This window comes from Mustela lutreola, chromosome 7 (assembly GCF_030435805.1).
Source record: "Mustela lutreola isolate mMusLut2 chromosome 7, mMusLut2.pri, whole genome shotgun sequence".
NCBI lineage: Eukaryota > Metazoa > Chordata > Mammalia > Carnivora > Mustelidae > Mustela > Mustela lutreola.
This window is the reverse complement of record NC_081296.1, coordinates 123,171,886-123,294,929: the sequence shown is the minus strand read 5'-3', so window position 1 is coordinate 123,294,929 and position 123,044 is coordinate 123,171,886. Positions and strand designations below refer to the sequence as shown.

Genomic DNA, 123,044 nt, shown 5'->3' with positions numbered 1-123,044 from the left:
AGCCTGCTTCCCCCCCTCTCTCTCTGCCTGCCTCTCTGCCTACTTGTGATCTCTCTCTGTCAAATAAATAAATAAAATCTTTAAAAAAAATAAAAATAAAGCATAAGGTTCAGTGTTTCACATTCATTGTATTGGCGCAGGGAGGAGGGGATTGTTAAATTATTTCTTTCTCTTCCTTTCTTTGTGTTTTTTGTTTCTTGTGGTTTTTTTTTTTTTTTTTTTTGGTTTTTGTTTTTGGTTTTGCTTTTGTTTTGTTTTGTTTTGTTTTGTTTTGTTTTTTAAGCATTGGAAACTTCTCCTGAGATGAAGTCTTCCCAAAGACACCCTTCTAGAAAAAGACCAACGTGGGATTGGCAGTAGTCCAAGCCCCTCCTTCCCCACCTGCATCTTCCCTTGGGCCCATCAGAAAGAACTACCTACAGCTGGAAAGGCCCTGATGCGGTCCTATCTCCTCACCAGGACTGTGTGCTGCGCGCATTAGGACTCCATGTCACTGGAGTGGGATTAAGAGAGGTTAGTTAACTCCCTCATGGTCACACAGCTATTCATTGATACAACTGAGACACCAAAGTCTACATAGTTAGCCTATTCATTGATACAATCAGTTCATTGATTAACTTACATAGTTAAGCCTTCTCAAAGACCACCTTTTTAGTAAGTAAATGAAATACTACCCTAAAAGTGCATTTGGGGCACCTGCCTGGCTCAGTCAGAAGAGCATGCCACTCTTAAACTCAGGGTCATGAGTTTGAGCCCCGTGTTGGGTGCAGAGATTATTTAAATAAAAATAAAATCTTTTAAAAATATAAAAGTAGGAATGCGTTCAACGAAAATGTCAGGATACTAATAGTTACCAAAACTGAGCGTCTACTACACTATTCTATTTACTCTATGGGCTAAAATCTCCCATGATCAAACATTTTTAAAAATACATTATATTTACAAGGTTGTTCATTTATCCCAACCGAGGAAGTTTATAAATAGCCTTAACATCCATCAGCCGGGCACCAATAGGGTGAAATAAAGGAGGGGACTTCCAAACCGGACTATTGTGCAACCAACAAAAAAAGCTAGATGAGTTAGAGTACACACTAGACAACTCCTTTTATCTACAATTCTGAATGAGGTAGTGACTTTGAGGAGCATTTCTGGAAGCTGATAACATTTGAATTAGTAGTTTGGGTCCTGGTTACACAGACGAGTATCTGCTTAGGATTCATGAAGTCTCATGTATATTAACATTTTATTAACTTGTTTTTTTAAAAGGGCTGAACCATCTCCTTGTGTGCTTGGTATTAAAGGATTTCCAGCAAAGTCAAAATGGTAGAATATTGGTAATTTTTAATAGTTCCATAGGATATAGTAATAAGTGTAAAAGCAAGTTGTAAAAGCGTTTAGTGCATGCCACCATTGGAGAAAAAAAAATATACACGACTTCTTGCTTGTGTATGTAAAGAAAAGACACTTCCTGAAGGACACATGGGACAGTGTTGGTGTAGTTTGTCTCCTGGGAAGGAAATTGGGTAGGCAGCCTGGGGAAGAGAATGGAAGAAAAATTTTCTTTTCAAGGCTCACCTTTTGGTATAATTTGAATTTTGTACCATTAGCACATACTACCTATTCAAAATACTAGGTTACTTTAATTTAAACATATACTAGTGGCGCCTGAGTGGTTCAGTCTGTTAGATGTCCAACTCTTGATTTTGGCTCAAGTCATGAGATTGAGTCCTACATCAGGCTTCACACTGGGCATGGAGTCTGCTTAAGATTCTCTCTCTCCTCTCCCTCTGGCGGTCCCCCACTTCTCTCTGTCTCTTTTTAAAGAAAAATAATAAAAAATAAACATATATTCTATTTACGTAGCGCTATTTGGGCAGTAAAGGGGAGTTTTAAATGACTTAGTCCAGATACCTCACTCAGAGTATCAACTTTCTTGAAGGGAAAGGAGGGAGAGAAAATCAATATACCTGTTTTCTAAAAATTGAGCGAACTGAGGATCTTGAAACCAAAACTGCCCAGGGACCCACCTTGGACCAGAGATTGTTTCTATTTTAAAACTCCAAAGTTGGAAGAGGGGAGAGAGGGTTGCTTGAAAGTCTTGGTCTTTATCTTGGTTTCACCATCTACCTACTGGGTGACGTTGGGGGAGTCACTTAACCTCTTCACATCTCGGTTTCCTCATCTTCAAAAGAGACGTAATATTTACCCCTCAGAGTTGTGAGAATAAAATAAAAGTTGGTTATCCTCACGACTGTCACTGCATCCAGATCCTTACCCTATACAATCTCCTCCAAGATATCTCTAATAACCAGCGAATTATCCACTTCCACGGACAAAAGAGAATCATCACTTCACTAAACAGCCAGGGTCACCATTGTTAGAAAGTTCTGTCTTGAGTTGAGCCCACATCTCCTTTCCTATGTGCTGCTCCCCTCTGCAGCCCTGGGCTACTCCCCCTTCTACATGGCTTCCAGCTTCCTTTTCGGGAAAACAGCTCCCCCTCCTGGCGGTGCTGGTGTCCTCTTCCCCAGGAGCAGCAGCCCGCGTTCTTTCAAGGGCGCCTCCTCCCACGTCACGTGACTCTGCTGCCACCGCCCAGTCTCCTCCTCCGCGGCTGCGCTAGCCTCTTGGTCCATACTGATTGGGCATGGACAAAAACAACCCGTGGTACAGGCTAACACCCTCTTCTTCGTCCTGTGTTTGGACTGCGGATCCTCCTTCATGGAGAGCGAGGTCTTCCATGTGTCCCTCTTAAACTGTCATCCATTGTCCAAGATCTTTTCCAACATGAACTTTACTGAGTAAAATATGAAGTGTCACCCCCAGCTTCGACAACTAGGCGTCTGCTGACCGTGACTTCTTTGACTTTGTCAGAGTTATCAATAAAACACTAAGACTCGTGCTGGAGTGATGTGCTCTGTCCAAGTTGGCCCAGATTTGAAGAAAGAGAACTTTCTTCAACATTTTGAGGCAACTGCTGATTGTCTAACTTGGGGTGCCACCACCAGCTTTTCCCACTCAGCGTACATGTCCCCATCCATGAAGACTTGGTAAGAGGCTTTGTCATCAAACACATCAAAACACATGTTATCTATAGCATTTCCCAATCCAGCAATTCTGTTTTTAAAAAAGGGAATGGAGTTTGCTGAGCATGAACTACTAAGGGGAATCTTGCTGGCTCCTTAGGGACCATCACTTCCCTAAGTGTTTTCCTTTTTTAGTTGCTACATCCCGAATCCCAACATCTGCCCCTCCTGCCATCATCAGAATCAAATACAATCAAAGTTATGACACAACTTCACAAAATGTACATGGTAGTGAGCCTCTAAGAGTTTATCATCTACTGAATGGGACCTTCCTGGCTCAGGAAAGCTCAAGTCCTCACTGTGCCATGGGTTGGAACACAGATAGGCTGTATTCTGTTTGTTTGTTTGTTTGCTTGTTTTTTTTTAAAGATGATATTCAAATGGGGGGGGGAATTCACAAAATTATACATTTAATGATACATTTTGACTGTTAAGTTGTTTAATGTTTTACTGTCCAAAAATAATTACATCACAGTGCCTTTCTGAATGCAAAGGCAAAACAGGGAAGACAATGTTATTGAATGTCTAGATCATGCTAGACTCCACACAAATTCTCTTCTATGACCACCATAGAAACCATAGGAACCACCTATGAAAACCCTCCATTCTGCAGATGAAGACAAGACCCAAAGGGATTAGGGCCATGCAGACAATAAAACCAAACAAACAAATTCCAGCCCAAACCAAGTCTATTTGGCTCTAGTTTCCTCATGCTTTTCAGTTATCAAGATTTGCTTTCTCTGACTTGCTGGTTACATGGCTGGTTTGTTTCTAGCTCCCCGCAAACACTCCAGAACTCCATGGGTCCTCCCATTATTACCTTCTCTTCTTATTTTCGTAACATGAACAAAGCCTTTCACTTCTTATATTATCCAAAGTTGGCCCCCAAAGGTCAGAAAACTTAAATAACTGACAGTGCCCAAGTAAGGCACTGGGCTGTGTGGCCTCATGGTGCAGGTCTTCCCAACCTGGGGAAGGGGGAAACTTCTATTGTCCAGACGTTCTGTGGCTCCTGCTCTCCCCCTCCTCCTCTCTCTCTAGCTCGTCAGTGAGCCCATGTGTCAGCCACCTCCTCACCACCTACTCCCACCTTGGCTATGGGACCTCTGGCCATGCCCCACCATTCACTCAAAATGGTACTTCCTAAGTTTTCCAGTGATCTCAGGGCCAAATGCAATGACTTTTCCTCCGCTCCTAACTGTTCCTCTGTCCCTTTGAAAAATTTGACCATTAATGACCCATTTTCTCCTCTATTGGGTTTTAAGTTATCCTGGTTTTCCCACTATGACCCTGACTGCATTTTCTCCAGCCCCCTTTCTCTCTCTCTCCACTCATCAAAGGGTCTCCCAAAGTTAGATCCAGACTCTGTAGTCTTTCCTACTACCCTCCTGGGCATAGTCACTGGTTCCAGAGCTGTTAATGGGACATAGGTCTCATAAATAGTCAGTTATGCTGATAACTCTTGAATAAAGTCCTCTCACCATCCCTAGCTTCTGTCTGACTCATGTTCAACTTCTTATGGGCTCCTTCCCCCAAATCCATTTCTCCTCTTGACTTATCACACATCACATCAAGGAAATGAGTTCACTGTGAACTAATAAGTCAAAAGGACTCTAGACTCTAGTGGTAGTTTTTAGTTTGTGGTTGTTGTTGGTGGTGGTTTGTGTTGATTTTTTTTTTTTAATAGAGATACCGCAACATGTTCTCACATCACATTCTGTAGGATGGTGGTCTAGGGCTACTCTGGCAGCTGTATCCCTTTAAGGTATCAAAGATTCAGGCTCCATCTCTCTTGCTGCTTGGCAATCTCTAGAGTGTTGACTTCCTTCAACTTGGTCCAAAATGGCGCACCACCACCACCACCAAACTCATGTTTCAGGAAGTAGTATAGAAGCTGATAGTAGACCCAGCTGCAAGGGACACTGGGAGATATAGCCTGTGTCCTGAGAGATCATGAACCGACTTACCTAAGACTCTGGAGTTCTCTTGCTGTGACAGCAGAGAATGGACATCCGAGGATAAGCAGCTGCCTCAGCCGGAAACCCTAAGGAGCCTCAGTTGTGTCTCTACTTCCCTTGACTTGTTTCTTTTCTATAGTAAATATAGTTCTCCATTGTCATTCATGTTACAGAGTTTCCTCAGTTTGTCTTTTGCCTTTTCATCTCACAAAATTTTTGAAACATGTACCTTTTACATTTTTATGTATTTGGATGTCTTAATCCCATCCTTCACGGTTGCTGCCCTCAGCGTCATGCTTATGCTGAGCATACAGTGAACTTTAGAAATATTGGTTCTGGGACGCCTGAGTTGCTCAGTGGGTTAAGGGTCTGCCTGCGGCTCCGGTCATGGTCCCAGGGTCCTGGGATTGAGTTCCACATCCGACTCCTTGCTCACTGGAGAGTCAGCTTCTCCCTCTGCCCGCTGCTCCCCGTGCTTGCGCTCTCACTCTCTCTCTCTCTCTGATAAATAGATAAATTCTTTAAAAAAAATAAAGAAAAATATTGGTTCTGTTTCTTTGGAGAACCCTGAAAAATATAGGACCCTAAGTACATCTTTAACCTTGTTGAGCTTCAGGTTTTCAGCTATAAAATGGGGGCAAAAATAACCACATGATGCTGCAATAAAGATAGAATTCTGTTCATAAAGTACCTAGAAGGTGCCAACACACAGTAGGACTTCAATAAAGGTTTGGAACTTCTTCCCCGACTCTCTCTCTCAATAGGGCCATTAAGTTTGCATTGACCACGGGAGGGCACAAAGAGTTCCCCCACCAGTCTTGAGGATATTAAAAAGGACATTGCCTGGAGGAGGGGACCGAGTCCTAAAACTCTTAAATCGTTTATTGTAACCCCTTAATTTTACAAATGTGAAAACAAAAGCCCAGAGCAACTCATTTACCCAGGATCAGAGGATTAGGGGCATAACAAAAATTGAAACCCAGATTTTCAGGGTTTCTTCCCTGATGACGATGGGTCTCTAACTGTACTTTAACCAACTTGTTCAAAGACATTAGAATTTTCTGCACATGCTTGGAATTCTCAGGAAATTCAGCAAATTGTGAAAACACCTGGGCTTTTCTTATGGATTATTTTAACTGGCTGTGGTTTTAACATATAACCACATGTAAAATATGGGCTCTCTGCTATAAAAAACTTCAGGCAAGCCACACCCTTTGTCATGGGGCCCCAGAGCTGCACCCCCAAAAGAATAGCTAATGGCACTTGTCTATTTGCCATCTCTATTTCGTTTTTGTGTCTGTTTTAGACACTTTATATGGATTGAGGTTAGGGCAAACTTAATATGACTTTATGATGGCATGATTTTCCAATTATCTCATTTCCTATTCACAATCCACGTAAGATTAGCAGTTCCCAAATTCCTCAATTAATCAGACCAATAAAATCAACACCCTCAAAAATTAGAGGGAATGATATCATCTGTCAACTTTGAATTTTGCCAAAGTAAAATTAAAAATTTACACTATTATATATGTCATCATATTGCACAAAAGAAAGGACTTTTAACAGCAAACATAGGACAGAATTTGCAAGTCTTCCTGTACATCCAGATGGGATGACAAATTTTTCTTAAGCTTATTTGAGAGAGAGGGAGGGGGAGACAGTGTGAGCAGGGGGAGCAGAAGGGGGAGAAGTGGGTTCCCGAGTGATCAGGGAGCCCGATGCAGGGCTTGATCCCAGGACCTTGAGGTCATGACCTAAACTGAAGGCAGACGGACGCTTGACTCACTGAGCCACCCAGGCACCCCTGGAATGGCAAATTTTAACAATGCACCTTGGAGAATTCAAGAAGGGAATTATCATGCATTATTTTATCTCTGTTGTCCTCCAAAAAGCAACAAAATTGACTCCTTACTTGTTAAACAGTTTCAAGATGTGCAACTGTGAAAAAGCTTTCAAAATAAAGAACAAGGAAGAAGGGGCGCCTGGGTGGCTCAGTGGGTTAAGCATCTGCCTCTGGCTCAGGTCATGATCCTGGGGTCCTAGGATCAAGCCCCACATTGGCTTCCTGGCAGAGCGGGGAGCCTGTTTCTCCCTCTCCTTCCACCTGCTGCTCCCCCTGCTTGTGCCCTCTGTCAAATAAGTAAACAAATAAAATCTTGTGCACTTTGAACATACTTTAAGTTCTGTCCTTGCCATCCTGTCTTGGAAGCTTTTGTGGACTAATCCAACAATTGGGCCCACACAGTTTCTTCTGATGCCTTTTTCCCTGAAACTGGGTTATACTTTCTTCTTTGTCTCACAATTTTCTTCTTGAAATCTGGACAACCTGGATTATACTGGAGCAACTATGGTATTCCGATGTATTTTTCTGATTTTTTTTTTTTAAAAACCTAATTTTATTTGAACTGAGGAAACTGGTCTCCCCCATGGGAGAATGCAGCTGCTGGTGTCTCCGCTGTTTTCATATTTATTTATTTATTTGTTTGTTTGTTTATTTATTTATCTTTTAGTCTTGTGCTCTGGTGTCCCACAGGTTGCTCCTGCATGACCTACGTGGCCGGGCGCAGATTGGGAAATGCTCTGAGGCCAGTCCTTCCATGGCTTTCTCGGTTCTAGTCTCCCTGCTGCCTTCCCACAGGGCGGCCCCTCGCCCTATCCGGAACTGTGATCTCAAGACAAACAGAGCTGACTTTTCTCCACGTTTGCTTCCAAGTTCAGCACTTTCAACCGACAAAGTCAAAGTCTGTGCAGAGTCCACACCCCTACCAGCAGGCCGCCCCCTTGGGCAACAAAGCTCTTGGTTTGCATAATTAGCTTTCGCAGCTTTCCCGATGAGCTTGGTGCTAGGAAAACTGGGAGGTTTGGGGGAGCCCCAGGCAGGAAGGCCTACAGACTCCAGTGGTTCTTATCTGAAGCTCTAGATGTTTTTCAAAATTCAACAATTTTCAGTTTCTTGCCTGCCTCTAGTCAATTACCAGGACCTCAAATGGTTGTTTTTTGACCATTTTGGTTTCCTACTTTTTTTTTTCTTTCCAGGGAATGGGCTGACCTTGTCCCACTGCTATACCAGATGTTTCTAAATATCCTTGTCTCTTCTTATGTGTTTGAAATATTTCTCTCTCTCTCTCTCTCACACACACACACACACACGTACACATTAAATGATGACAGCAGAAAATTATTTTTCACCAAGGAAAACTAATGTCCTGGGGCAGGGGGGAGGTGGTGAGCAGGGGAATAGAAGTGACAAGTCTTCTAAAAACAGAAATGTTCATTTCTCAAGTAGCAGTTCTGTGGATAATTGATTTTTACCATCATCAATATTTTTCAGCACAGAAGCTAAAGTTGGCAAGGGCAAGCCTAGGGAGAGGGGCCCCGGTTGAACACGTGCATCTCGGCTGCGTCTAGTAATACAGCTACACGTGGGGTGGTAAATGCTCGAGGGAGAGGACTTTGAGGGGATTCCAAAAATTTCAAAAGACTACACATTCCAAGTAAGTTTTCCAAAAATAAAAAATTACCTCATTAGTCTAGAACTTGTAACTCCATCTCCATCACCCTCTTTATTCATGGAGAGTGCCTGCAAATCCCCTTTTTTAAAGGGATTAATGTGTTAACTCACAGATGACAGCATGGGTTCCTTAGACACACCTCGATGGAAGGAGCTGCGCAGGAAACCTGAAGCAAATATTTATGACTTTTCCAAGTCTTTTCTTGAAAGGAAAGCATGTTTCCCTTCAGTCTGGGATAGACTGTCCTTTGGTAAGTGTTTGCATTTGCCCGGGGTCAAGAAGGGCTTGAGGCTGATTCCCCATTGCTAGAGGAAAGTGTCTCACAACACAAGGCCCTTCAGCATTATTTTTTTAAGCATTTTATTTTTAAAGTCATCCCTCCACCCAGAGAAGAGCTCAAACGCATGACCCGGAGATCAAGAATCAAACGTTCCCCAGACTGAGGTGGCCGGGCATCCCCAAATGCCACATGTTTTAGAAAAAAATCATGTTGCTTATATTTCTAACAGACCAAAGATAACTAGGAAACAACCCCACCAAACTCTTACATTAAGTTAATTGTGTTTTCAATCGAGATTTAATTTCTGAGGGTCAAAGGATGCTGGAGCTGAACACAAGAGGACTCTTGTGAAAACAGTCACAGATGAAAATGATCTCAGTTATGGTATCAAGATAGAGCAAATCATTCATTTCTTAACCCCAAGTGGCCTGAAAGACCAATGCACAGGAAGAACCAAGGCAGAAAACCAGTTAAGGGGTCAAATATTTGCCTTAAGTTTTTATTTATTTACATTCTTGCATTTTTATCTCCAAGACAAATACTGTTGTAATTATAATGGGTGATTAATTCACTGGATTTATTATAGCAAAGGCATGCTGTAAACCATTCCGCTATATCCTATATTCACATGACCTAAGTCCTAAGGACAGGAAAACAAGGTTCAGGTTCAGTGTCATCGAATTAAGTTCCCACAACTTCCCTCCACCCCACTCCACCTGCCATCTGCCTTCTCTTTCCTCACTCCTGTCCCAAGAGAGGCAGCCTCCCTCTCTCAGGCCAACCCTCCGCGCTCCACTTCTATCAGTTCCCCCTTCCCAAGAAGTCTCTCCATGGTCTTCAGCCTGTTGGTCTGGGCTAAGCTGTGTCCTCCCAGGAGCACTCACACAGGCTTCAGCCTCCCAGTCTAACATGACTTTCCCTCCACCCCACTCATCTACTCATGTTCCCTTTCTCCCTCGTAGTCTGACTTCTCAAAGAGTCGCCTACAAACACATCTTTACTTGCTCATCACCGACCCAACCCACTGGACAATTATGGCTTCTGCTTCCGCCATTCCATGAACGTGGCTCAAGCTCAAAGCAACAACTTACTGGCCCCTAAATCCAGTGGATTCTTCTTAAAACCTACCTTGCAGGGCAACAAGCACTTCACACTTTTGACCTCTTCCTTCCTTCCTGAAACAACCCTTGGTCTTCAGTAACACCCTCACCTGACATTCTTACCCACTTTTTGGCAGTAATAATCACAACCTCTAAAATCTGTGTAGAACTATCGGCTTTATAAGTAAAGCATTCCCACAAGTGGTACATTTACTCTTTTAATATTGTGAATAAATGTGTCATCTAACCATTTACTATGTGGGTGTTCAATGATGAAAATCAGTCCCATCGACAAGACATTTTTGTTAAAAGTCACAGAGAAAGGATCAAAGTCAGTACTCCAACTCCCAGCTTTAAAAACCATACTCCTTCCAATACTACCATCACATGCGCTGTTAAAAATACTCAAGTTCCACATCTCAGAAAAGATGAAGACATAACTGAGATTATCTTGCTGAAAAACCAAGAGCCCAATGATGCATACTACCTCCAAAAGAAAATTAAAAGGCTGGATAAAATCTCTCAGATCCTCTTTTCATGCAAAATCTTCGGTATCTATTAAATTATTCATACTTAACATTTCCAAGGCTCACACAGCATCCTAAGGCAACATCCGGTGAGCGCCTGAAGAAATTAGTTTCCATAGTCCATCAACTGCTGCTACAAACAACATGTGTAAGTCATTTCTCCCCCTTCTAAAGAAAAAGTCAGCAGCTGTTTGCTAAAAAAATTTTTTATTGTGGATAAAGACATTGCCAACTTACATATATCATTTTTATTTGGAGTATTTTTTTTTTTTTTTTAACCTTGCAGTGCTCCTGAGAAATTCAGAAATGCATTGACTTTAGCTCTATAAAACACAGCCCAGTATTAAGGTTGGGTTGTAAATTCCCCACATTTAGGTATTTCCCTAGAAACCAAAGGACAACTTATCAAGTTTAATTAGAGAAACCTTAATAAGTTAAAAAGTAAAGACTGGCAAATAATCACAAATGTCAGAACATTAAAATACCATTACTTTTTCCATAGGAATATATAAAATAAATTATCAGTTATACTTGATATTTACAATATTCAATTTTTGTGGATGGAAGACATTTTAAATACTGATATATGAAAAACTTTATTGGCTTGAAAAATCAGATTCAAATGCTTTAAGTCTGACACATACTGGCACTCCCCCACTAAATCTTATCACTCCCCTAACCTTGAAGATGAAGTTTGTTTTCCATCTACTGATGGGGTAAGTATTTTGAGTCTTTTTGCCCTTTGCAATTAACCATTCAAAGGTTAAAATAAATGAGAGGCTTTATTTGCAGAGGATAGTTAATATTTTAATTGGCTGGTTTTCAGAAAGTCATTCCTTTTCCCCCACGTTTTTCTTATTTTGGTTTTGTTTCCTTTTTTTGTTTTCTTTGAAAAATTGATAATGCCAGGGACTAAAACTCAACCAACCATGATACAGGATTATATTAAAATCAAATCCAATGACTGGATGGCTTTTCTACTATATTATAGCAGTTGAAAACCATTAGGAATGTTGTGAAAAACTGGCAGCTAAAGCAAAATTCAACCACAAAGTTTAGAGAGAAGTAAACAGTAAAAGTACTGTAGTTAAAATATTGCAGTAAAAATACCGTTTGCCAGATCCTATTGCTAACATAACAATTATATGCTTCATCACTGCATGGTTACTGAAGATTCCTTGAGCAGATGTCTCATCTCTGACACAACTTGGTTTCAGAAAAGTAGATGAGTTATGCCTGGTTTAGATCAACAAACACTTGGTGTGCATACCAGTGAGCTATAGTTTCAGCTATGATACAACTGAAACATTAGGTACCACAGCTTGAGGACAAGGTCACATACTTATTTAAATAGCAGCCATGAAAGGACAGGCTGTGATATTTAGATATGCAATCCACCCATAACAGCTTTCAAACTTACATGAAACTATGGTGGGGGAGGGCAGGAAGGAGATGCTCAAAATGTCCTCAATGGCCTTTAAAATACGATGATATGCTACACTTAAGTATGTAGCATACATCTCCTTTTCAAATTAAAAGAAACTTTTAAATTTCTTCAAATTAAAATGAAACTTTTTTTGCATGTTCTCTTCAAAATGATCATGTGTCTTTTTTTTTTTTTCCCAACTTAGAAACTTTTATTTTAGATGCTCCACACTGAAATGAAACTTTAATGGCAAGCAGCGCATAATTTAGGATGGCCAGTGAAAGCGTCTTTGGAAGGATCGTATAAAACTTAAGGGTAATAATTTCATAGAGAAATAATAATGGGCAAAACAGACAATGAGGCAGTTTGACAGTTCTAATATAGAACCTGTACAACAATTTCCTTTAAAGTGGACTGAACAAAGAACAGCAATATATATAAATACATTAGCTCGGGAGACAGGTGATGCTGAGGCAGCGACATCTTGGTTACTGAACATTTCAGAAAAAACGAGCTTTACCTATCCATACATGAAGACTTCTAATCCCCCAATCTAAATACAGTAGACAGTTACAACAAAATTTACAAATAAACAAATTGAGTCCTGGTCGGGACCAGGCCTATTTACATATTTGGATTAGTATTATTTTCACCTTTCCTTGTTATACAGATGTTTCTGTTTTCAAGGCATACTGAAATTTACAAAATTCGCATAAATGTACAACTCTCAACGACTAATAAAAACACAAACATCCTGATAAAATGAAGTTCCAGGTAAAGATTTTTTAGGATGGGTTTGTGAAAAATTAAAGTACTACTCCCTTCTCTTAGGTTGCGAACACTCAGTGCTGGTGGGGTTGACGTCATTACCCTCAGTGACCACGAGGATGAGAATGGGGGACTCCTGGATCGACAAACCTCTTCCACCCCACCCCAGACAGAGGCAGGAAGTCTCCGGTTCAGTGATACTGCTAACTGTAGGTACGAGAGCACAGCTGTTTTTGACTTAACACGTTTAAAAGCTGTGCGCACGTGTGTGAGCAAACGGTTTTGAGATGATACCTTTGAAAAGATACCTTGGCCCTTTAAACTAAATCACATCCCCACCGGATGTACTCAACGTTGAAAAGAACAAATGACTATACACGTAACAATGAGGATGGGTCTCCAGGGAATTACATTGAGCGAAAAAAGCCCCTCACAAAGGTTACATGCTGCCTGAGTCCATTTACGCAGCACTCTTGAGATGACCCAATTGCGGAGCTGGAGAGCAGTCAGTGTTTGCCGGAGTCAGGCAGGTACGGGCAGGAAGGAGGAGCAGGGCAGCTCCAAGGCTTGATGCAACTGCTGGGTATCTGCATGGGCACCGCAGCACTGATCACATCAATCCACGCATGTGATACAACCGCAAAGAACCAAACACACGCACATTCCACCTCAGGACACCTGTGATCTCCCTGGGACAACCCTGCTGTTGGCCTGTCTACACCAAGTCCTCTCAGGAGGGCTTAAGGGGGGAAAAAAAAATGACCTATATATGCTTCAGATCAATTGTTTGCACTATACAGATAAGCCACTACTATTATTTTCTCCTTTTTGTAAATTTCTTGATTATCTTTAAAAGATAAACCACATGACTCTAGCTTAAATGAGCTTGAAAATCAGAGATAAAGAGCTGATATATAGCTACTACAAATTTTATCTTTATATTTTTCTTATTTTTTATAAATTAAGATGAAAGATCAAATGTTTCTAGCTTAAATTAGGTCAAATCAGAGAAGGAAAAAAGCATATAATATAGCAAACACTTCCTCCTGTGACACCTGCAATTTCTAAACGCAAGAAGAATATTTTTATTAAGTTTAGAGAATATACAACTGCAAACAAATACATGACTTTTTCTGAAAGGCCACTTCGTGAGAGAGTACATACATATAGTGTTTGCGGTTTCTTTAAAGTGCTTTGTATGTTGTCTCTGGCTTGGGAATCACCTATTGCTTTAAAAGGTCTTTCAACACAACTCCGGCGCTGTTGTCAGGTGACACTGGCAAAGGTGTAAATGTGGGCAACACATCTGAGATGGGTTTCAAAAGAAGATGCCCGGGCCCACCGGGTCCAAGTCCAGCTGGGTTAATGAGAGGCACAGCCGCAGAGCGGGGAGCCAAGAACGGATTCACGTCTGTTCTTCTACCAGATCTGGATTCTGTGGTATCTAGACGATAAAATGCAAGTTATTCAGTTTCCTATACATTATCAATTAACACTATACATGTGTTTTAGGTTCCTAGATTTGGCCCCCAAATAAATTTAATTCCTATGCTGCTGGGTCTGGACCCCCTAAGCAGGGTCTGTAACATAAAAAGGGTTAAAAAAGACAAGACAGGAAGCGAGAGGAATGGAGAAAGAACGGGAGGGACGAAGAGCTGTATGCACACTAACGCTTTATTAAACACATTAATACTATTTGATACTCAAATACCAGTTATATAACTGATGAACTTCACTTATTTTAATGACGGCTTTTCAGGTGCTGTTTTCTACGTTACAATGTCAATTTTCTAACTACTCACCTGAAAGACTGAAGGACTTGAAAACTCCTTTTCCCCCAATAATTATGAGGGCCATGAAAAACACTGGCACCAATCCACAGTGATAAAAATCAAGTTTAATATTTATTTAACCAAAGAAAAAACTGATCCTTTTTTAGAGGTTTGAAACAATTCTCTGTTAGATTATTTCTCTATCAAGTTATGCTGAAACTCATTTTTTTATTGGAATAGGTATTTGTTAATGCTCTAATGTCCTGGTGGTTAGAATTCTGCTTTATTACCCAAGACGACTAACTCCCTAAGACACAAGTACCACCAAAAATTTAAAAAAGAAAAAAGAAAAAAAAAAGCTTCTAAAACAAAGAAAGCACTGGGACAAATTCATCTAATCAACTTAACGTTGAGCACTCGGGGTTCCCAAGCTTTCCTTCCCTCTAAATGGTAACTTTCCAAACTCTGGAAAAGCTTCCAGTGCTCCTCAGTAAGCTCTGACCCTTGCCACACACTTCCAAGTCCAGGTTTAAAGACTAAGTTCATTTGGTGCTGCTGTTGTTTTTTAATGTAAATCCTGTACCAGCTGCTCCGAACATCACTGGCTTTTGTCTCTGATCATTCCAAACCACGGTGGGCACATGTCTTGATAAGAGGAAGAGAAAAGGAACGAAGAGAGGGAAGAAGCGGAAGGTGTGGAGGGGGAGGGAGGACAGGGAGTAGGAGACGTTACCATAATGAGTTTTGGAATCCACCTGAAGATGCTATGACCTAGTGTAGCAAGAAAAAAATGTGGTTTTGTTTGTTTGTTATTAAAGACTTTATTTATTTATCTGACACAGAGAGAGAGTATAAGCAGGAGGAGTGCCAGAGGGAGAGGGAGAAGCAGGTTCCCCGCTAAGCAAGGAACCTGATGTGGGGCTCAATCCCAGGACCCTGAGATCATGACCTGAGCAGAATGTAAACCCTTCACCAACTGAGCCACCCAGGCACCCCAAGAATAAAGTGTTTTTAGTATATAGTCTATAGCTGTTAGAGAAAGTGAAGAGCTTTTATTGAATTTAGGAGCCACATCTTTTATCAAAACAAATTTTGCCATTTTTCTTTATATAAAAGTTCAGGAAAATAGAAATATTCAGCTAAATTAGACTTTAAGAGAGTTTTTTAAAATTCTGAAATATAAATTCTTTAATATTTTATCCAAATTTAAGTATCTGATATGAGATAAGCCTAAGAGTATATAACACACCTTTATAGTCCAACTAGTAAAGATTTTAGTCTGTATTAAAATACAAAGATTTCAAATAAAAGAGAGACTTTCTAATAATGTTTATTGTTTAATGGATTATACTTCCTTTTCAACTCAAGAAAAGTCACTGCATGTCTATAATATAGGGGACGTAATTCCCTTGTAAGGCCCTTATAACCTAGTGAGATAGAAAACCATACATACAGATCCCAGAACAACGAAACCATTTGCTTCCAGGCAAGTATAAGGTATAAGAATGCATCAATATATTCTTGGATGTCTAAGCCAGTTTACTAAACTGCTCTTGTAATTATTACTAACATACCAAGGTTTGGTTATTGAATGTAACACTTAGATGTTCACAGGGAAAAAAACCTTTCTCTAACTATAAACTACACTTTTTTTTTTTTGAGGGTAATTTGCCATTATATTTTAATTCTTTTTTTTTTTTTTTTTTTTTTTAAGATTTTATTTATTTATTTGACAGAGAGAAATCACAAGCAGGCAGAGAGGCAGGCAGAGAGAGAGGAGGAAGCAGGCTCCCTGCTGAGCAGAGAGCCCGATGCGGGCCTCGATCCCAGAACCCTGAGATCATGACCCGAGCCGAAGGCAGCGGCCCAACCCACCGAGCCACCCAGGCGCCCTATATTTTAATTCTTAAGAAATGTCTACATGTAGGTATTATACTTTCAGAAATCTATCTTAAGGGAAACATTAATGATGTGTACAAAATTTTATCAAGGATGTTCATCACAGCAATACTTTTAACAGAGAGGGGCGCCTGGGTGGCTCAGTGGGTTAAAGCCTCTGCCTTCGGCTCAGGTCAGGATCCCAGGGTCCTAGGATCGAGCCCCACATCGGGCTCTCTGCTCAGCAGGGAGCCTGCCTCCCTCCCTCTCTGCCTACCTCTCTGCCTTTTTGTGATCTCTATCAAATAAATAAAATCTTAAAAAAAATTTATAACAGAAACTGACACAATCTGAACATAAACTATACTTCCAACTCTAATTTAGCAATAAGCACCATTAATTAGTATGAGAGAAAAACAGGTGACCAAGCAAAGGTATACTGGTTCACCAGCACTTCCAAGAATAATTCCAAGTGGCTTATGTAGAGAGAAGAATTATTCTAATATACAAAGGAAAAATATTTCATATTGTCTAGGTTAATCTAAGCTAATTAAATATCAGATTGCTACAGAATATATGAAGCCAAAATCTAATGCTTTATTGGAATTTTGGAAGAAGTCACTGCACATTTTCAAAAACACTAAAAATTTAGTTAAGATCACTGCAAAACAATCATAAATTAAACATTCAACTTTTTTAAATTATAGAAAAAGTAAGTATCTGGTCTTACCTTTAAAGCTTTCTGGTACATTTGTAACTGTTGTTCTCCTTCCTGGTGAATCCAGAGGTTTCATATCATGGACAGAAAGCTTTGGTGGTGGAACAGATGGATGAGATTCTGTTTCCAGAAATTTAACAAAAAGTTCTGAAAAAGACTAAAGAAATATTTGGGTTATTTTAGGCAGATATTAAATTATACTCACTACAACCAAGAAAATGTAGCAACTCTAAATATAAAAAAACTAATCATGCCTTCTGAATCATTTCTTTATAATTAAGCTTTATGAACCATGGAAACTACTAGTGCTTTAGTTAAGTTTATCCACTAAAACCTTCAGCAATATAATCAGTATTGTTTGATGACAACATTTCTTACAGAACTTAGTCATAATTAGCTACCCAATGAAACTGAGATTTCTTGCCATCAATGGCACTTAGGACATCCAAATCTTAAATCATTTTAGTAACTGTTTACGTGGACATGAAACACAATATAAAAAACAAGTATTAAACAGTAATACTTGGTCAATGAATACAGCAAAAACTCACCAATTATCAGATTAAAATAATGTAGTATAAAAGATTTTATTTTTAAGAAATCTCTACACCCAACATGGGGCACAAACCCACAACCCCTGTTCCACCAACTAAGCCAGTCAGACACCCCTAGAACTTTCCTTTAAAGTAAGTTTCATGCCATCTGATTTAAAATAAGGTATATTTTTAATCTTCAAACAGCCCTGGGTATGTTACCTAGCCTCAGTTTCTTCTTTATTAAAAAACAAAGTAGGGGAGCCTGGCTGGCTCAATTATTGAGCATCTGCCTTCAGCTCGGGTCATGGTCCCAGGGTCCTGGGATCGAGCCTCACATCAGGCTCCATGCTCCGCGGGAGGCCTGCTTCTCCCTCTCACATTCCCCCTGCTTGTGTTCCCTCTCTCGCTATATCTCTCTGTGTCAAATAAATAATAAAATCTTTAAAACAAAAACAGAAAACAAAGTAAAATAAAGAAGCAAACTCCATATTCTAATTCACAGAGCTACTCAATTTATTTTAAGTTTTTTAGTTTTTAAGTAATTTCTATGCCCAACATGGAGCTTGAACTCACAACCCCGAGATCAAGAGTCACATGTCCTTCCGACTGAGCCACCCAGGTGCCCCCAAGCTTACTCAATGTATTACTGTTCATTCAGACTACCAGGCACTGTGTGTTCATGTTTATTAACTGCCTCCTCCTGCCAGGATCTAAGTTTGTTGAGGGCAGGCACTTTGTCTTCTGGTTTGCTGCTGCATCCCCAAAGTTGAGAACAGTCTGGTATACAGCAGGTGCTCAGTAAGTGCTCAATGACCATACACACACATGCATAAAGAAAACCTCCTTCGTTAAGAATCTCATAATAATTTAGTAGTAAGATAAATGACTCTGTGCCTATAGCAGCATGATCAAATATAAAAGTACCTAATACTGTGAAAAACAAAAGTACTGTATAAATAAAAAGCTAGAATAAAACATAAATGCAATAAAATATTTAAACTGGCTTATTGGGGCACCTGGGAAGCTCAGTCAGTTAAGCATCTGCTTTTGGCTCAGGTCATGATCCCAGGGTCCTGGGATCAAGCCCTGTACTGGGCTCCCTGCTCAGTGGGGGGCCTGCTCCTCCCTCTCTCTGCTGCTCCCCTTGCTTGTATTCTCTGTCAATATCTAAGTAAAATCCTTAAAAATAAATAAACAGGGACACCTGAGTGCCTCAGAGGGTTGAGCCTCTGCCTTCAGCTCAAGTCATGATCTCAGGGTCCTGGGATCGAGACCTGCATCGGGCTCTCTGCTCAGCGGGGAGCCTGCTCCCCCCCCCCCCGCTTTCTGCCTGCCTCTCTGCCTACTTGTGATTTCTCTATCAAATAAATAAATAATGTTAATAAATAAATAAATATATTGCACTGTAATTAATTAATAAACGGGCTTATTATCCTTAAGATAATCACCTCTCTGGATCTCAGTTTCCACAACCCCAAAATAAAAGGGCTGTATAATAAAAAAAAAATCTAAAAAAGAAATCTGATTTTTGCAAATGCATGTGACGCACAATCATTTCACCACTCCTATTTGGGGCAAGAATAAAACTGTCTCTTACACTATTAAGCACAGATTGTTGATTTGGTCTCAGAGGCGTGTTGGGGACACTTTTTGATCCTCCTCCAAGCCACCCAGTCATCCACCTGGTAACACCACCTTGACCTTCGTGAAGCAACTGAAAGATTATTTTAAAACAGGAAAATATTATCAATACAAGCAAAGAAAAAAAATAAGAACTACTTTTACTTGATTTCAGTGGTAGCACACTATGCTTTTCAAGCCCAATTCCTAGTAAATGTCTCCTACTGAGAGAGCCTATAAATACAATAAAATGTCATCCCAAGCACTAAATCAGAGTTGAAGACTGTCATGTCTCCAAATGTCAGCATTTTGATAGGAGAGGTGGTTTATAAGTGACAAAGCTAGTATTACACAAGTTGAACAAATCCACCTCTTCACTATATGAAGATACATATCCGTATATCCATATCCACAGTCACTATATCCATATTCCTCACCAGTATGAACTGGTCCATTTCCACTTTACTAAGAAAATGGAAAAGCTGTGTAATATAGAGTAAAAGGAGACAATTTTATGGGATGCCATAGTTGAGTTATAAACACATTCAGGATGGCTTTCCATCGTTTAGTTACCTGCTCCATTTCCTCCCTCTTGATACCCAGGATGCTTCCCATTAACCGTAGCACCTCGTGGCGCTGATGTTTGGGTGTGTGGAAATGTCCGATGAAGAGGTTTCTCATTAGGACTCTGTGAAAATAAAGAACAGCTCAGGATAACTCAACGGTTATCCCAGTTACCCCTGTATTTAGTGTAAACCACAATAAACATTAAATATATAGGTATTTAATTATACTTTAAAAAGTTACCAAAAAACACTAAACAACAAAATATTTTGGAATACTTAAAAAGAAAACCTCTTGACAACTTTAAACAAAGACATTTCAAACAATCTAAAAATGCATACCTTTTACAACATCAGTTATCGCCCACTCATTTTCTCCCATCGAATTGACCACCTGAGACAGTGCTCAGTGACACTCAGTGTCTGTCTGGCTTCTGCCTTAAGACACTCCCGATGTCTCCCTCCTCGCCTCGAATGGTGAGGAGAGCACTCGTCCTTCACCACAAGTATGCTCACAGTTCCCCACTCACATTTATTACAAATTTGCTAGTAATATCTAAATCTTTAAAATATTAATGATATGTTACATATACACCTAGGTTCCAGACCTAATACACTGAAGCAAGGTACGTTATTGAAGGACAGCAAGAGGGAGCTAGAAAGACTGCTAAGAATAAAAGTTTTTATTTCAGGTACTTCCTAGCATGGTGATGTTTTAATTCTTCCGTATGGTTTTAAGAAAAAGAATTTGAGCTGGGAAAAATCCATTTAAAAAATCGAGAGAAGTTATTCTACAGACTCCTCATGAAAACGACCTACATCTCATCACCATACAAGAAAAGGCTTTTAAAAACTTAATCGCATATAAACATCTACATGTAGCCGCTGTTTTTCCTGTAAAGGTAGTCTCCATAAAATACATAAAAGTTAAAAAGAGCATACTTGTCCACTTTTCCTTCTGTACTGTTTACTAAGTTCATCAATTTCTTTTGTACATCATCCAGCATTTCTTGTCGGAGTTCATCTGTTTTAAAACATGTGAATAAAAATAATCATTAACTGATTAAAATAGCCTGGATGAATATACAATGAGATTTATAACATCTTCACCTCAAATTTTGAATATGTACACTTACTCTAATTAGTAATATTTAATGACTTCCATCTCTTCTTTGGTTCAGGAACTGCTTTCTGGTATAGAAATTACCCAACAGCCAGAGTACGCTTTTATTCACAGTTTATCCCCAATAAAGTATTCAATTCTTTAACAGAAAATTTAAACACCAAAAACAGGTTTTCATTCTCTTCAGAAACTTAAAAGCAAAAAAGAGATTTTTCACCACTGCTTCCTTGCATAAAACATTTCCAGAGCCTCTCTTTAATGGGGGAGAAATGGAAAGGACAATTTTAGATTTTCCTTTTTCCATTTTCCTGGCTGGACTCTGGTTTTTGGTGAGCAAAGAAGAGTATTTAATATAACTAAGAGCATGGCTCCGGATGCAGCTCAGAGGACAAAGTATTCTGAGGTATACAGGTTGTAAAACCCAATTCAGATCACTGATTCTAACATACTAATCAAGATAACTGTAACTTTTATGATTAATTCAGAAGAATGTTGGACTACTTCATTTTATAATTCTTATTTAAAGAAGCAGCAAAATCTGTAAAATCTTGTTGGAACAGCTGGAATCCAAGCAGTGTTACAGGCACAGTCTAGAATTACAACAGGAGATACCCTGTTCATAAATCCGACCATGCCACAGGGCCAACTATTCCCAGACAAAGGAACTCTCAGCCAGACCCATGGAGTTTTGGTACCTGTCACCTCAGAAATGGATAATTTGAGCTGAAGTAAATGCTTATCCAAGCTAGATTACAAATTTGGTTCTGAAAGAAGAGAGGAGATTGCTCTGCAGCAGAGCTCTACTTCTCAAATCAAGAAATACTCCAATCCAAACACTAGACTCTGACCTCTTTCCACAAAACTGACTTTGAATTATGCTGCATTTTACTGGTGGTAGCTGGATACAAGTCCCCTTGTCAGATACAGGACTCACAAATATTTTCTCCCATTCCTGGGTTGTCATTTTGCTTTCCTGATGTTATCCTTTGAAGTACAAGTTTTTAATTTTGATGAAGTTCAACTTTTTTCTTTTGTTACCTATGTTTTCAGAGTCACATTCAACATCACAAAGATCTATTCCTGTGTGTTCTTCTAAGATTTTTTTATAAATATAACTCTAAAATGCAGGTCTATGATACATTTTGAGTTAATTTACACACACAGTATAAGGGAAGGGATCAGTTTTGTTCTTGGGCATGTAAGACACCCAGCTGTTGCAGCACCACGTTTTGAAAAAAACTCTTCTTTTGGCACCTTTGTTGAAAACCAACTGATCAGACATATATGGTTTATTTCTGGACTCTCAATTCCTACTACAAGACTTCTGCATATGTTTTTTCTTCTACCTGAAAAGCTCTTTTCCATCAGGACACTTATTAACTCCTATTCACCTTCACATCTAAGTTCTTAGGTCACTTCCTCAAAGTTTTCTCGGAACCCTACAGATTAGCCAGGTCCCCCTTGCACAATGCCTACTATTCTGTTAAAGTACTAAACGTATATACAAAAATGTCCAGTTTAACGGTTTGCAATGACTTGTGGTTCTTCTAGATTGCAAAAATCTGAATTGCAAAATGTAATTCATTTATAGGCTAACTTTACCAAAATAGAGATGGTTGCCATAACCATATTATAAAAGCAAGGTTTGTGTTCGGAAAATCTACTACAAACGTTTCCTTTCCTGTCTTTCCAGTAAGGAATTTAAGCTTGGACATTAAAAAGAGAGAGAGAGAGAGAAAACAAGATTACTATAAAATCTGAGTCAGTAAAAGACATTTTAGATTCTTAACATGCACGTATATACTATGAACACATGCTGCTATCTGGGCCCTTTCTATTACTACATTCTGAATGTAAGTAGAATTCTCAACTATTCGGAGGAAGAACAGCAAGTAAATTAATCTCTTGTCGATGTTCTCAATTAACCATCCCACTCATGGACTACAGGAAGAGCCAGAGTAACAATGGGCAGAGTCTTCTGTTTCATCCTCCCCCACCATGGAAAGGTAGCAGAGGAACAGAGGTCAAATTTACCTCCACTTTCCCTTCCTCTCAGATCTCCATTTACTTTCTTCCCAAATTAATGATTTTTTATATTGATTATATATTAAAATAATAATATTCTGAGCTATATAAAATGTGACTAAGATTAACTTCAATTGCTTTAACATGGCTACTAAACATGTGGCTTGCATTATATTTTTATTGGATAGCACTGCTTTGGAGCATAACCAGAATGTAACCACTATAATATACTGTCTCTTATTTAAAAAAGAAAGATAAAACTGAATGATAGACATCTTCAGAGTATAATTGACAGAGCAAAGAGTTGATTTTGCTCTGATTAAAATTTTAATAAAATAATCTAGAAGAGCTTAATTTTTCTCTATAAAAACAGATCAAGAAATCTATCTTGGGACGCCTGGGTGGCTCAGTTGGTTAAGCAGCTGCCTTCGGCTCAGGTCATGATCCCAGCGTCCTGGGATCAAGTCCCACATCGGGCTCCTTGCTCTGCAGGGAGCCTGCTTCTCCCTCTGCCTCTGCCTGCCATTCTGTCTGCCTGTGCTTGCTCTCTCTCCCTCTCTCTCTCTGACAAATAAATAAAAAAAATTCTAAAAAAAAAAAAATCTATCTTATTAAAGTTCAAATCAAGGGGCACCTGGGTTGCTCAGTCAGTTAAGCATCTGACTCTAGATTTTGGCTCAGGTCATGATCCTGGGATGGTGGGACAAAGTCCAGCATCAGGCTCTGCACTCAGCAGGGGGTTTGCTTGAGATTCTCTCACTTTGCCCCCACCCCCGCCATTCCCCCCTCTCTTCTCTCTCACACAAAATAAATAAATAAATCTTTAATAAAAATTAAGTTGGGGCACCTGGATGGCTCAGTAATCTGCCTTTGGTTCAGGGCGCAACCCTAAGCTCCCGAGCCCTGCATCGGGCTCCCTGCTCAGCGAGGAGCCTGCTTCTCCCTCTCCTGCTCCCCCTGCCTATGTTCTCTCTCTGTCAAATAAATAAAATCTTTAAAAAAATTAAATAAATAAAGTTCAAGTCGAAGATATTTTCTTGATGAAATTCATTAGTATCAGTATAATTTTAATTAAAATCTCTGTTCTGAAAGGTAAGATCAAAACATCCTAATGGCCAAAATAATAGGGTAAAAATTTCTTAAACTCATCAGAATACAAGTTAGTCCTAAACTAATGTGATAGAAAACTGATAACTCTGCATATCCCTGAAGGCATGCAGAGGGCTGTTTCAAATTCAAGTAGTAGTTTAAACACATTCTGATATTAAAGTCTACAAAAAAACCCTCAGAATTTGGAGGGAAGGCTTGGAAGAATGGTACTAACTAGGAAAGGCTTAGAAAAGAAAGTCAAATTCTGACTTCGAAGGTCCCTATGGACTTCTCTTTTTCTCTAGGCACCCTGATTTTCCTCCCATCAGAGATTCTGAATATTTCTCCACAAAAACCGAACACTAATTCAAACCACAATTTGAAATTAGAACTGTATTTATATGGGCAGACAAAATAACGGTTATTCAGAAATGCGTTTTTAGCCAAATATAATATCCCTGTGAAATAATCTAACATGCCAAAATAATTCTCTGGAAGTTAAAAAAAGAAAATAAAAGGCAGGGGGATATGCTTTAAAGTTGAGCAATAAAGCAACTGAGATTTAGTCTAGTTTAGGGGAAGGGTTACCCTAAATATACACCATTCTAAAGCCTGCCATATGACAGCCTCTTCTCCATAATGCCTCGAGAGGACACCGTGGTCCTCACCATGTGATTTAAAATCAAAACTGAACATGAAACATACTGACTATAACAAATAAGTCCATCATAACTTTACATTTTATTTGTGATTAGTAACACTGCACTATAATACTGTCTTTAGAGCACATCGTAAAATTAAGTCACACTCCTTACAAAGTCATCTGGCTGTTGCATGACTTAGCTCCCTTGGACAAGACTCAAGTCAGATTTATTTAACAGTCATCTGACAGAGAAAAGAAAGGTGATTGGAACAGGACTTGAGGGTCAGAAGACCTGCATATGAATCACGGTCCTCTCACCAGGGCCAGATGCTGTTGCCTATTTTGTAAAATATGCATGCTTAATCTCCAAGGATTTTGAATCTACTGATTAAATGCGACTTTTCTAAACAGTGAAGTGCTATAGTAAGCGTTAGTACTCACTCATCTGATTTCTTAAAATAACTAAAGAATTCACTTTTTAACCTACCCCTGACCAATACAATTATGCTATCACTTGAGTTAATATTAACACTGATAATTCTGCCTCCATTTTGTCTTGTCCTCTTTATTAACCAAGAAGCCAAGAGAAGGAAGAAAAGAAGTTAGAAAGATGATTTCATTTATAGATATGTTGGTAAATTAACTGGGTCTAGTGTCTTATCTGCACTAGCTATCTAAAAAATCAACATGAATCTTAATACATTAAATCTAATATAAAGAAATTTAGCGTCTTTATATAATTAAATATAATCAAAACAAGGTTTAGAAATTAGATGATCTTTTTATCACAGAATTTCAACTTCTACAAGATCAACTTCTTTATAAACACCAAATAATTTTTTTTTAAAGATTCCACTTATTTATTTGACAGAGAAAGAAAGCACAAGTAGGCAGAGAGGCAGGCAGAGGGAGAGGGAGAAGCAGGCACCCCGCCGAGCGGAGAACCTGATGCAGGGCTCGATTCCAGGACCCCAAGACCACGACCCGAGCTGAAGGCAGAGGCCCAACCCACTGAGCCACCCAGGTGCTCCCAAAGAATACTCTTTAAAGGCATCTTATATTTAACATTTGAAGTTAAGACATACTGGCATCTGCTTTGTCTTTTAACTCAATTCTTTTCAACCGTATCATAGAATTTTAAGGCCTAGAGTACATGGTGAATGCTTTCTCATTCGTAACTGTAATTATTAATTGATGAGCGAAAGTAATTTTTGAAATTCCACTTCCTAGCAATGACATCACATGAAAAGACTTTATTAATACAATATAAACTCATTAATTTGAACTTCACTAGGTCAGATCTGTGACTCCATGAAAAAAGCAACATTGGGGTGCGTGGGTGGCTCCAGGGGTTAAAGCCTCTGCCTTCGGCTCAGGCCATGGTCCCAGGGTCCTGGGATCGAGCCCTGCATCAGGCTCTCTGCTCGGAGGGGAAGCCTGCTTTCTCCTCTCTCTCTCTCTCTATGCCTGCCTCTCTGTCTACTTGTGATATCTCTGTCAAATAAATAAATAAAATCTTAAAAAAGAAAATAGCAACATTGAGGTCTCTTGGGTTATTTGTAAATATAAAATTAGAGTGACTATGGGCATTTACAGCAGGTCTTATACAAATATTTTTAATGTAACCAGATCAAATTTATTTTCCCTCTCTACCTGCCTCCCTCAATCCTTTAGTATGAATTCAGATAATCTATACTGTGCTTTTCCATACTGAAACAAAACTTTTTTTAGAAGACTGAATACTGTGGATCAAATTATATATTTAATTTTAAAAGGTTCATACAGAACAGCCATATCCCAAAAGAAAGGGCTGGAATTTTTGTCAGAGAAGAGTAAAGCCATTATAATAATTCTAACACTTATTGAATATCATCATCACTGTAGAAAATAATGACAAAAGGCTCTCTAAGCTTATGGGTGAAACCTCAACTCATTTCTGAAAGCTCCCTGTTGCAAATAGCACAGGCTACTGTGGCCCAAAGAAATGTTTTTTTCAGCCCACACAGGGTGTTTTAAATTTGGTATCGCATTAAAAAATTGGAATATTTCACATAAAAGTCTACATTTCCAGGGTCTCTTGAAAGCTCTGGAGATTTGGCAACATTGGGCCCACAGGCCCGCATTACAACAGTCGGGTGGAGCCGAGAATTTGCTGGCCTCCCTCAGAAAAACTCCAATTCATCACTCTCTCTGCTTGGTCCTATTTGTTCTTTTGTATTATTTCCTCGGCGCCAGTTTAATAATTTGTGTTTGCGATCCATCCTTATAGTTTCTTTTTTCCACATAATAATTCACTTCCATGACCGCCTCTCCTTTGGTTATGACCAGTCCACCAGATCTTCAGCCAGTTTCAGATTAAGCTGCATAGATTCATATGAATTCCTCCCTAAATCTAGAATACTCTTCTCCAAACTCTCCACCTGCTTAGCTGTACCTAATTCATAGCTCAAGTGAGGTCAAGTATACCATTCACTAGCCTTCTCTACCCTTCATATCACCATAACCAAGGAGAATGGATGGTCCCTTCCTTTTGAAACAACTGGTTGTACGTATGTGATTACATGTAATCTTCCCCTTCTAGTTGGACTCTAAACCTCCGGGAAGTACCAGTCCCCGATCTCTGTATTTTCAGTGCCTACTTCAGTGTTGCAGACATAGCAGGAAACAATGCATTTTTGATAACTAAATGAAAAAATGATTTTTCTCTAGGAAGGGAGAGTATCTGGGAAGAACAGAACACAAGACAAAAAGAATAAATGATTTATGTTCTGAATTACTCTGTCCATATGAGGGAAAATACACAAAACATATTAACTCAAAACATCTCTACATAATTTATTTTTTCCTTTGTATTTAGAAGAATTAATAGAACACACATTTAAAATATAACCATTATGTTTAAAAGGGCTGTTATTCACCTAATTGATACAAACTTTCTTCTTAACTAAAGTCCTGGCATTGTCTACTATACCCAGATGTTTATATCATCACAAATAATTTTTTAACCATTTATGGCAATTCAGAAAACTGCATCTGGTATTTCTTATATGTTTCCTCTAAAATCACCACTTCTGCCAAAAATATCTATAAAGAAATCCCTCAAAAGGTTTGGGTAACAAAGCGTCTGGGAATGTATTTGGCTTATGTTCAACAGGACATTATATGTTTTCTTGTATAAATCATGTCCTGGAAAACGGAATGTCTTTATTTAAAATAAAAACTCCACCATCTAGCAACCATAAAGGTAGTTCCATGAAAACAGTTTAAACCTCTTTTATATTTGTAGTTTTAAAACATATTTTTATGCTTCATATTATACCAGCTTTACTGGGGCTTATTTTTATACATTCTTCCAGATTTTCATCAACAAAACAAAACAAAACAAAACACTGTAAGGAAATTTTCCATTCTCAACTTATAGACTTTTTAAAAGTAGTCACCAAAATGTCTTTAAAAACATTAAAAAAAAAAAAATGGGCCAAAAATCTTAACCTCACTAAAAAAGATACATGGATAGCAAATACGAATATGAAAAGATGTTCCGCATGATATGTCATCAGGGAAATGCAAATTAAAACAAGCTATCACTACACACCTATGAGAAGGCCGCACTGGAGCGCTGGCACCAGCAAATGCTGTGGGGGTGAGTGTCTGGGACACTCCTGCATCGTTGGTGGAAATACAAAATGGGATCTCAAAGACAGTTGGGCACTTTCTTGCAAAACTACCGTATGTTCCAGCAATTGCACTCTTTGGTATTGACACCAAGGAGTTGAAAACTTATGTCCACACAAAAACTGCACATATGTGTTTACAGGAGCTTTCCTTGTAACTGCCAAAACTTGGATGCCAACAAGAAGTCCTCAGCAGATGAATGGATGAACTGTGGTCCATCCAGACAGGGGAATGTTACTCAACACTACAAAGAACTGAGCTAATAAGCCATGAAAAGACAGAGTAGGACCTTAAATGCGTATTATGAAGGGAGAGAAACTACTCCAGAAAAACTCCATACTGTCTGATTCCAACTCTATGATGTTCTGGAAAAGGCAAACTATGAAGACAGTGAAAAGATCAGTAGTTTCCAGAGGTGAGGGTGGAGGTGGGTGGGGGAAAAGATGAATAGAAGGAACACAGGATTTTTAGGGCAGTAAAAATACTCTGCATGAGGGGCACCTGAGTGGTTCAGTCAGTTAAGCGTCTGCCTTTGGCTCAGTTCATGATCCTGAGGTCCTGAGATCGAGCCTGGCATCAGGCTCCCTGCTCAGCAGGGGAGTTTGCTTCTCCCGTTCACCCTCCTCATGCTCTCTCTCTCACTCACACTCTTTCATATAAAAATAAAATCTTAAAAAAAAAAAAAAACTCTGCATGATACTATAATAATGTTGTAGTTACTTATACATTTGCCCAAACCCACAAAATATATAACACTGAGAGTAAACCCTAAGGTAAACCGTGGACTTTGGGCGAGATGATACATCACACTGGGTTCAGCCTTGGTTTAAAAAAAAAAAAAAAAAAAAAAAGGCACCATTCTGGTAATTCTGGTAAGTGATGTTAAAAATAGGAAGAAGGAGTTATATGGGAAATGTCTGTACCTCCCTCTCAACTTTGTTACAAACCTAAAACTGCTCTAAAAGATAGTCTTTAAAAACTAACAACATAAACAAAACAAAACAAAAATCAGTTACGAGACCCTTCAAGGTGCAGCTCTATACTGGCATACATACCAAAAGATACTCACAATGCTAGAATCTAAATTTGTATTTTTTATGTAAACATATTTTTGTGTATCACAAAATCAAAATGAGAACTATTTTGTGCCATTTCAATTTTATCTAATCATTTTCCTTTAAGCAGGACTTCATCTCAAAGATGATGGTAGGGAACAAGAAGTCAAAGAAGTAAAATGTCAGATCTGGCCATAGAGATGGCCAGATTTAAAGATGCATCTTTAAATGGTTCGGCAGTACTCTAGGATTCCACAGGTGTGTATTTTTCCATGAATGACAATTCCACGGAAATTTTGAACTCTGACCAATTCAAAACAGTGAAAAGAAAGATTCTGTCCTCTACCTGCTTCACAGAGGACTAGCATCTTAAGTTTAAAAATCAGTAATACAGGATGGTGTGTGAAGTGAGTCTTTGGAACCATATTGAACAAAAATGCTTTCGGGTAAAATGATGCAAGAGTAATTTCTAGAAGGAAGGAAAGCAATATTTCTTCTACCAGACACATTACTAAAATATAGCACCTACAGGATCTTAGGGTTACCTTTCATTATTATTTTATGGGAAAAGGAGGTTATGGGGGGAAGAGAGACAGAAGTTCTTATATTTTAGGGGTGAAATCTTCTATTAGTATAGGGCTCTGCTCAAGTTCCTTTCTTCAATGGCATGCCCCTGACACTCAAAGAGATTCTTAGAGAGTTAAATATGCATGTCTCATGACCACTGCTGTGAACCACTATCTTACACTGTGAACCTATGCGGGACTTAGGCCACATGTTACTAGCTAGGGTCTCACACAGCATCTAGTGTGAGGCCAACTAGCCGGTTCTCATTAATTACTTAATGCCTGATAAGGTATCTTCATGTTTTTTCATACAAGGCCTGTAAATACCTGAACCTAGAACTACAGTTCCAAGTACATACACAATTATGTACTCACTAAGAATACCAAAATCATCAACGATGTACTGTTTTAATGTTGGTGTTGTATGTAATGGCTCCCTTTTCATACGTTTGACCACAATGAATCTTCTCATCTCCAGTAGCAAGAGCATAACAAGTATTTTGAATAAAATACCACTTTTAAAGTAAGCTTCCCAATATTGTTTAAATGTTGAAACTGCATATCAACTAATCATCAGTCTGCAGATGCTTAGAAATAAAACAATACTTTGCTTCTACAATTTAAGTCTCTAGGTACTTTCTTGCAACAAAAGCCAATCTGTCTTTTTCAAAACTGTTTCTCCTGGCAAATATTTTTGCTGTCTGGCCAAGTTTCGTGTTAAAAATAAAGTACAGTGTTACAACATCAATCAGCATTTAAAGTACTTAATGATCTATGAAAGAAAATATACAGTGATTCTTTTGAAACAAGCCAATCAAGGTTTATTTATATTATCAAATCAAGAGTGCAGCTTTGGGAAAATAAAATCACATTTGTGTTTACAGATATAAAAGCAATATTAAGCACTGAGGTAATAAAAGAAAACATTGTAAAGAGGAGAAAAGAATGTAAATGGCAAGAATGACTTAAAGACACAACAGAATGATCTCCTCACTCCCCTTCCTGTCTGTGAAACACTGGCCTTTTGCCTGTCCTCTCAAACACCAGTTGTGTAAGCATAATCAGTAGCTAATATACACCCCACATAATGAGTCCGAAGTTTCCATACATTTACACTGAATGGCAATTGTCATTTTTTATATCAATAGGGACCTAAGCCACCTAAGCCCTGTCAGATACAATCTAACTCTGAAACAGTCTATTCCTGGGGGTTTAAATGAGTGCCTGAACAAATCCTAAGGAGTACAGGGAGTCTGAAAATAATTTACCAAGTACAGTAAGTTACGGCATTTTTTTATCTTAGCATCATCTACCGGAAATGACTCAGGTAGATACCTAAAAAGGGATGTGGCCTTAAACATTATTCAGCAGCATGCCACAATGCATTGGGGTGTCACAGGACCAATGAGTTGGCTCACAACACTGCCTGTTCACCTCCATTAGTGCAGCGCTACCCTAAGCTGTCAATTCTCTCGCTACTTCTTGGGTAACCAGTGCATCTTCTCTGAGCTGGCCATGTGTCTGCAGATAATGCTATAGTATAATGCTCTGGCATTTTCCCAATAAATATGGCCTCCCAATAAGAGCAACCATATCAACATTTAGGGCACAATATAAATGATGCTGCCCTATCTTTAAAGGGGATGAAGATACACAAAACAAAATACAAGCCACACTATAAATAACCATTCTTCTGACAGGACAAAATAAAGTAACATGGAAACATCATGAGCTTTGGTCAAGGGTAAGAAGATCAGAGCTCAAATCTCAGTTTCATTGACTTATAAAATGAAACTCTTAATCACCTACTCTAGAAATGCTTGTAAAGAGTAAATAAGAGAAAACTAAATACAATGCAGTATATGTTACATAAAACACCCACAATACTCAGTATGTAACTGTTTCCTTGCTGCCCATTTCTGGCCCCCGCTGAGAGTTCCAAGGCTGGCCAAGCCTGACAAAGAGCAGTAATCTGCTCAGAATCAAGCTACCTTGAGGATACCTACCTCACATGATGAAGCTTATTGTTTTTCGTAGTCCTAAAATCTCTCATCTGCTATCTGCTGTTAGAGGTAGGACGACTTCCTCTGGCTCATCTGCTGGTACCCAGGCTTCAGTGAATTCTGCTTGTATGCCTTCCTAGTGTCCAAGTCACTGTTTCTTTCATCTGACAGCATCTCTGCTGTGCCACCTCCTAATTTTGCCTATTTCTAATTTCTATTTTATGTTAAGTGGCACTTCTTAATTCCTTAACTACTGCCTGTGCCAAACCCAGATACCCAAAAGTATCATGATTCCATGATCACCTTAAATCATTACCTACTGAATACAGCTCTAGAAGAGCTCAACTTCCACAGACCCTTAAATCAGAGATTAAACAGAGACATGCAATCTTAGCTGTTAGATTTAACAAAGCATTATGAATCACCTGATTACCTGAGACCCAATGGAAAATGCTAAGCAGAGCACTCACCTTAGGAAAGTGGCAAGCACCACACAATTACATAGTGAGTGCCTAGATATAAAGCACCATCTATCATCATAAAAAGCTAGTTATACTCAGACATTCATTCCATAAGAAGTTACTTTTTTTCTTGAGAATATTGTTCTAATACATCCCATGGATGAACACAGAATGATCAGAGAGAAGTCCTAACCATAAAAAGTTGGGTCAGTAAAATCGCTTCCCAGTGACAGTCTATAGAGTGACAACCAACACTTGGCTTGCTTCCAAATACAGGAAAACTAAGTGGACAGCCAGGGCCAACTTTCGACTCTGGTTTCACTAGGACCGTATTAAAATTGAAGCAAGCTGGTCATGGGACAAAGAAATGGAAGTCACACTCAGTGGAAGTTGGTCTCACTCAACCGCATGGACGCAAGGGGGAAGACTACATCTGATTCAGAAACACGGGTGTTATACGGGCAAAAAATGATAAAGAAACACCTACTTTGTTTTTTAAGTTCTTCAATTTTTTCTTCTTTTAAATCTAACTGTTCTGTAAGTCTTGATGCTGAATCCAATGCAGCATTTGCTTCATCAAAACGCTCCTAAGGAAGAAAAGTCCATTAAAAAGTACATACAAAAACCACCTCACAAATTACATAGCTGGAAGCCAAAGTCAGTCCACCCTCCTCCATTCAGCTGATGAAGCGGTGCCTCTGTGACCTCCTGCAAGTTCACAGGGTGAGTATCCAAGACAGAGCCCACACTTTACAGCACAATACTGTCTTCCTCAGAACTAAATAAAAAAGAGGATGCTACTTAAGATATGGTTACAAAAGTTTTTTTAAAAAGGACAATAATAAGAGCATAAACACTACAAAAAGCAGATACAAAAGGTCAAGAAATACAACAAATGGTCTTTTTAATTTTTGCAAGTCTGATGGTATAAAATGACATTTCATTAGTACTAATTAATTTTTATTTCCCTCACTACTAATGAATTTGAGCATTCTTCCATGTTTACAGGACAGCTAGAGCTGATTTCTGTGAAAATTTGCCTACCTTGTCTAATGAGCTTTCTCTTGTCTGTTTCTGAGGGTACCTTGTAGAGTAGACGTGAACCCTTTGTCATCAGTGCTACAAGTATTATTTGCCAGATCTGCCATTTGTCTATTGACTGCAGGATACCTACTGCCATGTAAAATTATTTAAATTGCATACAAACATGTCCTCCCTCTGTTTTCACAGTTTCTTGAGTTTCAGTCTTGGGTAGGCTCCTCCCTGCCCCCAGACTCTAAATGCACTCTTCCAGATTTTCTGGCAAGGTTTTTTGTTTTGTTTTTAACATTTAAATCTTTCCAACAGGGTTTCTCAATGGGTGTGATTTTGGCATTCCTGGCCCTGCCCACTATCTCCTGTCACTGTAATGAGCAAAAATAGCCCCGTTTTCCAGCAACACTCCCAGGTGAGAATCTGAGCTTTAGTACAATTGGAATTTATTGTTGCATATGGTATAAGGGATCCAATCTTGTTTTCTCCCATATAGACAGCCAGCTGTGGCAACACCATTTATTAGATAATCTAACCTTTTTTCATTAAACTGAAATTAGTTTAGGATTTGGTTTTAAATTCTCAAATACATCTTACACTCTGTTTCTGGATTCTCCTTCTGTTTGACTAGTCTAGTCAATATGCTGTTGATTAATGGCTCTCTTTTGATCTTTAGTAGGAAGACGCTCCTCACTGTTGTCCTTTCAATCTTCTTGGCTATTTTTGTGTATTCACCCATGTAAATTTTAGGTCAAATTTTACCATCCTGAAGCAAAGTGACAGTTTTTTTGATGTGTCATCTTAGGCTACAGTCCCAAGTTACCTCATCAACCACTATCTAGATGTTACTGTGAAGGTACTTTACAAATGTAATCAAAGCACCTAATCAGCTGAATTTAAGGAAGGCATGAATAATCAGGGTTGGGGCTGCGCTAGTTAAAAGTCCTGGAAAGCAAGGATGAGCCTTCCCCAGAAAAAGAAAAAATTCCTGCCGGACTGCAACTTCAGCCCCTCCCACTGAGTCGTATATCCTGCTTCTGATTTTCTTTCCTGACCATCTGTGGAGAACCATTCTGGCCCATGCCTGTGATGGGATCTTCGGATTTTGACTATCAACCCCCATGATCGCACTGCCAATTCCTTATAATAAATCTCATAGATGTGTGTGTGTGTGTGTGTACACAATACCCCCTCCCTATAGGTTTTGCTTCTCAGGTTGAACCCTAACTGATACACAAAGGAACTGAAACAAAACATTTTAAATAAAACTTTTAATATTCAAAATCCACAAAACTAAATTTAGTATAAAGGAAATTTAAATAAATCTTCAAATAATTTTTTTTAAACCTCACAGTATTTCTTTTTTTTTTTTTTTAAGACTTTATTTATTTATTTGACAGAGAAAGAGGGAGACAGTGAGAGAGTGAACACAAGGAGGGGGAGTGGGAGAGGGAGAAGCAGGCCTCCTGCCCATCAGGAATAGCGATGCGGGGCTTGATCCCAGCACCCTGGGATCATGACCGGAGCCGAAGGCAGATGCCCAATGATTGAGTCACCCAGATGCCCCAGTCACAGTATTTCTATTTAAGAAATTATTAAATTTCAAAACTACACTAAGATTTTTTTCTAAAATTAACATTTAGACTTCATTATTCTTTCTACCATTTGTTTGGGTTTTATTTCACCAATTCCAGCTTTTATTTTTACTAATTCCCTCTTAGTTTCTTTTGATTTTATTTGTTTTCTAAGTATATGCTATATCTTAAATTAAAAATAAAGCTAGCTTGGGACACCTGGGTGGCTCAGTTGGTTAAGCAGCTGCCTTCGGCTCAGGTCATGATCCCAGCGTCCTGGGATCGAGTCCCACATCGGGCTCCTTGCTCTGCAGGGAGCCTGCTTCTCCCTCTGACTCTTCCTGCCCTTCTGTCTGCCTGTGTTCGCTCTCACTCTCTCTCTCTCTTACAAATAAATAAATAAAATCTTATTTAAAAAAATAAATAAATAAATAAAGCTAGCTTAAAAAAAAGATCTGGACTTCTAACAGTATGGCAGACGACATACTCTAGACCTACTGGAAACAACTAAAAGTGTTAGATAAAGTATCTTTTAAAACATATTAAAGAGCTGACCAGAAAGTAAGCATAAATGGTCAATAAACATATTAAAAGATGTTTAATCTTGTTAGCAGTCAGACAAATGCAAAATAAGACCATAAGATGATAGCCCTTCCCACTACAGTGGCAAAAACTTAAAAATTCTACTAAGGCCAAGTATTGCCAAGGATGCAGACCAAGAACTCTTACACACCAATGGTAGGAGAACACTAGCACTACTGCTATGAAATAACTTGCCATCACTGAATAAAGTTGAAAGTGCCCATATATATCTCAGGACTCTACAATTCCGATTAAGATACATGCCTGGAAGAAACTTCCGAACATGTGCACCAGGAGATGTAAACAAGGGAGTTCAGAACCACATTGTTTGTATAGCAAACAATGGCAAGGTCTTCTATCAGTAAAATAAGTAAATAAATTATACATTCATGCAATAAATACAGTGATGAAAGTAATAAGCCATGCACATATAACAACACACAGTGACACAGTTAAAACTCATGAATATAATATTAGGTGGAAAAAAAAAAGCAAGTTTTAGGAGAATTATTAAATTTACATTAATTTCAAAATTCCATTTACAAAGAGCTCAAAGTTATGTAAAACCATACAATGTATCTTTTGGAGATTCAAATACATGTGATAAAACCATAAAGAAAAACAAGGGGTGATAAATATAACATTCTAGACTGGATCTCTATGAAATGATAAGAAGGGGATGAGAGGGCGCCTGCGTAGCTCAGCTGGTTAAGCGTCTGCCTTCAGCTCAGGTCATGATCCCAGGGCCCTGGGATTGGGCCTCACGTTAGGCTGGCTCCGTGCTCAGTGAGAAGTTTGCTTCTCCCTCTGCCCCTCCCCCCAACTCATGGGCGCGCGCACTCGCACTCTCTCTCTCTGATAAATAAATAAAATCTTAAAAAACAAGAAGGGGATGAGATATGGAGGGCACGTCAGGACTTCTAAGGATGACATTCTTCTCTTATACTGGGTGGGCAAGTACGAAAGTAGCTGCAGGACTGCTATTATTTTATATGTATTATCTAAATACTATTCTGCAGCTATTCAATATTTAATAAAAATTTCAAAACTTTAAAGGAAATATGTCTTCTTTTATTAGGAATAAAATATTTTCTATATTTTACATTTTATATTATTATATATTATGTAAATATATATTCATATATAATATATATTTGTATATTTTTAAAATATATATTTATATTTTATAAAATTCTACATATGAACTATAACAAAGTTTTGGGTTTTTTTTTTTTTTTAAGATTTTATTTATTTATTTGTCAGAGGGAGAGAGCACAAGCAGGAGCAGCAGCAGGCCGAGCAGGCAGAGGAAGATGTAGGGCTCAATCCCAGGTCTCTGGGATCGTGACCTGAGCTGAAGGCAGCAGCTTAACCGACTGAGTCACCCGGGGAACATCCAAAGAAGGATACTTTAAAGGACTATGGTATTTAAAGGATTATACCACAAAAGAAAAAGATATAAAGGATTATTATATATATTATTCTAATCCATGTGAAATAGAGTGCCTGATATATCTTGCTGAAAAGAGAAAAATACCCATCTGTGCTAAAGAATTAAAATTTCCCATCATCTAATATTTGTTGTGTCTAAACTATAAGCCACACGGGGAAAGTCCTGAAATCTTGTTCACCACTGGATCCCAGCATAGGATAACAAGTATCAAACAGTATTTACTAAAATCGTTTAGGAAATTATTTCTTCAAGATACAGATTCAACAAGTTAATTGTTCATGAATAATATTTACAAGAGAAAATTATTTTGACCAACCTGTAATGACATTAGTTTTCCTTCCAGATTTTCTGCCTTTTTCTTCCATTCAGCTACAAGCTGTTTGTGCTTTTCTAGTTCAGCAGAATACATGGCTTTTTCCTCTAAAGAGAAAATAAAGTTACATTAGTATTCTGCAATTTTGTGATAAAATTAGAAGTTTATAACTCTTGAAATTTTAACAATTCAAATCTCTCAGCAAGAAAATCATGTGATCATGTGAGGAGGAATTAAAGAGATTAGTTTCCTCTGCCTTAGATCATGTGAGCTGGAATTAAAGAGATTGGTTTCCTCTGCCTAAACCCTTCTCCACTTTGTTCATCATCATGCAAACTCTTCCCTCCCTTCAGAACTCCATTCAAGTAACTCCACTTCGGTAAAGCCTTCCCTAAGGCCATGTTACTTTGTACACCTGCCCATTCTATAAAGTATTAGGTACAATGGACCTTGAGAATTCTTATCTTAAAATTCAAGATTTCAACCATGAGTAAGCCTGAAGATCAACATACATACAAATTCAAAGTTTTGCTTCAGCACAAAACTGTAACCCCTGTTACTTCTTGACCCTCATATCCCCCATCAACTGCCCCTACCAGTAGTAAATTCACTGCCAATCATTATAAACAGAGGGGGAAATGAATGATCTAAAGGAGGTAAATGGGAGGGTGGGAGGTAGATGTGAAAAAGCGTACTTGGTTATCAGAGGAATACTCCTCTCTGGTGATTGGTACTATGTCTTCAGAGAAATATTTTCCACCGGGACTAGAAATGTAGTTACCTCAAGGGATATGAACAGCTAAGAACAAGTCAGTCAGTATTTTCAAAGGACAGTAATTACTGATGATTAACTCTATGAAGTAGATTCAACCTTTGACCTATATCTCAAAACTCAAGTATTGCTCCTACATGGTCCCCTCTTTATCACGTGACCATCCTTCCTATGTTTCCTATGTTATCCTTATCCTTCCCCAATTCTCACCTTCATTGGTCATGATATGATACTAAAACATATCTTTAATAATTCTTATGTCGCATTCTCTAATCTTAACTGTAAAAGGAGTCTATGTTAACTTTTTGAGGGCAACTTAACTTTTCCTCCTACAAGTGGGGTAACCTTTCAAAGATTTCCCTGTGCCTATTTCAAAATAGCACTGAAATAAGCCCGAATTCCCAATAACACAATAATTTTTCTTCCCTGGAAGGCCGACTGCACAACTCACCCTGCTGGAAATGCTCCAGTACCATCTGGAGGTTGGAAAGTGACAGAGCGTACTGCTTTACTTGTTCCCGAGAGACAGAAAGCTGCAGTGTGGTTTCGTCCCTTTGCTTGGAGACCACATTCAATTGCTCCTGCAGTGACTCCACCTGCAAACTGGCCTGATGGCTTCCAACAAAAAGAATAAAAGTCAGGGGTGCCTGGATGGCTCAGTCAGTTAAGCTGTCCGACTTCTGCTTTCGGCTCAGGTAATATCTCAGGGTTGTGAGATCATGCCCTGTGTCACGGAGCTTGCTTAAGATTCTCTCTCTGCCCCCACCCACCAAAGAATAAAAGTCCAACTGTTTCTATTACTTTAACAAGATGAAATCTCCTCCCTACATTTTTAAAATTGTGTAAATATATACGTAACATTCACAATGCTGTACAGGCATCACCACCATCCATCTCCAGAACTTCATCCTCCCAAGGGGAAGCTCCATATCCATTAAGCAGTACCCTTTCTCCCAGCAAGCACTGTTCTACCTTCTGACTCTATGAATTTGACCTTCCTTACATTTCATTGCATTCACATTAGATTTCAAAGAAACTTAAAGAGTTCGATCTTCATTCTCCCTCTTTTGTTAATTCATTCTTCCCATGAAAATGACTTTGAACAAATGGCTGTCATTTTAAAGATTAAAAGCTGAACTAAACAAGAAATATCAGTATAATAAAAATTTACAAACAGCCTGCAACATTCTGTTCTCAGGCTAAAACTCTAAGATGTAATTTTTCAAAAAACTGTAAGTTGCAAGGACCTTGGAAGTCATTTTGTCCAGCTTCCAACCCAATAAGCAATGGATTTTGAAACTTTCTTGGCTTTTGACACTTGCAACTATGGTGAACTCCCAAGTCTTCAAAGGCTATCCATTGACAACATGCTCTAATTACTAATTATTTTTCACTATCATCTTTCTTTCTCTTTACATTCAATATAATAACCCCTATACCTGCCCCAAATAATAAATCAGGGATAGGCTAGAGATTTACTGACCCAGGATTATATCATTGATGTACCTCCTTAATGTATAATGATTACAAACAAAATATTGCAATAGTCTTTCCTGGGTTTTTAATATCCAGTTAATAAATTCTTATTCAGGAGCAGTCCATTCAAGCTCTTTAAGCACCCTGCACTCTGAGGAAAGTTACCCAACAGCACCCTCTTGTGGGAAAAGCAGTAAATTGATAATCAGGAGACAACTCTGCCCTCAAGTGTTCCTGGATTTTATACAACTTTGCTGGTTGGCATGCCATGGAACAGGTCATTGCAAGGATGAAATGAGCTAGGATGTCACTCAAAAAGTTAATAAACACCAGGGATTACTACAGCTAATTAAGGGCTCAAAACACGATAATCTGACTTGTAGATCTGAGTCACTCATTCAAAAATATTACTGCACATCTATTAACACTGTGTAAGAAGATATGCTGTGGGAAGGGTACAAAATAAATGTCATCAGAACACCTGAATGCCTCAGTCGGTTAAGTGTCTGCCTTTGGCTCAGGTCATGATCCCAAGGTCCTGGGATCAAGCCGTGTGTCAGGCTCCCTGATCCACAGGGAGTCTGCTTCTCTCTTTTCCTCTGCCTGTCATTTCCCTGCTTGTGCTCTCTGTCAAATAAATGACTAAAATGTTAAATAAATAAATAAATGAATGAATGAATGAATGGCATCACGCCCACTCCCAGTGGCCTTATATTTCACTGGATGGGAGAAGCTGTAAGATATAAGATGGGTCAACAATTACTTACGTACCCTAAAGTAAAATGTAAGTGCGCTACCAAAGACTCAAACAAAGGATTAAGCAGATTCAAAAGAAAAACATCACACCAGGGTTTGGTTTTGAATTTGAGGAGCGGGATTCTAACTAAAGCATTCTTTACAAAGGAGATGCTATTTGAAGAAGGTGGGACTAATAGAAAAACTGTTAGGAATCAGGCCCACTCAAGGCAGAAGAATATGAAAGGAAAAGGCAGAAGACGGGGTGACTCAGTGGTTCAGTCAGTGGTTAAGCATCCACCTCTAGATTTTGGCTCAAGTCATGAACTCAGGGTTATGAGATCAAGTCCCACATCAGGCTCTGCGGGGAGTCTCCTGTAGATTTTTCTCCCCCACCCTCCTCCCTGCTCACGTGTGTGCCCCCCACAGGCATTCACTGCTAATAAGTAAATCTTAAAGAAAAGCATAGAAAAAGGAGAAGAAATAGGAAAAGAGTAGCTCTGTGAAAGGAATGAAGATGACGGTCTGGCTGGATGTAGGTGATAGTGCAAAATAAGTCTAATGAGGGTGCAGAGAGCCCAGAAACTATTTTAATTAGAGAAAATAAAAACCCAAAAATTTGAAGAAAAGACTGTAATTTTCCTGAAGTGCAAATAGGTTTTTATAATAAAAAGGGTATAAAGAGAAGAAAATACCTTATTTTTAAAAGATTTTATTTATGTGTGAGAGAGAGAGAGAGCACAAACAGAGAGAGCAGCAGAGGCAGAGGGAGAAGCAGGTTCCCTGCTGAGCAGGAGCCTGATGTGGGGTTCAATTCCAGGACACTGGCATCCCAAGAATACACATTTTATTGAGAGAAATAAAATTTTAAATTATATAAGTAGGGAGTCAATCATATTTCTACAATGAACTCTCCATAAAACCTCACAACGAGAGGATCTGGAAAGCTTCTGGTCTCATGAGCACTGAAAGCTATGGGGGCAGCTGCTTGCTGGGAAGGAGCTGGAAGTTGTGCACCCCTACCCCATGCCTTGCCCTACATATCTCCTCCATCTGCTGCTCCTAGTTAAAGCCTTTTATAATAAACTACTACTCTAGTAAAAATAAAATAAAAATATGTAAGCAGGGATCTAATAATTTAAAAGTTTTAACAAACTAGGAGTAAATTCACGCTGACTTCACTGTGCTACTTCCTTTACTCGCTCCCTTCTAATATCCAAACCTTATTCAACCTTAGATCATTTAATCAAGAGTAAAATCACATAAGTCAAATTAGTTCTTTGGGAGCGTGACAAAGCTAATTAAAATCTGTCAGGAAAAAAAAAATCAGTCAGAATTTAAGTCTAAACTCTTAAAACAATGAGAGGCAATTATCTAGGATAGTAGTTAAGATTCAGAGAGAGCTAGTACACTTATGATTTAAAAAAATAATATGTAAATAAAATTATTTTTTAAAAAAAGGAGAAGAAAGATTCAGTTAGAGCTATATGAATGCCAGATCTGGTATCAAGAGTTACAGACCCAAACGTGAAACCCACAAACATACTCTGTGTCTGACCTTGGGTAACTTACTAACCCTCTCTACCTTCAGTATCTTCATCTATCATTTGGAGAGAATGAATTTCTTAAGAGTAAAATGAGGTAAGCCAGGAAAAACATTTTCTGATTCTGACACTCAAGGAGGGTTCAACTAATGTGAGTGCTAAAAACAGGGAAAAGTTACCTTGCATTTTCCATTGCATTAGAAGATGAAACTAGCTTTTCCTCCAACACTGTAACTTTCTTTCTCAGTTTGGCCTCTCTATCTTCTGCAGCCAAAGCTTCTCGGGTGTAAGAATCCTCTGATTCTAAAAGATGGTTACGCAATCTCTCTAGCTCCTGGTTTAACCGTATTTCTTTGTCACGTAAATGTTGAACCTAGGCAGAGAACACCTCTTTATTTTTTTTCTATAAAATGTTCCCCTTTCCCCTCTACAAGACACTCTGTTATCAAATCTTTTGCCCATTATTGAAGTATATTAATTACATACTAATTTCTTATATTGCAAGATGTATTTATATTAGAAAAAAGTCACCGAAAGTCAACTTGACCTTTCATCTGGAAGTTTTATTTTCTAAGAGCTCATTCCCTACGGCTTTTAATGAAAAATGGAATTCTACCAAGTATATGCCTTTTTGATACATCACTTTTTTTCAGTGAAAAATCTCATTTTTTCATATATCACAGGTGAGATTTTTTCTTAAGCTGAAGACAAGGTTATACTAGTTTCAAGTATACAAAACAGTGATTCAACAACTCTACATGTTACACTCTGCTCCCATGGTACATGCAGTTGTCATCTGTCATCAGACATTATTACAATATTACTGATTCTATTACTTCTGACGTATTTTTCAGCCATTTGACTTAATTTATAACTAGAAATTTTCACTTCTAAATCCCCTTGACCTATTTTGCCCATCCTCCCTAAACCCAACCCCTCCCTCAACGACCAGTTTTTCCCAGTTTGTTTATGATTCTGTCTCTGTTTCACTGTTTTTTTAGATTCCACATAAGTGAAATCATACAGTACTTTCCTTTCTCTGTATGACTTACTTCACTTAGGATAATGTACCCTCTAGGTCCATCCATGTTGTTGCAAACAGCAAGATCTCATTTCTTTTTATGGCTGAGAAATATTCCATTTATACGCCCTTCTTTATCTGTTCATCTATCAATGGACACTTGGGTTGCTTCCCTATCTTAGCTATTGTAAATAATGTGCAACCAGCATAAGGGTGCAGGTTACCTTTCTGATTTAGTGTTTTCATTTTGGGGGAGTAAATACTCAGTAATGGACTATTGGAGTCTAAGTTATTTCTATGGTTAATTTTTGGGGGGGAATCTGCATACCTGTTTCTACAGTGACTGCATCAGTGGGAAATTTTTTTTAATACCCAAGATATGCCATAGTTTTTACCTTTGAAAACAAATAATATATACCCCTGGAGATCAAAATCCTACAATAACACATCAGAGGAAGAGAGAAAAAAAAATCACCTAATAGAGAAATTAATTTTGATAAATCGTTCTAGTTTCCTTAATGATTACTAAGCTTATTGCTTCAATCAATTTCTTTAGAGTAAAAGCATACCTCATTCTGTAAAGTACTGTTTTCCATTTGTTTCTGTTTCAGGGCCAACATGACCTGGTCTCTCTCCTGTTGAAACTTAACTGTCTTCTCCTGCATTGACTTAACTGCATTTAAAAGCTGATTTAACTCTCCAGTCTTGCCCTTTTGGAAAGAAATAAGTTGAGCTTAAGAAAAATACATTTTAAAAAGACACACTTTCTTCATTAAATAATTAATTTTGAGATATAGTTAACCATATCAAGGTCATCAAAAACAGAGTCTGAGAAACTGTCAGTCTAGAGAAGCCTAAGGAGACATGACAACTAAATACAATGTGTTATCCTGAATGGCACCCTGAACAGAAAGAAGACATGTGGTCATTTTTTTAGTAAAAAAAAAGGCAAATAAAGTAGGAACTTCAGTTAATACATCAATATTGGTGAATTAGCTGTTACAAATGCATCATAGTAATCTGAGATGTTAACAAACAAGGGAAACTGGGTGTGAGGCATAAGGGAACTCTATAATGTTTACAACTTTTTCAAAGCAATCAAACTATTCTGGAAGAAAAAGTTATCAGAAAAGTTTTCAAAAGAATTCAAAAGACACAATCTCTTCAAATTTACTCTATACAACATAATATTCACAGATCCCAAAATCAATCAAAAGAGTATGAGAGAGAGCTGTGTGTGTGCACATTCCTTCATCAGGCATGCACAACTGTTCCTCAGAAAGTGCAAGTCACTGGCAAGGAAAAGACAGGGAAGTCATTTCAACACTTCTGTTTTCTAAAGAAAAATATTAATTGCTACTAAAGTCTTTTTTTTTTTTTTCTATTTAAATTAACCTGCTGCTAAAAGTGTTTAGAAAGATCTAGTAATTTAGGGGAGAAACCTCCAGGTTCCTCTAAGGAAAATTTACTCAGAATGAAGTCACAAAAGCCTGAAAGAGGTATTTCTGAATGAACAACTTCACATTCCCCTTCAAACACAATTACCTATAAAGTAACCAACCCACTGGAAAATCTTCCCCACCCCAACTTTCCTGTATAAAAATTCCATCCCCAACATACCTGCTCTTTTTCTTTCAGCAGCTGCTCAAACGCAAGAGCCTTTTCCTTCATTGAATGGCACTCAAACTCTTTTTCTCGAAGCATCATGGAAAACTTCGTATTAGTCTCCTGTAACGCTTGATATTCTGTTTCCTTTACCCTGCTTGTTTCTACTATTCTTTCATTTTCTTCTTTTAGTTTACAGATGTCCATTTCTAAAATTAATATCCGCTCCTTCAGGTTGGTTACTGCCTGCCTCAAAAGTTCGTTTTCATTCACTTTGTTGGTGAAATTTTCATTTAAAGAAAGTAACTGATCACTTTTGGCTTTGATTAAGAGGTCTTTCTCCTTCAGTGACTTCTGTAAGACCTCTTGTTTCTCCTTGAGCTGCTTCATTTCTGAGTCTGTCTGTTCGTGTTCTTTTCTTTCCAGCTCTGAGGTAGCAGCAATGGAATCAGACAATCTGTGATTGTTTTCCTGGAGCGTTTTAATTGTTGCATCTTTCTCCTGCAGTGACTTTCTTAACTCTTCTAGCTCCTGTTTCGAAGACTCCCTCAATCTATCAGGCTTCACCGTGCCAAGAGATTCTGTTGGCTGGGAAGGCGACAAAGATCCGGAGGAGAGTTGGGGCGAAATACTATCAAGTTTTCCTAGAAGCAGCTCCTTGGTGCTGCACAGCTGCCCGATGCTGTGCTGAACTTGTGCTAGCTCCTGCCCAAAATTTTTGAGTTTGGTTTCATTCTGCTCATAACTTTGGATCAGGCCAGTATAGTCCACTTGTAATTTAGAATTATTATCGCTGTCAACCAGAACTTGTGCCTGTAGCTGATGGAGCTCCTCCTGAAGCTGGGCGGACTCGTGCTGCATATTCTGGACCGTGGTCATCACCTGCTGCTTCCACTCTTCCATCTTCTTCACTTGCTGCTTGAGTTTGTCACGTTCCTGGAGAAGCTCCTCAAACTGATTGCTGTTAACACCTCCGACCTCACTCCCAGTGCTGGATGTCTGTAAAACTGTCAATAAGGTCTGGCATTTCTGACTTAATGCATCTATCTCAATGTCTTTTTCTCGAATGATACGCGACAAATTCTGTACAGTTTCTCTAAACATATCTTGGCCACCACCCTCGGATCTAGTAGACAATTTTTGATTGTCCTCCTGCAGCTTCACGAGAGCTGCCTCTTTGGCGGCAACAATATCCATCATTTTGTGGTACTCCGCTTTCAGGTGGCTATTTTCCCTAGTCTTCTCACTCAAAACAGCTAATACCTGTTCTCTCTCCTTGGCGTAGGCCTGCAGCTGCTGCTGAAGGTAGACAACATCCTGGGTGTAGGAAGCGGAAGAAATTCTAGCATGAAGAGCTTGTATCTCCAAGTCTTTCTGCTGGATGATCTGAGTTAGTTTACCAACTTCATCTTTGGACAACTGATCAATCTGTTTCGTTAAAGATATATTCTTTTCGTTCAGGAGCTTAATCTCCAATTCTCGTTCTTTTATTCCTTTTACTAATCTCTCAGTTTCGGCTTTAGATAAATCATGTTTTTCACTGCCGTTTTCTATATTAAGGCTCTGTACTTTCGTTTCTTGAAAGATCTCAGAATTCTCCGTTGGAACACCCTGTCTTTCTTCGTGCAACTGGGTTTTGATCTGTTCAACTGTTTTTTGCAAATTCTTAATTTCTTCATCTTTCTCTAAGAAGAGTTGGGTGTGTGTGACATTCATTTGCTCATGCTGGCTCTTAAACTCAGCCATTTCCTTCTTCTGCTCCTCCAAAGATTGAAGCAGCTGCATTTTACTCTGGTTTTGATCTTCAATAGTCTTTTGATGACGTTTTATTTCCTCCTCAAGATTCCCCTTTATAATATTCAGCTGCAACACCTCAGACTCTAGCTCTGTAACGCTATCCAGGGGCTTAGGCTCCACCACAGGCGCAGCCCGACTGTGCTGTTCACGTAGCCGTTCCAGTTCTTCTTTGAGATGATTGTTTTCTTCTTTCATGGACCCAAGACTTCGGTCTTTTTCCTCCATGGTTTGCTTTAAAATTTCATTTTTTCTTAAGGCCTCAGTACATTTATCTAATTCCTCCTGAAGCACTGAACTTCTTTCTTTAAGTTTTTCAATAAAAACGTCCTTCTCACTTATAAGTTGGGATAAGTGCTTCTGCTCTTCTAAACTAGAGGATAAAATTTCCTTGGTTTCTTTATGGTGCGTATCCATTTGTTCAAGGTTCTTTTTGAGTTCCGCTATTTCAAAGTCTTTCTCTTGACTAAGTTTTATTAAACGCTGCTGTTCCAGCTGTAAAGCAGAAGTACTCAAATCACGTGCCTTAGATAGTTGTTTGATCATCTGCTCATATTTATTAGCTTCTTCTACCAGCCTCTGCTTGGCCCGACTCAATTCTGCTTCTAACTGTCCTTTCTCCATTTTTAGAGCCTCCACAAAAGTGTTTCTTTCCAGAGAAATCTGATTGCTACCAGCAATGGATTCTTCTAACTCGTGTCTTACATCCTCACATGCTAAAACCAACTTTTCATTTTCCATTTTCAGATCAAAGGCAACTTTGTTTAAATGGCCATTGAGCTGTTCTATTTCTGAAAGTTTCTGCCTTATGTTTCTGACTTCGGCCTCCTTTTCTTTAAGTAAGTCATCCTTAAAATCACTGCCGGAGTCTCGATTCAGAGACCGAGTTAACTCATCCCGGACTCTAGAAAGCTCTTCCTCATTTTGTTTAATATGTTCCTTAAGTCCAAAGTTCTCCTTTTGCATGTTTAAGTTACTGTTCTGTGATTTAGTTAGTTGATCTACTAAATCTTCCACTTTCTCCTCAAGCTTCTGCTTGGCTAAATGCAAATCATTTAGAACAAGTTCACTTTGAACTAACTTTTCTTTCTGCACATCCAGCTCTTTAGTCATGTTCATATTATCATCTTCAAGTTGATGAACTCTCCTGTTTTCATCAGTTAGATCTTGTCTCAGTTTACTAATGATACTGTCTCCCTCACTTTGTTGTTTTGATAGCTGATCTTTTATCAGAATCATATGCTGAAAGAAAAATAATTTGAATGGTCACTTTTAAGACAATCTCTCATTTTAGTACCTAACAAAAATTTGGTAAAATGTCATAAATAATAAAGAATACTCCTCAGATATTTCTAATCCTTCTAAACTTTAAAAATCCCAACATTTAGGAGCGCCTGGGTGGCACAGTTGGTTAAGCATCCGACTCTTGGTTTTAGCTCAGGTCATGATCTCAGGGTCGTGGGATTGAGCCCTATGTCAGGCTCCAAGCTCAGTGCGGAGCTGGCTTGAGACTCTCCCTCCCCCTGCTCCTTGCCTTGTTTACATGCATGCACATTCTCTCTCTCTCAAATAAATAAATCTTTTAAAAAAAAAAAATCTTAACAAAATTACTAACAACTTACAGCAAATTTATTTCATTATCCTAGAGACTACAATTTAAAACCAGAGAAAGTAAATGATATATATTGTTTAATTTCAACTCTTCATCACTGAAGCAGGAGTCACACAGCCAATGAACCAAATCAGGCCAGCCACCTGCTTTTGTAGATCAAGTCTTACTGGAATACAGCCATCGTTCATTGTTTACGTAGCGCAAGAGCGGAGCTGAGTACAACTGAGACCACTATTTGGCCTGCAGGGCCAAAAAATATTTACTATCTAACCCTTTACAGAAGAAGTTTGCCAGCCTCTGTGATTAGATTATCAATGAAGCAAAATATTGATGAAATCACAGGTTTAAATCACACCCATCATTTTCACTTATTATTCCAATCTTCAGTGTACTAAAAAGAATGTGTGCCACTCTGGTTCTCACATCATGTTACCTTTGTAGCTTCCTGGTTCTGTCTGTCCAATTCCTCTAACTCAGCTACCAGTATTTCCTTCTCAGTCAGACTCTGATTGAGCTCCTGTTCCTTTGCTTCCAAAGTCAGTCTTAAGTCATGTAGTGTTGAATTCAAATCCGTGTCTCTTACAACTGTACTTTTAATTACTTCATATTCATTGTTCAATTTTAGAAGTGATACCTGAAGCTCTTCCTTAAATAATAAAAATGGGGAAAAACAATGTATATTGTCAATTGGAAGAAGACAACAAAAAGTTTTATATATATACAGACACACACACAGGCATAAACACACACACACACACACACACACACACACAGGAATCTATTCTCAGATGGCCTGTGTCAGAAATACTGAATAAGACTTCAGCAATGATACATAAAATTCAACAAATCACAGCCTTCACTCATGTGCGATTTTATGAGTAGCTTCAAGAAAAACATTTCTGGGGGCGCCTGGGTGGCTCAGTGGGTTAAAGCCTCTGCTTTCAGCTTGGGTCATGATCCCAGGGTCCCGGGATCGAGCCCCACATTGGGTTCTCTGCTCAGTGGGGAGCCTGCTTCCCCTTCTCTCTCTGCCTTGCCTCTCTGCCTACTTGTAATCTCTGTCAAATAAATAAAATCTTCAAAAAAAAAAAAGAAGAAAAACATTTCTGTAACACCAGACAAGATGGAATGACTGTTAAAAGTTCATCCAGCTCCAGCTTCTTTATACAAAAACTTTCCCATGTGGGAGCCTTCCTAATCTCACTCCCACTCAGCTTCCCTTCTGTCTGCTGCTTCTCTCACCCCACAGTCTCTTCAAAATGTCCCAAGTGTCCTGGTTCTCTACACTTCCATCCCCCTAATGTCCAGTCACCAACAACCATAAACTAAATAAATATCTATAAAAGTCAACATTCATTCATTCTCCAGTTAGAAAATAAAATGTTTCTTTTCTCTCATTAAAGTAATTTCCCTTATTATTGGCTCCTGTCAGCACAAAGAAACTCTCCTTTGACCCAAGAAAGTAGACTCCTTCCTTCCTTTGCCATCCAACCTGAGACCAGGTTCCCCTTTCTCAACTCTTAACAGTCCTAAAGATTTATCTATCTATATATGTATGATTTTTAAACTATATTTTATATTCTGTTCTAGAGGTATTTAATGCTTTTCCTCTAAACTCCAGAAGTGGGACAGTTCTCTATGCTTCAACACTGTTTCAACCTCTCATGTGATGCTTGTGGTACAACAAAAGTTTAAAGCCTTCTTTCACCAATAGAAAATATCAAATGGACTCTAAAGCAAATAAGAATCCTAAACATCTACAAATAAAGCAACAAAACATACCTTACAAAGAGACCAGGGAAAACTGGAACATCTCTCTCAAAATTCACACTTTAGTTCCAATTCAGAAGTTTATTCTGAACTACGGTTAATGAAAACAGCATTTTGTAATGCCTTTCTAAAGTTACATGTGCAACGGGTCGGGGAATGGGGTAACTGGGTGATAGGCACTGATGAATTACTGAACACTACATCTGAAACTAATGGCATACTATATACTATACTATATGTTGGCTAATTGAGTTTAAATTTAAAAAATAATAATATAGTTATATGTTCAATCAGGGGAACCGCAAGCTTTTCTCAGGTAGATGTTAAGAATATGAATGGCCTTGGGGCACCTGGGTGGCTCAGTGCGTTAAGCCTCTGCCTTTGGCTCAGGTCAGGATCTCAGGATCCTGGGATGGAACTCTGAATCAGGCTCTCCGCTCAGCAGGGAGTCTGCTTCCCCCCTCTCTGCCTACTTGTGATCTCTTTGTCAAATAAATAAATAAAATATTTTTTAAAAAGCAAAACAAACAAACAAAAAACATGCATGGCCCTACAGGTAGGTTCTTAAGCAGTGAGTAGACCCATATCAGAGAAACTTACAGGAAAAGTTAAGAAGGCTTACATAACATTGAAAGAAAGGACCAAGAGCTATCAGGAATGGCTACAAATCCAAAAATATCATGGCAAGGTTACAGATACTATCAAATATGTGCAGAGATCTGCAAACTATGAAATATACCTAGCCAGTTAGAGAAAGGAGGAACTGAAAAAGCAGAATGCAGAGAGAGCAGAAAACAGCAGAGAAAATAGAGATAATATAAGAATTAAGAAAGAGGAGGAGACACTGGTTTTTAGTAAACAGAAAGGGTGGAGGCAAGGATCCCACCATGCATACAACAGTGCACAAAGCTAAGAATTTTCCACGCTGACAGCATCCCTCTCAGAAACACTGTGTATATGCTAATGCGGATGATGCTGAAAATATGTTAAGGCATATATGAATAGTATGTATAGGAGGCTAAAAGCTGTATTTTTTTAAAGCTATTTATATAATCATACATCATAAGTGTAGTCTAGAAGGATGGACATACAAGAAACTGGTAAGAAAGACTGCCTTCAGGGGCAGCTGAGTGACTCAGTCAGTAAAGTATCTGCCTTCAGCTCAGGTCATGATCTCAGGGTCTTGGGATCGAGCCCCATGTCGGGGGGGGGGGCGGGGGGCGGTTTCTGCTCAGCAGGGAGTCTGCTTTTTCCTCTCCCTCTACCCCAACCCTGCATGTGTTCTCTCTCTCTCTCTCCTCTTTCAAATAAGTAAATAAAATCTTTAAAAAAAAGAGGCCAACCAAAAGAGGTGCAAAGGATACTCCATTTGTACCATCTAAAGGTTTTCTATATGAATTACTGAATTTATACATCAGTGAATGTATGTATTATTTTTTAAAAATCAATTTTTTCGACTGAGTTAAGACACTGGCCTATAACTTAAAAATATCAGCTCACAGCCATACTGTATTTAAGCACCTGTCTTAGCCAAGGAATTATTACCGAGTACATAATAAAAATACCGCTCCTCATTCCCAACACTGCATTATAGAACCTTATTCCAAACCTGCTACCAACATACACAAAGCCTCTATCTTTGCCACTGAGAATGTATCCCTCTTCATACCTCACCATTAAGAAATTCTACCACACTAGATAGGTTCCAGGACAGAGAAACAGTTAATAGATTCTGTAGGATGCCACTATCACCACTCCAGACTCTAGAACCACCTGTGTGTGTTGCTGCTCTCAGGACTTCATCGGAAACCAAAGCAGAGACTTTACCTATACATATAGCTGCTCATATATGTATGCCTACTGGTTCCCTTATCTGTAAATGTGAACTCTGGCCAGCCTCTCATTCTCGAACTTTGCCCTAAATACTTCATCCTGGTCTGACAAGCATCAGTGACATCAGTTTTACCCTCAGGACTCTCAAGACCTAAACATTCCATTTTGATACAAAGTGGCCCTTGGCTGTGACCTGTAGTCACACATTTTAATTCTGTCCCCCACTTTTACTGTACCCACCTTTTCTTTACTCAATAAGGACTTCTGTTTTTCTAAAGTTTCAACATGCATTTTAAGCTTCAGATTGTCTTCAGTGAGACTGTTATCCTACAAAATTTTAAAACAGTGTGTTTTTAGATAAATTTCAAGTTTACAAAAAAGTACACAAGTTGTACTACTGTACATTTGTACTCAGCATTTCTCCAGTGATATATAAAAACTATAGGCAAGCAACACTGGACTGCCCAAAGCCAGTCACTCATTTTATAAATATTCTTAGAATTTTATTATATTTCAAAAAATAAACAAATTTACAAAGTAGCCTATAATCATTAGCAATAGAAGCAACTCTCTGAATTCCTTAAGGGAAATTAAAACGCATTCCTCACTGTGGTGGAAAATCCGCTTCCACTATCTATAAACAGAATGTCATCCTGAAAATGATATACTTGCATTTTTTAAATTATGTAACTTTTAAAATTATGTCAAGTTATGATTCAAGAAGTTTGTTATTAATCAGCAAACATAAAATTACTAAGATGCAAGCTCCCAGGATAAGTTCAAGTGAATTTGTAAAAAACACAAAATAAGCAACTATAATAATCAAAATACTTTTTCTTGATAAATCAAAGCCAAAAGCTTTTCTCTTAAAATTAGTTTACCTGCTTTAAATTACTCAATCTCATAATTTCATTTTCAGCATCTGTAAAAACAATAATGAATGACATTAAAACTCTTCAACTTAATAATTACCTCCTATATTAAACTCAGGAATAAAACTCAATTAAAATAAAATATATTTATAAGCACAATCAGCAAGCTCAAACGGTTTGTTTTATACTTCTATTTGATATATCAAAGAAATCATAATATAAATGCCAGTTAGATACTCCATTAAAATGCAGTCCTATGGAACAGAAGAAAAAATTATAATCTATTCTGGATGAATCAGAAGTTATTGCTTTGATAAAAACATTAATAACAATGTTTCAAAATGAGCTATTAGTTTGCGTAGCAAGAAATAGTAAAAGGACTGAGAGTGGGGGGAAATGGAACAAAAATGTGTATTTTTTATTCTTGTAATGATATAATAACCTCTCAATTCTCTAAACTGACTTAGATATAACAAGAGAAAAAAAAAACATTCAAGCTGGTATTACAGATGGATCCATATATAGAAGTGGTTCTAGAAGAACACAAAGACAGAATACCATTAGTTCAGCTGAAGTAATTCATTCAACTTTCTTTCAGATAACACTAAGCATTTTCTATGAAATCAGTTAGTTGCTAGAGAACAAGATGAAAACATTTAGTCCCTGCTTGCTCTCAAGCAGCTTTCAATTCAGAGAGAAAGGAAACACATGACTCCTGCACAGTATGATACAGGGAGCACAAGGTGCGACTAGAGCAGAAAGGGCCAACACCTACTCCAGATTGGGGGGATGGGGGCTAAGGCAGGCCAGGAAAGCAGTAGCACAGGTACCTCCCTGCAGACACAATATCCACAATGAATCATAATATACTTAAGACTCAGCAGAGAGAAACAGACACCCTCCACACAAACAGAGCAGCAAGTGCAAAAACAACAGAGCTAATAGACAAAGTCATTGACTCTAGGAGCTATGTACAAAGTTCAGTATGGCTAATGCTTAGCAAGTTAGATGAATGGGAAGAGGTGAAACTAAAGAGGGAAATGGACCGGATCGTGAAAGACTATCCTGACGTTCACAGGGAGCCATAAAGTACTACGATCAGGGGTTAAACCTGTTGCATGTTTCTGAAAAACCTTTCTGGATACAGACAGAAAAAAAAAAAAATTAAAGGAATCATGGAAACCAGAGAATAACAGCAGCTAATACTTATATAATACTTAAAATGGGATAGCCCCTACTCTAAAGAGAACTCTGCATCTAGTAACTCATAGACTCCCCATTACTACTACTGCAACTATGAAGAAGATAGGAGTGTTATCCTAACCACAGGGATGGAAAAACCAAAGCACAGAGATGTTAATTAACTTGCCCAAGATCAGCTAATTAGTGATGAGCTGGATTCCAATTCAGTTATATTCTTAACCACTCAGTTATTTCCCTACATTAAGAAATGGCTATAGACAGGACGCCTGGGAGGCTCAGTGGGTTAAGGGTCTGCCCCTGGCTTAAGTCATGATCCCAGGGTTCTGAGATGAGTCCGGCACAGGGCTCCTTGCTCAGCAGGGAGTCTACTTCTCCTGTCTGCTGCTCCCCCTGCTTATGTTCTCTAACAAATAAATAAATAAAATCTTTAAAAAAAAAAAAAAGAAGAAGAAGAAGGAAAGAAAAGAAACAAAATGTAACATCTATAGATAACCAGGCAAAAGAAATTATGACTGGCTGAAGTTACTCAGTAGCAATGGAAATGAGAAAAAGAGGAAGGACTAGGACAACAAATGTTTTTAAAGCAAACAAACCCATGAGTCGTCCAATATGTATTTTGAAAGGAGCAGAGCTACTCGAAAGTCAAATGAGAGAGAAGTCTAGAACCCTAATGAATAACCTTTTCTTTGCCATCATTGCAGCTCCCAAGACAGAGGCCCTTCTAAGAAACTCTAGAGCTCCTCTAGGGTACAATCCTGAAATATCACTGAATCAGAGAAGCTAAGGAAACAGAACGTACAGGACACACTAGGTGGTGACTTCAAATTTTCTGTTTTGGCAGACTGGTAAATCACCAAGGTAGGGAGAGGAAGAGGAGGAGGAGGACATGGTGACATCGAACCTAACTCTAATTGGAGTTTATAGAGTTGGCCATCTGGGTCAGGAGCTCACGATAAAGACCTCGCCAAGGGGATTGGGGGAGGGGGTGGAGAACAGCACACAAGGGCTAGAAACCTCCAGCGGAGCATGAACCAGTTCATAAAGTGAGAGTTTGTATTGTGAGAAGACAAAAGTGCAAAATAAAATATATCTTCACAGTAAAGAGCTCCCATTATGTTTTCCTGGCATGAATGAACACCGGTATTTGGCATATTTCATTTACTAACTTACTTTTTCTTACACATAACACAGGTAACTAAATAAAACGATGAAGGACTGATGGCTCTTATCATTCTCATGTCTGCTTAGATAGAGGACATCATTTCAAAAATAATAAAGAATTCTGAACAAGGAAGATTGCATTCCCTAATTGGAGGGCCTGGAATTTTAGAGTTCCACAAAGTATCTGGTTCTATGCAGACTAACAGAAATAGGCCCATACCTCCTTCCAGTAAATAGCTACATATATATTTCTCAGAAATCTACATGGCTTCCGACATGAATGAGTTCCCTGTAATTTATAAAGGATGAGAAAGGGAGGTTGAGAGACATCCAGCCAACAACAAAGCCTTTTTAGTAGAAAATTCCTATTTGTGATCCATTAATTATGGCACTGAATCCAAAACCAAACAATTCTACTCAACTTCTAGAGCCAATCTGCCTGAATACTCCACTTCCATGAAGTACTCAGTCTGTCTTTAAAAACTAGGATGCAGGGGCGCCTGAGTGGCTCAGTGCGTTGAGTCTCTGCCTTTGGCTCATGGTCTCAGGGTCCTGGGATCGAGCCCTGCATCGGACTCTCTGCTCAGAAAGGAGCCTGCTTCCCCCCTCTCTCTCTGCCTGCCTCTCTGCTTACTTTTAATTTCTCTGTCAAACGAAAAAAATCTTAAAAACATAAAACTAGTATGCAATAAACACCAATCAGATAATTTCCAAATGTTTTATACCAGACAGTGCTTGCTGTAGTTTGAGCACTTCCTCTTCCACTGATGGACTCTGTGGAAGGATTTTTTCTTTTTCTGTCACAGTATCACTTTGCTTCACAGCATCAGGCTGCAATTTACTACATTTCAGTTTTAAGCTTTCACATTCTTCTGTTATTTGTCTGTTTTCAACATTTAGGCGTTCTTGTTCCTTCCTCAAAATATCTCTGTCATTTTCTGCAGAAGATAATTTTTCATTTATGTCTTTAATTTTATCCTCAAGCTCTTCAATTTTTTTAATAGATGCTACTTTTTCATTTTGTAGATCCTGTATAGTTTTTTGCATTTCATGGATTTTTGAGTGATCAGTTGTTACAATTCCTGAGCCACCTAGAACATAAACAGAAAATCAAGCACAGCCAGTGTCAATTACTGAGAGATAAGTAGCTTTCTATATACAACTAGGAGATTTAACTTGAAAAAACTTAAAAAGTTAAGACAACAATGAGTTTCATTATACTCCTATTAAAAGGGCCAAGATTCAGAACACTCACAACACCAAATGCTGGTGAGTATGTGAAGCAGTACAAATTCTCATTCATTCCTGGCAAAATGCAAAACTTTTGGAAGACAGTTCAGCAGTCTCTAACAAAACACACCATTATATATGATCAGCAATTGCACTCGCTGGTATTTATTCAAAAGAACTAAAAACTCTAATCCACATAAAAACCTAATCCACATAAAAACCTAAACAATGATATTTATAGCAGCTTTATTTATAACTGCCGAGACTTGGAAGAGATGTCCTTCAATGGGTGAATGGATAAACTCCAGTACATCCAGGCAATGGAATACTATTCAGCATTAAAAAGAATTGAGGTGTAGGGGCGGCTGGGTGGCTCAGTGGGTTAAAGCCTCTGCCTTCGGCTCAGGTCATGATCCTAGGGTTCTGGGATCGAGCCCTGCATCAGGCTCTCTGCTCAGCAGGGAGCCTGGTTCCTCCTCTCTCTCTCTCTGCCTGCCTCTCTGTCTGCTTGTGATCTTTGTCTGTCAAATAAATACATAAAATCTTAAAAAAAAAAAAAAACTTAAAAAAAAGAATTGAGGTTTCAAGCAATGAAAAAAACATGGAGAAAACTCAAATGCAAATTACTAAGTGAAAGAAATCAATCTGAAAAGGCTACATACTGTGTGATTCCAACTATGTGACATTCTGGAAAAGGCAAAACAAGAGACACAATACAAAGACTGTGGGGGAGGGTGGGTGGAAAGTGAGTAGGCAGAGCACAGAGGATTTTAAGAGCACTGAAACAACTCTGTATATTATAATGATGAAAATGTGTCATATATCTGTCCAACCCAGAGAATGTACACACCAAGAGTGAACCCTAAGGTAAAACACACATGCTGAGGGATCATGATCTGTCAATGCACATTCATCTTGATAAAAAATGTAGCATTCTGATGATGTACCCATACCAGGGCATGGGTATATGGGAAATCTCTGTACTTCCTTCTCAATTTTGTTATGAAAAGAAAGTCTTTTAAGAAGTTAAATTATGGGTGGCTCAGTGGTTAAGCCTCTGCCTTCAATTCAGGTCATGGTCTCAGGGTCCTGGGATCGAGCCCTGAATGGAGCTCTCTGCTCAGTGGGGAGCCTGCTTCCCCCTCTCTCTCTGCCTGGTTCTCTGCCTACTTATTGATCTCTCTCTGTGTCAAATAAAATCTTTTTAAAAAATAAAATAAAATAAAAAGTAAAAATAAATACACAAAAAGTTAAATTACCAAAATAAAAATTTGAATAAAAATGTTTTAGGTAATCTCTACCCTCAATGTGGGGCTCAAACTCATGACCCCAAGATCAGGAGCTATACATTCCACTTCCTGAGCCAGCCAGGCACCCCCATAATAAAGCATTTTTAAATAAATAGTTGAAGAAAACTATTTGAATCAACCACTAAACACCTATTTATAGGAGTTTTAAAGAACGGAAAAATATTTCTGATTACTTATTACCAAACTATCATCATCAAACAATGCAAAAAAATCCATGTAACTATTCGCCAAAAAAGCAAAAGGACCTTTCCATTTCTGCATAATCTTGCAACAGTGATGCCACTGCAAATTTCAGGCAGATGAACAGAACTACTCATTCATTCATTCTTTAGAATGTAGTCCAAGTTCACACCAGTGTGTTGGTTTTACAGTACTACGTTTGTCATCTAATTATGTTACCTAATCCATTAAGTTAATAAAACTAACAACCTTGGGGTGCCTGGGTGGCTCAACTGATCAAGCAGCTGCCTTTGGCTTGGGTCATGATCTTAGGTTCCTGGGATCCAGCACCGAGTTGGGCTTTCTGCTCAGTGTGGAGCCAGCTTCTCCTTCTGCCCTTCCCCCTGTTCGTGTTCCCTCGATCTCTCAAATAAATAAATAAAATCTTAAAAATACAAAAACAATGAACAACCTTGTTGTAACAGGTTTTCGAGTTCTTCAATTCGTTCTTCATAGTCACTTAATTCTTCTCGATGACGACGACTTATTTCTGTCAATTTCTGCTGATGTGCGTTCTGCAAAACTGACATTTCATGTTGATGGTCATCAATTTCCTGATTTCGAGTCTGTTTGAGTTCCTTAAAAAAATAAAAGCAAATTAAACTACATTTATAGTCAACAATATACCTAAGCCATTTCATTGTTGTGCAAAAGCCTATATTAAAAGTAATTCTCTGAACATGCTAAGATTATAAAGACTTTAAATAAAGACCCCAAATCTGGACAATTCCCGAAAAATTCTACCCTTTTCTTTCTTGAGTCTTTTTTTTTTAAGATTTTATTTATTTGAGAGAGGGAGCATGAGCAGAAAGGGAGAAGCTGACTCCCCAGCAGGAAGCCAGACATGTGGCTCAATCCAAGGACCCTGAGATCATGACCTGAGCCAAAGGCAGACACTAACCAACTGAGCCACCCAGGTCCCCCTTCTTTCTTGGGCCTTAAGAACAGTTTTTCTATTTAATGACAGAATGCCAGCAAGAAAAAAAAAATGAAACAGAAGATGAGTAAAAATATCTTGCTACCCAAGTTGAGACCACCAATCTCTCTCCTAGGAATCTGGATCTTGAGCTTAGTCTTTCAAAAGGGGAAAGGACCACAAGCATTATGATAGCTGCACCCAGAAAAGTCTGTCCACTGTGTCCCACTATCTAGATCCTGATGCTATTCCCATTCCTGTCCTGCCCAAGACCAGAATGCTCAATTTGTCTTTTAATCCTGGGAACAGACTACCCTGGGTCCTTCCTGTAAAACCTCTTTGGCTTTCCTTTGCCAGAGACGGGTTTTGTTGCTTGTAACCAAGAATCTTAATCAATAAATTAGCTTCTATTTCCTGAGAAGACCAGTAAAATTACTCTTTAATCCTGTGCACTTATTTATGTGCCAGCACTTGGCAAGCAGCTTCATATTTAAACCTTAAAATGATCCTACAAGGAAGGTATTATGAAATCTACTATACTGATGGTAAAATGGAAGCCTGGAAAGATTAAGTAACTTGCTCAAAGTATAACAGATGGTAAACAGGAGAGTCAGGATTCAAACACAAATCTTTACAGTTTGGGAGCATACCCATATTAGTATTATTATAATAGTAAAACCAAAACCAAAAAATTCTATATCTGGCAATAATTTTTTTTTTTTAATTTTAAAGATTTTATTTAAAAGAGTGAGAGAACATGCATGCAAGAGAGTACAAGCCGGGTGTGTGGGGGGAGAAGCAAAGAGAGCAGGAGAAGCAGATTCTCCACTGAATAGGAATCCCAACATGGGGCTCAATCCAGGACCCTGGGATCATGACCTGAGCTGAAGGAAGACACTTAGACTGAGCCATCCAGATACCAATAATTTATACACTAAAAACAATTCACTGCCATATGATAAAAGTATGTAACTAACACTTTTCTTGAAAGAAATAATAACTGAGACAAAGTAGCAAAATCCCACCATTATGGGAAAATTATTTACAATGAACAGTATTAACATTTTGTCAATATCCTTTAACCCTAAACCCTGAAACTTAAGCAACCTCGGAAATATTTAATAAAGATCATTTTGGGGAGCCTCGGTGGCTCATTTGGTTAATCATATGACTCTTGATTTCAGCTCAGGTCATGATCTTAGGGTCATGGGATCAAACACTGCAACAGGCTCTGTGCTCAGTGCAGTGTCTGCTTCAGATTATCTCTCTCTCCCTCCCACTGACTCTCTGATGAACAAAATCTTAAAAAAAAAAAAAAAAAAAGACAATTTTACCAGATGCAATACCAAGTAGACACTAATGAAATATAAACTACTTAAAAAAAACAAGTGTTCAAAACCAAATGATTTTGGAAGAGACAGTTTTATATACCTTGCAGTCGTAAAGGATGAAAACACAAAATGGTAAAAACAATCATAAACTACATAATTAGCTTTATAACTGAGCCTTCTTTAGACTTATACTTTTTTTAGAGATTTTTATTCATTTATTAGAGTGAGCACAAGCAGAAGGGGTAGTAGGCAGAGGAAGAGGGAGAAGCAGACTCCCTGCTAAGCAGGGAGCACCACGCAGAACTGGATCCAAGGACCCCAAGATCATGACACAAGCAGAAGGCAGACGCTTAACTGAATAAGCCATCCAGGCATCCCAGACTTTTAATAAGCAAATTTTACTTTTACTTTTAATAAACAAATTTTAGATGTATAATAGCCATTGTTGCAGGGCACCTGGGTGGCTTCGATGCAGGTCGTGATCCCAGGGTCCTGAATCAAGCCCCAAATTTGGGCTCTCTGCTCAGTAGGGCATCTGCTTCTCCCTCTCCCTTTCCCCCCACCCCGCTCCTTCTCTCTCTCTCCTGCTCTCACTCAAATAAATTAATTAATTAAATCTTTTTAAAAAAAAGGCATTGTTCCAACAACCTCCTTACCTTAATGATATTTTGCAATTTGCAGATTTCATTTTGATTAGAGTTGTTTGATCCTTGTGCTTTAGAAGTCTAGATCAGAAAAACAAATAGAAAATTGTACTGGCATTCTTATAAAAGAGAAAATTACAAAATAATTTTGCTAAAAAATATTTTTCAGGAGTGCCTAGGTGGCTCATTCAGTTAAGCACCTGCCTTTAGGTCAGGTCATGATCCCAGGGTCCTGGGATGGAGCCCTGTGTCGTGCTTCTTGCTCAGCTGGGAGTCCACTTCTCCCTCTCCCTGTTTATTCTCTCTCTCTCTCGAATAAATAAGTAAAATCACACACACACACATATATATATATATATATATGTATGTATGTATACATGTATATACATATATATATATAATTTTTTTAAAGGAGTATTTCCGAGGCAAATCCTGATTAAGAATACCAAGCACCTTGGGGCGCCTGGGTGGCTCAGTGGGTTAAAGCCTCTGCTTTCGGCTCAGGTCATGATCCCAGGGTCCTGGGATCGAGCCCCGCATCGGGCTGTCTGCTCTGCAGAGAGCCTGCTTCCTCCTCTCTCTCTCTCTGCCTGCCTCTCTGCCTACTTGTGATCTCGGTCTGTCAAATAAATAAATAAAATCTTTAAAAAAAAAAAAAAAAAAAGAATACCAAGCACCTTTTAAAGAACCCAGTCCAATTGTGAGTAATACATAACAAATAAAAGATAATTGTCAAAGGGCGTCCAGGCTCAGTCAATTAAGCATCCGACTCTTGATTTCATCTCAAGTCACACATGATCTCAGGATTGTGAGACTGAGCCCCAAATCAGGCTCCCCTTTGAACATGAAGCCTGCTTGAGATTCTCACTCTCCCCTGCCCCTCCCCCAATGCTCTCCTCCTAAGAAAAGAAAACAAAACATAATTTTTAAGAGTTTGATATCTAAGTAGGGAGACACCTTCACAAAATAACCAATGTTAAGAAAAACACCAGAGAATACTTTACTTAGCTTAACAAAATATAAATTTGATGATAAACAAGCAGCTTCCTAAATCAAAATTTCTAAAATTCTAAATTTAAAATTTCTAAACCTCCAAAAAATTACCCAACCACATTAATTCTTGTAAAAACCCAGTTAACATCTTTTTTAAATGATTTTATCCAGAGGATCCCTATCTCAATTCAAAACACCCTTTGGTCTGACAATTAAAAGAACTTTTGGATTCTTCTCTTCACATTCAAAGCCAAATGTTCTCCATTTATTTTTTATTTTTTTGTCGATTTATCATTATTAACTTATTTACTATATATTTAGTGTGTTAAGGAACCAAAAGCTACTGTCTGGATAAAAAAGGAACTTAGTCCACCAGAAAAACGGGATTTGAAGTCAAAAGATGCCTGTTTAAATTACAACTTAATTAGGGCAACAGTAAGTATATTAAACTTTTACTGTGCTTATCTGTAAAACAGAGATAATAAATACTTCACATGGTTATGAAGATCAATATATAGGATAGCACCTATTGAAACATTTGTAAAATATAATACAAATAAGTTTCAGTATGGCTTGCTAAAGACTTGAGTCCCCTGAAGGATCCCAATTATGCCTTTTCCACCTTTATATCCTACTACAGGTCTATAATACAGAAAATATTCAAAATATGCTTAAATATACATACCAAAAATGCACCTCTTCCCTATGAAATCTTATCCTAGGCAATGTTTCCTAAAATGTGTATCAGAATCACCTGAGGAATTTACTTGTTTGAATGCAATTTTCAAGGCTCTAAAATAGGCTGTGAAATCCTCATCTCTAAAGGCTGGACAGAGAATCTACAATTCTATGGTACTTTAAAAACTACTACATTTTTAGAGATAAGATGGACAAACTGATCATTCTAAGATTTATTTTGGATATTGGGAATGTCTAGCAACTTGGGAAGCACAAAGGTAATTTTAATTGGTATGATTTCTCCTTTAAATCCAGATTTCTTTCTGATACTAAAAGCTCTACATATAAAACCACTATTTTTCCTCAGTAACAGTTTTCAGAGACTCATGATAACTTTACCTACCTGAGCAATATGCCTCCAATGACCAACTTCAGACTCAAGTCTTGACACTTGGTTTGACAATCTATTTATTTCTTGTTGTGATGAAATGATGTCACCAAAGTCCATGTCGTCATCGTGGAAACCCGAAGCATGCTGGCTGACACGGTAGCCGAATGGAGAGGATGCAGGGGCTGCCGGTCCTCCACCAGCTCCTGACTGTGTGGACTGAGCAGCAGACTGCAGCTTCAGCAGCTGATCCTGCAGCGCAATCTGTCTTGCTTTAAGATGGCTGATTTCTACCTACACATTTATAATCTGTATTTTAGAGAAGGTAGTTTAAAATAACCATACTGACATCTTTATAGACCCATAATGTTAAAAGTTGTAATAATTTAAGATTATCCAATGATGGTAACTCCTTCAGCTGCATCCAAGTCTTCCATAACACCCTGACCAGAAAACCTTTATTTAAAAACCAAACATGATTTACCAGTTAAAATAGGGATAATGTTTCAAACAGTACAAAGATCAGAATATCTCACTTGTGTGTTAACTGGAGCAACGAAATTCTCAGTTGAACATGGGTTTATTATCTTCTGTGTATCAGGTGGTATGGACAATTCTCATGGGTTCTATCTGTATTATTAAACCATAAGTGATGGGAAAGTGAAAGCTGCAGCAGTCTGTGTATTAATTAGCAAGTTTCTTTGGAGCATCTGTTGGAGTAGTCTGATGTTACTGATTATGGTGGAATTTAGGCTTAAAATGCACCATGAATCAGGAGTAGCTTTGTACTGGTCTGTTCAACAGCTGGAAGAATGCTTTAGTAATCCATTCTTAGATAACAGCTATTATTAGCCTTTGAGTCTTAGAAAGAAATCACACAATGTAAAAGGCCTTGGCTTTAGCCTTGGCAAAAAGGAGCCAGTGAAAATTTGACTTACTCAGGGAAAGAATAATATAAAAATTCTGAAACCTTTAGTGGAGTTTTAACTAAGGACTGGCAATACCAACTCATTGTCCAAAAGAAATTACAAATATATGGATTTACCACAACACCATATCATTACTCAGTGAGAGATTATTCAAAATATAAAAGTGAGTAAGCTAGGGAGAATTGAGATAAGCTTTCTGTAAAATACCTACCTCAGCAGGCACCCTGCCACAAAGGGGAATATGATACTGGGAGTTAGCTGACCAGTAACAATATTTCTACACATGTACAACCAAGCAATTAGACAAATAAAAACCAAATACAATTACATCAAGTGTCATAACAGGTTTCTTGTACCAGAACCCCTTCTCTAAAATGTATGGGTAACATACACATTTCATTCATTTGCCCATAAATGACATGACGTAAACTGCATCTCTGGAATATGATCATCATAACGACGGCAGAAAACTGCAGACCTTAAGTATATTCATATATTATCTTTTATTCTAGTAAAAAATACTGAAATTCTGAAAAACAAAATTATTTTCAAGGGTAACTTTTTTTCTTTTAAAGATTGTCTTTATTCATTTGAGAGAGAGAAAGACAGAGCAGGAGAGGGGGGAGGGTCAGAGGGAGAAGTAGACTCCTGGCTGGGCAGGGAGCCTGATGTGGACTCAATCCTGGTACTTTAGGATCATGACCTGAGCTGAACCCAGTCACTTAACCAACTGAGCCACCCAGGTGCCCCCAAGAGTAATTTCAATATAAAGAAAGTTCTCATTTTAAAACTGATATTAATATCAAGTTATTGAGTTAAAAAATGCAAATTAGTAACAAAGAAGCATTTCTAAACTAAAATGCTTTATTTGCCCTCTAATATCGATAGTTAAGTAGAAAATAAAACCACAGATTTTCCACAGTAGTGTTTCCAATTAGAATGTAAGCATCAGAATCACCTATGGAGTTTCTGAAAAATACCAATACCAGGGCCCCTTCACAGTAAACCAAAATCGTAATGTCCTGGAGGGCATGATTTAAAGTATCATGGATGATTCAGCTATAAACCCCTGGGTGAGAACTACTACATTACTGTAATTTTTATAAGTCGGTGCTGATCAAAGTGTGGTCTGTGGACTAAAGGCATGAATGTTTACTACCAATCTGTGATATGTACGTAAGTTTAAAAAATAAGGCTTATAGTCTTTTAAAACAATTTGACAGAGCAATTTTATAATCTGTTAAATCTTTCTTAAAAGTGGGCTTTTAGCTTTAACTAGAACTTGTAATTTTCCTTTTTTATACTCATTTTATTTTTGTAGTAATTTATTTTTATAATATTTTATGAAATCAATTCCCAACAGATTAGAAAGTTAAGCTCTTCTTTAAATGTTTACCTGTAATGCAGCTTGCTTTTACTTTTCATCTCAGTATGTTACTGAAAGAACTAAAACTCAATGCATCTAAATTTTAAAACCTCAAATATGGGGATGCCTGAGTGGCTCAGCTGATTGAGCATCTGACTCCTGGTTTCAGTTCAGGTCATGATTTCAGTGTCATGAGCCTGAGAATGGTGTCAGGCTCCATGCTCAGTGCAGAGTCTGCTTGAGATTCTGTCTCTTCCTCTCCATCTGCCCCTCCCCCCTCACACACGCTCTCTCTCTCTCTCTCTAAAATAAGTAAATCTTACACTCGATCTTAGACAAAAGGCCAAAAAGTGATAAAAATAAATAAACCTTTTTAAAAAACCTCATATATGAAGTTATGATAGAAATGAATATTTAATCAACAAACTAAAGAAAACCCCAATGATTAATAAAAGAAGAAATAGCTCAATTCAATAGAAGAACTAAATTCCATTTATGTACTAAACACTGAAGATATTTCAACAACAAAATGAAACATGGAGACATCGTCTGTATTTTAAGAATTCACTATAATGCTGTTTAAATTATATAATATCTATTATCAGCATGGCAAACAAAAGATAAGCCAACTCAAAAATAAACATTTCTAATAAACTAAAGGGAAAAAATATTTATAGAACGATGTAATTCAACTTAATATACTTAATATTCTTTTTTCATGGAAAGTCAAATAAATGCCAACTCAATATATATGAACACTGGTAGTCAAAATCATTTTTAAAAACGAAATGCCATTAACAATTATCACACTGATTCACAATTTTAAGTGAACAGAGGAAAAATTAGGTTTCATTAAATCAGAAATTACAAGCAACAGATACCTGAAGATACTTTACTGACAGGGTTTTCCTCTTTTGGAAAGTAGGAAATAAAGGTTAGCTTATAAAATACAAATTTAACAGAAAAGCTTAAAATTCTTAAAATAATGGTATCAAACTGAGTTGGGAATTACTAGCTTCATCCCCCTTTCAATATTTTTATGGTTGTAGATAGCCTGATTTATAACTCTTAAAAACCCTCCTAAAAACATTACAAGGAAATAATTATGAACTTTAATAACTTTTACCTCCTTCTGTTGTAGTTGATTTCGATAACTTGTAGATTGCTGCTTTATTTGAAGCTCCGATGCTTCATGCTTCTCTTCTAAATCAGTACAAAGTTTTTTGAGTCTCTCATTCTAGAAACAAAGAAAAAAGTATTTTCAACAAGAAGACTAAAAGTAAAACATGTCAGTAACAGTTATGTGCATGGCATCATGAAAAACATACCACTTTATACAGAAAAAGGTATAAAATACAGAAGTTCTCAGAATCTGACCTTTGAAATAGTTTTAATTAAAGCTACAAGTGTAATAAGCACGTTTATAGAGATTATGCAAAATTCTGAACCAGAGTTAAAAAAAAAAAACAGTAAATCTTGTCCAATGATCTATGTTTCCCCCATCACTGTGTGTCCAGGGTCTAGCATATAACAGGCAATCCATGTCTGGTTAATGAATAAACTAGATTACACATTTCAACTTTTGTTTTCTTCCCAAACATAACTTTTTAAAAGAAATCTTTTTAAAAAAGACTTCTTGATGGAAGTATAAGTAGGAGGCCAAAGCTTCATATTACCTATCATACCTTCAAAGCCTCATATTACCTATCATACCTTCATACTACCTACCTGCCAGGCGTCTGAGGTGGCTCTGAAAATTCCAATTTGAAAACCATACTAGAGCTCAGTTCAAAAACTAGTCAGAAGTACACAAAATATTCTAACTCAATGAATCAAGATATCATAGTCTTTTGTTCTAAGATTTTTGAAAATATGTTTAAAAAATTACTTAAATTTTCGGGCACCTGAGTGGCTCATTCAGCTAATTATCTGACTTGGGTTTTTTGCTTTTTTTTTTTTTTTAAGATTTTTTTTTAATTTGTTTATTTGACAGAGATCACAAGTAGGCAGAGAGGCAGGCAGAGAGGGGCGGGGGGAAGCAGGCTCCCCGCTGAGCAGAGAGCCCGATGTGGGGCTCAATCCCAGGACCCTGAGAACCAGGCACCCCATAGTTCAAGCTTTTAAGCGACTATTAGAATTTGGGGAAGCTTACCCTGCCCCAGTGAACTTGACAGAATTTTCACGAGATTATAATGACCTTGTTCTTCTGTCTTTGAAACATTTTGCTATTTTGTCATTCTAAAAAGTATATATTTTATCATTATTCACCAATTATTCTCAAGTAGGCTAAAAAAAAGTCTTATATAGGGGCGCCTGGGTGGCTCAGTGGGTTAAAGCCTCTGCCTTCGGCTCAGGTCGCAATCTCAGGGTCCTGGGATCCAGCCCCGCATGGGGCTCTCTGCTCAGCAGGGAGCCTGCTTCCCTTCCTCTCTCTCTGCCTGCCTCTCTGCCTACTTGTGATCTCTGTCAAATAAATAAATAAAATCTTAAAAAAAAAAAAAGTCTTATAGAATAAGAAAACAGAAGACTGACAGACTCACCCAGAAGAATGATGCAAGACTGAAATAACCAGTTTTCAGACTGCAGTACCCAAAGTACTGTAACACCTTTCAGAAAGGAAAAAGCTAGAGACACCCACTTTGTAGTGTCTTTTTGGTTTTGTTGTCTTTCACTTTTATTGAACACATCTGAAAATTCAGAACTTTGGTTTCCACAAAGAAAAGAAAACGGACAGAGGAAAACACTTCAGTTATTAACACAACCCAGAAGACAAATATGAAGAGACAGAAAACAGCATTCTAGAGTCTGATGGCTGTGGTGAGCAGGCTGTTGAGGTAAAATCCCAGCCAAGTCTTCAAATAAAAGCATCCTAGAGGAATATTCTCAAACTTCAAAACTGATGAGTGAACAATGTATTCCTTTTTACTAATTTTCTTTACAAGATTTTTTATTTATTTGAGAGAGAGAAAGACCGCACTTGAGCACAGAGGGAGAAGCAGACTCCCTGCTGAGCAGAGAGCCAGACTCTGACTCGGGGCTTGATCCCAGGTCCCTGAGATCATGACCTAAGCCAAAGCCAGACACTTAACAGAATGAGCCACCCAGGTGCCCCCAATATATTTCTAAGAACAAAAAAGATATATGGTGTTCTCATCAAGTTATCTATCTGAGATAAGGAAACTTATCAAGTTTCCTATCATTCAATAGGAAAAGATTTTACTTCACAATATTTTGTGACAAGGACCTGAACCATCCCACTTCACTAAATGGCTATGTGACAGTATTCTTTCACTATGGATATATTTGTACACCAACATTTACTTGATATAGTCCATAAGTGGACAAATGTTGTAGGCAGGTGTGTATACAAAGGTGCCTGGGAAGAAAAAGATGACATAAAGTGAAAAAAATTCAGTGGACTGATCATTCTAACTGGTATTTATATATCTAATTGGTATTTATAAATCTAATTGATATTTATAAATTAGCTCTGTAATTATGGAGCAAAGATGACAGTCATCGTCTCTTCAACAAAATCATGAGCCATCAAAGTTTGCAAAGATATTGGTTTAAATGACACAAGAACCAGAAGTCATGATCAGCTGAAACCTACTAGAGATGTAAATGAAATCTGGAATCGGTATTTACAAAATAACACACATTTCGGTTCATGCATAAGAGTTAAAAAGCAGTTAACTGCATTCAGACACTGTCTATTTTGAGTATATATGTTTTCAAAACCAGAAACATATGGAATAAAAATATGGCCTTGCCATAAATAAGTTCTTACTAAAATTTCTGAAGAAGTTTTTCACTATCACTTTATTCCTACTTCTGTAACTTTCTTACAAAATGATTTACTATAAAAAAAAATTTTTAAGTTCTCTGGATCCAGATGGTAAATGTGGATGAGATTTTTTTTTTCTTGGCATAGAGGTTAAATTGAAGAAACCTAACTAATTCAGTCAGCTTGAAATATTATGTCTGTAAACAGACATTCCTCTGGAAAACACAATGCCCTCTGTCTATACTAAACACCCTCTGCCTGGGTGGCTCAGTTGGTTAAGCAGCTAACTCTTGGTTCTGGCTAGGTATGATGTCAAGGTTGAGGGATCAAGCTCCACATCTTGGAGCATGTATGCGATTCTCCCTCCTTCTCCCTCTGCCCCTCCTCCACTCTCATTTTCTTTCTTTCTCTACAACAGATAAATAAATAAAATCTAAGACTTTCTAAATAGGATTTTATATTTTTTAGTTTCCTGATGGCTTTAATCACCTTATTCCCTTATTACATAGTCATGTACAGGGTGAGGGTATGAAGTGCTTCTGTGCCAACACACAGCAAGAATCAAAGTCACCTTAGAAAACAAAGCCCTTGGGGAATCCAACAGTACCTTTTCTTCTAGCATGTGAGTAGCTCAAGATACTGTGAATAAGCATCAAATGAGAAAGGTGGCTTTCATCTGGGGATGCATGATACCAAAAATATTTCTAAACACTAGAATCATGCTACCTTAAACCCATGAGATTAGAAGTGAGATCAACAGAGGGACAGAAGAATTCTCTCTCCCTTCTCAAGCTCAACAGAGAGCAGTCAGTCACTAAGCAGATTCACCCTACTTACTTTTTTCCCCCAAATGGACACTGGAGAATTTACCTAAATTAATGCCACTACACACATCTCTGCCATTTACTTTTTCTGGGTGGGTCTGAACTAATTAATCAGTGCCTTCTCAAGAATTTCTTTAGGGATTACAGGAACAATTTTCTCGGCTGTACAAAGAAAGAAGTTATTAAGTTCATCTGTCACTGAAGCATCTACTTATTAGGTAATTATACCTAACGTCTCAAGTGTCACCAAATAGCCATCTTGAATTGAGACAGAATACCGAGACAGTCCCTCTTGAGAGGTCCCTCTACATCCACCTTGGTAATCTGGGCCAGAATTCAATACTGATTTTACTTCACAATATTTTGTGACAAGGACCTGAACTGATTGTCAGCAAATATTTTCTAATATTTTAAATTTAATTTTCTCTGTTTATGAGCTTAGCAAAAGGAAAACATGCTTACCACAGTCCTCTAAAAATCCCTTTTAATGAAATATTGTGTTCCCTCACGGTTCTTACCCATAAGCTAAATAGTTGAGTGTCTTTAGTACTTTATAATAGATCCTATTTTAAATCACTTCATTTTCTTTATGGCTTTCCTTTGAACCCTTCCCAAGTTTGCCTCGTCTCCATTAAGTACAATGTCCAGAGGTAGTTACCATGAGGCACTAACAATGGGTGGAAAATGGTAAAATTAGATCTATATTTTAAACTTCTTTGTTTAGAAATACACACCTTTTTTCATGTTAGCAAATTAAAAAGATCTAGATTAAATAGAATTGCATTCTTCGCATTATACTTCAATAAAATGTACTACTGCAATTGTGCACACTGTCAGAACATGGTAATTCCTAGATAAAATGCTGTCACTAGTTCTTCTACCCCAGGCCATTTTCCAGCATGTAAAAGATGATAGGAATATTAAAGAAGAAAGTGGAGTAACATGTAAATGTGTTCTTCATCTGAAAGATGATAACACTAAAAAGAACTGGGACAAAGAAGAGATAAAAGTGGTAAGCAGTGTAATAAAGACAGAGAGCTGAAAAAGAGTTAACTGCCATGCCTTCAAAAAAGAAAAAAATCTAAGTTCAATAACAGTCTTTAATTTTCCTTACCTCTGATCTTAAGACTGAATGAATGGCTTCAATTTCCTTTCTTCTAGAATTAGGTAATTCTGCTACGAAAGAAACAGCATACACTGAATATATGATAAACACCATGTGAATAAACAGGCATTTTAAAGTATATATTTCACTGAGCTTTCAACAGAACGGTATGCTGATCTGAGAACAAACTCAGAAGACAGTACCACTTGATTTTTATCACAATTTCCTACTGTCACATATGTGCTTTATTATCATGTAAATCGGTTTTTTTGCCTATCTTCTGGACCTAGGTAAGACATCTACATTTCCCCCTTGGAAGTGTTCAATAAGATTTTATTATGGAAAACTGAGTTTTACAAATTAATTCTCTCTGGGGGTTTAGTTTAATTTTAGATGAAACTTAAACAACTGGGGTTGAGGCCTTATTTCTAACTTCTGCTCCCAATACTATCAAATAATAATGACCCCTAAATAAAGAAGAAAATGCACAAAAAGAACACTTAGGTCAAGTAACATGGGCACTATCTATTTAAAATGGGGATGAGCTCAGTCTGCTTTTGTACATTTTCATTTAAATGGAGAGTCGGAGACAGGGCACCTGGCTGGCTTAGCTGGTGCAGCGTGAGACTCTTGATCTCAGGGTCAGGAGTTCAAGCCCGACGCTGGGTGCAGAGTTTACTTAAAAAAATCATAATTAAAAATTAAAAAAAAAACCACAGAATCAGAGGTCAGCTCCATCAAAATGGCACTGCTGATGCTACCAGAACATCTTCATCAGTTAAGATTTTTTTCTAGGTGCCAGTATTTTTCATTAGTCACAGCACTTTAATACTCAAGAAATAACTTCTCTGTTGGGGGAAAAAAAAAGAAAGAACTTCTCTGATTTACAGTTTAAATCAAAAGAAAATACAAGTGACATCCAATAAAGAATAGTGGCAAACCCACTCTTCTTGTTTTGCAAATCACCAGGTGCAGTTGCTTTTGTGGTTGCTCATACATCTTGCTTAAAACTCTGACAGGAATGTCTAATTGCTACTCAGAAGAGAACAAATTATAATCCAGTCTGTTTAGGAGGGTCATTGTTAGAAGCAGAAATTGTTTTAAAGAGAAATAAAAATAGACTTACGCAGACCTCCTCTCTTACCTCCCTCCAAAACAAACAAACAAACAAACAAACAAAAACCTGGTCTTCTTAGGATAAAGGGGGATGTTATGCAGACCCAAAAATTCTTTCTTGCTGAGGGAAAACAAAAACAACAGGTACTCTTTATTAATGCTTACCATCTGCCAAGCATTTTATCCTCATGATTTCATTTAATCCTCCCAACCCCGCGATAGGTATGACTACCTCTATTTGATAAGGAAATTCTGCTTTATAGAGGCTAAGTATTTAAGAATTTGCCAAAGACCCACAATCTATAATGCATGGAAGTGGGATTTCAACCCACGTCTAATTGAAAAGCCCAAGTTCCTAACTCTGAATAAATCAGTACAGTTTCTGGTACAAGAGCAACTTTCTGCTATTGCAAATACAGATAATCTTTCAAGCTGTACCAACAGAGCTATGTTGGAACTGTTATCTTGTGCACTGCTGGCACAGGGTAGATGTCCAATAAATAGTTGTTAAATGAATAAATGAACTGTACTCTGACCCTTTAAATGATTTGCAAAATCAATAAATTAGGTGTTAAACAAGTCCTATTTTAATAGAAAGGGAAATAATAAAAACATTATGCTTTTACTAAGCATTTTTATAAAAAATAAAAGCATTGCAGATTTTTAATACTCAGCAATATTTTTTTACTGAGCATCTACTATGTATCATGGAAGGTGCCAAATACTGAGGATATAAGGATTATTTATATATATTTATACACACACACACACACACACACATACACAGTCCCCACCTTGGGCATCAAGAACAGAAGTAAATTATAACTCCACATGGTTAAGTGCTCTCACAGAGATCCTCAAGATCACATGCAATAGACTCAGCCTGCCATGGAATGAGTATGGTTTCACCAAGTACCTGGCACATGAGCAAGGTCATACAGGAAAAAACTGTTTTCCAAGCAAAGGAGGACAGAGGAGGAAGTAGAAAAGGAAGGGCTTTCCACGCAGAGGCTTGGAGTTGCATAGGTACTTCACAAAGTTCCATGTGGCAAAACCTCTGGGTGCAAGCACCTATGTGTGTGAACATGCATATGTATGGCAATTTGAAGAGAAGGGGAGGGAATTAGAGGTTAAGATTAGAAAAGGGAGGTTGATCTCAGATAGGATAGGTTTCTTGTCTTCCAAAACTAAGAGGATTGGATTTCATCCAATGAATGTTCTGAAAGGAACAGAGCTAAAAGATTCTACAGCACCTATGTTTTAGAAAATTGGCAACACCGAGAAAATGGGAGTGGAGTCCAGAGAAACGTGTGACAGGGTGGGAAGGAGAAAGTGCATGGGAGAGAGAAGGGAGGTGTGAATCAAAGAACACAGGGGTAAAAAAGGAAGGGACAAATATAAGAAACAAATCTGGCATAGTCGATGAACAAGGTTTGGTGACCAACTGGAAATGAAATGGAAAAGATAGAGGCAACACAAAGGTGACAAAGATTTCTAGTTTAGGAGATTGGGCAGATGATGAAACCATTAAGAATGAGAATATAGGAGTAGATTTGGAAGGAAGAACAAATGCATTCCACCTTAAACCTATGGGACAGTCAGGTTGGTGGGGGTGGGGGGATGCATATTTTCTAGGAATAGTCAACTGTTTTCCCCTAACTAGGATACAAGGAGAGACCAGTCATTTCCATGTCATCCAGCTCGTCTCCTTTCTAAATTTCAAGGTCACACGACCCTTTACCGAACACAAAGAGGGAGAATCCCTTTCACTCTTACCCCCAACATGTCCCACCTGATGCAACTCCCACCCAAGGTATACTCCAAGCAGTAAAATGGGCTTCAGCAGCTCTCCAATGCTTCTGCTTTCTAAAAGACAAACATTCTAAATATACTTCTCAAACTATCTTTCTCTACTTCAACCTAATGAACGGGAAGTTTCAATTATATGAGGATTAAAAAAAATTAAACCATAATGCTAATTAACTTATAAGAAATAAAATTATCCAAGGAGGTGCTCTCATCCAAAAGACCAGCCCATCATCTCTGTGGAGGCAGACTTCCATTGGAATTCAAATACTCTTTAATAAATAAATAAATAAATAAATAAACAAACACACACAAAGTACTCTTTAGATCTAAGTATTACTTGTGGAAAGAAATATCAAGAAATCAAAATATTAACCTAAATACCGATTACTATGTAACTCTGGGTCACTACTCATTAGTAAAACAAAACAAGGACTTCAAAAATGAGTGAAAGTTATTAAGAACAGGCAGTATATCTTCCTTGTTTTACTGTCAAAATAATGGGTAGAATGGGCAATTAGGCACAAAAATACATTTCAGCTGGAACGTTGTGTCACCAGAATAAGCAAAAATACAAGGTAACTAATAGGAAAAACTTAGAGCCATGTTTAACAATATATCAAGTCAGAAAGGGCTTAAGATTCACTAAGTATTTTAATGAGTTGCTTCAATTGTTACAAAACTCTGAAGGGAAAAGGTGACTATGTGCCATGCACGGATACTTTTTAACTGTGTCAGTATAAAGGAAAAGGATCAAAATCAGATCCGCCCCCAAGGTAAAGGCAAAGTAAGCGGTGGGCGTGGAAGAACCAAACAAAAATAAACCATTCGATGTAGAAGCAGTTTCACTCTGCTCTGAGATTCCCACAGTATTCAGTGGGAGAAGAGGCAGAACTCTTCCCCGGACTCCAGTGTCTTTCACCAGAGAAAATCTGCTGAGAAGAGGCAACAGAAGTGGAAAGAAAAAAAGGAGTGGCACTCGCGACGGATGGAAGGGGGAACCAAACCGGCGCTCCCGGGGTCCCATGAAAGCCCTCCCTCCCACCGCTCCAGCTGTTACCTTCCACTTCCTCCGTACTCTCCATCAGCATATCCTTCGTAAAGTTTGAAATCTGGCCAGTGAGGGAAGCCAGGCTGCCTCCGACTTGACCCAGAGACTGGCCCAAGCCGGAGCCGAGGCCCCCAAGCCAGGACATCGCTGCGGTTTAGAGAACGACCTGGTCCGCTCCGAGAAAAGCGTCCGGCGTCGTCGGACGATCCCGCCAAATGTCCTCGAGCCTCCGCCTTCACCGAACCAGTCCAAATCAAAACACTCCAGATTCGATAACACAATGAAGGGTTCCTAGGCAACGCCGGCTTCGGGGGGCTCCCATCAACCGCCGGACTCTGCCTAGAAACGCAGAGGCCTGACCTGGCACGTTACCGGGGGCCCGCCTCCGGTGCCACTGTCAACCCCGAGAAGCCTCTGCTCATTCCCAAGACTTCCCCACGTCCGGGATAGGCCACTTCTTCTTCTGCTTTAGGGACTTTCCCCAGTTCCGAGGGCAACTCCTGCCAACTCGACGCCGGCCGCCATGACACCCACTCTGAACGCGGCAATGGATCATAGAGAGGCGCCGCGCTGGCGTAGAAGGGCTCTGCGGAGCTGCCGGACGTGTCCTTGGCGCAAGGGAGCGTGGGATCGCGGAGGACCGAGAGCGCCTCGCTGGGGCTGCAAACCTCCGGAGCAGGGCAAGGTCAGCCTCCACGTAGCGCGCCGGCTTCGGCCTCTGGGGGAGTGGTCTCAAGCGCCAGGGGTGAAGCGGCTGTCCCCGCCCGCTGCACCTGCGCTTCAGGCCGAGCTGTTCGTGAGAGGTGGGCCCCTGGAAGCGGACGTGCCCCGGGAAGCCGCTGAACCTTCGCGGTGTCGGTGAAACCTGAGTTTTAATTCTGACTACCGCGGTGCAAGGGCTCTCAGGTGGCGGGGTCGCTGCACTGCGCCGCAAACGGTTTTACTTAGCACAGTCCTACGTTGATTCTGCATCAGTGTCTCGGGCTGCTCTATGCCCTCCGCTGGGGTAGGGGCTCAGGATACACAGATAGAAGCGATGGGCAGCAAACCCGTGTCCAGGCAAGAAACACACGTTGTTACTCTCCGCAGTAGTCATTTTCCCTGGTAACTTTACAAGGCGTCACTGAAATCCTGCCTTCTCTAATACTCCAAGCGCCTGGTTCAGGAAGCCGATGTAACCCATGAAGTTAAAACACAGAACACCTTTAAGAAATAATAACTCAGTAAAGGACAGCGGGACAACTTATTATGAAGAAATGCTTTCCTAACAGAAACTCTTCTATGGTGTTGGTAGCACTACCTGTGCAAGTCCCCATCCCTCTCAGCCCTGTTACACGAGTGGGTGCACACAGCGGAGTGTCCCGCCTCGCTTGCTTTGCTTCCCAGAGGAAGAAAAGTCACGTGACTTACAGGTACTTGACGCAATGGTACCGGTCGCACGTTACCTGGCCAGAGAGATGATGACGTTTTTTGCTTTAAAAAGAATAGGTCTGCAGTCCTTTTAAGCATAGCACTAAATACTGGCATCTTTCTCTCTGATTTTGTTTACAGGAGGGGTCACCACAGAGTGCACTGTTTGTGACTGGAACATTGGGAATGCTTCCACTATGGAGAACCTGATGGCACCAGGCAATAGTAGTTCTCCCTGAAATCTGAATGCTTTCAAAAGAAAATTGCATCCCATTCTGGGTAAGACATCAGTGCCCAAGGGTTGCATATGCAGGCTCCAAGGCTTGACTGCCTGGAGCTGTTACTTACTAGCTGTAGGTAGGACCTTGGGTGGGTTACTTAACCTCTCTGTGCATCAGTTTCTCTTTTGTAAAATGGAAAATGATAATAATAGTGTCTACTGGGTGGGGTCATTAGGAGGATTAAATAGGGTGATATTTTTAAGAGCTTGGAACAGTGCCTGGTACCTGGTGAGTTCTATTTAAGTGTTTATAAGGTTTCAAAAATGTGGCATCCGGATGACCTGTTGATGTGTGTATAGTTATTTTGGGTAGTGGGAGTATGGCAGGAGAAAAAAAAAAAAAACATGTAGCTCTGGTCTAATGGAGCATTCTACTGGGAAGGAATAAATGATAAATAAAATGTAGTAAATACAGACAAGTAGTGATGACCACTTGGAGGAAAAAAACACAGGGTAAGGGTCATATGGAAAAGATAGGAGAGAGGGCACTTGTAATGTTATAGAAGGTAGTCAGGGAAGGCCTCGCTGATATGGTGATATTTGAACAGATACTTGAAGGTATTAAGAGAATGAGAAATGTCAGGGCGCCTGGATGGTTCAGTCGGTAGAGCATGTACCTCTTGATCTCAGGGTTGTGAGTTTAAGCTCCACATAGGGCCTAAGTAAGCTTACTTAGGAAAAGAAAACTTTGAGATATGTGGATATCTATGGAAAAGAGTGGTACAGGCAGGAAATAACAGCTAATGCAAAGGTCCTGAGGCAGGAGGGTCTTTGGCAGGTTAGAGGAATAGCAAAAAGGCAAGGATGGTTAGAGTAGAGTGGGGTGGGGAAGGCTGGTTAAGTGATAAGAACCAAGAAGTCAGAGTGGGAGGGCACAGATCACATAGGGCCTTGTAGGCCATATTGTAAGGACTCTGGCTTTTACTGTGTAGGATCGGGCAGCATTAGCAGAGTGGGAAGCTGCCCTGAACACAGGAGTCACATGAAGTTGTGAGTTTCTGGACCACAGTGAAAAGTTTAGCTAGTGTAAATCAAGCTTTTATTGCCTACAGCTGCACATTCTCTGGAGCGCCATCCTGTAAATCCTTGTCATGCCATAAAGATGCTGCAATTAATGAAGAAAACAAGCACAATTATAGGTATTTACATAATTTTAAAGTAATTAGCATAAAAAGCTATGTCCTATAAGTTCCTTATGGGGTATGTTTTTTTCCTATGAGATGAACTATGGCCCAAGAGACTTAAAGAATGATTCTGATAAATAGCATGATGTTTGGGATGTGCTGCAAAATAATGGGAGCAGAATAGATGAAACAGTAATTGCCAGGGATTGATCATTATTGAAGCTGGGTACACAGAGGTTCGTTATAATAGTCTTTTACTTTTGCATGTATTTGAAATTTTTTATAATAAAAAGAAGACATCCACTTTTAATGAAGTTTGGGCTGAAGGGCTGAAGATAACTTCTCCTTTTCCTGCCAAATATCCCTGTAGCTAACATGGATGTTCACTATCACACAATGAGTAGCAAAACCACCCCTGCACAATCAAACATATCACATCAGAGAGAGCCCATGAATCTGAGTGGCTCCAGGTGATGGGGACTAGGTTGCTTACCTGAAATTCTGAATCTAGGATTTTTTTTTTTTAAGAGACCACAAGCATGCTCTTTAGGGGCTGGAGAGGGAGGGGGTGGTGCAGAGGCAGAGAGAGACTCTTTTTTTAAATTTTTTTTAAAAGATTTTATTTATTTATCTGACAGAGATTACAAGCAGGCAGAGAGGCAGGCAGAGAGAGAAGGAAGCAGGCTTCCTGCCGAGCAGAGAGCCCCATGTGGGGCTCGATCCCAGAACCCTGGGATCATGACCTGAGCTGAAGGCAGAGGCTTGAACCCACTGAGCCACCCAGGCGCCCCCCAGAGAGAGACTGTTAAGCAGGCTCCATACCCATTGCAGAGCCCGATGCAGGGCTGACTCATGACCCTGAGATCATGACCTGGTCTGAAACCAAGAGTTGGACTCTTAAATGACTGAGCCACCTAGGCAACCCCTGAACCTAGGACTTTTGAAATCTCAATGGCTGGAAACAAACAAACAAACAAAAAAGGAAACAACAATATTATTATCAGCTGGAACCTGGTTTCTCAAGTGGTGGGATCATCAATACATCTCCAGAAAAAAAAAAAAAAGTTCATTTCTTGTGAGAAAACTATCTAAATGGGTTTATTTATGCAAGTGTAAGCAAAAAAAACCCACTTTATTTCACTTTAAATAATTAATTAATTAGTTTGTTTATTTATCAGAGAGAGAGAGAGAGCACAAGCAGGGGGAGTGGCAGGTAGAGCATGAAGCAGGCTCCCTGATGAGCAGGGAGCCCGGACAAGGGGCTCCATCCCAGGACCCTGGAATCGTGACCTGAGCTGAAAGCAGATGCTTAACCGACTGAGCCACCCAGGTGCCCCGATGCTCTGAAATTAATAGTGATGTGTTTTGCAATCGGTTGTTTATAGTTTCATTCATTATGCTGGGCATTCAGCAAACACTTTAAAAAACTATATCTTTTAGTTCAGCAAATTATTTAAAAGCGTTGTGTTTTGTTTTTTTGTTTTGTTTTGTTTTAATTGGTTAGTGCCTCCTCTCTGGGGTCTCTGCTAGTTTTGGAGACTTTAAATCAATCCTCTTGATTTCAGTCCACATCTCACCCCCACCTTCCAAGATAGTTGTTGCTTTTGTCTCCTGTTTGCTATTGCGTGCACCTCTCTTCAACACAGTGTTCGGCCTCCTCAGCTCTGCTCAGTCCTGTACAGACTTTCCATCTTTGCCCAAAATGCCACACATCTCACTTCTGCTGTCGCCTCATCTAGCAGTGGCTAATCGTTTCCCAGAGTGTGTTCTCCACTTCACACACAGTTATTGAACCCTCCCTTGTTGCCTGGATGCGTGGTATAGCAGAAAATGCCGGGGCCCCTGACCCCTTCATCCTTTTACCTCTTTTGTGCACACCTTTTCTTGGGGTGCTTTCACTCTCAACAGGTGTTCCTCTGCTGGAGGAACTGTGTGTGTTCCCAGAGATGCTGAGACAACCCCGTGTAGTAGTATTTAAAATGAGGGGTGCCTGGGTGGCTCAGTGGGTTAAGCCTCTGCCTTCGGCTCAGGTCATGATCTCAGGGTCCTGGGATCGAGCCCCACATCGGGCTCTCTGCTCAGCGGGGAGCCTGATACCCCCTACTCTCTTTGTCAAATAAATAATTAAAATCTTTAAAAAAAATAAAATAAAATGATGCAGCTCCCTGCCCACGATGTAACAATTCCAAGATGTGAATATACTGTATCCGACCGGATCTGTCTGCAGGATTAAGCCTTTGCTTATTGTTATACCCTTGCTTGGCTTCCTTTCCTTATTCCACTTTCTTACCCTTCCCTTTCTTCCTGGAATTACTTTTTTTTTCTTTTTAAAGATTTTATTTATTTGAGAGAGAGAGTGCATGAGTAGGGGTGGGGCAGAGGGAAAGGGAGAATCAGACTCCCTGCTGAGCGGCGAGCCCAGTGCAGGGCTTGATGCAGGGCTCAATGAGGGGACTCAATCCCAGGACGCTGAGATCATGACCTGAAATGAAGTCAGACGCTTAACTGACTGAGCCACCCAGGTGCCCCTGGAAACACGTAAAATAAATAAATAAATAAATAACTTTCACAGGAATCCTCATCTCAGGGTCTGCCTCTAGGATGCCCAAGCTAAGACTCATGACCAACCCAAATAAACGTCTTATAGCTGAGAAGGGCCATGTGATTCAGTTCTGGCCCATGTAAATGTAAGTGGAAATGGCATATGCAACTTCAAGGAGGTAACCTTAAGGAAAAGGCACATGGGGGCACATGGCTGGCTCATTCAGTAGAGCATGGGGCACTTGATCTCAGAGTCGTGAATCCAAGTCCCACTTTAAGCACAGATATTTTTAAAAAAGGATGGGCACATGGCCTTCTTCCATCATCCTTTTGCTTTCTAATTGCTGGGATGCAGATGTAACCATGGTCCCCGCCTGCAGCAGCTCTCTTGAACCATGAATCGATCTTAGCAATGAAGCCATTCATGTATGTAAAGCAAGAATACAGAAAGCAGGGGCACCTGGATGGCTCAGTGGGTTAAAGCCTCTGCCTTCAGCTCAGGTCATGATCCCAGGGTTCTGGGATTGAGCCCCGCATCAGGCTCTCTGCTCAGCGGGGAGCCTTCTCCCCGCCCCCGCCTGCCTCTCTGCCCACTTGTGATCTCTGTCAAATAAATAAATAAAATCTTAAAAAAAATACAGAAAGCAGATTCTTTTAAAGATTTTTTTAAAAATTTATTTATTTGAGAGAGACACAGAGATATCGATAGAGAGCATGAGCTGGGGATGAGAGGGAGAAGCAGGCTTCCCGCTGAGCAGGGAGCCTAACAGGGGGCTTGATCCCAGGACCCTGAGATCATGACCTGAGTTAAAGGCAGAGGCTTAACGAACTAAGCCACCTAGGTGCCGCCGGAAAGCAGATTCTTAAGAGGAAAAAAAAAATTCTTTACACTATGTAGTGCCCAATCAGCTCTGGTTTTCTTGAGCTGAGAGAGAAAAAACTTAGAGCTAATAAAGTCAGTTATATTGTTTTTCTCCAACCACCAAATCTAAAGGCTGAAGTCCAAGTGAAGAGCAATGATACTGTTGCTCATGCTTACCATAATATGATGGCGTCCTGGACGAAAGGCGCAGAGTAACTGGGTAATATCTGGGTATTAATCGCTACAGTTGATGTGGATTACCAACCAAAATATGACGCTAAGATTTCAAAACGAACTATAATTGTCTGATAGTGATGAAAACAATTGCATAGATATGGGAGGTAGAAAAACAAAATGCACAGGTGGGGAATGGGAGGCTTGCCTGAAATCCTGATCTCAGGTATGTTAAGCAGCATCTTTAATGCTAAAATACAGCCAGTTTTTGGGGTTGCTGAAGGTGAGCACTGGCGTGATCTTTGGTAGATGTAGTTAATAAACTTTTTAAAAGATTATTTTTTCGGGGGCACCTGGGTGGTTCAGTCAGTTAAGTGTCTGACTCTTGATTTTGGCTCAGGTCATGATCTCAGGGTCGGGGGATTGAGCCCGAGTGAGGCTCTGTTCTCAGCTGGGTGTCCACTGGAGATTCATTCTGTCTGCCCCTCCCCGCTGCTCACACTCACGCATGCTCTCGCTCTCTCTCTCTCTCTCTCTCTCTCATAAATCCTTAAAAAAAAGATTTTTTTTAAAAAGTCTTGGGACTATTCTAGAAAGAAGTGGGGGCTATTTTAGAAAATGGAAGCAGATGGCTTGGTATTATAGAACAATACAAACTTATCTGTATTTATAAAAGCTTGCAGAAATTGTCTACATCCTAATTCCATCTCTCTTCACTACCTGCTAGCCTCTTCCAGCCTTCTCTCCATTTCTCTCGGACACAACCCAGCCCTCACCTCAGAGCTGCTGTGCTTGTCGTTTCTTCAGGCCGGTCTCTCGCCCCTCACCTTTGCAGGGCCGCCTCAGGAATTACCAGGTGTCTGCGTGAAGGTCACCTCTGCGCAGGCCTTTCCTTGCATCCAGAACGAGCGGTCCTCCCTCTCAATCACACTCCAGTGCATCACCCTGTTTGTCTTCGGAGCTCACAGAACAAGCACAGTTCTTTACATGTTGTGAAGTTATGCTCATGAAAGGTTTCCTCTGTGTAACAGCCAGCCAGAATGCAAGGACAAGAGCACATTATCTGACTCATGACTCTTATTTCCAAGGACCCAGAACCACGCCTGGCACACAGGGAGTGCTCGGATGTTTTGCTGAATGAGTGAATGAATGCCACAGTGATCGTTTCTTGCTAGCAGCCCGAGACAGGCTGCCGTTCCCAACACAGAAAGCACTGGAACGATGGTGGGGGAGAACAGGGCACAGCAAAGGGTGGTAGCCCCGTTGAAAGAGCCCTCCCAGCAAGGGGGTGGCCAACAGACTTCTGGGGCAGGGATATCAAACGAGCAAAGGGAAGGGAGCGAGGAGAATGTTAGGGAGCACCCGGGGGGTGGGAAAGACCCAAAGGAGGCCTGCTAGGACCACAGTGTGTAAAGGGGAAACGTCGAGAGAGTAGGTCAGCCCAACCCAAATTACTTAAAGAATGAACTTTTTTTTTTTTTTTTAAAGATTTTATTTATTTGACAGAGATCACAAGTAGGCAGAGGAGCAGGCAGAGAGAGCGGAGGAAGCAGGCTCTCTGCTGATGCGGGGCTCAATTCCAGGACCCTGGGATCATGACCTGAGCCAAAGGCAGAGGCTTTAACCCACTGAGCCACCCAGGCGCCCCTAAAGAATGAACTTTTGAGCCTTTGGTGACAAAATGGTTAAAGAGTCCCCAAACATGCAAATCTTGGGGATAAAGACAACCCTCAAATTCCCTTTTATATCAACTAACGTATAAAATGGGTCTTCAACTTAAAATTCATGGGGCCCACAAGTAGGTATTGATGAGATCAGAGCCATTTGGTGGCATCCAAATTCAACGAAACGGTCCTTCTAAGCACAAAGCTAGGAGGTTTTGCTAAGATTCATGTAATCAGTTTGAACATTTTATATTTCAATATTCTTGCCCAACCCTAATTAAGGATAAAATGGATATATAACCCTCATTATGATTTGAGGATTCTAGAACCCTCGATCCGTCCAAGTGTTCGAATTACTACAGTTGGATTCTGGTGTCCAGAGTTGGAGGAGGAAAAAACAGCACTCCTAAAAAATTGTTACCAACGTGCTTTGTTTGGCCCTCAGGGTTATAGAAGCAATGGAGCAACCATTTAAAAATCAGATTTCAAGTAAAATTTTGGACCTAGCATCTCTAAGAAAAGATGAGAGGTTCCAGTAATAGTGGGCCCTTGGGCAGCAGTGAGCTGGAATGGATTATCAGTGCCCCACCCCTTTTATTTGTCACAAACTGCCCATAAAACAAGCCTCTCATACTTGAATCTGCATGTGATTCCTTGGGGGTCTTGTTAAAAACACAGGTCCTGAGTTAGTAGGTGTGGCCTAAAGCTCTGCATTTCTGGAAAGCTCTCAGGTGGTGCAGAGGCAGCTGGTCTTCCCACCATCCTTTGCTTAATTAGCAAGGCTAGGAATTAACCCATCAACACAAATAAAAACAGAAATAAAAAAGCAAACATTATCTTTATTTAATAATCTTTGATATTTAAAATACAACTCATCGAACATCCACATTAACAATAGAATCCTCAGTGTTCAACAGTGCTTTGGAAGCCCGGCTTTTCTAAGGACCAGACAGGAAGACCTGTGTGTGTAGTAACTGCAACAGAACTTGGAGGGAGGGCACACACAGAGAGGGCTACGGAGTTAGGTCCTGAGCAAATGGCACCGCCACAGTGCACTGGTGTCATGGCCAAAAGACAATGCTTTTCAGGTGTTTTCTTTGTACTTGAATTTCAAATAGTTTATACAGAACAGTAATTTTTACAAAGTTATTTCTAGTAGTCCAGTGTTATAGAAATTAATTTTTCACATTCCAATGTACATCTTTCTCTTTAAAAAAAAATTTTAAAAAGTTCCTGGAGACATTCACCTTTGAACTATGCAAGAAGGTGAAGTGCTTCCTAAACGAGTCAGGAATTTTTACATACATTTCACTATTGCTTCCCATTCCTTGTCTATGAATCCACAGTCTTAATATATTTACTGATACACTATTGTTAAACATGCCAATTACTGTAAGTTTAGAAATTGTAACTAGTATTAATTCTTAAAATGCCAGAACATTTTGCAAAAATAAAAGCAAAGATCTTCAAATAAAAAAAATAAAAATTCAAGAATTAAACAACTGTGTCAATAATCTTTTCATTCATGAAAGTAAAACGGAACAAAACATTTTTGCTAATGTAAGACTTTAAAAAATACAAGCCAGTTTATCTCTTTAGCAGAAGATGCTGCTTCATAAAGGGGCCAGGAATAAAGGAAAGGTTTTTTTTTTTTTTGAAAATATGAAAAATTATTGACACTGCTGAAAGGATTAGTTATCCAATCTGTTTTTTCTTAATTAAGGTCACATATATAATATCTCTGTACTTGTTAGGGCCCAGATACAACAAACTATTTACTTTTAGAGTAGTGGTCATTGGGCTTTCCAGTTGCACATAAAGTTTTAAATAGGAAGGCATCAATATTATTGAGTTCTCTTGACATCGAGATTTATTTCAACTGGAGATATTTTAATTTCTATCACTGTATTTTGCTTACGCACTGACTCAATCTTCTTTAAATTTGTGTGGGCCCAATAGGCCAATTTTAACACATTTAGTAAATCTTGGCACTGGCATGATACTATTTAAAAAGAGTATCAAACATGCAGACATTAAAAATGTGATTCAGGCTCTGACAGGAATAAAATTTACTTTATTCAACTGAGTATTACATGAAAAACCACAGACTATTGGTAGTTTTGCCTATAATGACCCTCAACCAGTGTTGAACTTTTTTCATTAACTTTGGCATGAATAAAGTCTTAATTAAGAAAAATCAAGTTTTAAAGAAAAAAAAAAGCACCTCCTTAAGTATTCTGTGAATTGTAAATTATTCGATCAGGATCTTAAAAGTTAAAATATAGTTTACTTGCAGCAATCTTTTCAATTTACATTACTGAAATATCTGTATGTGAATTACTGTAAAAATGTTTATTGATGATTTTAGAGCAGAGGTTAACTACTGTTAATTTCTTTAAACTACTGTGAATTTTTAAAACATAAATACTTATTATATTTTTGACATCTCAAAATATGAAAGTGGTTCCAAAATGTGTTTAAACACTAGCATAACCACTGTACGTATTTTATCCTGGTAACGCAATTTATACATTAGAAAAATGATACCAGTAGTTTAAATATTAAACATTAAGGTGTTCCCAATTGGTAAAACAGAATGGAAATCTTTATATAGAGTTCTGAGCAGGACAGCTACTGTGAATTTCATTGTTTCTGACTTTCTTGCAGGTTGCTTACAGTAAATAACAGTTCCTGATGTATGAACTATAACTTTGTATAACTAAGTTTTCTGATACTATAATTATGAGCATTGGCATCTTTTCATACTGGCCAATCAATTAAGGAATGGAATCTAAATTAAGTTTAAGCCAATCCAAAAATTTGGCAGTTCTCTAGTCATTCTGGATCTGCCTGCCAAATGCAATATTCAAAATAAACTAAACACATTCAAATGTATTCAATGTGTGCTCAACTCTGCTGCAGAGGAAAAAAAAAATCCCTAAATGAAGGTCAACATGCCATATTTCCTTAAGTGCTTTAAGAAAGGCGTGTAATATAAGAACTTTATAAACTCTAAGGTTAAAACTTTCAAATGCATATTTCTTTTCTCATTTTATATTAGGTAAGTCACTCATTCGTGTATGAAAAGTTTAATGGATTTTTCCAATGGGATAAGGTAAAAACTAATATCCATGGAAAATAGGACAAGTATATTGGGGATTACTACAGAAATGTTCACTCTTAAAATATTTTGGTTTATAAATCTTGAGGGAGCAGTACTAAAGCCAATGTCCCTTGCAATTCTAAAGTTTTATAACTCTTCTGAAACATTTTCAATTCTCAAAAGAAAACTTTAGATTTTAAAGTAAAACAGTCTACTTTTGCAAGGGAAACTTCAGAAAACGTTATTTGGCACCAAATAATGACTAAAAAAAATTTGTCTCTATCCAAAAAAAAAAAAAAAAAGCTATTTCATAATCATAAAAGGTGTTTTTTCATCTCCTTTCAACTCAGCAATAAATCCTAGGTCAAAAAAATTTCCCTGATAAAATGTGTAGCCATACACAAGTTATGGCAACATATCATACTTTAATTTTCTATGTTGTTAGCTGAAATTTCCTAACTTTCAGCTTATGAATAATTCAACATTTCAAAGGGCTTCAAAGGGGGTGGAGAATGAGGGATGGGGAGTAAGTGACAGGATCCGAAATGTCTATTTCAGAGAGACATAGTTAATTTTCACCAAAATCATACCACTGTACTGACACAGCAAGAAACTTTCTGTGCATCCCAATTAAAGAATGTTTATCAAAACTAAAGGCTTTCTTATTTACAGACCCATTAAGTACTGTGTGACTTCTGTAATTCTTAAGCTATTTAAACATGATGTGAGTGTCAAATCACAGTATAAATGTAAATGTACTTTTGTTAGTAGATTAATTTCATGTTCCAGATCATCATCTCTAGAAAATAATACCTACTACAAGATATGCAGCAGAAGCAGACATCTATGTCCCGTGACTCCACTGTAAACAAGAGAGCTCCGGTCACAAGAGAGAATAAAATGAAGCTGCCACTAAATTGAAAGCCAAACTTTGTCTCCCATACATTCATGGTGGGTATTATTTGTGAAGTCTGACACAGAAGGAAACTTGCTTACATACTGTGCTTCTCCTATTTTTCTCAATTGGAGAAAAGGAAATATCAAGGTACAGGAGAAAAAGTCACAGCAGAGCTGTGACAGTCTAACATAATTGAGAAGACATTTATAAAACATCTAGAAAAGGATGTGCTCACACATTAAAAAAAAATTCTCATTTATTCTCAAATACTTGTTGATTTCAGCATTTTGGAATGCACCAGAATCATGAACTAATGATCCCATCTTAGAGGGCTTAAAAAGCAAAACCTCCAGAAAGATTACCATCTTTCAAAAGAGCTGTAGAAAAGTAAGGAAAACCAAGTAGCAAAGAAACTGTGATTAGAGAAATAACATGAGAAACATCCAAGGGCACGCTACATAATTTCAGGGAAAGCAGCAGATCTTTCTGGAACTGTTACTACTATCAACACAGAAAAGAGACACTGTCCTAAAAGGTTAACTTGGTTAATGAGAAAGAAAAGCAACTATGAGATAATGGAAAGTGAGTCAAACAACCTGAACAGAAAAGATGAGAACATGTATGGAAAAAGTTCTGTGGCAAGAGTTAATTAGTTGGTCTGCAAAAAGATCCAAGAAAAATGCCCTAATTTTAGACATGTGAGATATTGCACACTCAAGAAAGAAAAAGGAACATTTAGAAAACTATTTTAAATTTCTTTAATTGCTAAATGCCTCTTTGGCTAGTGTTTGGAGGATCACTATTTAGTCCCACAACTGGTGCATTTTTCCACTTTCTCATCTTTTTGTTGCAAACCACCTAACAGTCTTATCTCCTCTGTTGAACGTTGTTTGACACATTACTAAAATGGACCCTCTATGCTGTAACCACACAGAATAATAATGTTGGAAAATATGAGTATCTAAATGATTTGTAAAAGGTATTATTTTTTCCCTTCTGTTTTGAAATTATTTCTAACAGTTTCTAAAGACATGGTCACGGCTGCCTGAAGCATGTCTTCTTCACTCATAGCATCTCCTGTTGGGAAAGAAAACAAGCATCTCTCTCAGATGTTTCTAGAAGATTCTTAAAGTCATCAAAAGGTAAGCTCTTAGAAAATACATTTGACTACTATAGCTTCCTTTTAAAAATTTTAATACTTAAATAAAGTAACATGCACTCTTACAGTTTTATAAGTTTTGACAAATGGATGGAGCCATATAACTACCATCACCACCAGATCCGGACCTGCCCACTGCTCTCCCAAATTTGCACATGCTGCCCCTTTGTGGTCAATCCCCGTAATACATTTATTCTATATTTCAAAACAAGTACATTATGCTAAATGAAAAATTAAACTTCGTGTGTGTGTGTGTATACATACATATACATAATTTGTTACCTTTGTTATCTTGTTTTTAAACAATTTATTTACAGGAAGTTGCAAAGATAGTTCAAAGGGCTCCTGTGTACATTTTGGCTCAATTTCACCCAATAGTTAAATCCTAAGGAACTACAGCCCCCCCAAACTTGGATATTGACATTGGTACAAAGTTGTGTGTAGTTCTATGCTATTTCGTTACATGTGTAGATTTGTGTAACCACCAGCACCACAACCAGGACGGAGAACTGTTCAACTACCACAAAGATTTCTTTCCTGCTGTCCCTTGATTCACACCTACTTCTCTGCCCACAACTTCCCTAACTGCAGGCAGCCACTAATTTGTTCTCCATCTCTACAAATTTTTCATTTTTATTTTTTATTTTGAAGATTTTATTAATTTATTTGACAGAGAGAGAGAGAACACAAGTAGGGGGAGAGGCAGAGGGATAAGGAGACTCCCTGGCTGAGCAGGGAACCCTATGCATGACTCAATCCCGGGACCCTGGGATCATGACCTGAGCCAAAGGCGGATGCTTAACCGACTGAACCACCCAGGTGCCCCCAAATTTGTCATTTTTATAATGTTACACAAATATAACCACACTGTAACAAATCTTTCCTGCACTTAGCATAGTGCCCTTGAGGGACAACCAAACTGCTCATGTATCAAGAGCTGGTTTCTTTTTAGTCCTGAGTAGTATTTCATAGATATACTACCACTTGTTTAAACTTCTCTGCCTTTCTGTAGAACATTTTGGTTGTCTCCAGATTTTGATTATGAGAAATAAAACTGCTATGAACATTTGTGTACAGGTTTTTACATGAAAAGGTTAAGTGTTCATTTCTCTGAGATAAATGTCCAGGAGTGTAACTGCTGGGTTGTATGGTAGGTACAAGTTCAGTTTTTAAAGAAATTGACAAACTATTTTCCAGAATGACTGAAAAACATAGAAATTTCACCTCCCTTTATTCTACCATTTATAATGTAATTGCCTTAAATATTTTCTACATATACACTAAAAGCAAAATCAATATTCTAATTCTTGCTTCAATCCAACATAATTTAGAAAACTCAAAAGGAGAGCAGTATCTATTGCTTACCCATATTTTTACTCTTACTACTCTTCTTTTTTTCTTTCTAATGTTCCCAGATTAATTCTTATTATTTCTGTTTTTTTCTTTTTTTAAAGATTCCATTTATTTATTTGACAGAGAGAGATACAGCGAGAGAGGAAACACAAGCAGGGAGAGTGGGAGAGGGAGAAGCAGGTGCTGAGCAAGGAGCCCAACATGGGGCTCGATCCCAGGACCCTGGGATCATGACCTGAGCGGAAGGCAGACTCCTAATGACTGAGCCACCCAGGCGCCCCCATTATTTCTATTTACAAAACTTCCTTTAGCCATTATTTTAGGATGGGTCTACAAATGAAAATTCTCTTAATTTTTCTCTTCATTCCTGAGGGAAATTTTCACTGGGAATTCTAGGGTTCCTTTTTTTTTTTTTTCTTTTTTTTAATATCTTGTTTATTTGAGAAAGGGAGGGAGAGAAACTACCAGTAAGGGGGAGAGGGCAGAGGGAGAGAGAGAAGCAGACTCCTCACCAAGTAGGGAGCCTGACTCAGGACTCAATCCCAGAAGTCCGGGATCATGACCTGAGCCAGAGGCATATGCTTAACCGACTGAGCCACCCAGGTGCCCCTGGGTTGTTTTTCCTTTCCAACACTTGAAAAATGAAGGGCACCTGGGTTGCTCAGTTGTTTAAGCATCTGACTCTTGATTTTGGTTCAGGTCAGGATCTCAGGGTCATGAGATCAGGCTCTGTGCTCAATGGAGAATCTCTTGAAGATTCTCTCTCTGCCCCTGCCTGCTCATGCATGCTTGAAGATTGTAAAATAAATAAATCTTAAAAAAAAAAAAAAAAAACTTGTGCCACTTCCTACTGATATCCGTGATTTCAGGTGAGAAATGTGCTATCATACAAATTTCTATAGGCAAGATGTTTCTAGTTGGTTTCAAGATTTTTCTAGTTGGTTTCAAGATTTTCCTCTTTTGTTCAGTTTTCAGAAGTTAGACTATGATGTTCTGGCATAAATTTCTTTGTGCTTAACTGTCAGAGCTACACTTGGCTTCTTAATTCTGCAGTTCTATTTAATTAATTAATTTATTTATTAGGCAGGGAGGGGCAGAGAGAGAAGGAGGGAGGGAGGGAGAATCTTAAGCAGGCTTCATGCACAGTGTGGAGTCCAACATGGGGCTTGATCTTACATTCTGAGACCATGACCTGAGCCAAAATCAAGAGTCAGACATTTAACCTAGTGAGCCACCCAGGTACCCTGATTCTGTAGTTTTATATCTTTTGCCAAAGCTGGGGATTTTCAGCCATTATGTCTTCAAGTATTTTTGCAGCCCCACCCTCCTCATCTCCTAGGATTCCCATGGCACATTAGATCTTCTACTATAGTCCCACAGGTTTTGTTAATTTTTTCCAGTCTAATTCTCGCTGTTGCTCAGAATGGGCAACAGTCCTCAAGTTCATGGATTCTCTCCTCTGTCCTTCCATTTACCTGTTGAATCCAACCACTGCACTTTCAAATTTCAGGTATTATTATTTTTCAGCTCTAAAATTTCCATTTAGTTCATCTTCTATTTCTTTTCTTGAAGCTTTCTGTTTCTTCATTTATTTTAAGCATGTTCATAATTGCTTAGTGTAGCATTTTTATGATGGCTGCTTTAAAAAGCCTTGTGAGAATTTATTCTGATACCAGTGTCATTTTGGTAATGGTATCTATGAACTGTCTTTTCTCAATCAAGTTGAATTTTCCCTGGCTCTTGGTATGGTAACACTTCTGATCACATCCTAAACATCTGTGGTGTTGCATTTTGTAAGACTATAGGTCTTACTTAAATCTTCTCTTTTAGGAGGCTTCTTCTGACATAGCACCAAGTGGGGGAGAGGGGCACTGCCCTGCTGCAGCCCAAGACAGGGAGCGTGTGTGTGATCATTACTTCTGTGCCCATGTGGGGGTTCTGGCTCCTCACTGTTCTCCACTGCTAGCTCCTTGACCGGAAGGGGCAGGAATGCCTCCTTACCGCCTCTCACCGACATTCTGGGTATGGCCTCCTTAGTGCCTCAAATCACTAACTCCAATTCTCCACTGGGCCTCTTTTGAAACCAGCCAGGCAAGAAGCCAGAGGGATGCCTCCACATTGTATTGGTGGGGGGAAGTCTAGGCTCCCTACAACCATGGATACCATGGGAAAGAGCCCCTCGTTGTCTCCTGGAGGGACCTAAAGTCCCAGCTTCCCACATGGCTTTCTCTGACACCACCCTGGCCAGGGGAAGCAGGAGGTACACCTCGTTCCTGGCAACTGGGATACCAGTCTATCCTCCTACTTGGTCTGTGTCGATGGCGTGGGGTGACAGTAAGGCCAGTTTATTTACCTAATCCTGTTTGGCTGGAATAGAGTATTTATTATCTCAAAGTTTTTACTTGCTAAGTAGTCCCTTTTGACCATACAGAACAGGCTTTATTACTTCATCCTTACTGTGGCTACTTCAGCACCAAGTCCAGAATATGTGAGACAAAAAGAAAATCCAGGTTACACATTACTGTGTCATTCCTCTGGTCCTTGAGCCTCCTATACAGCCTGTCTTCTCTCTGCCTTTCAGAATTTTCTTACATTTGTTATAAATGTCCACGGTTATTAGCTGTAAATAGCAGGAGAATAGGGAAAAGCACCAGTTCATTTCTTTTTATTGTGAAATAGTAGTCCACTGTTTGCAAGTACCACAGTTTGTGCATACACTCACCACTGAAGGACCACAGTTAGGTAACTTATAGATTCTGATAATTAAAAATGAAGCTGCTGTGGGGTGCCTGGGTGGCTCAGTGGATTAAGCCGCTGCCTTCGGCTTGGGTCATGATCTCAGTGTCCTGGGATCAAGCCCCACATCAGGCTCTTTGCTCAGTGGGGAGCCTGCTTCTCTATCTCTCTCTGCCTGACTCTCTGCCTACTTGTGATCTCTCTCTCTCTGTCAAATAAATAAATAAAATCTTTAAAAATGAAGCTGCAGTGAACATTCACCTGCAAGTTTTTCTGGGCACTTATGTTTTATTTTTTTTTCTTGGTTACATACCTAGGAGTGGGGCCTACTGAATCATATGGTTAAGTGTACATTTAAGTTTATAAGAAAATACTAAACCATTTTCCAAAGTTTCTGTACCATTTTATATTCCTACCAACAATGTATGGGTGTCTAGCTGCTCTGATCCTAGCCAGCATTTGGTACTCTCGATTTTATTTTTTTATTAAACCATTCTTATAATAAGGTGTGCAATGGTATCTCTTTGTATTTTAACTTACATTTCCTTAATGATTATTAATAGTGACCATATTTTCATGGGCTTCTTTGTCAACCATATGTTTGGTGAAGGATCTGTTCAAATCTTTGCCCATCTGAATTTTCTTGGCCTTTGTCACATACAATTGTTTTCTTACTCAACTTGTACTACCAATAACTGACCAAAGTTTAAGACCTATTAAACCAAGGCCTGATAAATAATTCTAGACTATACTTGGGCATTTTAGTTTTTCAGGGGGTAAAATGTATTCATCTTCCAACTATTAGTATCCATTATATCTGAGAAATTTTTGGAGAATTATTAATTACTCTAAATTGCAAGTATTGCAATTTATAGTTGCATTGTTTTTATAATTGCATTGTTTTTATAATTGCAACTTATAATTGCATTGTATTGTTTATAATTTTTTTTTAAGATTTTATTTATTTATTTGACAGAAAGACAGTGAGAGAGGGAACATGAGCAGGGGGAGAGGGAGAAACAGGCTTCCCACTGAGCAGGGAGCCCAACAGGACCCTGGGATCATCCAACCTAAAGGCAGACACCTAATGACTGAGCCACCCAGGTGCCCTGTTGTTTGTAATTCTAAAGAAACATATTCACTGAGTACTCTAGTCTGCCTGCTTCTTAATCTAAGGATTTAGTAGATTATGAAGTTATACAAGAGTTTCAGTATATTAAGGAGGGGAGAAAAAAAGGCCTGTAAAGCCAAGATCACAGGGAGCCTGTGTCAGAGCATGCGCAGAGATGCATACCTGGATCACTGCCCAGTGCTCCTGAACTTGTGGTCGGTCTCTCACACGGCTGTGAAAGCTGTCCCGGAGGACCCTGTTGCTGCTGCTGCTGCTGCTGCCTGAAACAGTCAAAAGTGAATGTACATTAAAAAAACAAACCTTAAGAATAAATATGCCATGAGAAAAAGTATTCACATGGAAAATATAAAGTTCCACAAAACAAGAGTCATTGTCACGAACTCCACAAAAGAATGCCAAAGCAATAAGTCCGATTTATGTTACTTGAAAGTATCACAGTGCGGATCCTAGGAGCCCTAGATACAAAATCTGAATTATCAGATTAACAGGTAAAGATTTTCACCACAAAATAACACATCAACATAAGCATTTGCTGGTAGCTATTCTTATGCAAACATGTTGGTTTACAGATCCTTAATATTGTTGAAGTCACTAAAAATAAGCACCTTTGAGAATATAAAGCATCCCAACTACCACGCAAATTAACATGATCTTTCCATGGCCAGCTCCTCCTTGTCCTCCAGCTCTGAGATTCAGCATGTCCTCCGAGAGACCTTTCCTGACCAGCCACCGGCAGCAGTCTCCAAGTACTCTCATTAGCTCATCGCTGATCCATTTCCATTTCTGGCATCAACTTATCACCATCTGATACTCTGTGTCTCCCTCTTTCGAGCATCAGCTAACAAGAACACAAACTTTATCTCGTTTCCCAAGTGCCTAAAATAGTGCCTGTCACATTAGCAGGCATTCACCAAATATTTGATCAATGAAAGAATGTAACTTTAAGATGCATGATCAAGTTTCAGTACCATTTATTGCATTAAAATAAATTTTCCCTGGGGCGCCTGGGTGGCTCAGTGGGTTAAGCCGCTGCCTTCGGCTCAGGTCATGATCTCAGTGTCCTGGGATTGAGTCCCACATCGGGCTCTCTGCTCGGCGGGGAGCCTGCTTCCTCCTCTCTCTCTCTGCCTGCCTCTCTGCCTGCTTGTGATCTCTGTCTGTCAAATATATAAATAAAATCTTTAAAAATAAATAAATAAATAAATAAATAAATTTTCCCTGTATTTCTTCAGATAGAAAAACAATGTCAAAAATCCACATTTTTTAAATTTATTTATTTATTTATTTATTTATAAAAGATTTTATTTATTTATTTGACAGAGAGAGATTACAAGTAGGCAGAGAGATAGAGGAGGAAGCAGGCTCCCTGCTGAGCAGAGAGCCTGATGGGGGACTCGATCCCAGGACCCTGAGATTATGACCTGAGCCGAAGGCAGCAGTTTAACCCACTGAGCCACCCAGGCGCCCGAAAAATCCACATTTTAAAACTTTTAACACGGTGGTTATGATCTAAGTATGTAGGACAGGGGTGTCTGGGTAGCTCAGTGGGTTAAAGCCTCTGCCTTCGGCTCAGGTCATGGTCTCAGAGTCCTGGGATCGAGCCCCACATCGGGCTCTCTGCTTGGCGGGGGGGGGTGGTGGTGCAGGGGGCTGCTTCCTCCTCTCTCTCTGCCTGCCTCTCTGCCTACTTGTGATCTCTGTCAGTCAAATAAATAAATAAAATCTTTAAAAAATAAATAAATATGTAGGACAGTGTCCTTGTATATAAAAAAATACATACTGAAGTACTGAGATGTAATGGGAGATCATGTCTGCAAGTTACGTTTAAACCCCTCAGAAATGTCAACAATTGGGGAATTTGGGCAAAAGGTATAAAGGAATTCTGTTAACTATTTCTGCTTTTACATAAATTTCAAATTATTTCACATCATATGCAGACATATATGTTGAAAATTAGATGAACCTTACAAAAAGCTGATACTCTGAGAAGCCATAGCTTTAAAAATAAATGTTTAGAAGGATTTTTAAAGGAACCAGTATGTTAAATTTACCAGTAACACTATTAATAGAATAGCATACTTTTTTCCCCTTAGAGTCTCAATCTTCTGTTTTAAATATGAGTAACAAAGAAAACCCAAGTATACCGACATTTGTCTCAGTTTATTCTCAGGCATGCGGGACTAACGATGCCCAAGACGGCAGGATGCTCCCACCAGCACACCCTGAGTCTGGGATGTGCATGAGACAGGCTTGTGAGGCGGGAGGAAAATCCTGGCCCATCAGCTCTCTCTCCATGCCCTTTCCCCCTTCAATCAAGACAGTATGTCAGAACTCAGGAGCGCGGTAGGTGAGGCAGTGACCTTAAGAGGGATAACCTTTATTCTACTTTAAATTTATGAAAAGTGAGAAGTAAATGAGTTGCCAACCTTGAAACAATTTTGACACTTTTCATATTTGATGACATAGTAATATGCAACATGTCTGAACAGCAAAGCGGCACCATTTTCACTGTGGCTTTGAATGTGCCCTAGGAATCAGAGGCTAGAAAGCTAAAAACATCATCTTAGGTCTCTGTACAGCTAGGATTCTGATTATCAATTAAGCACTCGCAGAAATGAGACACAACCATCCTCCTGCTGCTTTGGCTGTTCTCTGCTGGCAAGTCAAGTCAGGGAGCTGCCGTGCCAGGATTCTGCTTCATGCCAGCTGCAGTGGGGGCCAGATTTTGTGTTCCCATGTCTAGGCAACTGTGGTGGCAGCTTCCTGATCCTAGGATGACAGCCACAGCAGTGTGTTCTTCAACTCCATATATCCCAATTCCCCATGATGACAACTGGGGCAGTGGACACAGCTCTTCAAACAAGCTGGTCTTTGGAATTCTGGAAGCCTGGCCTAAAGACTATACCTCTAGCTCTTCCTAAGACTGGGTAAGCACTGAGTTTCTGTACTAAGTATTTTCCTGCTTAAAATACCTCTACTAGCTTGTTTCTTAAACTGAATCCTATTATGCCATGCCACTGGGTACTGAGCTCAAGTGTTAAACAATGAAAAAAATCATAGCAATCCATGACCACGAAGACAATGCCAGTAATTCCCTCTTTGTTGGGAAATGCTTTTTTAGTAACAGAGGAAAGAATCTGTATCATTTCAGAGCTATACGTGGAGAAGAATTAAAAATTCTTGGGAACTAAGATATTTGTGGAATACTTTACACAATAGTTTTACACACTTTATCTAATTTGACACTCAATTTGTGAGTTTTTAAGGTAGGTATTATAGTAACATTGCTGATATATGTAAAAGTTTTACTTGGGGTTTAGTAATAGGTAATGGGTTTAGAGATTACTACTGGAAAATATATCTTGGCTATGGACATATTACTTAGTATTCATTAACAATGACTTTATTGGTTTGTTTTTAAGATTTATTTCAGTGAGAGGGAGAGAGAATGCACATATGTGCATATGGGGGCAAAGGGAGAGAGAGAGAAGCAGACTCCCTGCTGAGTGGGGAGCCCAATGCAGCACTGGATCTCACAACCCTGAGATCATGACCTCAGCAGAAATCAAAAGAGTTGGACACTTAGCCAACTGAGCCATCCAAGTGCCCCCACTGACTATGACTTTTTAACAAGTAGGTTTTTAAACAGTATTTTTATGCTTGATGCATGAATACTGTGGTTACTACATTAGGCATGAAGCTTCAAATACTGTATAGGGGAAAAAAACGATTTGAATGAATAATAAACCCTTTGAATGGAAAAAAAAAAACCCCTTATTTTGAATTCAAAATTTGTTTGAATAACAAGTTAGCACCAGGGCCCATTTAGAGAGGGTCAGCAGGAACAAAGAGTTATTAGCTCAATAACCTTAGAGCTCAGTTCCCAAAGACTGAAGCTTGTAGTCTAAGTAATCAGGAATTCTAGTGAAAGGCCTAATATTAGAGACTAATATTTTTTCTCAGCTCCTTTACTAATGAGTCTTACAAGATTCTGAATGCTTAGACAATGCTGAAAAGAAACATCAAGAAGTCAGCTCTTAACTCTTTTCAGCAAAATGTGACTGTAAAACATTCTCTAGTTCTCCTTAAGTTCCCAGCAGTATTTTCAAGGTCAGACCAGGAGGCAGATGATGAAACTGAAGCTGGAAACCATCACTGCACATCTTCCTACCCAGTCAACTAACCTCCAACCTGGAAGGAGCTGCAATGACTCTCAAACATTTTAAATCCTCTCCATGATAAAGATGAAATATCTTAAAGTTCCACATTTTCAACCCGCCCAACTGCCACAAAAAAACAAAACAAAAAAACTAAAAGAAAATTTAAAAAAAAAAATAAAAAAGGGATTTGTTTTTTAAAGTATAAAAAATCTTCTTTTTCTTAGGTCTACTTGTGAATTTCGTAGTTTTGCTATAAAGTATATCTGTTTGGGGCACCTGGGTGGCTCAGTGGGTTAAGCCTCTACCTTCAGCTCAGGTCATCGTCTCAGGGTCCTGGGATCAAGCCCTGCATTGGGCTCTCTGCTCAGCAGGGAGCCTGCTTTCCTCTCCCTTTCTGCCTGCCTCTCTGCCTACTTGTGATCTCGGTGTCTGTCAAATAAATAAATAAAATCTTTAAAAAAAAAAAAGATTTTATAAATAATATGCATACCCAATGTGGGGCTCAAACTTAACTCCAAGGTCAAGAGTTACCTGCTTCACTGACTAATCCAGACAGGCACCCCTTATTTTTAACACTAACTAGACGTTTGATGATACTGTAGAATTACTAACAATTATCATGTGGTAATTATTAATATTATAGTGTGACAATAACATTTCACTATATTCCAAAAAAATGGATGAAAGGATAAAATAATTTAGATGTCACAAAATAATCCTAGCTTGGTGGTAGGAGAGGGGAAAGCAGAGGCGATGGGGGCACAGAAAACTACACTGGCCATGTGCCTGACATTGGTTAAAGCTGGGCAACGTTAAGTAAACAGGGGTTCATTATGCTGGTTTCCCTACTTTTATAGATATCTGAAATTTATCAAAATTAAAAAGTAAGAAAATTAAAAATTTGAAGGGAAGTGAAACACTAATAAACACTATTTTGAAATTTTATATAATTAAATCCATTAATCTATCACTGAATAAAGACTAGAAATATCTCACATTAAGAGGCTGTCAGCTGATCAGAACTTTCCTTCATATATTTCTGAGCTGTGACTTAAAAAAACAAAACAAAACAGAAAACAAGGTAAATATTATCTTCATTACACCATCATATGTAAAATGTGCCAATATTTTAGATTCATCTAATACTGCCAATTATGACTGTGAGATGCTTATGTTGAAATGTGAAAATACATACATCTCAGAATTGATGAAACACAGTGAACAGGCCAGATTCAGCCACTGGACTTCTGGTTTCTGGTCTGGGATCAGAGGATCTGAGTATCTACCTATCTGTGTAGCCTTTACTTTACTATGTAACCTTTAAAAATAAAGTTTTGTCCTTAAAAGAAGAAAAAGGGAAGACAACTTGTGCATGGTAATTACTGGGAAGGATGACATTTTTATTTTCTAATTTGAGAGCACTTAAGCAGTTGGATTTTGGGAGCTGATGATTCAAATTTACAGTTTTCCCCCACGTCCCTCTGCCAATAGGCCTGCAATAACCCCTCAAGTGACCATCAGAACAATGAACCACCACCTCTATCTGAGATGGGAGTGTGTTTCCTGACTACAATGCTCTTTTTCCTGCTAAGTGACAGAAGAACTTTGCAGGATTGGTCAGATAACCAAGAAGCATATCCAGAGGATCACCAGGCATTGTTCTTGCTTTGGTCCATTTTCTTTTGATGACTGAAATTCAAATGGGTTTCCTTCACCTTATTTCATATAAACTTAATTGGTATCAAGGCAAAGGTTTTCCCTAAAACTAGTTATCATTTCAGTTCATTCATCATAAATTAAAAAAAAAATACACTCAGATGTTCACAGGGTTCAGAGTATAACCAATCTTTTGAAAGGCGAGAATCCAAATAAAATAGTTTAAACCAAAGCTCTACACGTATAAACTGTAGACACAACAGACAAAGCACACATTAAATATGCAATTTTAATATTGTACCAACTACTTTACTTTTCAAAGTAGGCTTCTCTTCTCTTCCGGAGCTCTTCTGAAGTCAGATGTGTATCTGAGGTGTGTGGAGTATCTTGAGATATGCTTCTGGAACTACCTGAAAACAAAAGAAAACAGAATAAAAAACCAATTTTTTTAAAAAGATTAAAAACTAAGAATTTTTTTAAAAGATTCTATTTATTTCTTTAAGAAAGAGAGAGAGAGAATGAGAGAGAAAGAGAGCATGAGAAAGGGGAGGGTGAGAGGGAGAAGCAGACTCCCCGCTGAGCAGGAAGCTGATGTGGCACTCGATCCCAGGACTCCAGGATCATGACCTGAGCCGAAAGCAGTCAGTTAAACAAACGAGCCACCCAGGCAACCCTTTATTTACCAATTGAAGCAACCCTATGTTTATACTTATTTGAGCAAGTTTTTGAAAAGTTTTCCTCTTAAAAAAATTGTGCTACTATTCTATAAATATAAGAAAGGCTCTGAAACTTTCAAGGACAAATCTGAATAAGGCAGTTCAAATATAATCCATGTCCACACCTGTCTGTGACATAGCGGATGTGAGGATGTAAGTCCAACAGCCAACCTGGAAGGAAGAGTCATTAACATCACATGTGTGCGCCCTCTTTAACTTACCAGAAACGAATGGGCCCTTGCAACTAGAAACAACTTGAAGTGGTTGACTGGAAACCCATTCTATGTATTCCTCTGACCTAAAATACTCACACGCTATGTATACCAAGTCAAGGAAGTGTGTGTCCCTGTTCTCACTTAATAACTGCACCAAGCAGAGATCCTGCTAAGATGGTGAAATAAAGCAGGAAGAAAAGTGGAGGTCCCCAAAATATCTAAAATTATAAAAGCTGCTGTCTGTTCACTGCTGGGCTAATCGAGCAGGGCTCTACTAATCAAAAATGGGATTGCACACATATGAAGCACTCCAAGATGTGCCAGGAGGCAGGAGAATTCAGGATAGAAAGGATAATCTTCATAGTAACATAACTTCAATTTTGTTTAGATATTTAAGAAATTCCATTGAGTAATCTCATTAAGCAGAAGGCAAATTCACATTAATTGGATGAAAACAAAACAGCCAAAAAAAACCACGCACACCTTTCAGGAAGCTTCTCTGAACTATATCCCAGACAATTCCCTCTGCCTGGACTCCCTGGGGGATACATCTTCATTCTCCTTATGTCATTGTCAAGGTGGACCCATCCAAGTGGGCTTAAGTTGTTAAGTTGCACAGCCCCTAAATTAGACTTTTTAAATATTTCTGCCCAGGCCTTCCTTTGTATCCAACAGCATACATTTACAGAATAGCTGGTCTAGGAAGGGCCTCCCTGCTTTTTGCCCAAAGAGATTAAGCTCCATTTATTGTTGTGCTAGTTGTGCTAAATAAGCTCCATTTATTGTTGTGCTATTGTTGTGCTTCCATTTGTTATAACCAAATGGAAAAACCAGCATAAAAACATAATAGGTTGTAAAAAGTTATTTATATTATAAGAAAGCTAAAAGAAAGCTAGCTGACTGTATGCACATAGTTACTGTTCTTGCAGTAATTTTCAAAGAACTTTTACCAACAGTACGTTTACTACCAAGGGGAACAAAGAATGAGCTGAATCAGCCCTTTAACAACAAATGAAGTACACATCCAAACATCGCGACCTTGCATACTGAGCTGAATAGCCCTGCGGAGATCTGCTTCTTCATCTTCCATGTCAATTTCTTGGCGACTTAGTGCCAAAGCCCTCTGCAAATCTTCCTCATCTTCGTCTAACGTGGCCGACCCATCATTTGCTTCTAAGACTCGTTCCAGATCTGTTTTCTGGACTCTGAAGAACAAAAACAGAGAGTAACTGCAGATCAGTCTTCTGTTTTGGATGAACAATAGAGACACTTATAAATGAAAAATTTTTTTAAATAATTTTTTTAAGATTTTATTTTAAATAATCTCTATATACAACATGGGGCTCGCACTTACCTTTGGTTTTTTTAAGTAATCTCTACATCCAATGTGGGGTTTGAACTCACAACGCTGAGATGGAGAGTTACATGATCCACTGACTGAGCCAGCCAGTTGCCCCCAAAGAGTCTATGTAAGTCAAGAATTACACGTTTTCTGGCAGAGCATCTCATAATTTAAAGATCATGCTGGGGCACCTGGGTAGCTCAGTGTGTTAGGCCTCTGCCTTCGGCTTGGGTCATGGTCTCAGGGTCCTGGGATAGAGCCCTGAATCGGGCTCTCTGCTTGGCAGGGGGCCTACTTCCCTTTCTCTCTCTCTCTGCCTGCCTTTCTGCCTGCTTGTGATCTCTCTCTCTCTCTCTGTCAAATAAATAAATAAATTTTTTTTTTTTAAATAAAAAGATCATGCTTTGATTTGGATCTAAGCTAACTAAGTAATTCAAAGAATCGATTCAAGTTTGAACCAAAAAACTTCACTAAAAATATAGTAAGTCTAAAAAGAAAAAAAATCACCAACAATAAAAGGACCACACACCCAAAGTAAGCATGAAAATGTAATTCTTGGGGCCCCTGGCTGACTTAGTCATTAGAGCATTCAGCTTTTGATCTCGGCCTTGTGAGTACAAGCCTCATACTGGATATAGAGATTACTTAAAAAACAAAATCTTTAAAGAAAAAGAAAGAAAGTGTAATTCTTGTGATGAAATACTATTGTATACTCCATACCGCAGGCCTACTTTTACCTCTGTTCTTTCAGTTGTGCTAATTCTTCTCCGATGAGTTTTGGTCTCTGCATCTGTTGGACCCTGATCATCTGTAGAAGTTGGTCAGCTTCACAATCTGGCAGATCACCCTTAACAACAAATATAGAATAACCTAAAAAAAGGCAAAAATACACTAAAACAGCTAGTAAGAGATTAAAAATAGGTTTAAAATGACAGCAGATGGAAAGGCAGCACAGTAGAGTGGAAAGAATACAAGCTGACGGTGGTAAAGACCTGGGTTCAAATAATGGTTCTTACACTTACTGGCAGGGTGATCTAGGACAAACTACTGAAAGTTTCTAAGCCCCACTTTCTTCATCTGTAAGATGGGATAGCCATCTCATAGAGCGACTGAGGAATAAATGAAATAATGTATGCAAAGGGCCCTACCAAGAGAACGTGTGACCAAGGAGACTACTCACTAATGCTAACAAATAGGCAGGTAAAGGAGTGGGTAAGAGCAAGGAATTTGGAATCAGATGGCCAGGGTTTTGGTCCTAGCTCTTCCAATTCCAAGACTGAGCATGGTCTTTGGTGAATCAGTGTAATCCGCTACATCTCAGTTTTTGCCACTGTTAAACTGATGATACTGGTACCTTCCTCAGAGGGCTGTTATAAGGATACAGCCAGATAATGTGTGTAATAATGTGAAATACGGGTAAAATGAATCATCTGTAGAAACAGCTGACCCCCTCCAACCTTACGCACACGTATGCACACAGACACTCACAGGCGCACACACATACAACCCCCTCCTTGCTGAAAACAGGGGATGGGAAACCAAGGCTCAAAACCCAGTCAAGGTGTTGCTGATGTGGTTCCTATTTTGATGTAGAAATTCACTTAAGAATGACAAAAGGGAGTTCAAGTTGAGAGAAAACAGCGAGTCAGACTCTAAAAGTCTTCTGTGGAAAAGGGGGATCACATAAATGCAAAAGAACAGGAGGGAGAGTTTACTCGGTATCAGGTGTTTTATTTTAGCTTTTTAATTAATTAATTAGTTAATTAATTTTTTAGGGTCAGGTATTTTAATGGAGCTAGAGTTTTCAGCAAAGGACAGTGGCCCAAGAGGGGCAAGGAGAAGCAGGAAGATTACCCACCCCGACCCTTAACCATGGGGGTCTGTGGGGTCTGGAAGGAAAAAAAGCCACACTTAGTGGGGCTGCTAAGGAAGCAGCATCCTCAGGTGAGGGCAAAGTATCCGTGAGAATTCCGCCTGGATGGTGTCATCCAAATCACAGATTAAGGTTCACCAAGATGATTTCACTGCCCTAAAGTTCTTTTTATACTTAAACCTAATAGAGCTAGTTTTATTTAGCTACTTCGAAAAATAGCACTATAAAAACTTAGGTCTTTATTTACCTTCCTGTTGTAATTGAGCCAAGAAAAGTGCAAGGTATGTGTCTGATATTAATTCTGGACCCGTCAAGAGAGAATTCAAGTTGAACCACTGGAAAAAAAAAATGTAAATATTTAAGTTAATGTACATCATAAGTAATAAGGAAGTTCCATGTGTTAAGGATATAACACGTCTAAACATAGTAAGACTATCTAAATACTGAAAACACTGTTAAATCAAGATTTTTTAAAAGTAGTAATGTGATTTTTAAGAACTGAGATAAGCACTGCAGATTTATCAATATTAAAATGCCTTTAAAATGTTTAAAAATAGAATTTTGCTTTAAGTCATAAATTCTAAATCTCCCACTCCCAAACTAAGTCAGTACTTTAAAGTATCTTTATTGATAGGTATAACTGCATCTTTTTTCAAAGTATTGGCCCAACAAAATCATTATCACGTTATACTGAAGAAATATAAACTATGCAAAATTTTCCCACTGCTGATAATTTTGGTCAAAAGATTTCAGGGGTGCCTGGCTCAGTCAGTTAAGTGTCTGACTCTCGTCTCAGCTCAGGTAATGATCTCAGGGCTATGAGATGGAGCCCCATGTTCGGCTCCAGGTTCAATGCAGACTCTACTCAAGGATTCTCTCTCCCCACACCCCTCTTCCTGCTTCTGCACATGCTCTCCCTCTTTCTCAAATAAATAAAATTTAAAAAGATTTCAGTTGTGAGAAAACTAGACATTCCAGGGGCGCCTGGGTGGCTCAGTGGGTTAAGCCGCTGCCTTCGGCTCAGGTCATGATCTCAGAGTCCTGGGATCGAGTCCCACATCGGGCTCTCTGCTGAGAGCCTGCTTCCCTCTCTCTCTCTCTCTGCCTGCCTCTCCATCTACTTGTGATTTCTCTCTGTCAAATAAATAAATAAAATCTTTAAAAAAAAAAAAAAAAACTAGACATTCCAGGAAGAGAATTCATAATCGCCAATTATCTTACAAACATCACTAAGACCCTAACACATGTAATTAAGATCATTTAGTCACAACTTCACAGGACTCCTAATTTAACCCACAAGATCCAGAACTTTCAAAAATGACTCAGCATCATGACCTATTACGTTTTCTTGATTTTGACAGATACAATGCTTTTCCAGTCATTTATTTTGCCAAAGACAACATGCCAATGGCCAACAGACACATGAAAAGATGCTCAACATCACTCATCATCACAGAAATGCGTATCAAAACTACCATGAGATAATCAGCTGTCAGAACGGCTAAAATCAAACACACAAGAAACAACAAATGTTGGCAAGGATGAGGTGAAAGAGGAACCCTTGTGCTCTGCTGGTGGGAATGCAAGCTGGTGCAGCCACTGTGGAAAACAGTATCAAGGTTCCTCAAAAAATTAAAAATAGAACTACCCTACAATCCAGTAATTCCACTACTAGATATTCACCCAAAGAATACCAAACACTTTGAAAAGATATATGCACCTCTATGTTTACTGCAGCATTATTTACAAGAGCCAAATTATGGAAGCAGCCCAAGTGTCCACCGACACATGAATAGCTGAAGACAGAAGATACACACACACACACACACACACACACACACACACACTTGGGATATTACTCAGCCATAAAAAAGAATGGCTTACTCAGCCATAAGAAAGAAATCTTGGGGCACCTGGGGGGCTCAGATGGGTAAGCCTCTGACTGTTGATTTTGGCTCAGGTCATGATCTGGGGGTCAAGAGATCAAGCCCTAAGTCTAGCTCTGTGCTTAGATCAGAATCTGCTTAAGACTCTCTCTCCCTCTCCCTTTGGCTCTCCCCCACAACTTATGCTCTCTCTCTCTCTCTAAATAAATAAATCTGAAAAAAACAAAAACAAAACAAAACTCTTGCCACTTGCCACAACATGGATGGATCTAGAGAGTATAATAATAAGTGAAATCAGAAAAAAAAAAAAGGGGGGGTGCCTGGGTGGCTCAGTGGGTTAAAGCCTCTGCCTTCAGCTCAGGTCATGATCTCAGGGTCCTGGGATCGAGCCCCGCACAGGCTCTCTGCTCAGCGCGGAGCCTGTTTCCTCCCCTCTCTCTGCCTGCCTCTCTGCCTACTTGTGATCTCTGTCAAAAAAAAAAAAAAAAAAAAAAAAAAAGTGAAATCAGTCAGTGAAAGACAAATAATATATGATTTCACTCATATGTGGAATTTTAAGAAATAGAATAAAGGAACAAAGAAAAGAGACAAATCAAAAACAGACTTTTTTTTTTAAAAGATTTTATTTATTTAATTGACAGAGAGAGATCACAAGAAGGCAGAGCAGCAGGCAGAAAGAGAGGGGAGGAAGCAGACTTCCAGCTGAGCCGAGAGCCCAATGTGGGGCTTGATCCCGGGACCCTGAGACCATGACCTGGGCTGAAGGCAGAGGCTTTAACCCACCAAGCCACCCAGGCACCCCAAAAACAGACTCTTAACTACAAAGAACAAACTGAAGGGATGGGTGAAACGGGTGAAGGTGATGAAATACACTGACCGTGAGCAGCACGGGGTAACATAGAGTCGCTGATTCACTATACTGCACACTGAGACTAATGCAACGCTGCATGTTAACTACACCTGAATAAAAAACACACACAGGAAAATAAAAGAAACTTTTCCAGTCATCTTTCTCGTAATACAAGAACCTCATACAAAAGACTATGTAATGAGAACTATAACTATAAACAAAAATAGAAATTAGAGCCAAAGATAAATCAAAATGATAGTATTTCTTGTATTTGTCAAAGATAAAGTAATTTAAAATGTGAAAACTCAGTTTTATTTACTAATTTTTTTGAAAGTTTTATTTATTTGAGAAAGAAAGAGAGAGAGTAAGTGAGAGTGTGTGGGGAGGGGCAGAGGGTGAGAGAATGCTCAAGCATGCTCCTTGCTCAGCGGGCTGGATTTCACGAATCATGAGATCAGATCTGAACCAAAATCAAGACTTGGACAGTTAACTGACTGAGCCACCCAGGCACCCTAAACATTCAAAGAACTAAAATTTGGGGGATGGCTGTGTGGCTCAGTCAGTTAAGCGTCTGCCTTCAGCTCAGGTCATGATCCCAGGGTCTTCGACTGAGCCCCACATTGGGTTCCTTGCTCAGTGGGGAGCCTGCTTCTCCCCCTGCTTATGTGCTCTCTTGCACTCTTTCTCTGACAAATAGATAAATAAAAGCCAAAGGTTAAATAATCTTGGCAGTGTCCTCCATTGTCTTTCCCTAGAGTTGATTCCCATTCAGTTCACCCCTAATGCGCCACACTGCCTTCCCTGCTCTTTGTAACTTAAGAGGGATCTTTAGGGATAACCATGTCACATGAAGCAGCCTCTAGGTAGCTGACTTACAAGGTAACAGTACAGTTCCTGCTTTTGAATGATCTCATTGATTTAATTCAATGCACTCGTTCTTGATTTCATTTTCCTTTTTGTTCTGTTATTTTTTTTTTTAAAGATTTTATTTATTTATTTGACAGACAAAGAGAGAGAGAGATCACAAGTAGGCAGAGCAGCAGGCAGAGAGAGAGAAGGAAGCAGGCTCCCCACCGAGCAGAGAGCCCGATGTGGGGTTTGATTCCAGGACCCTAAGACCATGACCTGAGCCGAAGGCAGAGGTTTAACCCACTGAGCCACCCAGGTGCCCCTGCCCTGTATCACTTTTTTTTTTTTTTTTTTTAAGTTTTATAGGGATGTAACTGACATGCAAGAAATCACACACATTTAAAATGTCCAATTTGAAGTCGAACATATCTATACACCTAAGAAACCATCACCACAACTGAGTTTCTGGTGCCCCATATAATCCTAATCTCTCACTGCTCCTTGCCTTCCTCATCCCCAGGCAACCACTGGTCAATCTGTTTTCTGTCTCTATAGGTTGCCTTGAATCTTCTAGACCTTTATGTAATAGAACCATCCACTACGCAGTATTTTGTCTGGCTTCTTTCATTTAGCTTAATTATTTTTAGATCCATCCCTGTTATTGAACATACCAATAGCTCATTTCTTTTTATATTTGATCATTTACAATAACCCTCTTTTGAAAATTCTAAATTCTAAAAAAAAGGACTTTAAATAATTGTTTCGAAAGTGGTATCATGTATATAAAGATCTTTGATTATTGTTTACAAAAATGATATCTTAAGTACATTTCTTGATTTTAAGTACATTTCTTGATATTCTTTTTTGAAACTGCCCCCCACCCAAAACCAGAAATGACTTCATGTAGATATATGTATTACATGGCATTTTGGCATGTGAATAATCCTGATATGCTAAAGCTAACATAACTGAAAAAATTTTACTCACGCTGGACATTGTTTTAGGCTTCATGACACTATTATACACCAAACACAAATCTATAAAAGTCACCATTAACTGGATTAACATCTTTATCACATAAAAACCCACTAAAAATAACCACATCTGTATTAAATAGAAACTTTTTCTTATGATATAGTTAAATTGTGCAGTTGACCCTGGCTAGGGGTCAACTTCCACAGTTGAAAATCCACATGTAACTTTTGACTCCTCAAAAAACTCAACTATTGGGCGCCTGGGTGGCTCAGTGGGTTGGGCCGCTGCCTTCGGCTTGGGTCATGATCTCAGGGTCCTGGGATCGAGTCCCGCATCGGGCTCTCTGCTCGGCAGGGAGCCTGCTTCCTCCTCTCTCTGCCTGCCTCTCTGCTTACTTGTAATTTCTCTCTGTCAAATAAATAAATAAAATCTTTAAAAAAAAAAAAAAAACTCAACTATTGGGGCGCCTGGGTTGCTCAGTGGGTTAAGCCGCTGCCTTCGGCTCAGGTCATGATCTCAGGGTCCTGGGATCGAGTCCCGCATCGGGCTCTCTGCTCAGCAGGGAGCCTGCTTCTTCCTCTCTCTCTCTCTGCTTGTCTCTCTGCCTACTTGTGATCTCTCTGTGTCAAATAAATAAATAAATAAAATCTTTAAAAAAAAAAAAAAAACTCAACTATTAATAGCCTACTGGTGACTAGATGCCTTACTGCTAACATGAACAATTAACACATATTTTGTATAATGTATTATGTATGTACCTTTTTTTTTTTTAAGTAGACTCCATGCACAACATGGGCCTTGAACTCGCAACTCTGAAACTAAGAGTTGCATGCTCTACAATCAACCAAGTGCCCCTTATATACTTATTTCTACAATAAAGCTAGAGAAAAGAAAATGTTACTATGAAAACCATACAGAGAATACATTTACAGTATTGTACTGTAAAAAAAAAATCCATGTGTAAGTGGACCCATGTAGTTCAAACTCATGCTGTTCAAGAGCCAACTCTGCATGGTTGTTATAAATAAATCCATAAGGGAAACTGATACTGTCTTTTTTTTTTTTTTAAGATTGTATTTATTTATTTAACAGAGAAAGAGACACAGCGCGAAAGGGAACACAATCAGGGTGAGTGGGAGAGGGAGAAGCAGGCTTCTCACAGAACAGGGAGCCTGCTGCGGGGCTCGATCCCAGAACCCTGGGATCATGACCTGAGCTGAAGGCAGATGCTTAATGACTGAGCCACCCAAGTGCCCCAAGGAAATTGATACTGTCTTTTAAAATAGGAAATCTCGGGGCGCCTGAGTGGCTCAGTTCTTAAGCGTCTGCCTTCAGCTCAAGTCATGATCCCAGGGTCCTGGGATTGAGCCCCGCATCAGGTTCTCTGTTCAGCAGGAAGCCTGCTTCTCCCTCTTCCACTCCCCCTGCTTATATTCCCTTTCTCACTGTCTCTTTCTGTCAAATAAATAAAATCTCAATTAAAAAAAAAAGAAATAGCAAATCTATCAAGATTGAAACCGTACCATATACACATATATGGTAACTTTCTTCACCTTTAAGGTACCAATCCTTTACATTATAGTTACAAATGGAGTGCAAAATGAGAAAATGAGAAAAAAGAGAGGGAAGGGGAGAAACATTACCTGTTTCCCTAATTTTCTAACTGTAAACCAGTGTTCTTTGTAATTGCATATAAATGATCTTTCATTTCTAGAAAAAGAAAAAGATACATACACAAGTTGAAATAGTAGAGTTCATATTCATTTACTTTATCTACTGGCAAGTATTATAAAAAACATTAGGATTATGCTCACAGTTAGGGATCACTGGTTTTTAAGAAATTACAAAACAGTATAAATCTCTCTGCAGATTAGTGGTGCTAGGCACACACATTGGCCTCGCACAGCATTTAAAGATCAGCTCCGACACTGAGGTGTGGGGAAGGCTCAGTGGGCAGATGTTCACGACATCCCCCAAAAATGTAATGGGAAACCGAGGGAATGAAACAGGGATCATCAAAACAAAAGTATTCAGAATAAACATTTCTTCTTTAAGAAATTTTAACTTTAAAAATCAAATTTAGGAAAAGCAAAATAAAGTCTTACATGGGATCGATCCTGAGCCTCTGATACTCCGGACTGTTGAAGAGAATTAGTTCTAAACCCCAAACTTTCAACGCATTGCTTATAACCTGTTAAAAAAAAAAAAATAGCAACTTTCCATAAGCTAAACCATCAATTATTTAAGTAGTATAGCATGTTAGGGTATAAACAACTGTATTTTATATATAATTTTCCCCAGAAGGTTATGGTTTTTTAAAGGGGTGTGTGTGTAGCTGCATCACTAAATCCATAGAAGAACAAACACAGCATTAAAGGAGTGCTATTTACACTAGGTTTCTGGAACATCCAGAGAAGCACACAATTCCTAGATAGAAGTGCCTCAAAAATCCAGATGTACATTCTATCCAGTGGGTACTATTCTTAAAACTAGTCCAATATACACATGCCATAATTTGGCTGCTACGGGTCCTGCTTTAGAAAAGTTATATCAACTCACTATCTAGAGGTTTCAGTAGTGATAAAAATTCTGTCTATTAAAAAGAGTTTTTTCTAGGAATTTCAACGGAAGCTTTCAGAATTTAAGCTTCTGTTATCATCGGTTTGTAATTTGTAGGGGGAAAAAACCCACAAAAACATACCTGATTACTTCAGACTGAGAAAACAAAAAGCTTTCTGAGAATTCACCCTCTGCCCTCCAAGGCAGCCAACAGAGCCGGAAGTGAAGCAGATACCTGCCCGACACACAGTGAATGCAGTGCAGTGGGCACATGTGAGCAGGCACCAAGAACAGCACTGCACACACAGGCAACGGCAGGTGCTGGGCCTGCCCCGGCCTCCTCCAGTTCTGCAGCAGCCGCGGAGGGCTGCAGGCCACCATGGAGCCCTGGGCAGACAGGCTGCTGCATAAGGAGTCCGCAGGACAGCACAGGGGAGTGCGACAGAGATATGTGTATAAACAGACTCTTCATGAGAGCTTCTGGAAGAACTCTGGACACACCTCTCAACCTCTCAGGGGTCAGAAACAGAATGAAAGACCCAAAGAGAAGATAAAAGATCTCACCAGTACATGTACAATCACCCACAGAATTCAAGGGGAGACCTTAGTTGCAAAAAAGAAAACCAGCAGAAGCCATAGACCATAATAAAGGAATCCAATCCTGGTAGGTGGATTTAAATGGAAGGCAGTGAGGTGTTGCGTTTTCTCAAATTTACACAAGTAGGAAGCATGAAATACTGCAACTTATTGGAATTATGGTTATCAGCATCCAGATGTAAATTAAATAGTCTCCTTTCAAAAAGCCCTACTCTAAAAACGAATGTTCTGGGGTGCTTGGCTAGCTTAGTCAGTTAAGCATCTGACTGTTGATTTCAATTCAGGTCTTGATCTCAGGGTTGTGAGTTCAAGCCTCACACTTAAATCCAGGTTGGGGATGGAGCCTACTTAAAAAAATAAAAAATAATAAAATAAAATAAAATAAAATGAAGCGTCTACAATCCTAATTTTCATGTTTATCTCTATAAAAATCTAGAGTATAATCTTACACTTTTTCCCAGTTTTTTTTCTTGTGCTCTATAGCTCATTTTTACTTTTTATTTATTTATTTTTTTAAAATATTTTATTTATTTATTTGACAGATAGAGATCACAAGAATGGGGGTGGTGCAGAATGCTGAGCAGAGAGCCCAACCCGGGCTTGATCCCAGGACCCTGAGATCATGACCTGAGCTGAATGAAGGCAGAGGCTTAACCCACTGAGCCACCCAGGTGCCCCTCATTTTTATTTTTTTAATAATCATACACTCTTAGACACCATCTACTGGAGGAATTTCTGTAGGTCATATCATTACACTGACCATGAAAGGCTGTGAAAAGATATTCACATCAACCCTATTCTTAGCTTGAACAGTGCCTGGGACATAAACAACCCTTAGAGCATGCTTTGACTACTTACTTGAATAGAGAAAAAACCGCTGTCATCCATATTTCCAGAAGGCTGCTGTTTAATTTGGATAGGTAGTTGAGGCGGAGGTTGAGGGTGGGGAGAGAAGGATAAAAACTGTCATTAGTGTGCATATTTAAAATAACATCTTGTGCATTCCCATGTACACAGTCAAGAGCACAATTATAATTAACAAGTCAGAGCCCCATAGGAAGAATGGCGCATCCTTTTCTAAACAGTACCCACATTAAAAAACAAAAACTAAAAAACAAAAACGTGATTTAGTGGGTTTAAAATCAGTACCTGTAAAAATGTGCGATAGTCTTCACTAGTAACACCTCCTTCTGCCATTCTCATCCTCTCTTCCTCATCCAGCTGGTGTGCAATTGACGATAATTCCACAGGGCTAAAATATTCTCCTTGCAATAGATTATTCAAGCAATGCTGAGCACAAAGTGAGCCTTCTTGCTAATATTTCCAAAAGAAAAAATTCAAATGTGACTGGTTTAACAGATTTGTACAGTAGCTTCCTCTAAAGAGGAATTTAATCATTAACTTAATGCAGCCAAACAGAACCGTTTGGCTTTAGATAAGTATGATTAACATAAATGCAGGAGTTTTCACTTGCTAACACTTCCTTCATTATTTTACCACTAATAAAACTATAATTATTTAGCTATATGAACAAAAACTTGAGAATGATTTTTTTTTAATTTATTTGATACAGATCATAAGCAGACAGAGAGGCAGGCAGACAGAGAGAGAGGGGAGAGCAGGCTCCCTGCTGAGCAGAGAGCCCTATGTGGGGGGGATCGATCCCAGGAGATCATGACCTGAGCAGAATGCAGAGGCTTAACCCACTGAGCCACCCAGGTGCCCCTTAAGAATGATTTATATTAAACAAATATCACTCTCTATCAGATATGTCAAATTTCATACTTTACTAGAAACTACTCTATAAAAAACATTAGCACCTCTCATTTTCAGTACCTAAAATACATACATCTTCGGAGGCTCCAACGCAAATTAAAAATGCTGAAAGGGAATTTTAATCGCTAGAACATTTGTATTCTTTTATCAAGACATTCTACCCAATCTAAATGCTTATTCAAGGAGGGGTACCTGGGTGGTTCAGTCATTAAGCGTCTGCCTTTGGCTCAGGTCATGATTCAGCATCTAACTCCCTGTTTAGCTGGAAGCTCCCACTCTCCCACTCCCCCTGCTTGTATTCCCTCTCTCGCTGTGTCTCTGTCAAATAAATAAATAAAATCTTTAAAAAAATACATATTCAAGGAATTTGAAATCAGTGAACAAAAGAATTTCAAGAACTGATATATGTAAGAAAGATCCCATTTGATGTTAATGAAGACTGAAGCTAAGAGAGCCAAGGTTCTCTTTGGGGAACTCTGCACAAAATGTGTATATAGTACAGTACAATGGGCAAAACTTCCAAAAACCACCCCTGGAGCTCATTTCCAGACAAGCCAGCAAGGAGAGCTGCATCCACGAAAACACAGGATCTTCAAGATCACCACCTTCCTATGGTGCGGAGTGGAGTGAGTACAACTTCCCGCGGGCCCAGGGTCTTCAGGTGCTGGGTGGCTGGCTCTCAAACCATTGGCTCCCCAAAACTAAATCCAAGCTGCCTGGCACTGAGCAGTCTGCCTATCACCCTGCTCCCCACAACAAGGCCACTCTCCCATGCTTGCCTTGTAAGAAGGGAGACAGCCTGGTGGGTGAGATCCCTTCCTGTGAACACAGATCCCTCTGCGGGATGATGGAAGAAGATGACATTTTTCTTTTCCTGCTAACCTTGCTTTCTTTTTCCCAAGTAAAGTCTTCCCCAGCCTGTCTTACCTTGTGCAATTTGTTCTTTTTCCCCAGTAAAGTCTTCCCCAGCCTGTCTTACCTTGTGCAATTTGTTCTGAGCTACGTTACTCAAGAGATGGTCACCCCAGAGAGCAACATCTTGCAAGATACATATTTTTCCTAATGAATTTTCTAGGAACAAGATTCAGTTTCTGAAAATGATACAGGGTATATGTATACAACGGAACAGGATGGAAGCATTGAGACCATCTGAGTGTGAGATAGGGGACTGAGATAAACTCATCTTCAAATTCTAGTACAGAATAGGTACTTCACCTGAAGGTGAAGACAAAATCTTTCCCTCAAGTCACAGCTACATAGTGAGAGAGAACTTATCTTGACCTTGTTTCCCTCCTACTGTATTCCTATTGCCAAAAAGCAACTCCTTCTGAAAAATAAAATGTGAATTGAAGAGATACACAGACCTCCTACTAATAATATTCTACTGTACTGAAAGATGGGCAAGACAAAGAAGTATTCACAAGAAGATAGCCAAATGGCTAAAAAACACAAAAAGATGTTCCACTTCATTAACCATCAGGGAATGACATAGTAAAACCACAGCGTTACTACTATAGATTCTCCAAAAAGCCTAAAATGTTGGAGATTAGAAACATTAAAACTACTGTATACTGCTGATGAACATTAAATTGCACACCCACTCGGGAAAACTATTTGGAGTATCTACTAAAGCTTAACATCTACCAACCCTATGATCTAGCAATTCCACAACTACGTGCATAATGCCAACATTAGAAATGTAAACATACATTTATCAGAAGACATCTATAAAAGAGCCACTATTCGTAACGTTCTCAATCCAAACCACCCAGATGCCATCAGAGTAGAAGAGGTTAATTGTGTTATATTCAAAAGGGAATACTATATGACAATGACAATGAATTAGCTACAGCCACCTGCAACAGTATGGATCAATTAATGTTAAAGAAGACAGATTCAAGGGGCACCTGGGTAGCTCAGTTGGTTAAGCATCTGACTTTTTTTTTTTTAAAGACTTTATTTATTTATTTGACAGATAGAGATCACAAGTAGGCAGAGAGTCAGGCAGAGAGAGAGAGGAGGAAACAGGCTCTCCGTGGAGCAGAGAGCCCAATGTGGGGCTCAATCCCAGGACCCTGAGACCATAACCTGAGCTGAAGGCAGAGGCTTAACCCACTGAGCCACCCAGGCGCCCCAGCATCCGACTTTTAACTTCAGCTCAGGTCATGTGTCCCTAACCTGGTTTTGTTACACTTAAAAAAATTCAAGTAACAACAAAAAGACCTCTGCTAAGATACAGCTATTTTCACATATCAAGAGCTCCCTACTACAGTTACCAGACACTGGATTTGCTGGGAACAGTTCTAATGCAAATTTTCTGTCCATCTGACAGGCTACATGCCTCAGCTTGGTACTCTCAAACTACAGTCATCACATTGAATACATACATTGAAATTGTGAATCCAACTATTAGTTTAAAAATTCTCTCTATAAAAAAACTAAAGAGGGGCACCTGGGTGGCTCAGTGGGTTAAAGCCTCTGCCTTCAGCTCAGGTCATGATCCCAGGGTCCTGGGATCGAGCCCCACTTTGGGCTCTCTGCTCTGCAGAGAGCGTGCTTCTCCGCCTCTCTGCCTACTTGTGATCTCTCTCTGTCAAATAAATAAATAAAATCTTAAAAAAAAAAAAAAAACTAAAGAAAGTCTCTATAAAAAAGCCTTGAAATAAAAAAAAGTAAGCATTTAATATCAAACCTTGTCTCAGTAAAACTACTGCTGTAGGAAACATCAAGTTCTGTACTTCTAATATGATTTAATGGAAGAAAAGAACTGTTCTGTCCAAATTTAAAATCATTTTTTAAAGTCACAAGATGAATCAAATTCTGTATGAACCAAAAAAAAAAAAAAATTGCACAATGGCCCCACCTAAGATTACCCATCCCTGCGCCCAACTTATTCCCACCCACCTCTTGCTCATGGAACTTCAACCAAAGTTAGATAGAAGTTTATCTGTGCCATAGTCAAAATTCAGTAGTACTGAAATTCCATGATTTCAGGCCCAGACTTATTGTGCTGGGATTAGAGAATGAACAAACTAAGATATTTTATTTTATTTTTAAGATTTTATTTATTTATTTGATGGGGCGCCTGGGTGGCTCAGTGGGTTAAGCCTCTGCCTTCATCGGGCTCTCTGCTCAGCAGGGAGCCTGCTTCCTCCCTCAATTTCTGCCTGTCTCTCTGCCTACTTGTGATCTCTGTCTGCCAAGTAAATAAATAAAACCTCAAAAAAAAAAAAAAAGATTTTATTTATTTGAGAGAGAGAGAAAGCACAGGGAGAGCAAGAGTGAAAAGAAGACTCCCCACTGAACAGGGAGAACAATGCAGGGCTCAATCCCAGGATCCTGAGATCATGACCTGAGTTGAAGGCAGATGCTTAACCCACTGAGCCCCCTAGATGTCCCTATCAAGGTGTTTTATAAAACCATAAATAGTGAGATGCCTGGGTGGCTCAGTGGGTTAAAGCCTCTGCCTTTGGCTCAGGTCATGATCCCAGGGTCCTAGGATCGAGCCCCACATTGGGCTTTCTGCTCAGCAGGAAACCTGCTTCCCCCTCTCTCTCTGTTTGCCTCTCTGCCTACTTGTGATCTCTGTCTGTCAAATAAATAAATACAATCTTCAAAAAAAAAAAATCCAAAACCATAAATAGTAACTGGAACCACATCACTCCCTTACTGTCCCCAAAGTCTTCAGGACCAACCTGCCACTAGTTCAAATTCCCAGAGATACTACTGTTTATAACAGATTACAATAGAAACCAGGCATAAACCTAAGAGTGTGTGCTCAGAAATGGCCTAACCTAAAGAGTCACGCCATCAACCTAACAGATCTTCATCCCATCTCAGGGATGATAAGGTTTCACTCCCATTATGAGGGTCAGCAAACACATGCATCTGAGTAACAACAACAGCCAGTATGTCTATACTGCTGGTTAGGAAGCCTTCCAAGTGCTTATAGCCGAGGTGGACACTTTACTATCCTCGCACCACAGAGGAGGAAACTGGAGCAGAGAGATATAACAAATAACTTGCCCAAGATCGTAATGGCAGAGTTGGGATTCAAACTCAGGCAGAAGTTTCATGTCTATGATATTATTACTTCCTCAAATCACTCATTTGGAATTTGGTTATTCCCAAACCTAAACTATCCTAAATACAATTATGAACCAACAATCACCGAAGGGCAAAATGAATATTATAGTCAAAGCTCAGCATCTTTTAAGTATTTTCAAATACAATCCCCAAAAGTTTGATTATCATTCTCAGTTTTCATTACATTAAAAGTACCAATTGAGATGGCACAGTGACTGTACCAAGAGCAGGCAGCAACAGAAGTAGTAACAAACATGACAGCAGACACCAGAACCAAAACACCCAGCAGTTAGTGGCCATTTAGTATTAGGATCTAAGCTAGGGGTTGGCAAACCCTAGCCTATAGATAAATACAACCTGCTCCAGTAGCTAAGAATGGTTTTTATGACTTTATTTTTAAAAAAATTTTAAAGATGTTTTTATTTATTTTAGAGAGAGGGAGAGTACATCTAAGGAGGGAGGACGATAGGGGAGAGGGAGAAAGAATCTGAAGCCGACTCTGTGCTCAATACGGAGCCCCACGCAGGCCTGGACCACATAACCCCTGAGATCATAACCTGAACTAAGACCAAGAGCCAGCTACACAACTGACCGAGCTACCCAGGTGCCCCGGGTTTTATGATCTTAGATAGTTGGGTAAGATACCCATACACACATCAAACAAGGATATGTGAGATACCATAGATGGCCTAGAAAGCCTGACATATCTAAAAAAAAAATTATTTGCTTTAGATAAATAGCACCACACACATCTTAGAAGCTCAAGAAATTCTCAATTCGGTCAAATATTTATTGAGCAATTACTATGTGCCAGGCATGGTCTTAGGCACCGGTGACAGATCACCAAGCAACTGTTAAGCTTAGATTCTATCTTTAAAAAGGACACTCAAAATGGTAACTCTGAAAATGGGGAAACCAATATCCCACAGAAGGCAGCTGCAAGGCCTGTTGTAGGCAGGTATCTCTACATACATAGCTTCATTAGAGTCAAAGCTGGTTCTCTGAGTCTAGCAAAGGTTAAGTGTGTGTGGCATAGGGGAAGGGAGTGTGCTAGAAAATGGCATATTAAGCTAAAACATTCCCAGAATGGGCTGAGTACAAGATTAACAATGGGCCCTATGGTTACAAGTGCTTCCCATTCTTGAAATATGCCCCCCAAACCTTACCAGCCTCACCTATTAAGTATATTTGTATATAAGTTGATGACCAAGGTATCATTTTAAGTATCTTTAAGCCTACACAGATGCTTACTGTGACTTTTTTTTTTAAATTTAATTTATTTATTTGTCAAAGAGGGATTGCACAAGCAGGAGGAGTGGCAGGCAGAATGAGAAGCAGGATGCCGACTGAATAAGGAGCCTGATGCAGGACTGGATCCCAGGACCCGAGGATCACGACTCTAGCCAAAGGCAGAGGCTCAAGACTGAGCCACCCAGGCATCCCTGGATAGTGAGTTCTTTCAGGAAAGGACATCTTTATGAGGCTGGCACCCAGCTGCTTCTGATCTGGTGGTTCAGTTGTTACCTTCACTGAAATCTATCCGAATAGCGCCTCATACCCACCAATCAATATTTGTAAAAACATATTATATGAATCTCAAGAGGTGGTGTGGAAATGTTTAAAGTCTTCCATTTGAAACATCTGGTCCTACACTAAACTTCTGAAAATTAATAATAAAAATATGTATATGTAGGGTTCTCATCACCCAATCTCCTTATGCAACTAAATTTCTCTTGTGCAAGACTCATAAATCATGTCAATTGAGTCAAAAGATTAGTGATAACTATACCATTGAGCCCTTACCCACACATAAAAACTGGTCTACTCCAGTGTTAAAATGTGCTAAAATGTTTTCTACAAAGAAAAGCATTCTACTTAACTACTCGTTTAGATTTATTCTGTGCCCCTTTCATCTTTGATGGCTCTGAATTGTGTGACTTTTTAAATGGATCAATGAAAGTGTACAAGTATTTAACAAAACAAAACTCCTTTGCTCTCACTACATAATAACCTCACTAGCAACCCTTTCCAAACATGATAACTATTATGAAACAACATATCATGTGCCAAAGTTGTCCTGAAGAAGGTTTCACTCACACCCAAATAGCTTGTTTACTGTGTGTGAGAAAAGACGAGTTCCTCCACATGCCACAAAGAGCATCTTCAAGTGCGTGGTCATCCAAGAGTAAAACACGAACACGAGGCGGACCAAAACACAATTATTCCCGTCCACTCCTAATACATAATAAGAGAGCTGGCCTCCTGCTCTCTTTCCATCCGGAAAGATGCAACTACCAAAAGAAACGAAACCTAAACATCCCGTAACAAAAACTCTTGTGACGACTTCCCTATTTAGGGGCGCGGAGGATTTCCTACCTCACTTCCCTAAGTGTCAGCCCCTACAGGGGACAAGCCAAGGACCCCGCCCTCGGGAGGCTCCTGGACCCAGTGCAGGCGAACAAGAACACAACCCCAGAGATCTAAGTGTATGGGAGGTTCCAACATAGAATTGAGGAGCCCAGAGAAGGAAAAGTTAATTCCGCCAGGAGCGGGACTGGAGGAGTGGGGTGGAGCTGGCAAGGGTCGAGGGACTTGTCGAAGAGGTGAACAGCTAGAAACCTAGGCGAGTGAAGGAGAAGGGACTGGAGAACGAATCCCACGGAAAGTGGAGGGGAAGAGCAGAAGCTAACCCATTCGGTGCCAGCCCCCTCCCGTGCCCCATGGCGCCCCCGGCCCTGCTTCATTCCCTCCCAGCTCCCCGGCGCTCCCGGCCCGGGACTCCACCTGCAGCCGCCTCTGGGGCACAGGGTGCGGTGGGGGCGTCGGTGAAGCTCCCCGCCCTATGAAGCTCCTCTGCCCGGCGAGACTGGGACGGGGGCGACGGGGGCCCCCGCCGGCGCTCCGAGAGGAGGAGGTACCGCGCCCCACCGCAGCCCCCGCACCGCAGACAGCTCCCCACCGAACGCGGACACTCACTTTCTCGTGGAAGATGGACTCCATGTTTATTTGTCTGGAGCCAACGGCCCCCGCGCCGAACCACCCCCCTCCAGCCCCGCCCCTCAGCCCCACCCCTCCTCCCACCCCGCCCCGCCCCGCCTCGAGCCGCCCCCACCCACGTGCCTCGCACAGACCAATCATCCCCGAGGATATGAATCACGTGGAAAGAAGAGCAAGTGAACGCCGGGGCGGTAAATGCAAGCGCACGTGACCTTTGTAGCGCGTCCTCCCATATCCCTCTATCGGGCCGGCTGGGGGTGTTGCAGCGCCACCTATGATCTGGAGGAATTTCTCTGCTTCCCACCCATTGCTATGGATTTTTAGGCTATTAAGGGGTCTGGGTGAGGAACACTTGGGTTCTATGTTCTTTTATGTTTTCCACTTTGTACTTTCTGCTTGTATCTGCGTTAAATTATTTAATATCTTTCTCCTCCTCCCCCACTGAAAGCCTGATTAAGCAAAAGACCTATTGCATTCCCCAACACTAGCGCTTGTGTAAAAATACAATATTTATAGAGAGCTTATTGTAAGGTAGGCATTCTTTTTGAACTACTTTGCATATATTAACGAATTTAATACAACCACCTTTGACATAGGTGTTGTTATGATCCCTTTTTACACGAGGGCACTGATGCACAGGAAGGTTAAGAAAAGAAGGGACTCCAAGGTCAGCTAGTGAGTTGCCCTTGCTGGAGTCCAAATCCAGACACCTTGTTACTAAGTGTCTGCGTTCTGACCCTGAAAAGGCAGCATGAGTTGGGGGAACTGAAAGTTCAGTGAAGTGGAGAAAGGGGTTTGATGAAGCTGAAGGAGTAGGAAAATAGTAGATTTTGCACCTTGAAATTAGATTAAGGAAGTTGTTTTTAAAGACAGTTGGGGAGTTATATAAAATGTTTAACGAAGAGATGCTCAGATTTGCATTTTATAAAGATCACTCTAGCTGCAAAAGAGCTGATGCTGTGGAAGGAATCTTGGGAGAGATGGTGGTGTTTGGGCTAGAGTAATGACTTGCAGTGGAGAGGAGACCATTTTGAGAGATGATCAGGAAGTGGGGAGACTCAACAGAACTTGGTGAGAGTGGACAGTGAAGGACACAGAAATGTTAGGGATGATATCTGGGTTTCTGCCCTAGGCAGCTACTGTGGCAGGAATAGTATTCAGTGAGATAGGGAATACTGGAGGAAGGGGCAAGGTTTGGGGGTATACCCATGATATGTAAGACAAATAACGAGTGGAGGTTATCTATTTATCTATCTATTTATCTTTCTATATAAATGGTCTGGATTAAGGGGCTTGGTTTTGCTGTAGAATGGGGCATTATTCACAGGAGTGAATAAAATCATCTAGGGGAAAAGGAAGAGATTGAAAAGAGGATTTAGAGTAGAACCCTGAGGGTAGAGAAGGAATAGCCAAGGAGAAGGGAGGAAAAGCAGGACAGTGTGACATTACCAAAGCCCTGAGAAAGGAATGTTACAAGAATCAGTGTCAGTTGCTGCTAAGGGGTCCAGCAACATAAGGACTTACAAGAGTCCACTAAATTGTTGCTATGGAGACCACTGGGGACATCAGTGAGTGTAGGCTCAGAGGAACAGAATGGGCAGCGGGAGGTAAGGAAATGGAGAGTACTAGTGAGGACCAGGTGCTCAAGGTTACCTAGTTACCCTTTACTGAATGCTCCTGGGTGCACAGTCCACATTTTCTTATTGGGGGAACAGTATATGCATGTTCTTAAGGAACTGTGGCCTAACTGGGGAAACAAATCAGGGTCTCACGAAGTGAAAAAATATGCAAAACATTTTTTCCTGATTTATTATTTTTATTTATTTTATGTTTAAAAGATTTTACTTAACACAGAAAGACCGCATGCACAAGCAGGGGGAGTAGCAGACAGAGGAAGCAGGTTCCCCCGTGAACAAGGAGCCAGATGCTAGATTCTATTCCAGGACCCTGGGATCATGACCCAAGCCAAAGGCAGATGGCTAACTAATGGTGCCACCCAGGTGTCCCTCCTGATTTATTTTTAAAGAAAGTGAGTGTGTACAGAAACACATATCTTTTTGTTGATGTTGTTGTTGTTGATATACATTACAAATCTGTGTAAAAATATTCAAGAAATCCTGAGGTTATGCATGTGCTTGAGATGGGAAGAGAACTAGGCAATAGGAGAGAGGGATGGGAACGAGACTTTTCACAGCATACAGTTTTACTCTTGATTTTTCAAATATTTAATGTATTAGATTCTCAGAAAAAAAAAAAAATTGTATTCATTTGCTATGGCTGCTGCACCAGATCACCACAAACTTGGTGGCTAAAAACAGAAATTTATTTTCTCACTGTTCTTGAGGCCACAAGTCTGAAACCAAGGTGTTAGCAGGGTCATGCTCCGTGGTGACAGGAAGAATTCTTTCCTCACTTCTTCCAACTTCTGGTGGCCGCTGGCCCCTGGCTTGTGGTTGCAGAACTCCAACCTTGGCTTTGGTTTTCATGTGGGCTTTTTCCTTTTGTGTCTCTGTCCTCTCCTCTTATAAGTACCAATGATTGGATTTAGATCCTACCCTAATCCAGGGTGATTTCATACTGAGATCTTTAATTATGCTGTCAAAGACCCTATCAGTGATAATTAGGGAGTATCATTTTATTGTAATTTTACTTCTCCTAAATTCAATATTATCTAAAACAAAATGTTTTCTGAGAAGAGGTAGTTGAATACAACAGATAACATGTATGCATACATGGAGCCATCACAAGCAAGAAAATGAACAACATATACTCTGAAGTTTCCTTGTGCCCCCTTGCAATTTTTTTAAAGATTTTTTAAAAATTTATTATTTATTGAGAGTGAGCACGAGCAGGGTGAGAGGCAGAGGGAGAAACAGACTCCCCACTGAGCAGGAAGCCCTATGTGGGGCTCAATCCCAAGACTCTGGGATCATGATGGCCTAAGCCAAAGGTAGCTTATCAACCAACTGAGCCATCCAGGTGCCCTCCTCCTTGTAATTCTTACTTGTAGCCCTTTCTAGACTATGTTCCTCCAGGCAACCACTAGTCTGCTTTGTTACCATAGTTTACAGTGTCAACATTATTTATATAAATGGATCCATAAAGTGTGGACTTCCTGTCTGGCCTCTTTCATCCAGTATCATTAATTTGAAATTCATAGGGCCCCTGGGTGGCTCAGTGGGTTGGGCCGCTGCCTTCGGCTCGGGTCATGATCTCAGGGTCCTGGGATCGAGTCCCGCATCGGCCTCTCTGCTCAGCAGGGAGCCTGCTTCCTCCTCTCTCTCTCTCTCTCTGCCTGCCTCTCTGCCTACTTGTGACCTCTGTCAAATAAATAAATAAAATCTTTAAAAAAAAAAAAAAAGAAATTCATCAATGTCATAGCAATAGACATTCCTTTTTAAATGCTGAGTAATATTCCATTATAAGGATTTAACAGTTTAGCTACTTGATGTACATTTGGGCTAGCTCTAACTTTTGGCAATTACAAATGAAGCTGCTATGAACATTCATGTAAGTCTTTGTGTGAACATACACCTTCCTTTATCTTGGATGAATATCTTGAGTGGGATGGCTGGGTCATACGGGAGGTGTTATTTTCATTTTAAACTGCTAAACTGATTCCCAAAGTGGTACAACTCC

At 39.2% G+C, this 123,044-nt stretch overlaps 2 protein-coding genes and 2 long non-coding RNA genes across 14 annotated transcripts; 2 read left to right on the top strand and 2 right to left on the bottom strand.

The window, feature by feature from the left end:
• Positions 1–10,654: 10,654 nt before the first annotated feature.
• On the bottom strand, positions 10,655–74,577 carry TRIP11 (thyroid hormone receptor interactor 11). Of its 2 annotated transcripts, none has more exons than XM_059182468.1 (21): positions 74,442–74,577; positions 70,469–70,530; positions 65,870–65,980; positions 62,464–62,742; positions 60,402–60,470; positions 57,911–58,076; positions 55,465–55,830; positions 52,385–52,425; positions 51,744–51,830; positions 48,334–48,546; positions 44,510–47,530; positions 43,459–43,599; positions 42,048–42,241; positions 38,565–38,728; positions 37,345–37,448; positions 32,875–32,974; positions 20,690–20,771; positions 19,758–19,872; positions 19,162–19,278; positions 17,041–17,185; positions 10,655–14,104 (listed from the first exon to the last, which is right to left on the bottom strand). In XM_059182468.1, the coding sequence occupies exons 1-21, from the start codon at positions 74,575–74,577 to the stop codon at positions 13,884–13,886; spliced, it is 5,934 nt and encodes a 1,977-aa protein (XP_059038451.1). In that variant the 3' UTR covers positions 10,655–13,883. The 2 variants fall into 2 exon arrangements, with proteins under 2 accessions (XP_059038451.1, XP_059038454.1); XM_059182471.1 differs by having other exon boundaries at positions 70,469–70,527.
• A 422-nt stretch (positions 74,578–74,999) lies between these two features.
• On the top strand, positions 75,000–84,216 carry LOC131836754 (uncharacterized). 3 transcript variants are annotated; one of them, XR_009355747.1, is made up of 4 exons: positions 75,000–75,117; positions 75,984–76,121; positions 77,175–77,261; positions 81,551–84,216. It is a non-coding gene; the product is annotated as an uncharacterized LOC131836754 (long non-coding RNA). The 3 variants fall into 3 exon arrangements; XR_009355745.1 differs by lacking the exon at positions 77,175–77,261; XR_009355746.1 differs by lacking the exons at positions 75,000–75,117; positions 77,175–77,261 and adding an exon at positions 75,124–75,844.
• Positions 83,307–119,483, bottom strand: ATXN3 (ataxin 3). 4 transcript variants are annotated; one of them, XM_059182473.1, is made up of 11 exons: positions 119,385–119,483; positions 111,696–111,860; positions 111,405–111,449; positions 109,496–109,581; positions 109,034–109,100; positions 103,078–103,165; positions 101,695–101,827; positions 100,654–100,820; positions 98,998–99,094; positions 93,031–93,128; positions 83,307–87,565 (listed from the first exon to the last, which is right to left on the bottom strand). In XM_059182473.1, the coding sequence occupies exons 1-11, from the start codon at positions 119,406–119,408 to the stop codon at positions 87,471–87,473; spliced, it is 1,065 nt and encodes a 354-aa protein (XP_059038456.1). In that variant the 5' UTR covers positions 119,409–119,483; the 3' UTR covers positions 83,307–87,470. The 4 variants fall into 4 exon arrangements, with proteins under 4 accessions (XP_059038456.1, XP_059038455.1, XP_059038458.1 ...); XM_059182472.1 differs by lacking the exon at positions 119,385–119,483 and adding an exon at positions 118,508–118,675; XM_059182474.1 differs by lacking the exon at positions 83,307–87,565 and having other exon boundaries at positions 93,108–93,128; positions 98,986–99,094.
• On the top strand, positions 86,407–97,230 carry LOC131836755 (uncharacterized). 5 transcript variants are annotated; one of them, XR_009355750.1, is made up of 4 exons: positions 86,407–86,541; positions 87,509–87,630; positions 95,612–95,795; positions 96,948–97,230. It is a non-coding gene; the product is annotated as an uncharacterized LOC131836755 (long non-coding RNA). The 5 variants fall into 5 exon arrangements; XR_009355748.1 differs by lacking the exon at positions 96,948–97,230 and having other exon boundaries at positions 95,612–96,638; XR_009355749.1 differs by lacking the exons at positions 95,612–95,795; positions 96,948–97,230 and adding an exon at positions 93,534–94,029.
• Positions 119,484–123,044: the final 3,561 nt, after the last annotated feature.

Coding starts and splice junctions, on each gene's coding strand:
- ATXN3 (XM_059182472.1), bottom strand. CDS start 118,555: ATGTGGAGGAACTCGTCTTTTCTCACACACAGTAAACAAGCTATTTGG. Junction 111,861..118,507: donor ACAGTAAACAAGCTATTTGG/GTGTGAGTGAAA, acceptor TGGAAATATTAG/CAAGAAGGCTCACTTTGTGC. Junction 109,582..111,404: donor GCGGTTTTTTCTCTATTCAA/GTAAGTAGTCAA, acceptor TTTTTTTAACAG/GTTATAAGCAATGCGTTGAA.
- TRIP11 (XM_059182468.1), bottom strand. CDS start 74,577: ATGTCCTGGCTTGGGGGCCTCGGCTCCGGCTTGGGCCAGTCTCTGGGT. Junction 19,873..20,689: donor ACAGAAGGAAAAGTGGACAA/GTATGCTCTTTT, acceptor TTATTTTCACAG/AGTCCTAATGAGAAACCTCT. Junction 17,186..19,161: donor AACAATCTGTGCTTAATAGT/GTAAGAGACAGT, acceptor ATATTTCTTTAG/TCTTTTTCAGAACTTTTTGT.